Here is a 144,179-nt window from a genome sequence, read left to right on the forward strand (position 1 = left end):
GACATCTACTAGCCTTCGTCCCATTGACTTCATATCACCTACAGATCCATTCATTGTATTTTATGCAGGTGATGATGATGATGATGTGTCACACACATGATCATACACATGCACACAATGATATTGATACACATGCATATGGTGATGATATTGATACATATACACATGATGATGATACATGTGGTATTAATGTGTGAGTTAGATCATGTGGACATGATCTCGGGTGCAAGCATGGAACTAACCACATCGTGGGTGATAATACACATATTAAATCTACCTACCTTCCTAGGAATCATTTGGATGCATTAGATGATCATGAGCATGAGTACATGATTAGTGATATGTCCATTGGTGATACTTCACATGTAGGTTCATGTGATACTTTGAGCATAATGCTTGAGTTTCTTGTGTTAGATGTGTGAGGCTACTCTCCTAGGGTTTTCACGTGTGGAGGCATTCATGATTCATCCACTACTCCTAGTTCTTATAGCTTTCATGGCAGCATTACTGTGGATATAGTTCATGTGTTTGAGTAGTCAGGCATTGCACATGAGGGTGGTAATTACATATTGAGGAGAGGCCCCATAGAAGAGACAAGATTATGCACATGGATCTGATCTTTATTAGATCAGATCCATGGATTTGATCTTTATTAGATCATATGATGTGGATCTTGAGTTTGTATTTGATCTAGGCATCTTCTTTGATCCAATAATGATGGAGGCTGACTTATCATGGGATATGGATCATATAAAGGTACCATTGATAGAGATAGACTATACCTATGAGGATGACCTTGGAGACTTTGAGGATGCCATAATCAGTGACTTGGTTGATGATACTACTTATTTCTTATGTGTGGATACACTGTCAGTATTTAGTGATGATTATGCTAATGATGATCTTGTTGATCATGCTTTTACTCTGGATGATCATACCATGTAGATGATCTTGCACATGAGGATATGTTACATGGTATGGATCATGTTCCTATATATGAGATTGTAGTGGACCATGTCTTCGAGGATTCGAGTTATGCTACATGGGATGATGGCATTGGTTCACATTTGTTCTTGCATGATGTCAACTATGAGTTCTGTTCATTTGGCTCCCATGGCTATCGGCATGATCCTATCTTCTTTGGAGCATTGACATTTGTCTTTGGATGCATTATATGCTACTTGGGATGTACGGTATATGATTAGGGGCATGTCATTCAGATACACATTGTGATTTTTGGCTTACAGGGTGATTTGTTTGTTCCAAGACCATTCCATGAGTTATGGGTTTATTTGGTGGATACATTGTATGTCATATTTGTATTATGGTCGCGACGATGGGAATGAGAGCGTTCTCCTTTGACTTGGGAGCTATTACTTACTTCCACTATTCATGAGGGCCATTACACATTGGTTTCGAGGATCCATGACATATGAGTCATTGCTTTGGAGTTTGCATAGCTTGAATTTCCCTTTGATCCAAGTGGTTGCATGGTTAGCCTCATCTTCGACAGTACACTCTTATCCTTTCCATTTGACCTTGGAGATTGGCTATTCGACATACATATTAATATGGTTTTTGATTGCATACTTCTTGGCCAATTCTATGTCGTCACATATGGCCCATAGATTTAAGTTTCACTTTTGTATAAAGCCTCTTTGGTATATGCTATTTGTGCATGACCACCCTTTGATTTTGAGGACCAAATCATTGTAGGAGGTGATGGTTTGTAATGAAGTGATTTAGGGATACACATGCACATGGAACATGGACCTAGACACAGGAAACTTAGAGATTTTTACACATGTCGACACATGGACCTTGGGACTATAAAAGGCACATGTCTTGTGTGTTTGGCACCTTTTACCTATTTTCCTTTTGGACCCATTACACATATTAGCTTTTTACACAAGCTTTCATGGCTTTCTTCATGAACCTATGACTATTCTAGGCGTTGAACAAACTATGTGGAGTCCCTAGATCCCTCTCTTGCAGTTCTATAGTAGGCTTTAAAAACAAGTGTATTCCAGGTGAACTTTAAAAATTAAGTTTTGTTTTTTCAAAATGCCTATAAGACCATAAGTAGGCAACATTTTTAAAAACTTAATGTCTTGTGCTATGAGTAAGATACTTTTTTGAAACATATGAACTTTTTAGAAAGACTATTAAGGTCACATTGTAAAAAAAACAATTTTCAAAGACCGTCTACATGTCGACCATGAAAAACTAAGTTGTGTACTTTTCTAGTAATAGATATTTTTAGTGTGTGGGCTAGTATGGTGTGTAGCTAGGTGAAATTCCCATGTATGACTAGGAATGGAATAACACCTTGTAGAAAAAAAAGACTAGCTCTAATGTATCCTCTCCCTTCAAATTGTTGTGCAGCTATGCAATAAAGCTTCCATGAAGAAAATTACTTGAGAGAAAAAAAACATGACTTTTTACCTAATAGTCGTCAATGAACATCTCCTTGTGCAGCTAGAGCGAAGATATACCAAAAATGTGATTTACCATCTTTCTAATGGATTAAACGAGTAAACCACACACCAATGTGAAGTATCGTGTAACCAATGATCAACCTCCACTAACCTTCCACCCACTTTTGACTCGCATTGAAATCTTGCTAGCTAGCTACTGTATGGCCACCTTTGCTCAACGCCACCAGCCGAGTGCTTCCTCGATGGCTGCTGTCATACAAAGATCTACATATCAATCTCAACCACCTCATAGGGAAACTTGTCGACCTTTGGGTAAGGTCAACATCGTGATCATAAGAGAAAGGCTTAATGGCCTTGGAATTCACACCTAGACAATGGAGATGCTGCACTTGGTTACATCTCTCCCACTCCCTTACAACCAGCACTCATTTTCTCATTGAAAGTATGTCAACTTAGCTGACTATGGAATGTTCCAACTTCCACATTCTAAAACCTGTACATCCTCCTTGGGAGAAGCATTTCACACTTTGGGCATGAGTTGAAGGGAATCTTTCACACTAACTACCACCCTTTTTTAAAAATGTCGTTTGGCCCATTGATTAATTATTCAACACAAAAGTGCATTGATCGGAAGCATCACGTGGAATGGTTTTCTTCGGAGAGAAAGGAGGCCGATTGCCTGTGCTGCCCATCAGGTTGCAATAGAGACATAGCCTAGGTAAAGGCACATGGTGCACACATCTCACCAACTTACCCCCCTAATGAGTCCCTCCCCTACACATTGGTGACGAGGGAGTGTTAATTACCAAAAACATTAACTGCATCGAGTCTAAATTAGAAGGAACATTACATGATAATGCATGCATCCTTTAGGAAGAAAAGGTAAGCATTTTCGATCAACTTCCATTTCAGGGACTTGGAAATTAGTTGAAGTTGCTCTTCATAATCACAGAGTAATACAAAATTTGACCACCACCGTTGATTTGTTCCAACTCCCCTCTCACCCAATTTGTTTCATTTTTATGTACATGCTAAAGTTCTTGAGGGTTCATACAATACTCGGCTAAATGCAACTAACACCTAGCTCTCAGAACCCCACCCAGTCAACAATAACTGGGAAAATTCTGTATACAAGTTACATGACAGTTTTTTCATCATCCAAATAAGATGACAGTGTCTACTTTCCAGCAACTCTGCACTGGCCTATTGAAGATTAACTTGTTAGAGGTGGCCCCCTGATCCCTACAAAAGTAGCCTGCCAGAAAAGCATATAGATCACAGACGGTACAAAGTAGTAGCATGTTTGGTAATTACCAGCCATGTCGTTTCTGGAGCACTTCCACTTAGTTTTCACATCCTCCAAATAAGTTGACAGTATCTATTTTCCAGCAACTTTGCCATATGAATCCCGAAGAGTGACTGTTCTATTAAAGATTAGCTTTTCAGACGTCGTCTCTTGATCCACACAAAAATAGCCTGCAAGAAAAGCGTACATCAAAGACAGAACGAAGCAGTAGCATGTTTGGTAATACCAGCCACGTTGTTTCTGGAGGGCTTTGCACACTCCTCCAAGGAGCACGACATTATAGAAAACATGAACAATGCAGCACTCACACCATCTCTCCTACACAGGTTAGATGATGTTGATGCCAGCTAAATTTTTGTTGAGCAGCCACATATCTTTATGTTCAATTCTGCTCATTATATTTGAAAATTTACAATTCCACCTCAGCCTCAACCAGTCCAAGATTAGCCTTGAGAAATCCACGGTTCTGTTATTAGAAGATATCAACTTCTAGTGCAGTAATGAGGCAAAAGGTGATACAAATATTATGTCATAAAAGAGTTATGAAAAATTTCAACAATTCACAAGGCCTAGTGATGAAAAAAATTCAACAAAAGACCTGGCACTTGATTCTAATTTGCAAAATAACATTTTTTTGGCCCTCAAAAAGAATGAATTGTTCTCAATAAAGGTTTAAATATAAGGTGGTGCATCCAGCCTAAAAGTAAGAAACAAGACTACTGGAGGAAAGTGTTTTCATATGAGGCTCAAGTTATTCTCGCCAACGCCCAATAAATCAACCTCTACTTATATTGCCTAGGTACTCATGCACAAGTCTTCCAAAGTGTCCTCTAATGAGTACTAGAAAAGAGCAGGAAGTCACCTGTTTAAAGAAGAGCATGTAGATCTGGTGAGAGGTGCATCTATCTCACCAGATTCATCCTTTTCATGTGCACGAAGTGCCTTGCTAGTACTACAGTTCTTTGGGGCATCAATCATGTGGCAGACTTGGATTGTCAGCTGGAAAAGCCTTCAGAATCTGTGGTCAGAATTTACTGAAATCTGATAATGTATGTATTACAGGCACGGTACTTCCATTACTTATAAAATTTGTGGACATGATTATAAACCGTGAGGAGTTTACATAGTAGATGCCATGAGCATATGTTGGGAAAGGCCATGGTTACCATGGCATGGGAAAACAGTCAAGTTATGGCAGCCAGTTTGCAGAAGATGTATCTAGAAAAAAAGAGCAGTAAGGCATGCATAAGAGGGCATACGTGTGACAAGCAGAGATGGGCACTCCTACAACAAAAATTACAAAGAAACACAGATCGAAGCAAGAACAACAGAAACTAGGCAGTGCTGCACGTGGTCAGTCACAAGGTGCACATGGAAGCTAACTGTTACATCCCTAACTAGGTTAGGACTAGTGCTAGTTGGGGTTAGGATAACCGAGGTTAAGGAGATTGTTGAAACATGGCTGAGCAATGGTGGCTTGAAGGTGAAGGCAGCCATGGCTATGGAGTAGACAAAGATAGAGAGAGTGTTTAAAGAGAGAAGACAATGCTAGAGAGATGTGAAGTACACCGATCAATGATGTGACTGTTGATTGATTTCTTCAATGAAGTACATGCACCTTTATAGATCTTACAAAGGTTACCTCAATGACATCACTACCTACATCATAACACACACAAATATCTAGATATTATAACCCCTTTAAGAGATGGTTCACACACAAGTACTACCACACTCATAAGAGAGGGTTAACACACAAGTAAGACCTTGATTCCCAACAAACCCGCCCTCAAGGGATTACCTCATGCTGTGTCAAGGATAAAACTAGACTCATCGTTTCACATGCCAGTTTCTCCTTGTCAAGGATAAATCACACGGCTCTAGTTTCACATGCCAATTATGGGATCCCATGGATAGAGACAACACAAGATCAAGTCACACACTCACAATAGAAAACAACACACAATTGAACAGAAAACAACACATAACTTGGACTTTAAAAGGTCCAATCATTAATGTTCAAGATAGGGATGATACCCTACTTCTAGGGGAATTTCCACCTTACTTGCTACATTTTAACTAAGCTAGTGATGTGCGCAGTGTGAGAGAGACTAACTGGTATGGACAATTACCTGTGTTTGAAGGCCATGTTGATTGGGAAAGTGTCAAAGAAGTTGTTGAGGAATGGATTGAGTATAATCATCAATGGTCAACATCAGAGTATTGAACAGGAATCAAAGTAATTAAGAGTAAATACTTTGATTAGGCACATTTGTAGAGAATGAAGAAAAAAACCCAAATCAATTTTATCGTACCTCTATTATTACTGTTGCTGAAGCTGATATGGAGAGTTGACCTTTGACTTTTTTTTTCCAGGTATCGAGTAGCTGCATCTCTCTCTCTCTCTCTCTCTCTCTCTCTCTCTCTCTCTCTCTCTCTCGTTGATATATAGGAGCAGATGATGAAAGCAATTGCTACTGCTGCTGCTGCTGTGCAGCTCAAAGGCGGGTAGCTGTTGGCGATGCTAATTGAAGAAGTTGGCAAACAAGCAAGCAACACTTGACTACGTGGCTGCAATTCGTGTGGTTACTCAAGGTAGTCTCCTGGTGGGCTACAACAGTAAGGCGGCATCGTGGTGCTTGGTTAAGCAACTACTACAAATCGGAATTGGGCGCTTTGTCGATCGAGTAGCTATCGGGACAAGACACTCACGCATTTCTCAGGCGAGCAACGTTGAGCATAAGCGGGCAGGTGGACGATGTACAGTGTGAAGTCGGGCCATGCGACAGTCAATGCTCTGATACCATGTTGAAACAGGGATGAGCTATGGTGGCTTGAAGGTGAAGGCAAAAATGGCTATGGAGCTAGAGAGAGTGAAGTACATGACTCAATGATGTGACTATTGATTGATTTCTTTGATGAAGTACATGCACCTTTATAGGTTACAAAGGTTGCCTCAGTGATATCACTGCTTGCGTTATAAGTTATAACACACAAATATCTAAATGTGGAGAGATGTGATTGAGCCCGAGGATTTTGGTGCATCATGAAGATGTACTAGGATGTGCGCCACGTTGCCACATGTCTTCACTCTACGGGCATGACATATTAGGAGTTTCAGGATGGTTGGATGATGAATGGTAATGATCTAAGTGTTGATACATATGGCTATGTGGTAGATGTTGATCATTTATGGCTATGTGGTAGATGTTGATCATGATTGTCATTTATGGGAAGCATTTTGCGAGTAATGGCATGACAGGATTGGGTCCTTGGAGGTGTCCGGACGTGTATGATGCGTGCTTACACATATGCCACTATCGCAGTGGTGTTCGCATGGAACTCAAAAGTTTCTATGACTCGGCCACGACATCTACTAGCCTTCGTCCCATTGACTTCATATCACCTACAGATCCATTCATTGTATTTTATGCAGGTGATGATGATGATGATGTGTCACACACATGATCATACACATGCACACAATGATATTGATACACATGCAATGGTGATGATATTGATACATATACACATGATGATGATACATGTGGTATTAATGTGTGAGTTAGATCATGTGGACATGACCTCGGGTGCAAGCATGGAGCTAACCACATCGTGGGTGGTGATAATACACATATTAAATCTACCTACCTTCCTAGGAATCATTTGGATGCATTAGATGATCACGAGCATGAGTACATGATTAGTGATATGTCCATTGGTGATACTTCACATGTAGGTTCATGTGATACTTTGAGCATAATGCTTGAGTTTCTTGTGTTAGATGTGTGAGGCTACTCTCCTAGGGTTTTCACATGTGGAGGCATTCATGATTCATCCACTACTCCTAGTTCTTATAGCTTTCATGGCAGCATTACTGTGGATATAGTTCATGTGTTTGAGTAGTCAGGCATTGCACATGAGGGTAGTAATTACATATTGAGGAGAGGCCCCATAGAAGAGACAAGATTATGCACATGGATCTGATCTTTATTAGATCAGATCCATGGATCTGATCTTTATTAGATCATATGATGTGGATCTTGAGTTTGTATTTGATCTAGGCATCTTCTTTGATCCAATAATGATGGAGGCTGACTTACCATGGGATATGGATCATATAAAGGTACCATTGATAGAGATAGACTATACCTATGAGGATGACCTTGGAGACTTTGAGGATGCCATAATCAGTGACTTGGTTGATGATACTACTTATTTCTTATGTGTGGATACACTGTCAGTATTTAGTGATGATTATGCTAATGATGATCTTGTTGATCATGCTTTTACTCTGGATGATCATACCATGTAGATGATCTTGCACATGAGGATATGTTACATGGTATGGATCATGTTCCTATATATGAGATTGTAGTGGACCATGTCTTGGAGGATTCGAGTTATGCTACATGGGATGATGGCATTGGTTCACATTTGTTCTTGCATGATGTCAACTATGAGTTCTGTTCATTTGGCTCCCATGGCTATCGGCATGATCCTATCTTCTTTGGAGCATTGACATTTGTCTTTGGATGCATTATATGCTACTTGGGATGTACGGTATATGATTAGGGGCATGTCATTCAGATACACATTGTGATTTTTGGCTTACAGGGTGATTTGTTTGTTCCAAGACCATTCCATGAGTTATGGGTTTATTTGGTGGATACATTGTATGTCATATTCGTATTATGGTCGCGACGATGGGAATGAGAGCGTTCTCCTTTGACTTGGGAGCTATTACTTACTTCCACTATTCATGAGGGCCATTACACATTGGTTTCGAGGATCCATGACATATGAGAGTCATTGCTTTGGAGTTTGCATAGCTTGAATTTCCCTTTGATCCAAGTGGTTGCATGGTTAGCCTCATCTTCGACAGTACACTCTTATCCTTTCCATTTGACCTTGGAGATTGGCTATTCGACATACATATTAATATGGTTTTTGATTGCATACTTCTTGGCCAATTCTATGTCGTCACATATGGCCCATAGATTTAAGTTTCACTTTTGTATAAAGCCTATTTGGTATATGCTATTTGTGCATGACCACCCTTTGATTTTGAGGACCAAATCATTGTAGGAGGTGATGGTTTGTAATGAAGTGATTTAAGGATACACATGCACATGGAACATGGACCTAGACACAGGAAACTTAGAGATTTTTACACATGTCGACACATGGACCTTGGGACTATAAAAGGCACATGTCTTGTGTGTTTGGCACCTTTTACCTATTTTCCTTTTGGACCCATTACACATATTAGCTTTTTACACAAGCTTTCATGGCTTTCTTCATGAACCTATGACTATTCTAGGCGTTGAACAAACTATGTGGAGTCCCTAGATCCCTCTCTTGCAGTTCTATAGTAGGCTTTAAAAACGAGTGTATTCCAGGTGAACTTTAAAAATTAAGCTTTGTTTTTTCAAAATGCCTATAAGAGCATAAGTAGGCAACATTTTTAAAAACTTAATGTCTTGTGCTATGAGTAAGATACTTTTTTGAAACATATGAACTTTTTAGAAAGACTATTAAGGTCACATTGTAAAAAAAACAATTTTCAAAGACCGTCTACATGTCGACCATGAAAAACTAAGTTGTGTACTTTTCTAGTAATAGATATTTTTAGTGTGTGGGCTAGTATGGTGTGTAGCTAGGTGAAATTCCCATGTATGACTAGGAATGGAATAACACCTTGTAGAAAAAAAAGACTAGCTCTAATGTATCCTCTCACTTCAAATTGTTGTGCAGCTATGCAATAAAGCTTCTATGAAGAAAATTACTTGAGAGAAAAAAAACATGACTTTTTACCTAATAGTCGTCAATGAACATCTCCTTGTGCAGCTAGAGCGAAGATATACCAAAAATGTGATTTACCATCTTTATAATGGATTAAACGAGTAAACCACACACCAATGAGAAGTATCGTGTAACCAATGATCAACCTCCACTAACCTTTGACTCGCATTGAAATCTTGCTAGCTAGCTACGGTATGGCCACCTTTGCTCAACGCCACCAGCTGAGTGCTTCCTCGATGGCTGCTGTCATACAAAGATCTACATATCAATCTCAACCACCTCATAGGGAAACTTGTCGACCTTTGGGTAAGGTCAACATCGTGATCATAAGAGAAAGGCTTAATGGCATTGGAATTCACACCTAGACAATGGAGATGCTGCACTTGGTTACATCTCTCCCACTCCCTTACAACCAGCACTCATTTTCTCATTGAAAGTATGTCAACTTAGCTGACTATGGAATGTTCCAACTTCCACATTCTAAAACCTGTACATCCTCCTTGGGAGAAGCATTTCACACTTTGGGCATGAGTTGAAGGGAATCTTTCACACTAACTACCACCCTTTTCTTAAAATGTCGTTTGGCCCATTGATTAATTATTCAACACAAAAGTGCATTGATCGAAAGCATCACGTGGAATGGTTTTCTTCGGAGAAAGGAGGCCGATTGCCTGTGCTGCCCATCAGGTTGCAATAGAGACATAGCCTAGGTAAAGGCACATGGTGCACACATCTCACCAACTTACCCCCCTGATGAGTCCCTCCCCTACACATTGGTGAGTGACGAGGGAGTGTTAATTACCAAAAACATTAACTGCATCGAGTCTAAATTAGAAGGAACATTACATGATAATGCATGCATCCTTTAGGAAGAAAAGGTAAGCATTTTCGATCAACTTCCATTTCAGGGACTTGGAAATTAGTTGAAGTTGCTCTTCATAATCACAGAGTAATACAAAATTTGACTACCACCGCTGATTTGTTCCAACTCCCCTCTCACCCAATTTGTTTCATTTTTATGTACATGCTAAAGTTCTTGAGGGTTCATACAATACTCGGCTAAATGCAACTAACACCTAGCTCTCAGAACCCCACCCAGTCAACAATAACTAAGAAAATTTTGTATACAAGTTACATGACTTAGTTTTTTCATCATCCAAATAAGATGACAGTGTCTACTTTCTAGCAACTCTGCACTGGCCTATTGAAGATTAACTTGTCAGAGGTGGCCCCCTGATCCCTACAAAAATAGCCTGCCAGAAAAGCATATAGATCACAGACGGTACAAAGTAGTAGCATGTTTGGTAATTACCAGCCATGTCGTTTCTGGAGCACTTCCACTTAGTTTTTACATCCTCCAAATAAGTTGACAGTATCTATTTTCCAGCAACTTTGCCATATGAATCCCGAAGAGTGACTGTTCTATTAAAGATTAGCTTTTCAGACGTTGTCTCTTGATCCACACAAAAATAGCCTGCAAGAAAAGCGTACATCAAAGACAGAACGAAGCAGTAGCATGTTTGGTAATACCAACCACGTTGTTTCTGGAGGGCTTTGCACACTCCTCCAAGCAGCACGACATTATAGAAAACATGAACAATGCAGCACACACCATCTCTCCTACACAGGTTAGATGATGTTGATGCCAGCTAAATTTTTGTTGAGCAGCCACATATCCTTATGTTCAATTCTGCTCATTATATTTGAAAATTTACAATTCCACCTCAGCCTCAACCAGTCCAAGATTAGCCTTGAGAAATCCACGGTTCTGTTATTAGAAGATATCAACTTCTAGTGCAGTAATGAGGCAAAAGGTGATACAAATATTATGTCATAAAAGAGTTATGAAAAATTTCAACAATTCACAAGGCCTAGTGATGAAAAAAATTCAACAAAAGACCTGGCACTTGATTCTAATTTGCAAAATAACATTTTCTATTTTGTTTATTTTCTTTTTGGCCTTCAAAAAGAATGAATTGTTCTCAATAAAGGTTTAAATATAAGGTGGTGCATCCAGCCTAAAAGTAAGAAACAAGACTACTGGAGGAAAGTGTTTTCATATGAGGCTCAAGTTATTCTCGCCAACGCCCAATAAATCAACCTCTACTTATATTGCTTAGGTACTCATGCACAAGTCTTCCAAAGTGTCCTCTAATGAGTACTAGAAAAGAGCAGGAAGTCACCTGTTTAAAGAAGAGCATGTAGATCTGGTGAGAGGTGCATCTATCTCACCAGATTCATCCTTTTCATGTGCACGAAGTGCCTTGCTAGTACTACAGTTCTTTGGGGCATCAATCATGTGGCAGACTTGGATTGTCAGCTGGAAAAGCCTTCAGAATATGTGGTCAGAAATTCACTTAAATCTGATAATGTATGGATTACAGGCACGGTACTTCCATTACTCATAAAATTTGCGGACATGATTATAAACCGTGCGGAGTTTACATAGTAGATGCCATGAGCATATGTTGGGAAAGGCCATGGTTACCATGGCATGGGAAAACAGTCAAGTTATGGTGGCAGCCAGAGTTTGCAGAAGATGTATCTAGAAAAAAAGAGCAGTAAGGCATGCATAAGAGGGCATATGTGTGACAAGCAGAGATGGGCACTCCTACAACAAAAATTACAAAGAAACACAGATCGAAGCAACAACAACAGAAACTAGGCAGTGCTGCACGTGGTCAGTCTCACAAGGTGCACATGGAAGCTAACTGTTACATCCCTAACTAGGTTAGGACTAGTGCTAGCTGGGGTTAGGATAACCGAGGTTAAGGAGATTGTTGAAACATGGCTGAGCAATGGTGGCTTGAAGGTGAAGGCAGCCATGGCTATGGAGTAGACAAAGATAGAGAGAGTGTTTAAAGAGAGAAGACAATGCTAGAGAGATGTGAAGTACACCGATCAATGATGTGACTGTTGATTGATTTCTTCAATGAAGTACATGCACCTTTATAGATTTTACAAAGGTTACCTCAATGACATCACTACCTACATCATAACACACACAAATATCTAGATATTATAACCCCTTTAAGAGATGGTTCACACACAAGTACTACCACACTCATAAGAGAGGGTTAACACACAAGTAAGACCTTGATTCCCAACAAACCCGCCCTCAAGGGATTACCTCATGCTGTGTCAAGGATAAAACTAGACTCATCGTTTCACATGCCAGTTTCTCCTTGTCAAGGATAAATCACATGGCTCTAGTTTCACATGCCAATTATGGGATCCCATGGATAGAGACAACACAAGATCAAGTCACACACTCACAATAGAAAACAACACACAATTGAACAGAAAACAACACATAACTTGGACTTTAAAAGGTCCAATCATTAATGTTCAAGATAGGGATGATACCCTACTTCTAGGGGAATTTCCACCTTACTTGCTACATTTTAACTAAGCTAGTGATGTGCGCAGTGTGAGAGAGACTAACTGGTATGGACAATTACCTGTGTTTGAAGGCCATGTTGATTGGGAAAGTGTCAAAGAAGTTGTTGAGGAATGGATTGAGTATAATCATCAATGGTCAACATCAGAGTATTGAACAGGAATCAAAGTAATTAAGAGTAAATACTTTGATTAGGCACATTTGTAGAGAATGAAGAAAAAAACCCAAATCAATTTTATTGCACCTCTATTATTACTGTTGCTGAAGCTGATATGGAGAGTTGACCTTTGTCTTTTTTTTTCCAGGTATCGAGTAGCTGCATCTCTCTCTCTCTCTCCCTCTCTCTCTCTCTCTCTCTCTCTCTCTCTCTCTCTATATATATATATATATATATATATATATATATATATAGGAGCAGATGATGAAAGCAATTGCTGCTGCTGTGCAGCTCAAAGGCGGGTAGCTGTTGGCGATGCTAATTGAAGAAGTTGGCAAACAAGCAAGCAACACTTGACTACGTGGCTGCAATTCGTGTGGTTACGCAAGGTAGTCTCCTGGTGGGCTACAACAGTAAGGCGGCATCGTGGTGCTTGGTTAAGCAACTACTACAAATCGGAATTGGGCGCTTTGTCGATCGAGTAGCCATCGGGACAAGACACTCACGCATTTCTCAGGCGAGCAACGTTGAGCATAAGCGGGCAGGTGGACGATGTACAGTGTGAAGTCGGGCCATGCGACAGTCAATGCTCTAATACCATGTTGAAACAGGGATGAGCTATGGTGGCTTGAAGGTGAAGGCAAAAATGGATACGGAGCTAGAGAGAGTGAAGTACATGACTCAATGATGTGACTATTGATTGATTTCTTTGATGAAGTACATGCACCTTTATAGGTTACAAAGGTTGCCTCAGTGACATCACTGCTTGCGTTATAAGTTATAACACACAAATATCTAAATGTGGAGAGATGTGATTGAGCCCGAGGATTTTGGTGCATCATGAAGATGTACTAGGATGTGCGCCACGTTGCCACATGTCTTCACTCTACGGGCATGACATATTAGGAGTTTCAGGATGGTTGGATGATGAATGGTAATGATCTTGGTGTTGATACATATGGCTATGTGGTAGATGTTGATCATGATTGTCATTTATGGGAAGCATTTTGCGAGTAATGGCATGACAGGATTGGGTCCTTGGAGGTGTCCGGACGTGTATGATGCATGCTTACACATATGCCACTATCGCAGTGGTGTTCGCACGGAACTCAAAAGTTTCTATCACTCGGCCACGACATCTACTATCCTTCGTCCCATTGACTTCATATCACCTACAGATCCATTCATTGTATTTTATGCAGGTGATGATGATGATGATGTGTCACACACATGATCATACACATGCACACAATGATATTGATACACATGCATATGGTGATGATATTGATACATATACACATGATGATGATACATGTGGTATTAATGTGTGAGTTAGATCATGTGGACATGATCTCGGGTGCAAGCATGGAACTAACCACATCGTGGGTGATAATACACATATTAAATCTACCTACCTTCCTAGGAATCATTTGGATGCATTAGATGATCATGAGCATGAGTACATGATTAGTGATATGTCCATTGGTGATACTTCACATGTAGGTTCATGTGATACTTTGAGCATAATGCTTGAGTTTCTTGTGTTAGATGTGTGAGGCTACTCTCCTAGGGTTTTCACATGTGGAGGCATTCATGATTCATCCACTACTCCTAGTTCTTATAGCTTTCATGGCAGCATTACTGTGGATATAGTTCATGTGTTTGAGTAGTCAGGCATTGCACATGAGGGTAGTAATTACATATTGAGGAGAGGCCCCATAGAAGAGACAAGATTATGCACATGGATCTGATCTTTATTAGATCAGATCCATGGATCTGATCTTTATTAGATCATATGATGTGGATCTTGAGTTTGTATTTGATCTAGGCATCTTCTTTGATCCAATAATGATGGAGGCTGACTTATCATGGGATATGGATCATATAAAGGTACCATTGATAGAGATAGACTATACCTATGAGGATGACCTTGGAGACTTTGAGGATGCCATAATCAGTGACTTGGTTGATGATACTACTTATTTCTTATGTGTGGATACACTGTCAGTATTTAGTGATGATTATGCTAATGATGATCTTGTTGATCATGCTTTTACTCTGGATGATCATACCATGTAGATGATCTTGCACATGAGGATATGTTACATGGTATGGATCATGTTCCTATATATGAGATTGTAGTGGACCATGTCTTGGAGGATTCGAGTTATGCTACATGGGATGATGGCATTGGTTCACATTTGTTCTTGCATGATGTCAACTATGAGTTCTGTTCATTTGGCTCCCATGGCTATCGGCATGATCCTATCTTCTTTGGAGCATTGACATTTGTCTTTGGATGCATTATATGCTACTTGGGATGTACGGTATATGATTAGGGGCATGTCATTCAGATACACATTGTGATTTTTGGCTTACAGGGTGATTTGTTTGTTCCGAGACCATTCCATGAGTTATGGGTTTATTTGGTGGATACATTGTATGTCATATTCGTATTATGGTCGCGACGATGGGAATGAGAGCGTTCTCCTTTGACTTGGGAGCTATTACTTACTTCCACTATTCATGAGGGCCATTACACATTGGTTTCGAGGATCCATGACATATGAGAGTCATTGCTTTGGAGTTTGCATAGCTTGAATTTCCCTTTGATCCAAGTGGTTGCATGGTTAGCCTCATCTTCGACAGTACACTCTTATCCTTTCCATTTGACCTTGGAGATTGGCTATTCGACACATATTAATATGGTTTTTGATTGCATACTTCTTGGCCAATTCTATGTCGTCACATATGGCCCTTAGATTTAAGTTTCACTTTTGTACAAAGCCTCTTTGGTATATGCTATTTGTGCATGACCACCCTTTGATTTTGAGGACCAAATCATTGTAGGAGGTGATGGTTTGTAATGAAGTGATTTAAGGATACACATGCACATGGAACATGGACCTAGACACAGGAAACTTAGAGATTTTTACACATGTCGACACATGGACCTTGGGACTATAAAAGGCACATGTCTTGTGTGTTTGGCACCTTTTACCTATTTTCCTTTTGGACCCATTACACATATTAGCTTTTTACACAAGCTTTCATGGCTTTCTTCATGAACCTATGACTATTCTAGGCGTTGAACAAACTATGTGGAGTCCCTAGATCCCTCTCTTGCAGTTCTATAGTAGGCTTTAAAAACGAGTGTATTCCAGGTGAACTTTAAAAATTAAGCTTTGTTTTTTCAAAATGCCTATAAGAGCATAAGTAGGCAACATTTTTAAAAACTTAATGTCTTGTGCTATGAGTAAGATACTTTTTTGAAACATATGAACTTTTTAGAAAGACTATTAAGGTCACATTGTAAAAAAAACAATTTTCAAAGACCGTCTACATGTCGACCATGAAAAACTAAGTTGTGTACTTTTCTAGTAATAGATATTTTTAGTTTGTGGGCTAGTATGGTGTGTAGCTAGGTGAAATTCCCATGTATGACTAGGAATGGAATAACACCTTGTAGAAAAAAAAGACTAGCTCTAATGTATCCTCTCCCTTCAAATTGTTGTGCAGCTATGCAATAAAGCTTCTATGAAGAAAATTACTTGAGAGAAAAAAAACATGACTTTTTACCTAATAGTCGTCAATGAACATCTCCTTGTGCAGCTAGAGCGAAGATATACCAAAAATGTGATTTACCATCTTTCTAATGGATTAAACGAGTAAACCACACACCAATGTGAAGTATCGTGTAACCAATGATCAACCTCCACTAACCTTCCACCCACTTTTGACTCGCATTGAAATCTTGCTAGCTAGCTACTGTATGGCCACCTTTGCTCAACGCCACCAGTCGAGTGCTTCCTCGATGGCTGCTGTCATACAAAGATCTACATATCAATCTCAACCACCTCATAGGGAAACTTGTCGACCTTTGGGTAAGGTCAACATCGTGATCATAAGAGAAAGGCTTAATGGCCTTGGAATTCACACCTAGACAATGGAGATGCTGCACTTGGTTACATCTCTCCCACTCCCTTACAACCAGCACTCATTTTCTCATTGAAAGTATGTCAACTTAGCTGACTATGCAAGGTTCCAATTTCCACATTCTAAAACCTGTACATCCTCCTTGGGAGAAGCATTTCACACTTTGGGCATGAGTTGAAGGGAATCTTTCACACTAACTACCACCCTTTTTTTAAAATGTCGTTTGGCCCATTGATTAATTATTCAACACAAAAGTGCATTGATCGGAAGCATCACGTGGAATGGTTTTCTTCGGAGAAAGGAGGACGATTGCCTGTGCTGCCCATCAGGTTGCAATAGAGACATAGCCTAGGTAAAGGCACATGGTGCACACATCTCACCAACTTACCCCCCTAATGAGTCCCTCCCCTACACATTGGTGACGAGGGAGTGTTAATTACCAAAAACATTAACTGCATCGAGTCTAAATTAGAAGGAACATTACATGATAATGCATGCATCCTTTAGGAAGAAAAGGTAAGCATTTTCGATCAACTTCCATTTCAGGGACTTGGAAATTAGTAGAAGTTGCTCTTCATAATCACAGAGTAATACAAAATTTGACCACCACCGCTGATTTGTTCCAACTCCCCTCTCGCCCAATTTGTTTCATTTTTATGTACATGCTAAAGTTCTTGAGGGTTCATACAATACTCAGCTAAATGCAACTAACACCTAGCTCTCAGAACCCCACCCAGTCAACAATAACTGGGAAAATTCTGTATACAAGTTACATGACAGATTTTTCATCATCCAAATAAGATGACAGTGTCTACTTTCCAGCAACTCTGCACTGGCCTATTGAAGATTAACTTGTTAGAGGTGGCCCCCTGATCCCTACAAAAGTAGCCTGCCAGAAAAGCATATAGATCACAGACGGTACAAAGTAGTAGCATGTTTGGTAATTACCAGCCATGTCGTTTCTGGAGCACTTCCACTTAGTTTTTACATCCTCCAAATAAGTTGACAGTATCTATTTTCCAGCAACTTTGCCATATGAATCCCGAAGAGTGACTGTTCTATTAAAGATTAGCTTTTCAGACGTCGTCTCTTGATCCACACAAAAATAGCCTGCAAGAAAAGCGTACATCAAAGACAGAACGAAGCAGTAGCATGTTTGGTAATACCAGCCACGTTGTTTCTGGAGGGCTTTGCACACTCCTCCAAGGAGCACGACATTATAGAAAACATGAACAATGCAGCACTCACACCATCTCTCCTACACAGGTTAGATGATGTTGATGCCAGCTAAATTTTTGTTGAGCAGCCACATATCCTTATGTTCAATTCTGCTCATTATATTTGAAAATTTACAATTCGACCTCAGCCTCAACCAGTCCAAGATTAGCCTTGAGAAATCCACGGTTCTGTTATTAGAAGATATCAACTTCTAGTGCAGTAATGAGGCAAAAGGTGATACAAATATTATGTCATAAAAGAGTTATGAAAAATTTCAACAATTCACAAGGCCTAGTGATGAAAAAAATTCAACAAAAGACCTGGCACATGATTCTAATTTGCAAAATAACATTTTCTATTTTGTTTATTTTCTTTTTGGCCCTCAAAAAGAATGAATTGTTCTCAATAAAGGTTTAAATATAAGGTGGTGCATCCAGCCTAAAAGTAAGAAACAAGACTACTGGAGGAAAGTGTTTTCATATGAGGCTCAAGTTATTCTCGCCAACGCCCAATAAATCAACCTCTACTTATATTGCTTAGGTACTCATGCACAAGTCTTCCAAAGTGTCCTCTAATGAGTACTAGAAAAGAGCAGGAAGTCACCTGTTTAAAGAAGAGCAAGTAGATCTGGTGAGAGGTGCATCTATCTCACCAGATTCATCCTTTTCATGTGCACGAAGTGCCTTGCTAGTACTACAGTTCTTTGGGGCATCAATCATGTGGCAGACTTGGATTGTCAGCTGGAAAAGCCTTCAGAATCTGTGGTCAGAAATTCACTGAAATCTGATAATGTATGGATTACATGCACGGTACTTCCATTACTCATAAAATTTGCGGACATGATTATAAACCGTGAGGAGTTTACATAGTAGATGCCATGAGCATATGTTGGGAAAGGCCATGGTTACCATGGCATGGGAAAACAGTCAAGTTATGGCAGCCAGTTTGCAGAAGATGTATGTAGAAAAAAAGAGCAGTAAGGCATGCATAAGAGGGCATATGTGTGACAAGCAGAGATGGGCACTCCTACAACAAAAATTACAAAGAAACACAGATCGAAGCAACAACAACAGAAACTAGGCAGTGCTGCACGTGGTCAGTCACAAGGTGCACATGGAAGCTAACTGTTACATCCCTAACTAGGTTAGGACTAGTGCTAGCTGGGGTTAGGATAACCGAGGTTAAGGAGATGGCTGAGCAATGGTGGCTTGAAGGTGAAGGCAGCCATGGCTATGGAGTAGACAAAGATAGAGTGTTTAAAGAGAGAAGACAATGCTAGAGAGATGTGAAGTACACCGATCAATGATGTGACTGTTGATTGATTTCTTCAATGAAGTACATGCACCTTTATAGATTTTACAAAGGTTACCTCAATGACATCACTACCTACATCATAACACACACAAATATCTAGATATTATAACCCCTTTAAGAGATGGTTCACACACAAGTACTACCACACTCATAAGAGAGGGTTAACACACAAGTAAGACCTTGATTCCCAACAAACCCGCCCTCAAGGGATTACCTCATGCTGTGTCAAGGATAAAACTAGACTCATCGTTTCACATGCCAGTTTCTCCTTGTCAAGGATAAATCACATGGCTCGAGTTTCACATGCCAATTATGGGATCCCATGGATAGAGACAACACAAGATCAAGTCACACACTCACAATAGAAAACAACACACAATTGAACAGAAAACAACACATAACTTGGACTTTAAAAGGTCCAATCATTAATGTTCAAGATAGGGATGATCCCCTACTTCTAGGGGAATTTCCACCTTACTTGCTACATTTTAACTAAGCTAGTGATGTGCGCAGTGTGAGAGAGACTAACTGGTATGGACAATTACCTGTGTTTGAAGGCCATGTTGATTGGGAAAATGTCAAAGAAGTTGTTGAGGAATGGATTGAGTATAATCATCAATGGTCAACATCAGAATATTGAACAGGAATCAAAGTAATTAAGAGTAAATACTTTGATTAGGCACATTTGTAGAGAATGAAGAAAAAAACCCAAATCAATTTTATTGTACGTCTATTATTACTGTTGCTGAAGCTGATATGGAGAGTTGACCTTTGACTTTTTTTTTCCAGGTATCGAGTAGCTGCATCTCTCTCTCTCTCTCTCTCTCTCTCTATATATATATATATATATATAGGAGCAGATGATGAAAGCAATTGCTGCTGCTGTGCAGCTCAAAGGCGGGTAGCTGTTGGCGATGCTAATTGAAGAAGTTGGCAAACAAGCAAGCAACACTTGACTACGTGGCTGCAATTCGTGTGGTTACGCAAGGTAGTCTCCTGGTGGGCTACAACAGTAAGGCGGCTGAGCATAAGCGGGCAGGTAGACGATGTACAGTGTGAAGTCGGGCCATGCGACAGTCAATGCTCTGATACCATGTTGAAACAGGGATGAGCTATGGTGGCTTGAAGGTGAATGCAAAAATGGCTATGGAGCTAGAGAGAGTGAAGTACATGACTCAATGATGTGACTATTGATTGATTTCTTTGATGAAGTACATGCACCTTTATAGGTTACAAAGGTTGCCTCAGTGACATCATTGCTTGCGTTATAAGTTATAACACACAAATATCTAAATACTATTATAACCCCTCTACAAGGTCGTTCACACACAAATACTATCACATACATAAGAGTGGGTTCACACACAAGACCTTGATTCCCAATAAGAATGTGCTAACCCAAGATTAAGGTAAGGGCTCAGCGAGGCATTAGAGCTGATAAGACCCATCCAAGAGGCTAAGGGTTAGCCAAGCATAAGGACTGATAGGACCCACCCAAGAGGCTAAGGGCTAGCAAGGATGGGATCTCGATTAGCCTTGAGTCAATCTAAAGCTATCTAATAATGACTAAAGCTAATAATACCTCATTCCCCATTCCACCAAACCACCTACCCACGTACAACTATTGTTGGCGTCGAAGTCTCTTACCTCACGAGATCTCTCCACCGTTAGGATCTCTCATAATAATCATAAGTGAGCCAAAGGCACACTTATATAATCACAAGTTACAACAAGGCTATTATTGTAGGATTTTTAGGGTTGTAGTAGCACAGGCTATGGAGGGTCAAAAATGAAACCCATCGCTATGGTGTTGGAGCAAGCACCAGTGATAGAGAGAGAAGAGAGACACAAGCTAGAGAGAGTACAATACACGATAGAATAATAATGATGTGACTTGTATTACATTTTTGATAGCTTTTCCAGTACAAGACCTTTATAGGGCAAGGTTCTCTTCTCCTAACATCACTGCTTATGTCACATCACACATATATCGAGATATCATTTTACCTCTCTAAGAGGTGGTTCACACACACAAACACATAGTGATAAGGCCTCAGGCCTTGCTCCCAACAAACCCCCCTCCAGTGCTCTCTCTCTTGCTATTGCAAGGAGAAATCATGGACTCATATCCCATTTTCTCATGTCTGCAATGGTGCCACTTGGGTATAGAGTAAACCAACTGGAAGAAGACCAACCCCACATTTCACATAGCATACATCATTTGGTGGCCAGAGGTGATTACAAAGAAGACAAAACAAGACATAAACACGAACAAAAACAAACACACAAATATCTTCGACTTTTAAAGCCCACAAATACACACAAATTAAACGCATACATTTGTGCACTATGGCACCACATTTTTCATCATCTCCCTTTGATTCCGACTTGGCCTACTCATTTGGTGCCTCAGAGGTTGAATCATCACATAAAGCTGATTTTTCATCTCTTTTTCTACGGAAAAAATTAGGATTTTCAGAAAATTAGGCTTTCCCAAAAATTAGGGCTTTTGAATCTAATGATATAGGGAGCTGTAGCAACTCTCTATTCCTTGATATATGCCCTCAATTTTGAAAAATGATTGGGGAGTCGGGATTAATGCTTCGATAAAGTGGGATTTTGCACAAAATTAAAAGGCTCTCATGGATGCTTTTCAAAAGGTAGATTCTTGAAAAGCCGCAAATAATTTTGTACCTTGTCGATTTTTGCAGGCATGTATGCTGTAACTGATAGGCCACTGGAGGCAGCTGCTAGTAGCGGAGCGGCACCCTTTGTTGCTCTTTAGAAGCCTTTCAATCAGGCTTTATTAAGCCTTATAATAAGAGCTTTAGTAAGCCTTACTCTAAGACTTTGAGGCTTAAGGACTAATTGAGGCCACACAGCATAAGAGGGTGGCAACAGCCAGAAGGCGAGTATGTCCAGCAGCATAGCATAAAGTTGGGCAGTAGTTGACGGCAGTGAACAGAGCAGCACCTGGGCGTGTTCAGATAGGAGTGCACACCGCTAGCAGCAATGATGCGCATCAGTCGGGCAAAGGCATGTGGGTGACCTGCAGTGGGAATGTCAAGTAGATGGCGAAAATGGCACAAGCGAGTACCTAAATCTCTGATACCGTCTAGGATTTTTAGGGTTGTAGTAGCACATGCTATGGAAGGTCAAAGATGAAACCCATGGCTATGGTGTTGGAGCAGGCACCAGTGATAGAGAGAAAAGAGAGACGCTAGAGAGAGTACAGGACATGACTAGAATAATAATGATGTGACTTGTATTAGATTTTTGATATCTTTTCCATGAAGTACAAAACCTTCATAGGCCAACATTCTCTTGACATCACTGCTTATGTCACATCACACAAATATCTAGATATTATTTTACGCCTCTAAGAGGTGGTTCACACACACAAACACATACACATGGTACACACACAAACACTAGAGATAAGGCCTTGCTCCCAACAATTATTGGCCAACTGCACTTATATTTGTCTCTAAACTAAGGTGACTCTCCAAGGTGTGGTTCCAATCTGCGGTGGACAATAAGATAACTAATCTTTCCAAATGTTGAGCATGGCATTCACCAAAGGTGAGAAATCCTGTGGGCTTTTTGGTCAAGACGATGTATTTTTGTGTTTGCCTCCTTGACGTGTTACTTACTGAGCGGGGACGCTTGCCAGTGAGTCGTGAAGTCTGCTCTGTATTCTGACGAGTTTCGGTGCATGTGAACAGCTGGTAAGTATAATTCACATGTTGTTTTTAATATTTTATTCCTGACCTTTTGTTTTATAAGGTTAAGTGTTCACATTCATTTAAAAGTGGGCACCCCCTTTGGGCACCCACTTAGGGGCCAAGGTGGGGAGCCCCACTTAAGTGAGTGGGGGGGTGGGCATGGTCACCTACCCACACTCCTCACCCACATGCAAGCGTGGATCATCACCCGGCGATCACCTTCTTACGTTGAGAAACCGGCGACCATCTCTCTTGCGCTTGTTTTTCCCAGGCGGCTGGCTACTCTACCAACTGCACACGCTTCAGGCTCCCCACCATCTACTGGCAGCTGCAAGCGCCTGTCTTTCAGCAAGGCTGCCCACCATCCACATGCGGCTGCCCACCATTTACTGACGGCTGCCCATTCAAATCAGCCGGCTCCACCTCCATTTCAAGAACTACTACGCTGCCTTTTCTCAACAGGCGGCTGTGTGCACTTCTACAGCCAGACATCTCCCATCTATACAGGCTGCGCATCATCACCTGTAGGCGATTGTGCACAGCATCACCACCTGCAGGCAGCTGTGCACTACATCTCCAGTAAAACCGGTGGCTGTGCGCTCCATCTCCTGCGAGCTGCTCATCCTTTCCATGCTGCAGCCAGACATCTGCTCCCTTGCTAGCGGGTGCTCCTTCGCTCACAGCAGGCGGCTGTGCTCTTTGTGGTTGTACTTACCCTGGTGGCTACACTAAGTTTATCTACAAGGCGGCTGTGCCATCTCAACAAGGTTGCACATCTTCTCCACTGGCGACTACAAGAGGAATTCACATCTCCTCGGTGGCTACATCTTCTACACAAATACCACGGGTATTGGTTCTCTATCAGCCATCCACAAGTAAGTGAATTTCAGATTTAAGTAAAGTATTTTGTGTTTAAATCTGATAAGGGATTCCCGACTCCCTATATGGCCACACCCGTTCGGTGCCGGGTTGTCCAAGCTCTATTGGAGAACCTCGGTCCAAAGGTGCTGAGATCAGGAGAGCCAAGCGTTAGTACGAGAGCGCCTGTTTGTGCGTGGTCTCGGAACACCAGTGAGGCGCTCTCCGCGGAGTCCAGTGAAAGCACAGGATCGTAGAGACTGGACCACACTAGTGGTCATTCTGCTTCGAGCATCTACATCGAATTTCGACTTCGAGCCTATTTTGTTTGGTACTGTTTTCATATGTACATGGACATCATCTGGTTCTTGGAACCCATGGAGCATTGTATTTGTTAATTACTCCCAGTAAATATATCATATATTGAGGGGGGGGTCGGCCCGTTCCGGCCCCAATGCTGGTGTCCATCTTTCCATTTCATTTCATTTCAATTTCAAGTTGTATTAAGTTGTCCATTTCAAATTTGTGGTTTTAAAGTTGTGCTATTAAGCGTGTGGGTGTCCAACGGAGTCTTCCACTTGACGGGATCGGTTTCAGCAGACCATAGACCGTAACCTTAACACTTAGATTTGATCAAAGAGTTCACTTATGTGCATCAGTTGGGATTTCTAGTTAGCAAGGAGCCAACTTTGGAAGGTAAATCTTTCATTGGCTTCAGCTGTGGGTAGTTCTTCTCTTGATTGTTTGTGGGTAGTTCTTCTCTTGATTGTTTGTACTCTTTTCATATTATTAATATAAATACATCTTCACTAAAAAATTAAAGTTATTGATTGGTGTCTGGAAGTTTCCCATACATAGCAATAATAAGTACCTTGTTATTAATGGAGATTACTTGGTAGCCAATTATTTTGGTCAATCTCTCTAGTGTGGTGAATGATCACATGGTAAACTTGAGGGTGACTCCACAATGTGAAGTATGATCCCTAGATATTGGATAGTAGATGAACTCAATAAGGGGAAATATGCTTTGCATTTGGAGAGCAAGCGCAATCCAAGACTGCTTAGTGTCTTTAGAAGGATTTGTCTGGAAATGCAAAGTCACGCCTTTTAGGCAAGAATTTGAGTGTATTTGGAAGAATGTTCATTCTTTGAGAACAAGTTGCTTCATCTGATAGTACTCTTCTGCGAGCCTAACGCTCGAAGGTGTAAGGAAGAAAATTCGAGATTTACGTTTTGTTCAAGAAGGTTTGTGAAGTTCTTTTCTATTGCAAGCTTTCTTGCCTAAGTTGTGGAACCTCCACTACGACATCCATAGGGAACAGATTCTCTTTGGGGATAGATTCTCGTGGAATAAAGGAGATCCAGACAAGGAGAGAGGGCTCGCAGTTAAGCCTTGGCTAAACCTAAAGCTAGTGGGGAATTTCTCCTAACACGGTCACACATTGATTGCTTCTTCGGTAACTAGGCCAAGTGTTGGTGGAACCGGTTTCTGACCGGAAGTTGGAAAAACCAATAGAATAATCTGTTGGCAAATGAACTCATTAGGAATGAAGTCTTAGTTCAGCCCCTGACTAAGACTGCTCTTAGAGAGGGGATATTGTGATCGGAATTTGTTCTTTTGAGCAATAGTTGCACAGCAAAATATGATTGCTTTTCATAGTTTTGTGTTGTGGTGAGATTTTCTCATGGATAGAAGCATTGTACCACATGGTATAACTAGCATAACTCTGAGAGAGCTATTGGTACGTTATACGATTATTAGTGGATACATTGCAAATGTCTATGCAAGAGGCGACAAAGCTCGTACAACTTATAACGGTATGGAAAAGCGTGTACAACGGACATTTGTAGCTCATGATTGCAAGTGTATGCTCTAAGTACTTTGTAAATGAAATGATGTGCAAAACAGGAGACGCCAATAACCTTGTAGCATAGGTCAACTAGTGATTGGTGTGACAAGCACTCACACACATAGTTTGGTATTAGGGCTCCATTGTGCAGTGAATTGGTGCTAGCGTTAGCCTTGGTGGGACTCATTGCATTTTACTTTTCTATTATATCCAATTCTCACCTTTGAGTCATGATAGGTTTGGATTGGTAAGCAAGTTACCTTATAGGGAATCTATGATTCCAATAGCAGTGATCCACTACACGAGTTCCATTCTAGTTTAGGTTAAGGGCTAGGGAACTTTTGTCGATGCTATGGTGGAATATAAGAATTCGAGGTTAGGCTTACACTTGATTGTCTCCTACTTGAATTCGTGAGAACGTGATTCAACTTTCTAATATAAGCAAGAAGTTTTGTTATATCCCTAACTAAGCTTAGGCCCAATGTTAGCTGAGGATAAGGATAACCAAGGTTAAGGGGGCGTGCCAACTCAATGTTAGGGTTAGAGCTTACTCGGGTATAGGGGGTTATAGGACTTGCCTGCGAGACTAAAGGCTAGCAAGGATGAGATTAGGATTGGCTTCAGTCAATAAAAAGCTTACTAGAGGCTAATAATGGCTAAAAGCTAATAATAAAAGCAGTTGGCCAATAATGGCATTTCAAACTACAAACCCAAGTTATAGGTTACACTTACCTAAACGCTCGAATTGGAATCGGTCTCCAAACTTTGCATGCGTTAGAACTGGCACAGCAAAAGCCTCAGCAACCACAGTCTTAGAATTTGGGTTTAAATCTGCAAGCCAATCGTCCAATTCACCAGGATTCTGCAATAGCCAAAAACTTATTCTTGTTATACAATAGCAATAATTATTAAATAGACCAGTATTATATATCACCACATCAACAGTAAGTTGAGTTCAAGTCATCCACGGCATGTAGGTGACTTGGTAGTTGATTGAACTCTTGTGAACAAAAGGTCTTGAGTTCAATCTCAGCTAGCTGCAGCCCATGGACACCTCACATAACGGTTGTATTCTGCCTATGGGCCAGCATACAACTCTATGCTTCCCCCAGCATTCAAAAATAGGGGTCAAGACCAGGGAGTGGCAGCAGCTTCTCAACTTGGGGAAAAAGAATTAAAATCAAGCTCACCTCCGACAGAAATAGCTTGTCAAACAATCGCACCTCCACCTTCAATGGACTGATCCCACAGGATGGTTCTGCAACCCAATGTATGACTCCCTGCCAAAACGTCCAAATTAGAGGAAGCTTACCAGCATTAGCTTAATTCACATGGCAAAAAGTAATAATAATGTGCATATGATGATGTAGTAGAGCCTGCTCTTACAGTCCCGAAGTGTGAGAGAAACAATAAACAAAAATTCTTTTCTCAACCTTTGGCTTAGTGCTCTTTGCTGGATCATACTGAGCATGAACCTCAACCACAGTAATCTGATCTTCAGCAAATATGACGTCAACACATTTGATTGGAAATGCATACCTGAAAGGGTTCAGATGATCAGCCCAAATTAACCACTATCTAACTGCAGATAGCTAATGATCTCGTATCCTCAAACATAGACTTATACCTCAGCATCACAGTCTTTCCTAGAGCTAGACCATAATAATCTTTGGAGTCATTTCTCCGGAAATCCGACGATTCAATATACACAACTTTGCTGAAAGGGACCTGTTACAAATCTTCAAGTTTTAATATGAAAAATATTTCCATCCCCACGGCAATCACTTAGAGAAACAACAAAACTTTCTTTTCTATGAATAGATCCTTCTGTAGTTGCAATTCTATATATATATATATACCTAGATGAATCCAGGAACATGCCCAAATTCACCTTTCAGGAACATGCATGTTATATACGCATGGTAGTCAACCCACAAGACTATATAACTATCAACTCCATTATGCATAGTATGGACTAGATACTACGACATCCCCGCTAACGTCATCACTGCCCAATAGTGGGTGTAGAACTCTGTATCAAGATATGCTCACACACGCACTCCACACACACACAAATAAGAGCATATATTCACACAAAGTCCTTTGTACTAAGTTCCTGTCAAACCTCCGAAGATGCAAGGTAGACTCGGCCATAATGAAGTCTAGCACTAAGGGAAGTAGCAAATAGAAAGAAATAGTACAGCAAAATAAGTAGTTGATAGGGCAAATGCACCGCTAAAGATAGAAAGAATAAAAACAATATCAACTGGTCGCAACTCGGACGAAAACTTCACAATGTAAAATTTGCATGTCCACTAATATGGCTGAATTATATACCTAGATGAATCTAGGAACATGCCCAAATTCACCTTTTAGGAACGTGCATGTTATATACTCGTGGTAGTCAACCCACAAGACTATATAACTATCAACTCCATTATGCATGGAATGGACTATCAACTCCATTACCCACTCGGCTAGATGGCAGCTAGGCTTCCCACTTAAGGCATTACAAGTTGTGTTGTGGTCACAATACCGACAAGAGCCTGTGGGGATTTGAACTCGGGACCTCCCCTCCCCAAAGTACAAGCCTTTACAGCTGGGCTTCGTGTCAGTCAGTTTGAAAAAAAAATTATCTTTAGAGTAATACAGATAAAATTCAACTCTAGTAATACCTGATAATGTGATTCATCATCTCCATCGTTGGCATCCGGCCAAAATTTGGCCGGTAGATTCATTACAACACTTAATTCTAGATTCGTAATGACTACCTGCAAAACAATGCTAGCTTTAAGAGATTTCAAACAAGACTCATAGTACATACTGCTCATAAATGTAATTCGTCATTCTTGTCAATACGTGCAATGAGATTGAGAAATACTCACCTTCAAAGGCTTTAGGACAACCATTACTCTTTGAGACTTTTTATTCAAATCTTCTCGTACATAGTGCTCAATTTTATCCAGCCTGATCATGCTACCATCACTGTAAACACGACAATCAGTAAATAAGGACAAAGGGAACTAGAATGCACCTTCAGAGAACAAGAGAGAAAAAAGCCACATGGATCACCACCATACTTTTGCAAACCAGTCTACAGACCTAGCAGGCAGAACTGAACCAAAAATAGAGCCCCTCACCACCTCATAAACACACCACAATCCTATGTCTGCAGTTCAAGATACTTATACACAGGTCTTAAGATCCAAATACTCTCCCAAAGAGAAACCTTCCAGTGTTTTTCTCTATCAACCAAAACGACAATACAAGCAAGATTCTTTCACTCATAAGAGACTTGGAGCACGTACATGCCTCTTGTAAACAAAGCGTCGCACGTTGTATACTCTTACAACACTTCCACCCCCTAAGAAACATTAACGTCCTCGGAAACAATATTAGGGAATGTCTTCATTAAATTGCTTTCTTTCTCCCAAGTTGAAATTTCTTCTGGCCTATCCTTCCACTTAACTAAATATAGCAACCAAGAGCCGGGCTGCCATACAGCGTGACTGTTTGACTAGGTCAAATAGCCAAAAGAGTATCTGCATGTACACTCCATTTCTTTCAAGTTCCAAAAAAGAAACAATTAGCTCCAAGGCAAACATTATGTTTCAAACTCACTCCTTACCTGTTTTCACAGACATAGCTGCATTCGGTACTCATCTTTTAACATTGCCAACGATGCGTTTGATGTACTTTAGAAAACAAATGAAAATCAATTTACTAAAGTTTCAAGTTTGACGAATGGTTTCATACATGTCTTTCTAGAAGATTTGCCCAATTGGTTGCCTCCTGGGAAGAAGATCATTACATGGATCTATTGCCTAAGAAGGTATCTCAAGATCGATTTCTGGTCAAATGCCCTAACTCTTCTAGGTATTGTGGTCTATTTACAATGCTTACAAAGGTATATATACCTAGATGAATCCTTGAACCTGCCCAAATTCACCTTATAAGAAAGTGCAATTTATAACCTCATGGTAGTCATCCACAAGAAAATAAACCATCGACTCCATCATGCATAGTATAGACTAGATACTACGACATCCCCACTAATGTCATCAGTGCCCAATAGTGCGTGTAGAACTTGGTATTAATATATGCTCCCACCCACACACCACACTCCATGCACACGCACACACATAAGTGCATACATTTATACAAAGGCCTGTGTACTGAGTTTCTGTCAGAGCTCCACATATACAGGGCAGACTTAACCATAATGAAGCCTAGCACTAAGAATCATAACAAATAGAAAAAATTATTACAACAAAAAGGTAGTTGATAAGGCATATGCACCACTAAAGATAGAAAGAATTAACACAATACCAACTGGCTTAGAAAGGTATGTGAGGTTGCTTGCGGAATTAAATCTACCAAAAGGATGTAGACAACAGTCACAAGAAACGGTCATTTCCTTACTAGAAACCTCGAACGGTGTTGTAAATGACCAAGCCATGGGAAACACCTTAGAAACACGGTGATGTGACAGCCTGCAAGGAAAATGGCTCTCACAAGGAAACAGCCAAGCAACGTTTCTAGTCTGTTTGGACACGGCATTTCTTGTTTGATGACGCATATTTGGAAACAACCATTGTCCAGCCTCATAAGACACCACCCAAAATGTCACCTGATTTGGGTATCCTATTTTTAAATTTTTATTCTGCAGAAAAGAGACTTCTATTAAGTATGAATAGACGATACAAAATCACAGCTAGAAGCCGGAGCAAAGAATACTCATCCCAAAATGTGGCCCAATTTGGGAATCCAATTTAGGACCTACATTGCTGCATTTTCTCCTTTTTAACTTTGCTGCAAATTTTTAATCCTCCACTCTTTATTCTTTATTCTGATTGCAGGTTCCCCCTTTTTAAAGAGTAGTTGTTCGTGTTCCCGCTTGTCATTCAGAGTCTCATGTAAGTAACTTCAGAAGAAAACTTGGCAATGATGAAAATCTGGTAGATGGAGACTTTGTTGAAATCATCAAACTACCTAGTCTTCACATGACCCAGAAAAGATTTTTGAGACGAATCTGACATGCTTATACTTAGAATATATGGTGAACTGGAGGGATAGACCAGACAGAACCTCAACCTGGAAGAAGGCGAGCAAAAGATTCCAAAATTTCGCTTCCAAAGACCTAAATGTTTCTTAGGAGGGAGGAAGTGTTACATGTCTTGTATCGACCCCATTTCCCCAAGGGAAAAAGCATAAAAAGGGAAGTTAAGAGGGCTAAACCGATGATTTGAGTGGCCAATGTGGAGAGAGAAATATGCATAGGTGATAAGCCCTGAGGGAATTAAACATTACAGAAATAATTTGCCTCATGTCAAGAATAGGGCAAGGGGACATTGAGCCCAACATGTGAATATAGCCCCAATTAAGGGAATTCCCTAAGAAACTAGACGTGTCATGTATGAGAAGGGGCTTGGTCGAAGTTGGGAGGTGAAGACAGTGACAACCCCTCTGTGCAACAGGCTGTAAACTATGTTCAATTCAAATGAAGCAATCGAGCAATCATTTGGCTGACATGGGGTTTGGTGCTGCTTACCTTTGAAAATCGGGATGAGACGTCACATGGATTGCATCAGTAAGTCTTGATTTAGTCTAACCCATCAGGTGGACTAGGGACTGCCTAACATGTTGAAAGTTATCGCAGCAAATATGAAGAGCATCTTCTGGCTGTTTGTGGGCAAGGTGCTCTATGGTCTAGACCTACAACTGATCTCATATTCCCATGCTCCAGAGCTGTAAGGCCTACAATCAAATTGGTGAGTTGTTAATTGTTTTTGGAGTCACATCTATGCCTATGCATCTACCTTGGCTTGGTGCCCTGGATCTACAAAGTTGTAACACAAACAGCAGTCTAACCAGCTGACATATTTGCTTTCCAAACAACTAAAGCACTGTTGAACCTAAGCAAGATCCAAAATCCAAAACCATCGAGAATAAGAAGACCAAACAAAGCTGTAACGGTAAAAAGCAAGAACAGAAAAAGTTGGTGTTTAGAAAATACCACATTGGTGCGACCTTGTGCAAGAGTACAATTACCTTCTCGTTATTCCAATATCACGAACAAAAGTGTTGATTGCCTCTGGTGTAAAACCTCTGCGCCTTAAACCTGCCAGGGTCATAAGACGGGGATCATCCCAACCATCAACCCACTTTTCACGGACCAATCTGTTTAGCTGCACATAAACAACACTAGTCAGGTATCACATCAGTCAGCACAAGCAAACAATCTCAAGTAAATTTTAATGTACTATACTAAGCCCAAAATATCAGACTGCAATGTCAAGCTCAAAAACAGAAGCTCCATGATGCAAAAGCATACCTTACGTTTGGAGAGTACAGTATTTGTCACACTTAATCGTGAATATTCCCAAACATAAGGGTGATATAGATCCAAGGCCTCCAGAAGCCAATAATAAGAAGCCCGACGAGACTCAAACTCCAAAGTACACAGCTGTAAACAACAAATTTGAACTTAAATGTGCAGTTCTACAGCTGTACAGGAGAAAATTAAACCAACCGTACCTTTGTCAGCAAGACACACGTTAAGATGAATAGCAAGGAGAACTTCGAGGTTATGATACATTTCTCATGGCGCGAATCTTACTGAATGAGTGATGTTTTCAAGTGAGTCTACAATGCAGTGTGTATAGTCGTAGCTTGGATAGATGCACCACTTGTTGCCCGCATGAGGGTGTGACGTGTACTACAAAAAGAAAGAAAATCAAAAACATTCACGGAAGAAGTACACAGTTTTATTTACTGACAAGCAGCAACCAAAACACGAGAGCAAGAGTACAAGTTATTAGCAAACCTTTATCCGGTATGCAATCAAATCATACATATTGAAATTGTCACTCTTCATATCTTGCTTCATTCGAAGTGTAGCCTTTCCTTCCTCAATCAATCCTCTCCTCATGTCATTGAACAATTTCAAAGACTCTACAATTGGACGATTTCTCCAAGGGCTTTCCATTTTCGTCTCTCTGTAGGCTTTAATCTCCTCTGGTGTCTGCCCACAGGAGCAAGCCTCAGTACATTTACTTTGAACACAAGCAAAAGCAATAAAGAAAACCTTGCTTTTGCAGTCCTGCTGTTTCAAACACTTGAGGGAAACCAAGCAGACACTAAACGAGTTCCATGACATCTTTCTACCACAAACTCAAATGGATGGTAATAACTCTTTTAGGGGGGACCCCAACAGAATTAGGCTTCAAATCCATCAAACGCTAACAGTGTAGTGTAAACACACACACACACACACACACACACACCGACCCGGCGCAAAAAATAAAAAGAAAAGAAAAAAACGAAAAACCTACTTTGTTTGTGACCAGTGCTTGGAACTGTGCATCTTTATTGAATCAGTCATATTGATCGAAGACACAGTAATCAACTTTCAACATACAGAACAAGCATAGGTCACTTTATACTGAACAACTGAGCAGAGCAGAACATTTTGGCTCACCGCAACGTAAGGCCACATGTCACCACTGGCAGAAAGAGGTGCAGATGTAGATCAACTTTCAACATACTCAACAGACAAAGATCAACTTTCCACATACTGAACAACCAAGCAGAACAGAATCTTATGGCTCACCATGACATAAGCCCACAAGACACAGCTGGGCAAAGGAGCATCTCAGACAATAAATGGGCAAAGAAATCACTACAGGTTTCAACAAGAGAAGGGAACGCCACACATGGGTTCTCTGTTATTTGTTCTTTGTGTCAAGGTGGAAAGCAAAATCAATACTTGCTGCACTGTGAGGACAACTCAAAGCACTTGGAAGAGCAAAAATTACGTCATTGGACATAACACGATAGAAAGATCTCTCACCAATTACCATGTTTGGGCAGTCAATCTCGATATAGCCTACAAGACAGAGGTGCCAGCCATTTTTCTGCATGCCAGAAATTATGTTAACTGGCCCAAATGCCAAGTTAGCATTTAAGATTTGTCATGAAATGGCAGCACCAGAAAAAAGGATACACAAGCTCGGTGCAAGTGGTGTGAGTTCTAAATAATCAGACCTCATCAAACACCATGAATACCTTTAATATTCCAGAATCTGGAAACCATACAGGAATAAGGTGAATTACAAACATATTGGATAAGGACACCAAATCCTCCACTGCAAGTATCCACTGACCTCAAGTGGGTAAATAGAGATTCTTGAGTCCAGATGTACCTCAAAACCTCAACAAAGACACAATTGCAAAATATTTGGAAAAAAAACTAAAACAAAACAAAGAAAGCACTATAAAATTTTGTGGAATATGCAAGGGCGTATATAAAAAACCTCTTTAAACTTAATGCTCAATTAATGCCCCCAGTGGTCCCCCCCCCACCCCCCCCCCAAGTCCCCGTTCAAATCCTGGTAGAGAGAGAGGTAAGCCCTCAGGCAGCTGAGCACCAGGGCCCGACCGCGGACGACTATGCTGCCGGAGAGTGGCGGACTGTTGGCCCATACCAGGGCCGTCATCCGACTAATAGAGCTGAGCGCCGCCGCCGCGCGCACCAGGCTGGCAGAGTGCAGGAGGATTCAGTTCTATCAGAGAACCATTTTTGGGCATTTATCGCAGCACCCACCCGTTGGCGAAGGGCCCCCTCCAGTCATGTGAGGGTCCCTCCGGCCCCTTTGGTTTGGCGGCTGCTGCCCTGCCGAGACGACTCCTGTTCTCAATTTCTAGTGAGGCCAGCTAGCCCCCTGAACCCCGGCGAGCTCCTCCGAGCATCATACCTCTCCGATAAATCATTCCCAGTTGCTCCCATCTCCCTCTTCTCCGCCTTTCCCCCCACCCCCCCCCCCGACCTTCTGCTCCCCCATCCACGCCTCCGACTCTGTCCGCAGCAATCCCCTCAGCCCCGCCCTCTTCCTCTAAGCCCACACACCCCCTCCCTCCGCCTCTCCAGAGCGTTCCCGTCGCCATCCAGTGGCACTCGACCCGACACGAGGCAGCCGGCGAGCTCTATCTGCCGTTTGATTCATGGATTCTCCGAGTCGGTATAGATGACCACTGCCGCTTCCCTGGTGAGGGCTCTCCCGCCACGGTCCCAAGGTGGGCCCCATAGGATCTTGGGGCTGCCTGTGGATTACAGTTTCTTCAGATGTCTTCCAACGGAACACACAAATATTTTTGAGGAGACAGTAGGTCCCATTCGGATTTGTGTGGTGTTTCATCACTCCAAACCTTCTACGCCAGAGAGTGGCACGATGATCTTCTCCTTTCCCTTGAGTGCTGCTCCGAAGACAAAGTGGGATTAAGAGTCGGTGGTTGCCACCATCTAAGGGCAAGCTATAGAGCACTCGCACCATCTTCATGATTTACGCATCACAAGCGTGCTCACCCACCTCTGGCCCTTGGCTAGGATGGAGCTTGGAGGTTCAGGCCATAAAGACCTAGACGGGGAGGTGGCCTCCAGCCTGGAGGTGCTGCTCTTGGTGTTCCTTCATATCTCAGTCGTCGCAATACCCCTGCCCCCCTCTTACAAATACCTCCATTGTGATCGATGGAGTTCAGAGTATGCCTACTCTCGCTCTCGAACAGAGTGGCGACACATGGAGGACAGGATCCACTTGGCATGCCTTCGCCCCAGGATTGATTGTGATTGTTCCCCATCTAAACCAATGCCCAAGACTCTTCAAGTGGAGGGCAATTCCGATAGTTCTGCCTCCCACAAAGATTGATATGCGAATAGTCTCATGGAACATTAAGGGTTTAGGGGGACCTCAATGCTTTCAAAGGCGAGGCATCCTCAGAGGAGAGCTTCAAAGAGCTACAGCTGGGGGACCCATCGACATTCTTTTCCTCCAAGAGCAACACCTTTCCAAAGGGCATACCCACAGATGCGAGAAGATTTTACCATGCAAGAGCCACACTTTTTTGTCTCCCTCTTTCGGCCCCTTGGGGACGTTGGGAGAAGTTTGTATTTTTGTCAGCGAGCAACTCTTGCCGGCACTGACAGGCTCAAGTGTCATAGTCTCTGGGCAAGCGCAGTTGGTTACCATTATGATTGGAGAGGACAGCGTGGGCTTCCTCAATGTTTATGCCCCGAACACCACAGCAGGCAGAGCCATCTTCTTGAGCACCGTTCGTCAGGCCCTTCCTCAACAGACTTTTGGTGCATCGGTGGAGACTTTAACATGATTGAGGTAGCAGAGAACAGACATGGAGGAGGCACTACTACAATCTCAAGCGCAAAGTACTTTGCGTGGAGTTGTTCATCCTTGCACTCAAGGGACAGGACCCTTGGCATCTCCTAGAGTTTGGGCGAAGCCTCGGGAGCCTGTGCTTCTCACGGTCTGATATAAGGAGCACCAGCTCCAACCTCTCCCGACTTGACAGGTTTCCTCACTGGTCTTTCTACTAAGAACATCTGCTACTGGGTTATGCTGACCAGGGATGTACTTGATCATTCCTCCAACTTGGTGGAAGACAACTTGGTGGAAGAGTTGACCCTGTCTAGTGTTCTAATCACATCACTAGGCACTTGGCATTGTCGGGAGCCACTTAAGGGCTTGGTTGTCTGTGGTGACTGTAAAAATGCGTTCATAAGGAACATTTTTCAAATGTTTAAGAACTGACCATTGTTCTAGCTTTCCCTTGAAAGTCTTGGAAAGACAAGAGGGAAACTTGCTAGGAGGTTCTGCTAACTGTGGGATACTGACTGGGAGATCATCCTTAAAAATGTCTGAATGAGAAAGGCGATTTGCCAATTGAGGGGCTGAAGATGATGAGACAACGGTTATCGATGAGATAGAAGCCGTTTGAGCATAAATCAATGCTCCTTGTGCTCCCTTGCACATGTGCGCTTGCGGCCGTGGGGGCATGATCAGCATCTCGGCAAGCACCACTTTTTCAGATCACGCTCCAGTTATTCTGTCCTCAAAGAATCCCTGGTGGCAAGACACGCACACAATCACTAGGATTCCGGACAGCCTTATACAAGACCGGAGCATGATAGAGCACATATGGGCGGGATTGGATTTTATTTCAGGCTCTACCGTGTGCACATTGGTTGTGGGGCTAGGTGAGACCAACAGATTTTTGCAGGAGGCAGCACAGAGAAGATTAAAGGGATTTCATGAGTAGAAGAGAAGCCTATGGAAGGGTCTTGCTTCTCTCCAGCGGCTCCAGGATAGTTTCCTCGACAGCCCATGGATTGAGATTCAGCTTGCTGCCACCCGCACAGAGATCAAATCCATCGGGGAGAGGAGGATAGAGTGCAGGCACCATGCCAAAGCTTCCTTTTGGACCCAGGCCGGCAATAGTCACGGGAGACTTCTTTGAGATAGCAGGCCCCCCACAGGCGGAGAGATGGTATTCGCAGGTTGCGTCACCAGGATGGAGCCATTGTTTCTGACCCCCCCCCATGTGAGAGCCATTGCCACTTAACTTTTCCGATCTCTCCTCACAGTGGCCCCATAATCCCCTTAGGTGATGGACGCGCGCGAGAGGGTCTAGCGACACACGAGAGCAGCGGTTCTCCCTGCTCTTCGGTCCTCCACTACAGAAGAGCTGGCGGAGGCATTGATGGCTCTCCCTAGGGGAAAATGCCCGAGGGCCGACAAGCTTCAAGTTTCTTTTTTTTTCGCCACTGGGAGCTCACGGAAGGTAGCCTTCAACGTGATTATGACCACAGGTGCCATGCCAAAGAGGCTTTCAAAGGGTTCGATACACTTGATCCCAAAGGAGGGTGGTGACAGGATGGAGATTCGGGAGGGGAGACCCATCAACCTTCTCGGAACTACCTACTAGATCTTGGCCAAGGCCATCAGTCAGAGACTTCAACCTTTCCTCCCTGACTTCATCCATGACACTCAGATAGGTTTTGTTCAGGATCGGAGCATTTTGGACAACATCTTCACCTTCTAGGAGGCGATAGCTTCAGCCAGCATGCAGCAGCAGGACCTCATAGTGCTACCCCTAGGCTTTGAGAAAGCTTATGACAGGGTTGATTGGACCTTTCTGGAGGGCATGATGCGCCGGATGGGGTTCCCTGTGGAGTGGATCCATGGTGTTTCAAGACTGTACTTAGCCTCTCAAAGTCAGGTTCTCATTCAAGGAGCCCAAGGTAACAGATTCCCCCTTTCCCACTCGGTCCGGCAGGGCTGTCCTCTGGCACCTTATCTTTTCTTATTTGTCACCGAGGCTATGAGCACAACAACATACCTATCATGGGACGTGGGGAATCTCCAAAGATTTGCTAAGGCGATCGAGATATTTGTCGCACACAGGAGCATCGATCAACTGGCACAAGTCACGTTGTTTTTGGGTAGGCTCTGCACCCGCCCCAACCTGGCACCCAGTTGAGGCTTTCCATTGGATCTTGAGGGGCACTCCAGTCTGCTATCTTGGATGCCAAGTGGGCATCGTTATCTCTCCATAGCAGTAGGTCGGCCCTCTTCTTAGCCAATCAAGTGGTGGTGGCGAACTAGGTCTTGCTGGCCACCATGTGGTACATTGCTTCCTGTTGGGCCCTCTCCCGAGCATGCATTGGCTAGGTACAACGGTTGATCGGAACATCTTATGGGTCGACAATGATGAGATGCCTGCCCATGCCAAGGTGGCATGGAGAGTGGTCATTCAACCACGGCGCAAAGGGGGCCTAGGCATTATTGACCCCGCTATCTAGAGTCGCGCCTTACTAGGCAAGCTAATTGTTAGAGGACTCCTTCCCAAGGGTGAGCCTTGGAAGGACTTCCTCTACGCACGGATTTCAGCCCGTACCCCGAGCCTAGGGGGCCCCTGGCTGCAGAGTACTAGATGGATCTTCATAGAGATGTGGGCTCACGGATTTAGCCTAGTTTTTGAGGACACATTTGCAACCACATAGATAGATAGCTCCGATAGCCTCAAAGAAGCGTCTTCGACAACCATTGATTTGGAACCTCCTCGTCCGTTTACCTAGTGGCCATATGTTGGCCCGACCTCATGTATCATGAGGCGCATTCAGCACAGGACCTGCCAAGTCCCTCAGAGATTTGGCTAGCACAGACGCAACTTCCCCCAGAAGTTCAAGAGAGAGGCTTGGCAGGGATCCAAGGTAGAGAGAGACTCAGCCTTGACATCGACTATGCTATTCCTCAGGAGTGGTTGACACCTATCCCAGACCCAATCCCCCCACAATGGCTAGGAGTGTTTACTAGGCATGATATTCTATTGGCAGTCCATGGGGCGGATGAGGGTTGTGGCTTGCTCACTTTTTCTATTGGTCCCCATGGCAGATTAGAGAGATCAAAGCCACCCTTGGAGTATTTCAGTGATTGTACCTTATTTCAGTGATTGTACCTTACAGAGGGTGCAGGTGATTGGATTTCAAGCACACGAGTGGCACATGCCGGCCAAGGTGGCCAAGGAGAGACTCTGGCGGCTATGGATTTGGGAGAGCCAACCTCTCATGTGCCTCCAGTGGAACCTGGTAGAGTGGACTTGGCGTGATCCTCCTGATCAGGAGGAGACTCTAGATGCCCCCTTTCTCGCATACACGGCACAGCTAGGCTGCAAGATTCAGATGCCAGAGATTGATGGCACCCCGATAGCAGCAATACATTGGTAGTAACAGGGCCTCTCCCAGAGTTCTCATGGATTTCTCGAAGAGGCTCTAGGACAGTTTTCGGCCTCAAAAGATCACCCTCTTTCTTTGGCTCATGGCACACAAGAGCTTGGTGGTTGGCACATGGTTGGCCATTGGTGATCGACCAGCTACTTGCCCGAGGTGTGGCCACCCTCACGAGTCTCAGCGCTACTGTATTTGGGATTGCCCGAAGACTCAGCAAGTTTGGCAACGGATTCTCTGCATCTTCACGATGGACAAGACCTCGACCTGCATCATTACATGGGGCACTGTCGCTTGCACCACAAAGGCTATGGTTGTCAAGGCTCATGAGGAGGATGGTGGGGGGCTATCCCTTCAGGTCTCTCACCTCCGCATTTCTACAATACCAGTCACAGCCCCATCCACTGACCACAGGAGACTAGGCTCATGTCAAAGATGGGAGATTTGTAATAGCATTGCAGCCTGGCACATATGGAGAGCTAGACGCAGCAAAGCCATCGAGGATACCCCCACTCCGCATGCAGAGTCCATCAAAAGCATTTGACTCAACATCATCCATACTCTCCACGGTCAGTGGGGGAAGTTGCAGGGTGGTTCTGACCGCATGCGGCAGCGGCGGGAAGCTTCCTTGAGGCTCTAGTGGCCAGGCCCTTTTCTCACTGACGGAAGTACTGATCTCACTTGGCATTATAGACCACCTGTCTGGTTACCCACCCCCCCCCCAAATGACGGAAGTAGTGATCTCACTTGGCATTATAGACCACCTGACCTAGGGGGGGGGTGCAAGATGCTAAAGGAGGAGGAGGAAGAAGACAAAAGAGAAAGGAAGAGGAAGAAAGAAAGTTATATTAACATCCACGAAAAAACCTAAGGGTCTATGAGACCATAGGTAATACTATATACTCAACCATGGAAGAACTGAAAAAGGAAATGAAAAATGGAAAAGCCCAGCCATGGAAGAACTGAAAAGGAAATGAAAAACACCAATATGTGTATACATCTAGATAGCAAATGATCCCTCTTTTAGCCACTACCAATTTCAGGGCAAAAAGAGGGTCAGACTGATGGGAGGAGGAGGAAGAAGACAAAAACAAAGACGAAGAGGAGGAAGAATAGGAGGAGGAGGAGGAAGATGAAGAAGAAGAGAGGAAGAGGAGGAGGAAGAGGAGGAGGAGGAGGAGGAGGAAAAAGAAGAAGAGCAGAAGAAAAGAAGAAGAATAAGAAAAGGAAGAAAGAATAAGAGGAAGAGGAAGAGGAAGAGGAGGAAGAGCAGAAGACAAAGAAGCAGAGAAGCAGAGAAAGAGGAGGAGGAGGAGGAGGATGAAGGCCAAGGCGAAGACGATGACCAAGACGAAGATGTAGACCAAGAAGAGGAAGAGGAAGAGGAAGAGAAGGAGAAGAAGAAGAAGAAGACGAGGATGATGATGATGATGATGATGATGATGATGAGACCACGACAACGAAGAAGAAGAAGGAGAAGGAGAAGGAGAAGGAGAAGGAGAAGATGGAGAAGAATGAGCACAAGGAGGAGGAGGAGGAGGAAAAACAAAAGCCTCTTTATAAGAAAAGAAATACCTGCGTTCTATCAGCATCCAAGCATAAATTGCTCCAAATCTATATTGATTCTGATCGTCCCTGATGAGCAAAATGAGGAGAGCGAGAGGAGAAGAAGAAGAAGGAGGAGGAGGAGGCAGAAGAGAGGAAACCAAAAGCCTCTTAGTAAGAAAACAATACTTGCGTTCAGCATCCAAGCATAAATCGATCCCAACACTACATTGATTCTGATCCTCCTTGATAAGAGACAAAATGAGGAGACCAAGACCCACTTACACAATTGAATGCAAGGAAGGATGCCTGACATTAATTCTCGGTAAATATGATAATGGTTAAGAATAGTTGTTCAACTCATTATTACACTCTGAAGGCTACCTGATGGTCTCTAACATTTACATTCAAAAACAAACATTAAGTAAACAACAATACCTTCACTTCAACTCATTATTACACTCTGAAGGCTACCTAACATTAACATTCAAAAACAAACATTAAGTAAACAACAATACCTTCACAAAGTGTGTATAATCATAGTACCATATTGGAATTGATGAAGAGCAGAGTACAAAACCTGATGGTCGACATATGCATAACCCTTCTTGATCAGCTTGACTGCCAAATCATACAGCTCAAGAAAATAATCACTACTGTATGTGATCTGTAACATAAAGTTTTTCAGGTCAGCTAGGTACATAGCGTATAATCAAATAACACAGAGAAATGATCTCTTAGTGTGTATGCTCATCTTAATTAAGTAAAGAAAATAAATGCTCAGTGGTTAGAGAGCGTTGGAGCTCATTGTGCAACAGCTTGCCCCCCTTCACGTTCTCTGCACTAGCCCCATTCCTTCCCACAAATCCCAGCCCTTTCCTTCTCCTTTAAGCACCCTGGCCTTTGCTTGCACCCCCTCCCCCCCAATTTCAACCCTTCCTTTCTCCTGCTACGCCCGCCCAACTGTCTGATTTATTCCTCTCCCACCCTACACTCACATCTTGCTTCTTGTCTGCTTGTGTGGTCTTCATTCAGCGTTTGTCATGAAGTATGTGGGAACATGTTCCTCATGTTATGGTTTGGATGTCACAAGATGTGGGAGAGATCTTGTTATGTCTTGTGAAGCCAAATCCGGCTAGATCATAGACCACCACATGTGGCTAGGTCAAGAGATGGCATTGAAGATGGTTGTGCATGACTAGATCAAATATTGCCATGATTATGGCTAGTTGTGCAGGAAAACCAAGTCAGCATATGGACTTCACTTTTCAAAAGTGGTAAAAAGCTTAAGAGCACGGGAATAAAAGAAAGTTTTCAAAGGTTTATGTTGTTCTTGCAATTTAAGGTCCCAAGTCATAGACATCTATAATAACACACACATTATTTGATTCTTGCAAGTGGATTTTCAGCAAAAATAATTTTGTGAAATTTGTTTGTTATGGCTAGGAAATGTGCCCATAATGACGAGGTCTCACCCAGTCACACGGATCCTGAAACAAAGCCCAAATGTGGAAGATATGGGCATGGGAAAGTTTGCATGGAAACACCCTAACAGGTGATTCGACGTGCGTGCAGCAACTTCTTTCACACTTCAAGCCTGGGCCCCTTCCTCAGCTGGGGGAACAGCGGCATTATTTGGCACTCCAAGCGCCGAGTGTGGCCTTCCCCCCCTCCCTTCTCCATGTAGCCTCCTACCCAGAAGAGTCGCCACCGAAGCCACTCTGTACATGTGTTGTCAACTCGAGAGCAGAATGTTCTGTTTTCGGCTTAAAAATTTATCTTTTCTTCTTCTTGTTCCTCTTTTTTTTGGGGGGGGGTGGGGGGGTAAAAAGAATGTTGAGATAGTGTGATAGTGTTAAGGTGTGTGGCAGATCATCAAGATTTTTCAAACAAAACAGAATGCTAACTCACCTTATAAGGTCTCCAACCCATCCAGTGAACTATTTCCTGGATGTGTTCAATATACTCTTTCTTTTCCGCTTCAGGGTTTGTATCATCATACCTGCAAATCACCGAAAGGTGGCCAATTAAACAAGTTTTCACAAGTTACAAGTTACAAGTTACAAGTTGCAAGTTTTCTACGGGCTCTGGCGTTCGTTGGTTCAAGTTCAGGTCTAGAGTTTCCCATGTTTCACCCGTCTCATTGCGGTTCCCTGCTCTTGGTTCTAAGTGTAGAGATAGCTAGTGTTAGCGGTGATCATCTTTCACAATAGAAGTGAAAGAGAACCGTATGCTCTGATACCAATGTAACTTGGTAGAACACAATGCTAATCAATATACTTAAATACACCAAGAATTAATGGACAACATGCTCAATACAAGAAGTAATTTGCTGAATTGACAAGAGACGCACAATGAGCCGGGACGGCCAGCCCCTCCCTTAAATAAAGTATATTGACCTTGGGAGAATCAAGTACATAGTGTCCTAGGCATTTCTAACCAGATTTCCATACCAATGCATATGAATATAGTATTGCAAACAATGTGGTTGTCGGCGTAGACTTGCAACTCACACTACCCTCTCAAGTGCCCATGCTCCCTATCATCTGCTCTCTATTGTTCCACTAACACATGGTAGTAACAATCTGCAAAAGAGTACATAGGACAATTGCAAGTAGAGTCGGTGACAATGGAAGTCTTCGCGATGGAAGCATTTGGAACGTTGAAATCTTCATTCTTTTGCAATCCTTCACAACAGAGGACTTTAAGAGGATGAAGGGAACCTTGGGAAAGCGTCCCCTATGGTTCAACTTGAGAAAGGAAGGCTGAAATTAGGGTTTTCAGCAAAAGACCAAAAATTACAGCAATATAAGAGCTGTTTCACTGAATTTCAGTCATTGGGAGAGTGTGGGAGAGTGAACACCACCTGGAAACACTCTTGGAAGCTTGGAAAATACACTAGCAAGCTTGGATATGGAGATGGGAAGGAGAAAGTGCAAAAACACACCTCATGAAGAGGGGCACCTACTTCTAGAGAGAGAGAGGGAAGAGAGATGATGAGATGTCCACCCTAGATGTCAAGTAGAGAGCCTTTTGGTGCAAGCTAGGACAGACACATGGCTGGTTGCTCCCTTTGTAAAATGGGGATAAGGTTTGGGCGGTGTGCATTGGGTTTTGTCCACCTTGGGACATCAGTGAGTGCAAACACAGGGCTAGTCATAATTTATAAGTGTGTTTTGGTCGCCCAAAACTTAATGAAGTGTGTTCAGTGTACACTCACTTACAAATTAATGCTAATTCCTAAGGCTAGGTTTTTGACCGGTACTTACCACCTATCACATGCCACATAACAATATCAATAGACAATTTCACATGTACGGTTCATGGGCAAGTGTTGCCTTACCCGGAACTACACATTAGTCAGGCAAGCATGAAAACAGCATGCAATTTCAATTGCAGACAAGCACATAAAGATGTTATGCAATGCAACATTGGGATGGACAATCCCGGTTCATGAGACAATACCAAAATAGACGTGCTCCAGGCAAGTACACGATGTACCAGATTCAAAGGAACACCAATCGTCTAGGCATTTCCAAGCATGTACTCATAGACACAAGTCCCGAAGGAAAGCCCAGTCCACAACATCACATGAGTGGCATCAATCCTCGGCATCTGCAATTGCCATAGACGCCAGTCCAATGTACATACATAATGAGAAAGCACAGGTGGACCAATTGGGTGGCCAAAAGGTGACAATAACAGTCCTGAAAGCTGAGGCGAGAGGGCCCGGAAGGGCCAGTACCTTTTAAACCTGGCCAAAGGATGCCCCTTCCAATAAGATCGAGTAAAGGATGAGCCAACTCATGTGGTGCACATTAGGGAACAGGAACATGTGGGACAGTTGTCCCATGGGCAAAGAGAAAACGCAGGAAGAAGAGTCCATAGCCTTAAGGGCTAAACTTACTCGTATGCAAGCTCTTCTTTATGCACAACAAGAAGAATTGAAGCTTTACCACCACAAGGATCCATTGGTACATATTCGTTTGAAGGCCAAGAAAGCTGAATCTTATATGGATCATAAAATGGCAATGATTGCTCAAGAGTTGCACATGCAACCGAGAGATGCAGCAGCATGTGCATACTTAGTTCATATGGAGGATGCCTACGCAGGAAAGGCAACCATCCCACGTGTATTGGTATCCCCATAGGTGCTCGAACAAGAACTTATGTCTAAGAGGATAAATCCTCATGCTATTGGAGAGGAACAATCGGCCACTTCACGCCATGCAAGTGTATCTTATGTAGCCCATGAATGCAATGGTCAGAATGTATGTCAAATGCCATTGCTGGCTGAAAATGTGCATGCACATCCCTCACAAGCACACTTGAGAGCATGAGTGGCATGAGAGATAATACCAGCACCAACAGAAAATTATAACCCATGTTGCATGTGTGAAGCTATATTGAGAGACCAATCTTGCCACATGCTTATAGGGCACATGCATCTATATGCCTAATGCATCACCTTTTGTTCCTAAAATGACGCCAGTCATCAGAGGGGCTGTCCCAATGGACAAACATGCAGGAAAACATGTTGAGATGCAGGCTAATGCATCAAAGTCTCATGACTTCAAAGCTGGAGACAAATCTATGAAGTTTGACACATATCATGGGGAATATGATGCATCAAAGGCACTTGCTTTTATTGCCTAGTTTGATATTGCTTTTAGTGATGAGGATTTCACTCAGAAATCCATGATCTGGCATGTAAGCATGTTAATGAAAGGCCCTGCTGTCCATTGGTGGCTCATAGAGAACCTCTCACCGAATCTTGTTAGATCATGAAAAGAGTTCAAGGAGTGGTTCTATGCCCAATTCTTGCCTCCCAATGCATTGAATGAGATAACAATGAAGTGGACTTGGGTGAAGCAAAATGAGGAGAAAACGATGAATGCATATTTGCAAAAGTTTTCGAAAGTGCTTTTGGAGGTGTCTCTATTCATGCATGTCACCGAGGCGAAAAGGAAGAGGAGGTTTCAATCATGATTGCAACCCGACTACAAAGCACGGCTTCAAATGTATTTTGGTCACACCTTACACCAACTAATTGCAGCCACCAATACCACCAAGCAATTGGAACTTGAGTTGAGTCGATCCAATAAGACTAACCCCTCATTTCAAGACAAAGAGAGGACTGCCTAAAACCTGCAAAATAATGGACAACCACCTTTTAAAAAAATCAAAACCAAGATAAAAATAGTCCAAAGGCTGAAAATAAGTCTTTACTTGCGGTAGCACCGAGCATATTGCAAATGCATGCCCAAACAACAAGAAGCATGATAATGCAAATGCATCAAAACCCAACGTGCATATGGTTCCGGATGTGCAGGGCAATACTTCGCATAATAGCAAAGACAGGGTTATATGTAAAGCTTGGGAACAGCTTAAGTATTAGTCCGCTTTGTTCATGTTTGATGATTGTGCAACTGAGAACTTCATGTCTACACAGGTAGCAGCTACTTTGGGTATTGGAGTGGAAGACATGGTCCTTAAATTGAAGTAGAGGTTGTCTTTGTTGGTAGAAAAGTGCACGTTATGCCTGTTATTGGCAAGTTGCGCATACACATTCAAGACTATGTAAATCATGAGGACTTTCTTGTAGCGCCTTTGACTGGCTGTGATGTAGCCTTGGCACACACACATTGATTCGTGCAAGGCTTACAAGACCAACAAGATCACCTTCATGCATAAAGACCGAGAGCATGTGATTGATACCATTCCCCTTGTATCTCATGTACAAATTAAGAAGTAACGAAAAAGAGTGTTTTTGCATATTTGATTTTTATATAGGATCATGTTGAAGAAAATAATGTGCATGTTAACACTCTTAGTAATGATAGGCTGAAATTCTTACAAGAGTACAATGATTGTTTTGCTGAGGAGTTACCAAATGAGTTGCCACCTGTACAACCGGAAGATCATTGCATTGATCTTGAGCCGAGTAACTCACCACCTAATAGCGCCTATCATGTAAGTGCATCCCAAAAAGAGGAGCTGATGAAGCAGTGAGCTTCTTAAGAAGGGCTTGGCTCAGCCAAGCTCTTCCCCATATTGTTCACCCGTCCTCTCGGTTCAAACGAAGGATGGATCTTTTCGTATGTGTGTGAATTATAGAGCTTTGAGCCTAAGAGCTTTGAATAGGCTCACCATCAAGAATCGGTTTTTGATTCCACGCATAGACGACATCCTTGACAAGTTGGATGGATCGGCATGGTTTAGCCGAATTGATCTCAAGAGCAGGTATCATCAAGTGCATGTGATGCCTCAGGATGTACATAAAACTGCTTTTATGACAACATTTAGGCTTTATGAGTATCTTGTTATGCCTTTTGGTCTTACGAATGCCCCGGCTACATTCAATAGAATGAAGGATTGTCTATTCCGTGGGTACAAGAAATTTACAAGTGTCTTCCTAGTCTTCTCGAAGACCGAAGAAGAGCATAGAGCTCATTTGGCTATTGTTTATGATGAACTCCGTAAGCATAAACAATTCATAAATGCAAAGAAGAGTGAGTTCTTTCTTGTCATAGATACAATATCATGGGTATATTGTGTCCAAAGATGGAGTGCAGATGGATCCTGCAAAGATTGATGCAATTCGAAAGAAGCCCGAATTGAGATCGGTGCATGAGATCCATAGTTTTCTTGGATTACACTCTTACTACCGCAAGTTCATTCGGCACTTTGCATGGATTGCCTCTCCTTTGCATGATTTGACAAAGAAGAATGCAATACTCAAATGGACTGATGTAGAGAGGGATGCATTCCACAATTGAAATATGCAACTACTCATGGTCCACAATTGATCATTCCGGATTTCAAAAAGCCATTCAGTGTGGAATGTCATACATCTGGAAATTGCATAAGAGCTGTCCTAAATCGAGACGTGGCTTATGAGAGCTATAGATTGCATGATGCAGAGCTCTCTCTTGGCATCTATGAGAAAGACCTCTTGGTTGTAATTCATGCATTGACTACATGGAAACATTACCTTCTTAGGGCCGATTTCACTGTGAAGACAAATCACCAGAGTTTGAGGTATTTTGTTACCCAAACTAAATTGTCGGAGAAGCATATGAGGATGGCCAATTTCCTCTCTATGTTTCTTTTTTAGATCTTGCACACCCTACAAAAGAAGAATGTAGTGGCAGATGCATTGTCACGAAAGCCGTATGTAGCAGCTATCTCGAATGCCTCTCATGGAGACTTGTCTACCATGCGTGATTTGTATTATACGGATGCTGATTTTGCCACTATTTGGGCTAATTTGATGGCTAGTCATGCACATGCCTCATATGTGATCAAAGAGGGTTATCTCATGAAAGATAATTGCCTATGTGTGGTGTCTGACATGAGGCAAAAGATTTTGGATGAGTGCCATGCTCCTCCATATACTAGTCATAGAGACATAATGCCTACTATGCACATGTGAGCGGTATTTCTTTTGGCCAAGTATACGGAAAGACAGAGAGACACATGTAAGTGCATGTATCACCTCTTAGAAGGTGAAATTTGATAAGCAAAAGGCACCAGCTTTGCTTCAGCCATTGCCTATTCTCACGCAGCCAAGGGAAAGTATTACAATGGGTTTCAATATGGACTTGCCACGGACCCAACAGGTAATGATGCTATTTGGACAATTGTGGACAAGGTTAGCAAGCAAGCAAGCTCACTTCTTGCCGGTCAAAGACCATCAAAGCTAAGCATATGGTTAAAATATATCTTCCACAAGTGTTCAAGCATCATGGAATGCTGAAGTCCATTGTGGGGGATAGAGATCTCACGACTACAAGTCTCTTTTGGTGAGCCTTATTCGATAATATGGGCACCAAATTGGACTTTTCATCAACTTATCACCCTCAAACAGATGGACAAAGTGACACTACAAATTTAGCCGTGTTGGATCTCTTGACAAGTAATGTGGCAGATTAGAAGTCTTCTTGGGAGAAGTACTTATCGCTTGTGGAATTCGCATACAACAACGCGACGCATGCATTTACGAGACAGGACCCGTTTGAGATTGTTTATGGTAAGGTGGTTTTACCACCCATCCTTCGCACAAAGGATGAGATATTTGCAGCTGATAAGTATTTAAGAGACTTGGATATAAAGGAAGGTTTTGAATGCATTGCCACATTTGATTATTGAGATGATGTGTGCCGTTGTGGATGCCCCTTTTTCTATGCAGGAGTTCAGTCATGTTATTCATGGCTTACCTCATGGAAAGCGTCAGGGGAGGATGGTCTTTCCCTATTCTTTTCATTACGAGATTGAGGAAGAGATCACATCGACTCTCCACGAGATTGGGACACACGTTCTATGCCTTCGTCTCTCACTAAGGGGCTTAACTTCCTTATCCCTAAGAGTGGGGATAAGACCTTGATTGGACAATGGAGACCTATCACCTTACCTAGGATTGCATATAAGATTCTTGCTGTAAGGCAATGAGCATTAGATTGCTGCCAATTTTGCAAGATGTCATTCATGAGACTCATAATGGATTCTTGCATCAAAGGAGCATCTTTGATAACATTTTCTCATTTTGGGAGGCCGTGAAATGGACCAAAGCGAGTAATCAGGCTTTAGTCATTTTGCTTCTGGATTTTGAGAAGGCTTATGATAGAGTGGATTGGGACTTTCTTCAGGGTACTCTTAGCCATATGGTTTTCTCTCAGAGATGGATCAAGGGAGTTTCATGCATGCATCGTGATGCCCACAGTAGTGTGCTCGCTTGTGGTGATAGAGGTGAGCAGTTTTAGATCTCTCGCTCAGTACAACAAGGATGCCCTTTAGCCCCATTATTATATATCATAGTCACAAAGACCATGGGCATCTTCCTCTGCTCCACTACTGGTATTTCTGGATTGAGGTTGCCTCTTCCTAGACAAGAGGAGCTGGTTGACTCTAAGTTAGCTGATGACACAGCCACGTTCTTGAAGGCCTCACACATATGTTTATGTTCCTTCCGTGTGGCACTGGAAGAGTTTTGTTTAGCAGCAAGGGCCCTCATTAACTCGCACAAATCTGTTGGTTTTTTGATTAGCAACTTGCCGAGAGTTGTTTGGGGTGCAAAGCTTGGTTTTACTTGGATCAGTACAGGATGCACTGCTAGATATTTGGGATGTGAGGTTAGGTTTGATGTTTCTCCTGCACAGCAGTTTGCCCCGGTGCTTATGAGTATTCGGAAGAAAATTCTTCATTGGATCTCCAAATAGCCTCCATAGCATTGGTGGCTAATCAAGTATTGCTTGACTCAACTTGGTTTATTGCCACTTGTTGGTGCTTCTCTTGTGCGTGCATTGGTCAATTGCGGAGGTTGATCTGCATTATTCTTTGGTCGGGTTTGGATGGCACCACAGACATAAGTGCCAGGGTAGCTTGGCTCAAAGTTATTCAGCCCAGACGAGAGGGGGGGCTAAATAGTACTGATCTGGATGTTCAGTGCAGGGCGTTCCATGCAAATACAAGGTTAGAGGTTTCCTACCATGCATTGAGCCTTGGAAGGATTTTTCTTATCTCCAATTTCCGGATGTACACCCGTGTTGGGAAAGATTGGCTGCCCAGAACACCGTTTTTGTTCATGGAGGCAAATATCAAGCACCATCTTCCCCTCTTATTGTAGCCATTGTCAGAGCATGGAGAAGCATGAGACCATTCTTGCAACAAAGGCTTCCTAAGTCTCTGGATGAGGCTGACTGACAACCTATTATGTGGAACGAGTTCATTAGGCATGAGGCCAGTCGGCCACTTGGTGCATCTCATTACATGCAGTGGTCAGGATGGGAGAGATGTGCATATAAAGTTCTTGCTTGGAAGACCTTTAAGAGTTTTCCAATGGATCGGAGAGCTGCATCCATTCAGCATCTTAGGGGCTCTTGCATATGTATTGATCACATTGATGCAGCTATATCGCATGAGTGGCTATCTGGGACCTTTCATGGAGATTACCATCAGAGATGGCTCGGAGTTTTTTCTAGGAGAATGGAAATCTGCAAGTCATTGCTCTCCCCGGCCAGGAGGCTGCATATTGCATCATCTATTCTATCATGCCTAGATGGAGATTGAGATGTAGCATGGAGGGGATCATCCCAAATACTAGGCTTAGTCCAATGAGGATTGTTGGTCATTCGGGGAAGCACTGATTCATTGATCCTTCTCCTCAGATAGTGACTCACGGCTCTTGGTGTTTGTGGTTGTATGGTGGCAATTCTATTAGATATCTTCAACGGGATCAAGGTGAGTGGGAGTGGATTGGTGCCTCCGATCCATTGAAAAACCTTCCTTTTATCAGTTTCATGGTCCGGAATGCCAAGCTTCTCATCACTCGACAGATGCATAGGATTCCTAGTCTCAAGCCTCTCATCACTCCAGAGATAGAGCGTAGATATTGGCATCTAGAACAGGTGAAAATTAATGTGCTGAAACAGTTTTGCCTTGGAAACTCAAGGACTTGGCTTGCAATCTGCTTGAATCCAAGTTCAATGCATGGTGTTGGCCCAAGTTGGTTATTTTCTTTATCGAAGTTCCTAAACCAACTAATTTATGCAAGTTTGGAATAGGTATAAAATATGAACACTAAGAAGAAAACAAGAATTAACCATAAATTTTCTCCGGCGTGTCCTAACAAGAACGTGGACTGTGTAGTTAACTTAAACCAAACGTTCACACCATAACCGGTGCTACCCTCATGCTCACCGCCACCTCCAATGCAATCGTTTTTCTCGCACAAGACAACAAAGCTAGTGCCCACCTGTACAAGCACTTTCTTTTTATTCTCCTAAATCCAACATTCTCCCTCCTTCCTGAAGCTTGTCAGTGCATTTGTTTTGATATAAACCTACAATCTCATGTGTTCATTATACAACAAACCAAAAGGGAAGAGTGCAGACACAACTAACCTCAAATAGCAATTTCCGCCTCTTTCTCTGGCCAGTCCAAAATTAACAAATAAGGCCTGCAACCATTGGTGAAACCAGCAGCTTGAGTCAGCAAAGCAGAAAGAGTTATTCGTTACTGCATTAATGTTCAACACAGCTTTTTGTAAAACTGGGATTATCATATGGAAATGAAATCCAGTATATCCTCTTTGGTTCTCCAACAGATCCAAAAAAACTCTGAAAATTTTAACGAATAAATGTAGCGAAAGACTGCTATACAACCAAGAGTCAACAAGTATTAACTTGACTAGGAACTTATATACAGACTACAGCAAATGCAGTAATGTCCACTCGTAGTGCTAGAATCAGTGTGTTCACTATTATTCGTAAATAATACAAAACATAATCTGCATCCACTGTCCACATTTCCCTCTCTTCAATCTATTTCTGCACCCACTTCTTCCTATGAAACTGCCTCCCATGCCACCTATTTTTTCTACTCTATCTTCTAGTACTGCCTTTATATCACTTCCTTTTCCAAAGTGCACCTCTCCTTTTCCCTCCTCCATGATGCTCTTCCTCTGATTGCCTTGTTGTGGGCCTGTGGCAAAGGTCCATAACTTCTGTCCACCTCACCAACTGCACCTGTCCAGCGCAACTGCCATGTGGCAGTACTTGAAAAGCCCAATGCTACCCACGATCCATTTGCCGCTTGCCTGCTGCCGCCTGTGTGCTATTGCCCGAGCCGACTCCTATCAGCTATTGCCGGTGGATCTTGACTACCTAATAATGCTGTAGTGTCTAGCTGATAAGCAATTGACAAAATGGCTCCAATGAAACCATATCCTCTAGCAGAACTTCCTGTGGTGAAGACACATCCGTCGGCATGCGCTTGTGTGGTACCAACCTTATTGAAAAAACACCAACTCGCAAAAGAAAACATTTCCAATGAAACGTCCTCGTGTGAAGACATGTCCACTAACATGCCCTCCTGCAGTGCTGTCATGACATCAGCAGCAATCAACAGCTCAGAAGAATCCTAGCCAAGAAACTGAAGCAGCCGCCCCTAAAGACATCAGCAGCAATAAACAACTCAGAAGAGTCCTCCTGCACTAGCCAAGAAACTAGAGTAACCACCCCTATAGCCAAATATCCTCCAACCCCTGCAATCAGCAACCGTGGAGACTCTCCCTAGCTGGAAACTTCAGCCTGTGCCCATGTCGTAATGCAATTCTCCACCCTTGGTGTGCAACTGACCCGACAAACGAAAAGAGCCAAGACACTTACTCATGCAATCCTTCCACGATCATCCTATGGTTCTGAAGAAGCCTCATCGATTCTCCTAAGAAGAAAACATATCCAATCACAAAAATGACATGCCCTCATGCGGTGAAGACATCCACTAACATGCCCTCCTGCAATGCTGCCTTGAGAGGCAAGCCTTAGTAAGTATGCCAAAGTATGTATTAAGTCTATAATAACAAAGTCATCAATCAACAGCTCAGAAGAATCTTCCTTCACTAGCCCAGAAACCGAAGCAACCACCCCGTGCAACCGCAATTGTGAAGACTACCCTCAGAAACCTAGCTGGAAACATCCTCCTGTGCCTATGTCCTAATGCAATTCTGCACGCTTGCTATGCCACTGAGCCGAGAAACGAAAAGAGTTGAGACACTTTGACATGCAATTCCTACACAACTATCCTATGGTTCTGAACACAATCACAAGAAACGTGTCGAGTTTTGAGCTTTTGAGGGTTTTTTTTTAAGGTTCTGTCTATCGTTATAAAAATCACAGGTTTCAAAAAATTACACACACACACATATATATATGTATATGTATTACCTAGATGAATCCACATGCCCAAATTCACCTTTTAGGAAGGTGCATGTTATATACTCATGGTAGTCAACCCACGAGACTATATAACTATCAACTCCATTATGCATAGTATGGACTAGATACTATGACATCCCCACTAACATCATCAATGCCCAATAGTGGGTGTAGAACTCTGTATCAAGATCATAGCAGCCAGGTACGGGACGGGACGTATAATACGGCAAAGTATAATACGTGTATAATACGTCGTTTTTATCAAGCCAAAATAAAAAATGCCATTTTTTTTTATAATAAAAAACGTGTATATATATAGATATATATATATAATGTATGTACATACATACATGTCACACACACACACACACACACACACACACACACACACACATATATATATATATATATATATAATGTATGTACATACATACATGTCACACACACACACACACACACACACACACACACATATATATATATATATATATATACACACACACATACATACATACATATATACATACATATATATGTGCGCGTGTGTGTGTGTACATACATATATGTACACACACACACACATGTATATATACACATGTGCATATACAAATATATGTACATATAGACATAGGTGTTAACATGCATACATACATGAAAAACATCAAAAAAGGTTTATATATATATATATAAATATATATATATATATATATATATATATATATATACACGTGTATATACTCATATATGTACATATACATATAGGTGTTAACATGCATACATACATGAAAAGCATTAAAAAAGGTTTTTATTAATGTATGTATTAGAAAAAAAACATTCAGTAAGTTTTTTATTAATGATAAAAAAACTCGCATTTTTTAAATAAAAAACGTTTTTTACGTTTTTTTTTTTGAAAAAATTTAAAATTTTTTTTCACGTTTTTTATCAATTGGACGTTTTTTATTATAAAAAACGTATAATAAAAAACGTCCCGTCGCGTCTAATATATAAAAAACGCGTTTTATAGTTGCTATGATCAAGATATGCTCTCACACGCACTCCACATACACACACACATAAGAGCATATATTCACACAAAGCCCTTCGTACTGAGTTTCTGTCAAACCTCCGGAGATACAGGGCAGACTCAACCATAATGAAGCCTAGCACTAAGGAAAGTAGCAAATAGAAAGAATTAGTTCAGCAAATAAGTAGTTGATAGGGCACCACTTCAGATAGAAAGAATAAGCAAATATGTATATGTATATGTATATGTATATGTGTATGTGTACGTGTATGTGTATGTGTATGTGTATGTGTATGTGTATGTGTATGTGTATCTATACATATATATACATACTTACATACATACATACACACACACACATATATACACACACATACATACACACACATACATACAAACATATACAAGGGCACTCAAGTTGCTACTACAAAAGGATCTACTCAAGGAAAACAAAAACAAAAACAAAAACACAACAAAAATTTTGAAAAATGAGAAAAAAAAATCACAAAAATTTCGAGACTTCTCTAGCCAAGAGGTTTTGAGGATTTTAAGAAACTTTTCACTTTGAAACTTTTTGAAGATTTTGAATGGACGAAATGCGTTTTTTGCAAATATGGTTCTAAAAGAAGCCTCCTCGAACATGTCCTCAGACAATCCTTCACAATGTGTTTAGTGGAGTCACACTAAAACATTGACCGGTAAGCTCCAAACTCCCCTTGAGAGAGTCATGTCTGTGTCACTACACCATTAGAACTTTGTTATCTTCCAAGGCCGTATCTGTCACATGCACTCTGCACTGTAGTGCATGGTGACAAGATGGCTCATCATCAATACATCATTGTACAATAGGACCCTTTAGGATATGAACTTGTCGTATGTCATGGCCCCATTGTAAGCCCAAGTCTGGGATATATCACGCACGAGCTACATAGGTCATTCCTCAACCTTAAGAGTGTCAGTCAGTCAGTCAAGTCCCTTAACCCACTTGAAGAGAATCATTCATGCATGTAGAAGTAAGTAGAGGCTTTAGGGTTTGCATTAGAATGCATTATGCATTTGCATAGCATTCATCTCATGTGCATGTGAACCCTTGGATAAGCCTTGAATAAGCATTATACCACTTATCCACATTTACCATCCAGTTGCCAACATTTAATGCCAAGTCTGCCACCTTATTTAGCATATTATTCAGCATTTATCAAATACTCTAATCGTGTAGCATTTATTAGCCCAGTCAGCCATATCTGTAACCAGCCGACCAGCTATATTCCCTCATATAAATAGCAAGCATTTCTAATCATTCTTTCATCTCAGCATTCAGCAATTATAGCATTATCAGTTGGAGCATACAAGTATTCAGCCAGCATCATCAGCATAAGAAAGAAGCGCTTCAGTCCAGCGTTTCTCAACCCGACAGCAGATTTCAGCATTCATATCCTTCACTGTTTTCTCCATCCTCCTGGTTGAAGGTAAACGCAGCATATTCAGTCATTCCTCTTGCATATTCACAACCTAGAACATTCCCAATTCAGCCCCTTTCTTAGCCACAGTTTGCAGCCTTCTGACAGGCCCCTCGGAAAAGTGCATTGGCTTTAAGATTGGACATCATTGGTGCTTCTACAGCAGTGTACAGTCTACCCGACTCTTGGTCTTTCGAAAGTCTTGCGTTTGGCTTATCTACACTCCAAAGTCAGTCATTCTCTTCAAAGCAATAAAGCAAATACTCCTAGCAATAAGAGGGGGCCCTTCAGTGGGTAATTTGGGACCCAATAAGATGTACAAATCCCTCTATCTCTCTCTCTCTCTCTCTCTCATTTCTTAGAGTGTGAAGTGATAAACTGAATTGCTAAAGACTCACGGAACTCGGGATACACAAGGCAGTGTGAGACTTTGTGTGACAGGATTCTACATCGACGCATACAGTAGCTACATGTTACATTGGTATCAGATTCAGCTTGTCCACACACACACCGCATCCTACATTGGTATCAGATTCAGCTTGTCCATACACACAGCATCCTAGCATGAGAGCATCCTTGGATGGTCGTACTTTGCTTCGGCACGACCGCCGACTTAAGAAAAATGTCTACAAAGGAGAGTACACATCAGCAGGAAGACGTCTCTCTCAAAGGAGACCATGCTCTTCCACCAGTAGCAAATACCATGGCTCTACTCTCAGCACAAAACCAACTTCTCATGGAGCGTCTCAAACTCTTGGAGGCTACTGCAACAAAACCCACTCCACCAGCTACCGCCGACTTCATATCTCTTTCAAATGGAACAACAAAGCCAAGAAGACGAGGTCAAACGACAGCAACAAAAAGCTGAAGCAGAAGCAAAAAAGTAACAAGAAAAAGAAGACATACGAGACTATGAGGAAGCTCAACGCAGACTTGAAGAAGACCAGCCGCAAAGAGCAGAGCGGTTATTTTCACCATTTCTTACAAGATTTGAGTGTGATTCTTATGATTTGGAGGTTTTACATAATCTTGAATAAGTCTTGATAATCTTTTTAAAATCCTACCCTATTCCATGCCTACTGCAAGCCTCTTCATCAATATGGCTCCATTTGCATTAGCTTTACTTTCTATGGTGAGATTTTAGGGTTTCTTGCTATTTCTTGCAAGCATTTAGTCTTTTCTCTCATAATCTTGCCTTTTTCATGCTTAATTACAAGAAACTTGACCTATTGCATGAATCTTTACATATTGCACAAGCTTGGATTGATTGAAGGGCTTTTCCTTGATCATATGCATAAATCTTCATCAAAATGCATGCTGCCACCAATGCGGTTCAGCTCTTACCTTCTATGCATCCCATGCCATCCGTGGTGTTTGATGCTAAGCAGGAAGGTGAGGTTGTAGCCACACAAAAAAATTTATCCGAGCTTATGGCTCTGCCAAGGACCGCCAGTTTGTAGTCTTATTTGACATAGGTAGTTCTGAGCATAGTTATTACGAGGCGCGCCTCTAACAGTTTGAGGCGTACGAGACGTACGACTGCCTGATCGAGGCGTCCACCCAAAAAAAAAATACTGGTGTGAGTCTTTAGACGAGAGCTTTAAGGGCCCAAGGCAGCCCCTCTCACATACACACTCTCTCCCCCTCATTCTCTCCCTCCCTCCCTTAAGCCTTTCTCAAGACCCAAAGTTCAAAGTTCAAAGTTCAAACACACTAGGATGATGATGTTTTTTATACCCACTTTTGAAGCTCTCTCTATACTCTACCGGTTCATTTCAGTTCATTTCATTTTACTTTGTATCCTTGAATCTTGATGATGTATCCAGATAATGAGGATGGACTATTTTGGTCTCATAGGTCATTTTGGCCTTTTGCAGACGTTTAATACAGCTTTCTTTCTTTCACACACACACTCTCTCCCTCTCTAATACACACCCTCTCTCTCCCTCCCTCAAGGCTCATACATACACACTCTAGTCTCTCTCTCTCTCTCTCTCTCTCTCTCTCTCTCTCTCTCTCATATATAAAACAGACGCCTATACGAGTCTTTCGAGGCGCGTACCATACCTGCCTCATACCAAACGCCTCTAACAACCTTGGTTCTCAGGACGCCATCTCTACCCAGTTGGCTACCAAAATGAGTTGTACATTAGTGGCCTATCATTTGGAGATGGACACGTTTACACCTAGTCTCCGCACCCACATATCTCAAAAGGCACAACACTTTCCTTTTCCGGTTCAAAAGCTTCATTAGTTTTTCTAAGACTAGGCCATTAAGAATTATATGGGTACTACTACCTTTCCATACCATAATGAAAGGTGTGTGAGGCTAGTTGTGTCCTTGTGGGCTATTCAAAAATCCCATAATGTAGAGTGTAGTTTCCTATCCCAATAGTTCCTATTCTCATTCACCGTTTTGATTAGAATTTCTTTTCTAATATGAGTGGTTGTGACTTGGATTGGCCATTTTCATAGGGGGGAATATATGGATTAGAATTCCTCTCGAAATCTTATGGGTCCTGACTAGGCTTAGCCATTTGCCTACGGGACAATATATTGGGGAACTTTTGTGCACGACCATGTGCTGTTCCATCAGTTTCCTGATCACCTCATTTAGGAAGTGGGTGTCATTTTCTCGCCTCTTTTAGGGTGTGAGATGATCTTAGAAATCTAGTGGTTTTGTAAGCCCAGCGGGGCGTCCTGTGACAAATTCAACCATGTGTCCAAGAGATAATGATAGAGAGAGAAGGGAATAGGGATCTTGCATAGTACACCACACTAAGCGGGAAACAGGTCTTGCCTCCTTTCAAGAATTTATTCAAGAACAATTCACGTGCACGTTGGCCATGATCAATACAATCAATGAATACAAAACAAATAGATATGCCGATATAGAATATCCAAGTCAATGTCAATGTTGAGGCACAAGATCTCGGCATTTGCTACAAGAGAGATTCAAGCCTTTTTATACTTGAAGAGGGCTCTGCTTTTTGCCAAAAGCTTAACCAAGCTTGTGCTTTTGCCTTTTTCCCTTTTCTTTCCACTTTATAATAAAATATTACTCACTTTTGTCAAAGTTCTTTAACTTTGCTTTTCTAACTTCAAGGCCTTGCTTTTTGGCCCTAGAGCTGCTTTTTCAAGAAGAGGCCTTTAGCTTTTCGATCAAGCTCAATCTACTCTTGATTGTGGTGCCTCTAGCTCGCAATCAACCCCTTTTTGCTTTCTCTTGCTTTTTGACCAAGACTGATGCTTTTTCTTGAGCAAACCGTACGGTCCCTGTCCCCATGCCTTCTTCCACATTGGTATCAAAGCATCGGTTTCTTTTTGTGTCTAAGAAAAGACAATTTTTGGGCATACAAAAATTTGGCTAAGCATACAAATCACACAGCATGAGCGCTCACACTGAGCCTCTTGAGCAGGAGAGGCACATACAGAAGGATCTGCTGGAACTGCTCATACTCCTCTTGAGTAAGAGAGGGCATATGCAGAAGGGACTATTGGAAGTGATCATACAGAACTCGTTGATGTAAGGTCTAAGTTGGAGGCCCTGAGGCATCAAGTTAGACGCTATCGTGATGAGACAGCAGCATGGGGGTCTTTGAGAAAAGAACCTGATGTACAAAAAGTTTTGAGTACAAAGAGGAAAATTTCACTAGATGATGCAACCTTTGAGGCTATGGCAACAGAGATGGGATATAAAGATGCTCATGACTTGGCTATGTCCTATTTAAAAGCACGAAAGGATGTATCCAAGGACTTCACTGAAAGGAGGGCTTCTCGCTTGGAAGCACATGTAGACTCAGGTGATTCGGAAGAGGCTATATCTCATTCCCATCAGACCGTTTCACGCTGAGAGCGTTCCCATCATGCTGATTCTACTCGATCTACGAGTACCACTCCGGATTGTGGAAAGAGGACTCGAGATGAATCCCCTAACTCTAAAACTGATGTGCGTGGGAGATCTCATTGAAAGAAGACAGCTAAAAAGTTCAAGTCACTGAATAAGAACATTACATTTTAAAATTTCTTTGGAAAGATGAAAATTACCAAAGCTCTTGCTATGATTCAGCAATTTGAAATTGCTTTTTGCAATGAAGACTTCTCGGGGAAGTCTAAACTCAGGATACATCTAAAAGACATAGCTAGTGATTGGTGGATGGCCAAACTTTTGACACTTTCTAATAAAGAGAAGAAAAGAAAGTTTGAGTCCCGTTTGCATCCGATCATTCAAGAGAGTCTTGAGGTGTATCCGAATCAAACTCTTCAACAGTTAACACATTCACCTACTGTAGCTGAAAAAATACACATAAAACAGGACAAATCTAAGCATTTTCAGATTCTTTCAAGGGTAAGAAAAGGTATGGATATGACCAGAAAAAGGGCGGACAGCCCTTAAAAAGTGATCACAAAGATGCCCAGGATGCAAAGGAAGGCTCGTTCAAGAAGCTGGGGGACAAACGTAATGATCATGGGGGCTATCAAAACAACAAAGGATAGATTATGTACGTGATGGAAAATGCTTTGGATGTGGTAGTAAAGATCACATATATCCTAAGTGCCCACGAAACTCAACGAATGCAAGTACTAGTACAAAAAAGCCTCATGTAAATGCTGTGTTGGATGTACAAGGAAACACAAGACACACTTCTACTGAGAGACTCATAAGTAAAGCATGGGGACAATTGAAAGATCAATCTCCATTATTTCTCTTTGATGATGCATCCACGCACAGTTACATTTCTGTGCAGAAGGTCGTTGCCATAGGGCTGGATGTATCAAATTAAGGCACTCAAATGGATGCAAATGCAGCTTTTGAGGGAAAAAGAGTTAATGTAACGCCAATTATTGGCAAGCTCCGCATTTCACAAACAAGGCTATCTTGATCATGAGAGTTCTATGGTTCCTCCTATCACAAGCTGTGATGCTTTGTTGGGAATGCCTTGGCATGCTCGGATGGAGCCAAAGAAAACATACAAAGCCAAGAAGATCAGTTTTATACATAGCAGTAGAGAGATTGTTATAGATGTTGGTACTCCAGGAAGTACCATACCCATTGTCAGTCATGTACAGGTCAATAAAGTAATAAAGAAATCAGCTTGTTCTTACTTGGTTTTTATAAGAGAGTGTTGAGCATGAAAGAGTGAACGTTGATCAACTAACTCGAGAGTGTGTAGACTTCTTAACATCACTATAGTGATTGGTTTCGAGATGCATTTCCTGGTGAGTTACCACCTACGTGTCTCGAAGATAACCGTATTAATGAGATACTAGAAAGCACACCACCCAATCAGCCTCCATACAGGGTAAGTGCTAGTCAAAAAGAAGAGATTATGGCACAAGTAAACGACTTGCTTAAGAAAGGATTGATACAACCCAACTCTTCTCCTTATTGTTCACCTGTCCTATTGGTGCAAAAGAAAGATGGTAGTACATACCAAATGTGCATGGATAATCGTGTTCTTAACAAGGTGACAATAAACAACAGGTTTCCCATTCCACGTATTGACGACATTTTGGACAAGCTGAAAGGTACAGCTTGCTTGTTGCAGCCAAATTGATCTCAAGAGCAGGTACCATCAAATACGTGTGGCACCAAAAGATGTACATAAAACTGCCTTTCATACGCAGGTTGGACTTTATGAGTTTATGCTAGTACCATTTGGACTTACCAACGCACTCGCCACATTTAATCGTATGATGGACAGGATTTTCAAAAAACACCCACAATTTATAGGTACTTTCTTTTATGATATCATTGTGTTTTCCAAAGATGAGGAACAACACCAAGAACCCTTGGCTATTGTATTTGAAAAGCTTCATAGTCATCACAAGCTCTACATTAACGATAAAAGAGTGAATTCTTTTGACAAGAAATCCACTATCTTGGTCACATTGTATCCAAGGAAGGGGTACGCATGGATCCAGCCAAATTGCAAGCAATTAAGGATTGGCCAGAGTTGTGAACCGTACATGAAGTTTCAAGTTTTATGGGGCTGTGCTCATATTACCGTCATTTTATTAAGCACTTTGCTGAAATTGCTTCATCATTGCATCATTTGACTAAGAAAAAGATTATATTTCAGTTGGGAAATGTACGTATCATCATTTGGTCCATCTCCATTTTTGGAGCCACTTCTATGGGACTGTCACTCCATAAAGCGGCCAGATTTGTACCATGTTCACATGTGGCCAGGCTAGTGTCCCATGTGAAAGGGTCAATCATTTGGTGTCACATGGACGGGAACCAGTTGTGTATCATCCTTGTGTGACCAGTTTTGTGCCATATGAACGAAAGCAGCTTGCTACAACCCGTGTATGAACAGGATTACGTCTTATCCATGAGACTGTCACTCCATGGTAGGACTGAAATTTGTGCCGACCTTGTCTATGGGATTGTCACTCCATAGAAAGGCCCGTGCTAGGATTTGTGTTTTGCCTATGGGATTGTCACTCCATAGGAAAACCAAGACTTCACATTTTTGTCGGGTCAATTTTGTGCCCGACAAGAAATCTTTGTACAAGTTTCATGAAAGGGAGATTTCATCCATTACATGTGTACATGCATTTATGTTTGCATGCATAAACTTGTTTTCCCATGACGTGTTCTCATGTATTTACCTGCTATGACGTGTCAGTACACTGGACGGGGACACCCCCAGTGTACCATGGATGTGCTGTCTGCTGACGAGTTGTTGTGACGTGTGACCAAGTGGTATGTATTGACCTTTTTGGCCTTTCAAATGTAAAATCCTTTAAGTATTGTCAACCTTAATAATTATAAGGTTGTGTGTTCACACACATTTTAATATTGGCTGGACATTTGCTCTCATGTGGATGCCCAACATTATTAATAACATTATAGTTATTATTGCATGAGGTAATTCTTTTCCCCCACACGTGGAGGGTTAATGGGAGTGTAATTGAAGCAAAGTACCCAACTTGTTATTCTCAACTGTACTCATCTGCATGTATACTGTTTGTATCCGCCAGTTTGTACCGGTCTAAACTCGTACCAACTCCACCCGCCTATTTGTACCCGCCTACGAGTACTGTACTTGCTGCAGAAATTGTACCTGCCTACTATCCTTGAACCCGGCTGCTGTTGTACTGTACCTACTGCAGAAGTGTACCCGCCTACTGTTTGTAATGTACCAACATTGTACCCACTTGTAGTACCTGATGTACTTACTATGCCTTCTATACCTACATCTGTACCAACAGTACCTATTGTACTTACTATACGTGCATCTGTACCAGCAATACTTGCTGTACTTACTGTACCAACATCTGTACCAGCATCTGTACCAACAATACTTGATATACTTGTTGTACCTACTATACCTGCAATACCAGCTGTACTTGTTTGTACCAGCTGCTTGCACCAATTAGGAGTACGTTAAAAGGGCATCATGATCTTCTCTCCTGAGATCTGAATTGAAATCTTTGCCAGGTACTTGCTTCTATATTCTTTTCAAATTCAGATAAAATTAAAGTTAAATGTTGTTTTTACAAGTTGTGTGTAGACAAACATCACTCCCAGTTGCCTTCACCATGGAAGGCCACCGTGATAGTGACTTTTTCCCATGATTACCTTGACCGCGCCCTCTCGTTTAGAGGAGCCAGTGAAGGTCAAGTGGGTATGAGTGTGTAGGCCTCCCGTAGGGAGTGATTACATTGGTATCAAAGCCCGGTCGTCTCTCTTTCTCAAGAGGAGACACGGTGTTTTGAGATCGGAAGCAAACGCAGACACTTGCCTCAATTGACAGCCAAGGCAACCCTTTAGTAGTGCCAAATTCAAGAGGCCAGTCCAGTGCTTCTCGTGATTCTGATGCATTGCTTGGAAGGCACAAGCCTCTTGAGAGAGATTATGACAATGAATTGATGGGACAGCCATCCCATGGAAAAGAGCCTCTACATGAGGATGAGCCAAATGCATTGAGGGTTGAATTGAAGCACATGAAGAAGCTTTTGCAGGCAGAGGAACAAGAGTTGAAATTTTTGAATGAAGATCTCCATGTACAAAATGTCATTGAAGCAAGGAAAGCTGATCCTATGGTGATATAACCTTTGAGTCCATGGCTCGTGCAGTGGACAAGAAGCCAAGGGAGTTAGCACTCTCCTATCGCATCCATTAAGGGTAGATCTTAAAGAAGGAGAGGATGCGGAGTTAGTATTCAAAAATCCGCCTGGTTTGAAGCAAGGAGACCCAGTATCTCAACGGTTGAGGTCTTTTATACACAAGGAAGAGATATCAGTCACTTCTCGCCATGCATCTACTCCTCATGGGACACGAGGTAGCAAGTATGTGCATGTTGGAGCTAGTGGGCGACATGTTGATTTTGATGTATTTGAATATGTATGTCTTGAAAGATTATGGACTAGAGATAGTGTAAGATGATAAGCATGACTTGTGATTGCTTTGTTTTGAAATGAATGATTGATATGCATGTGTATGAAAGATTGATATGCATGTGTATGATGAGACTCAACATAAGATTTTGAGATTCGGACCGACTGTCCTTAGACAAGGAACGCCGAACAGAGAACGAGATTTATGCCCTCTGGGAGCCATACGGTAGAACCCAGAGAGGACGAGATTCAAAAAGAGGAATACTCAGGAGAATAGCCGCGATGTCCAGTGTGGAGGTTAGGTGAACGGACATCGGAGAAAGCCCTAGATTGGCTGGATTTTAATCATTATGACTAACTATGTTATCGAGCATGGTGATGATGAGATAGAATCTTTGAGATAGACACATACATAGTGATTGATTGAGATGATATGTTTTAATATTATGTGAAGGTTTGTTTGAGATTCTACTATTCTTTGCTTATGTGATAAGAGTCGTAGATATAGCATGCATGCTTATTTTGCTATCTTAGATGATTGATTTGATTGTATTGCTATGTAGAAATAGCAAGATTAAGTGAGTTTAATGTTTTCTTAGATTAAGTTGTTCGATTAAGATATGACTAGATTCGAGATCGTCTCACTTACCAAGAAAGATGCAAAGTATGAATGGAATCCGGAGGGTGAAAAAGCATTCCAATGGCTAAAGAGAATGTTCTCAACTGCACCATTGGTAACCACCCCATACTAGAATGAAATATTCCATGTATATGTAGATTCTTCAGATAAAGAAGTGGGCAGTGCACTGATTCAGGAGAAGAAAATGAGGTATATGGAACCCATTCATTATGCTAGAAAAGCCCTCACAAGGGCGGAGAGGAACTATAGCACATTTGAGCGGCAAGCTCTCTCAATGATTTGTGCTGTGAACAAGTTCCAAAACTACCTCTTGGGAAACAAATTTTCCACGTGGACCATCAAGCCCTCATTTATCTGGTCAACAAAGCTTTTCTCGTGGGAAAATTCACCATCCAGCACATGCCCGGGAAAGATAATGCGGTGGAGACAAAGTTGGACCGTCAAGTTCACGAATTGCTGAAATTTGGTTTCATACATTGGGGTCTCCCATATTCTGTGATGGGATCTGTGAAGCCTTCCCATGCTAACACTTTTGTACATGCTACGATCATGCTTGGTATATCGAAGAGGGTAATTGGAGATTCTTTGGTTCTTTCTCCGCCACAGTCTCATCATAAATTGGATGGCATCATCCAATGTCTTGCTTCGATTATTCATGATCTGGAGCTCATATCCATCACCCAATCAATTCACAAAGAATCCAAGAATGATAACAGGATCCATGTGGGTTGCTTGAGCCTGCAACTCTCTAAATTTCTAAAATTTATGCAAATAGGTGTCAAAGGCATATTCTTCATTTCCAAGCTTTTAAACTTCGGTACTATATCGTACTCGTCCTTGGGTACTAGATTGTACTCGTCCTTGGGCTTCACCCGTAACTCTATCCTTTAGATAGGGGCTTTTGCTCTCGGGAACCCTATACCAACTGTATCTTTTTCTCCTCAAGGAAAGAATGGAACTCGAAATGTGTACCACCACCTCTAGAGCCAGGAGTCAATTGACTCCTAAGTCCCTTGCTTTTTCTCCCTCGTGTAGAGCCCTATGTAGGGCTCTGGAGTAAAAGATGATACTAATGCTGTCCCATCTCCCCCTATAGCCACCAAGCTCGGCAATGTTGCTTGCAAAATAACAATGGTGTTACTAAGGTTCAAGATCTGCTCTACTCACACAAGGCCATGCTTGCATCAAAGTCCACTTTAGTGACTAAGTCATTGACAATCACATCATGATCGTAATGGTCATCCCCAATCTTGCCCATCCCACAATCGGTATGTGCTTCATTAGCCATGATAAATCCCAAGCTTACCTGCTACTACTACCCAAGAGAAATCTGACGTGCAGTGTAAATCCAAAAATCTCTATAGAGATGAAGTGTTGCTAAATCCCGTTCTCCCACACTTAAGAACAAATCCCGCTCTTGAAGCTCGCTGGGTTTTTTCAGCCCTCTTTATGTAACTCCAAGCAGATCAGCAAGGATTTCACAAAACACTTGACCATTAATGCGATTAAACACTTACATGGGCCGCATCATTAAACATTTGCCAAAGGATGTCCATATAAAAACCAATTAAGAAGACGATTGCCCAATGGCTGAAAACCATAATGCAATGATTAAATACCCTTGTCTTCAAAATTTCTTCGCGATGGGAACCTTCAAAACAGTTCCCCACATCCAGTATACGTCATGGGCAGCCTGTGAGAGAGAGAGAGAGAGAGAGAGAGAGAGAGAGAGAGAGAGAGTGAGTAGCCAGCATTAGGACAGCCAATAGCGGTAGAGAGCAATAACCTTGGAGTAGAGAACCACCAAGAATAGAGAAGAGTTGCCAACATGGTAGAGACTAGTTTGCAGCAATAGAGCCTGCTCGAATGAAGAGAGAGGGCTCCAATTTATAGATTTGGGACTTCATGAGCTAGAATGACAAGTAAAAGCTATAATGAGCTGAGATGACAAGTGCTTCGTTCGGCAAGTCTCCCCATTTGCTGATCTTGCAGACGCAATGACGCGAACGAAATTTCCATTGGGGGTTGTCCAAAATTAATAACGCTCCTAGATTTTAGGAGTGTGATCCTTTGTATTCCACCTTATTAGAAATGTATGTGAGCACCATGCAGAACCATGTTTCAATACTAGATCTCTCCCAAATCCCCTCGAGAGCTCGCCATACATGCTTTCCACTTAACATTGAGCTCCAAAGCCAATTTGGGTGTCCAAGAAACCATCTCCAGCACCTAGAACAAGCTTCACGCGCTAGATCTTTTATATTGGATAACCCTGTGAGGGCAAAAGGACGAAAGGACCAGATGAACAAGAGATCAGAGCAAAACAACGCAGCATGGAATAGGTGAGTGAGTCTATATATAATGGTGAGTGAACATATGTACAAGAGCCCTCTAATGTGAGGTGACTCTAAGTAATAGACCAGTGCAAAAGCAAAGAGGGTGTTGAAGCTGAAGCACATTCGGTAACGAAGGCTCGCGTTAATGTGAGGCAAAGGCACTCTGTGAGGTGGTCGGTGTCGAAGGCTCGCATCGGTGGATAAAGAGGCACTCCCAGGTGGTAGTGAGCAACAGAAGGGATGCAGAATCTGGTGACAAGGGTGCTGCGGTACCTAAGTGGTGATGAAGAGCAAAGGGCGCTGCCGTCCCGAAAGGTGCAAGCTCTGGTGACAAGGGTGCTACAATACCTGAGGGGTGGTGAGGAGCAGAGAAGGCTGCCATCCCATGAATTGATAGGAAACGTTGATGTGCTGCACGTAGCAGAGAGTGGGCTGCTGTCCCAAGGTGTGGCTTGATGTAAAACGCGGATGTGCTGACCTAGAGAGCCGATGATGATGCTGCAGATGATGTGCAGTCCCCAGCAGTAGCAACAACAGCAGAAGTGGTACCGCATACGTCTATGATGTGGTACAAGTGGTGAAGTGATGAGGCAAGGCTATATATAGTGTGTGGGGCTGCTGGTCGACCAGGCTAAAGGCTGTCACCCAGCAGCAAAGACACAAAAAGAGAGGGAAAATCTAATAAATCCAGAAAAGTCCACATAAAATCCCCTTCTTAGGGCTGGACAAAATGCCATTTTCAGACAAATCCCCCATTCCCAAAGCTTGTACTTTCCAAATGTTTAGACATCCTCGACTCCACCAAACCCCTTTCATACTAAGAAATGTCCAAGCTGGTAACACTTTACCAAGGAGATCTTGTACTTCTTGTGTGGAGAACCCATGAGTAGAGGCCCACTTTTTATACTTAAAATTGAGGCCCTCATGCTTTTGTTTTTTTAACTTTGTGTTTTTTTTATTTGCTTGTGGCTTTCCCTGTTTTTAGCCTTTCTAAAACTAAACCATCGAATATGTTTATTGGAAAAAAATCTCTCTTTCAAAAAACATTTGAAGCTTTCCTTAAAAGCAGCCTGTTTTCCTGCACACAAGCGATTTCATGTGGTGGTGGCTGCACAACGGCTGCCCTCCATCAAAGGCTGCCCAACTATAGTGACCCGACAGGACCAGCCAGGTCTATGACAGACTACACCCACATGTGATCCTCTAGCCCCACATACATGGGATGTCACTAGTAAGCATGGGAGATCCCTTCTGAGAGCCAGACGCACCAGATCTCAGTGACCTCATCCCTCCACCCTGCAGCCATAATTCCAGGATATCCTTTCAACGGTATGGTCACAGAGAGAAGATGCTGTGGCTGCTTTGCGTTTTATTCTGGAGGAGGATGGTTCACTGTATGACCACACATAGTCATCATGTAGCATCCCATGGATACTTTAGCATATGTAGCTGATTTCGTGCAGTTTTCTTCTTTTCCATGGTTCAGATTCATCGTGGATGGTATCACTGTATGACCGCACATTGTCATCATGTGGCATCACATGGATGCTTTAGCTTCTGTAGCTAATTTCATACAGTTTTTTCGTTTCTTTTCCCTGGTTCCGATTCATCATGGATACATTGTACTACCTTTTTGGTTTCATAGACTCTCTCTCTCTCTCTCTCTCTCTCTCTCTCTCTGGCCCAGCTTTTACTACATTGGATGCCATGTTGCAACGTCCTATGCGGGATATTTTAGGGTGATATGAAAGCTGGACACTTTTTGTTTTGGGATCAGACCTGACATTTCAGCTCTTATTACTTTCTTTGATTTTTATTTTTAGTACCCATGATGATGTATTTCATGGACATGATGTAACCTTAGGGTCTCATATGTCAGTATGGCCTTTTGTAGACGTTAATACAACTTTCTTTTTTTCTTTCTTTATCTCTCTCTCTCTCACACACACACACAGGTCTTCTGTAAGAACTTAATAGATATTTCTTTCTTGTCCACCTACAAACCTTAGCATGTCCAATGTGAAGATATCCATTCGGTTCAGGCGGAAACCGTGTGTAAACATTTCCACCAGTAAACTGCAAGTGCTTTGCCAGTTTTTCTTTAGTATTAAGAGGCCTCCAGATGGTGCCATCACTGAAGAATATCTCGGTGTGCACCTATGAAAACAAGTAAGGTCTGGCTATAATACTAAAGACACCAAAATGAACTTAAATGAAAAGCTTTTCTAAGAAAGTGGAGAAGGCTTTGATATATGAACTACTGAAAGAACTGGACCTGGATATTTTCACGAGGGTCAGGAAATATCAAGAACGGGTTGACCTCTTCATGATTTATACCACCTGAGGGTGATTCTGAGGTCACAACTGCTTGTTCCTGCAAACGAATGTGATGTCAACCTTCAAGAGATGCCTAATGGCCAAAACAAGGGATGAATAAACAACCAATAAACCAAAAGTTGTGAATCGTAAACACAACATAACCTAGTACAGCTTTTTAAAGACCAGCATGTGTATTGTCTGTAAGTAAGACAGGCCAAAAAAAGCCACTCATCCATGAAGGGGAACATCATCAAATGTGACAAGCTCACTGACACTTCAGAATAATTAGACAAAGTAAGACCAAACACAATGCTCAAATCTGCAACTTCAGAATAATTAGACAAAGTAAGCCTACATATGCAACTTCCTCAAGCTTAGGTCAACAACGGTGCTGACAAGAATACACTAGAGTTAATACACATGCATACCCCAATCTTAGGAGCCTTCTCCTTTTTCTTTTTGATAGGTTTTTCGTCATCCTCTGCTGTCTTGTCTCCAAGTAGCTCTCTCATTTGAATGTCCATTTCTTCCTGATGGTAAAGCAAAAACAGCAGTAATATTCAAAACAAAATCTTGTCTAAAAAAGAGTATTAGCTCCACAGTACATGGACTGATAATTCTTCAGAAGTCCCTACCTTTACAGCCTTTCCATCTGCCCACGGTAATTCTTTCCTCACCTTGCCAAGTAGCAACCCAACTAAAAAAGTCCCATCACAACAAGAAAAACCCAATGGATGCAGTCAAGTGCATAACACATCAGCATTCCGAATTATCCTTAAACAAAGCTGTGAGTATTTCAATACATAAGGAATATGTTCAAGGAAAAAGAAAGCCACACCATTGATTCTATAACGTTCAGCAAGAATTAAGCTTTTGTTCTCCTCAACAACAGCCTCAACAGTTTTCTTGACCTCTTCTGCAGTAACCTCAACACCTGCAGAAGGTCCAACAACTAAATGTCATAAAAGAAAAAGACAGATTGTATGGATGGTCATAAGAATTCAGCAAGCTACCGCTACACTTAAGTAAGACCTGACATTTCTGAAACATGACTTGTTTACTGGAAAACGGCAATGAGATTTCCAGCTTTAACTGAAACATAGATATACACATTTACAAGAAAGGGTTTTGCACATATGCACACTGCCTAAAAGATGGCCAAGAATGGCTCTTCATCCAGACAATTACAACAAACGCAGGGCCCTTTTCCACCCCTAGGCTTTCAGAGGCATCTATGACTTCATACAAACCTGCTTAAGTAGTTCGGGCCGAATTTTCTTTCGAATAGCACCCAGAGGGGTGAACTGTTGTTACCTTCCTTGGATTCTTCACTGGATACTCAACTTTCCCCCAGAATTTCTTTTAAGAAGCACTTACAAATGCAGACAGTTCTTGAGTCTTCATGGTTCAATGGCAAAAAAAAAAGATTTCAAAACAATTGGTCAGGGGTATATATTCCAACTGTCTTATAATAGCAGGTCTTACACTTTCGAAATTGTATTTGATCGGGGTATCATTGCCCACTCGGTATTCCTGCTTGACTTGGTTGTTCCCAGCATTTCAACACAGAAGAACAAGCATTGTTCCAAAGGTAAATCTGGCCAAGACTAGGAAATCCCGGTCGGCAAGCATAGGCATGCCCGTCAATTGAAGGAGGATTGTTCAATAAACCAATCAAGCAAGAGAAAAAAATTGCATGGCAAAACAACATCGATGACCTCATCTACATCAGCTCCTAACGCTCTCCAATTTAGCTTTCCATTAGATCAAGACAAATCTAAACAACATTGGGCTTGCATGATACAGTTCTGAGAAGCAGTACGTCTGTTGGTTGCATAATATCCACCGCCCACTTTCTTTGATAGTGTCATTAGTAGGGACCGCTACAGGACATGGCCTCTCCTCTCAATGCCATCAAACAGTGATTTCTCATTTACATCATAAATGGGACAAGTCCAAATAGAGATCTTATTTGAAGCATGAGTGCTGCAAGTCCAAATTGAGACGCCTGTGAAAGGGCCACTGAAATGCTTGAAAATGAGCGACTAAAATGCCTCTGAATGGGAATGATATTCCGCTTTATTAGGAATGGCTTGATCAAGATGACACGAAAAGTGTCCAAGAATATTCTGACAAACTTGGTGCTGGCTGCAGTTGATGCAGTCCACCTGTGAGCCTGGACACTTGCTAACATCAAGACCCTAGTACATATCCCTGCCTGCCAAATCTAGGAACTTTCTTTTACATGATAATTTATTGCTGGATCCCCGTCCATAGTATGTATCCCTGACTGCCAAATCTACGTACTTTCTAATGCATGATAATTTGCTAGAGCCTAGTCCAAGCTGAGTATGTCTATATATATACCGTCATAAGGCCAGATGAATCTGAACTAACGAATAATTTTAAAAGAAAGAAGAGAATCGCCAAAAACAAACAAAATTTTAAAAAAATCTTTTTAAAAAAAGCTTAATAGAGACACCCAAGAAAATTATAATAATAATAGTAATAATAACTTGCAAAAATAGACAAATACATAACTAAATCACACACCCACATACATACAAACAAATTCTTTATTGAACCACAACAAAAGAATTTCTAACAAACAAGCTAAATAAATTTTTAATAACTAATTAGTAAACACAAGCTTTAAATGACTAATTCACTAAAACAAAACAAGTAAAGACACGAATACAAAAAGTGCGAACTTTACCCCAAAGATTGTCCAATCATGAAGTATAAGATCATCAACTACATCATGCATAGCATGGACTAGGTGCTACGACATCCCTACTCGCGTCATCAGTGCCCAAGAGTAGGTGCAGGTTTACATACAAAAAATTTTGTCCCAACCAAGAGGACACAATTTTTATATAGAGACCAATGAGCTGAGTTTCTATCACTTCTCCAGAGGTGAAGGGCAGCCTCAGCCATGATGAAGGCTAGCACTTACAATTAGACTAGCAAAAACAAATCACTTCCCTATTAAGCAATGATTAAGCAAGACTAGAAGCAATGATAAATAACAACTAAGAGCTAAAATGATCTAAAAAGAAAATGGGCTTTTTTTAAGCTCCCCATTTTTGTGAAACTTATTACTTATAATCTTAAACATTCCAAAACAGAAATCTCAAAGATATATCTACTTCGATTCAAAAAGCAACGAACTTTGCTTAAAACCTTTTTAAAGCAATAATCCTTTTGCACAAGCAAATTGATGAGTTGGCAAACTTGAGCAATAAAAGCAAACTTGTTTGAACAAATACGAGAGAATCTCAATAACCGAGAAGAGACAACACCATATTTAGTTATTTTAGAAATGGTAGAAGTGAAGTGAGGCATTGTTATGATATTTAAGTTGGAATACTCGGGTTTGCAAAACTTCAATGGTCGGTGCCATATACTTCCGAGGTGCAAACCTAGAAATTCACTCCATTGATTGGCCATCTTTCTAGCTTTTCACAACTCACATTAGGGCCTTTTAATCTCTACCTAGTATAGCCTAGCTTAGTACAGTCCACATGCATCATTTTTCCATAAAACGAAAAAAAATGTCATATTGTTTTGAACAGACTGAGATATATTTAATATGCAAGAAGTTCCAAATAAATGAAAGAAGCAAATGTGATACCTTTCAAGGCATTTCATATCATGCATGTATGGATCTACACATCAAGGATTACACACTTCAAAAGATAGCTTCCATCATAGACAAATGTGTATTACTTACCAACACCACAATGCTTCTCAAACTCTTGTTTATCAAAACTGTCAGGGCCAATACCCGAAAAGAAGGAAAAAGCTGCCTCTATTTGGGGAGTATTCTTCACCTGCAAATGAACAGACTTCATACCTTCACTAGATGATACTAGGAACAACAGAGCTAGACTCAAGACAAAAAGCCTCAATGGCTTAATATCAAGTACATTTTTCATTGGTAAAAGTCTCACTTCACATAGTTTAAAACTTTGTGCTCTGTTATAAAAGCAATGGGCAGGGGATGGAGAAAAACTCTATAAGCTTTAAAAATTCTTGACTTATAAAGAGCATACCTGGCCATCTGTGATATACTTTAAGAACCCGGGGCGGTGCTTCAATGCATTTGTTGGATACTTCGTAGCTACCTGTGTCCACATGCTCAACTTCATTGAAAGTGTTCTTTCGAAAAGATTTGTAAGACATGCAGTCCCATGTAAGAAAGATCCTTAATGGCTTCGTAACTAGTTAGACTCAGTACCGTGTACAAAAGATTCCCAATGGCTTTGTCACACCCTCCTTGCACTCCTGCCTGTTACATATACGTGAAATTGTGATTATAATCCCACTTTTATGTGATAATTTTGCTTTGATTCCATGCAGCAATGATGAAGCACACCATAATGGCTCCTTTTCCTAAACAAAATCATAGCTCTAGCAAAACATATCCAAATCACACAAAACAAATTACAGAAAATCCAAGGAAAATTCCTATGAAGCTGAATTTGGTATTGTTTATTGAAGGAAGAAGGGACAGCATGGGTGAGAAAGAAAGAAAGAAAGATATATTAAGGATCTGCTAAAGACCCAATGGATCTATGACACCAAAGTGATACAATAATGTCCATGGCATATAGCATCATGGAACATAAAATAAAATAGAACAAATCAGAACCATCTCTCTGGACAGATACAAAACTATCCATGGAAATCTCATCATGGAATACAAGGAACATGAAACATGAGAGGAGCATCAGCCCCCAATAGATGGTATACCACTCTTATGGACTTCATTATGGGGGTTCCAACGACTAAACATGGATGGGAATCAAATGTTTGTGGTGGTTGATAGGCTTATCAAATTAGCCCACTTTATTGCTTCTAAAGTCACATATGGAGAATCTCAAATTACCAAACAATTTATAGAGCATGTATTCAAGATGCATGGCTTGCCACACTTAACATAATGTGTGATAGAGACACTAAATTCATGGAGAATTTTTGGAGATCTTTGTATGAGAACATGGACACACAAGTTACTCCATCTATAGCCTATCATCATTAAATAGATAGTTAAATGGAGTGTACCAACAAGAGGCTTGAGGTGTATTTGAGGAATTGTTGTCATGATATATAATCTTCATGGGATGAATGGCTACGTCTTTTTGATTTTTTTCATAATTCTAGCAACAAGGATTTGAGCATTGGGATATCTCCCTTTGAGGCTCTTTGAAAGAAAGTAGCTAGCCTCATTAACCTAGATTAGCTTTAAAACATGGATTAACAATGATTGAGAAGGATTAGCAAAAGATTAACAAAGGTTTAGAGAAAGAAAGAGTGATTTCACATTGTCAAATGATTATCAAAAGTTAACTCCCAATTATGGCCTACGTTGGGATATATACATGACCACCCTTTTCACACTATGATTAATAATGTCCATGGGCATGGTCAATTGGCCTTGGACCCATTATTACATATATGAGACCACACCACTTTGTTACAAACCCTCATATCAAGCATGGGGCTAATGAGTATGGCCGAGAGGTCTCCCTCAGCTACATCACATGGAAAGGTAGCTCAATGGCAGTGGAGCATGTCCTAGATCAGGAGCTGATGAGGGGATCGTGGCCGACGTCTGGGGGGCAGGGGGTGTCCGGCACGTTGGAATACCGAGGCCTAGTCCAAGGTAACTCCTCTCCAACGAGGGGTCCGCAACAGCCCAAGGTGGGTCCACGAGATCCACTCTATGGGTGTCGTCCTTCTCCTGGTGGGTCCAAAAGAAGTTGGTGATGGTTCATTGGCGACGGAGGGGTTGGGGTGGTTGTTGGGGCCAAAGCTCTCTGAAACAAAGCAACATCCTAGTGAAACCGATCCCGTCAAGTGGGAATAGACTCCGTTGGACACCCACACGCGTAATAGCACAACTTAAATATCACAATTTGAATGGACAACTTAATAACACCTGAAAATGAAATGAAATGAAATGAAATGAAATGTTGATAGATGGACACCAGCACTGGGGCCGGAACGGGCCGAACCCCCCCCCCCCCTCAATATATGATATATTATTGGGAGTATTTAACAAATACAATGCTCCATGGGTTAAATGAACCAAATGATGTCCATGTACAACTGAGATGAATACAGTACCGAACAGGAGATTCGAAGTAGACGTTCGAAGGAGTGCGACCCACTTGAGTGGTCAAGTCTCTACGGTCCTGTGCCTTCACTGGTATCCGCCGAGAGCGCCCCACTGGTGTTCCAGGACAACGCACAAACAGGCGCTCCCGTACTAACGCCTGGCTCTCCCGATCTCGGCACCCATGGACCATGGTTCTCCAACAGCTTGGACTACCCGGCACCGAACGGGTGTTAGCGGTAGAGAGAATCCTTTATCAGATTTACAACAAAATCCTTTACTTAAATCTGAATCCACTTACTTGTAGCTTGCTAATGGAAGACATATACCCGAGGCGTCTGTGTGTAGCTACTTGAGAGGGACACCAGGACACAGCAGCCTGTCGAGGAGGATGAGGAGCTGCCTGTGTAGAGGTGTAGCCACTTGAAGAGTGGCGAGGAAACCTGGCTGCAGCCGCCTGTGGGGTGGTGCAGCCGCCTGCAAGGTAGAGGGAGTAGCCCACCAGCATGTAGTCACTTGAGGAAGGTGAAGAGATGCAATCGCCTGCAAAGTGGAGCGCGGCCTGCTGGCAGAACACAGCCGCCTGAGGATGCAGAAGCCGCCTGGCTGCAGTGGAGAAGGAGCATCCGTCTGCAAGGGAGGAGCTGCCTGTGGAGAAGGCGTAGCCGCCAACTGAAGAGGAGCCGCCTGGCTACAGAGCACAGCCGCCTGTAAAGGAGGTATAGTCGCCTATATGGGAGGAGCAGCAGCCGCTATGGAGAGGAGACAACCGCCTGGCTGCAGAGCACAGCCGCCTGTAAAGGAGGTACAGTCGCCTGTATGGGAGGAGCAGCAACCGTCTGCTTGAGAACATGCGCAGCCGTCTGCTTGTGGAGGTGGAGGTAGCACAGCCTGAAGAGGAGGAGGCGCACAATCGTCTCAGGGTGAGCAGAAGGGTGGTCGCCTCTTTGTAGGTGTTGGAGGGGAAGTATACGACCACAGCTGGCCGGCTCCCCAAGCTTCCATGGGGGCGGCCAGTTTCAAGGTGTGGTGTGGGTAGGTGGCCATGCACCCACCCCCACACACTTAAGGGGTTAAGTGTGGGGTTTCCCTCCCCACCTTGGCCCACACGTGGGTGCCCACTTTTAAATGAATGTGAACTTACGACCTTATAAAATTAAGGGTTAGAAAGGAAAGCTATTAAACCAACAAGTGCAATACACTTACCACCTGTTCACACGCAACAAAACTCGTCAGAAGACAGAGCAAACTTCACGACTCACTGGCAGTCTGGCAGGCGTCCCCGCTCAGTAAGTGGCACATCAAACAGGCAAACACAAGAATATAAATCATGCGAAAACAGTTCCAAACATGCAAAACATGAATGCATGGGCAAATAGTAAAATGGACATATCTCCCGTTCATGGAACAAGTACAAAACATCTGTCGGGCACAAAAATGGCACGAGAGAAAACATAAATCCCGGTCTTCCTATGGAGTGACAGTCCCATAGATAAGACACAGAACCAGGCACAAGCCTCCCTATGGAGTGACAGTCCCATAGGCAAGACACGGCACAAATACTGGCTCTTCCATGGCGTGACAATCCCATGGATAGAACACAGTCCAGGTCATACACGGGTGGCACCAGTCTCGCTCCCGTCCATACGACACCATCCTGCTAACACACGGGTGGCACCAGTCTGGCTCCCGTCCATGTTATGCAAAAATACTAGCCCTTTCACATAAGACACCGGCCTGGCCTCAAGTGAACGAGACACAAATCTGGAGATGGACCAAATGGTTGGCCAATTGGTGACATCCCCCCGGGCTTCTAAAGAGTTGTCCTCGACTGAAAAGCCTCAAGATATGCCTGCAACAACTGTGGGTAGTCAACAAAATAATCCTCATTTACCCACTTTGCATCAATGGGCAAATAATTTTTAAACTTCACAAGGTATCTCCTGGAAAGCTTTCCTGCAGGTAGCTTTCCCTCCTTGTGAAAGACAATCTGTTCTGGCTAGAGGATCTCCTCAAGCTCATCAATCTCTAGGCTAAGCTAGAATTAGCCTAGCTTAGCCTTGGATTAACGGTTTAACCTTGGATTAGCCTAGCTTAGAGAGATTAGCCCAGGTTTAGAGAAAGGAAAGAGTAATTTCTCATTATCAAGTGATTAATTAGCCCCAATTATGGCTTATTTTGGTATATATATATGACCACCCTTTTCACACTATGATTAATATAGTCCATGGGCATGGTCTATTGGCCTTGGGCCCATTATTACATATGAGACCACACTTCGTTACAATCTCTGAGGTGCCCACATAAGATGTGTTGAAAACAATAACCTTGGTTTTGCCCAAATTGACCGAAAGGTCTCTTCCCTACAAAATCTGTCCAATGCATCCAAGTGTTTCTGAAAACCCTCTGTTGAATCTGAGATTAAGACAGTGTCGTCAACATATAGCAATATGGGCACTACTGTCTGCCCCATTGAAGACTACCTCCAAAACTGTCCACAAATACTGCAATCCAATCAACGTATAGACGGAAGAGTGCAAGTAAGAGCAATCAGCCCTCCATTACTCCAATAGTGCTACATATGTCTACTAAGAGTCCACCGGGTGCATGTACTCAGCGAAGTACTACCACATATATTGCCATCATATCATGTGAACTAGAGCTCCTGCAGGCGTCCTAGGGAAGTCTCCTCTATTTTATCAATGTAAGATTCCACTACTTTTAACCATGGTCCTGATGATTTTTAAGAGTTTACCTTAGTCTCCACCAAGAATAATCTCTCATATTTGCAGATTAACTATCAAATTCATCGTACCACCCCTAATATATATTGAGCTAACATACAAAACAAGAGTTACCTAACATGTTAGGGGGGAGTCTTTATACATTTGGTTAACCTATTCCTAAGTGGAAACTCAATGACAGAACTAGCCATCCAAGAGCTCTTGACACGCAGTTACGGAAAGCCCAGTACATCATGAACACAAACTTAAAATCTGACTCTTTATTTAGTTCATGACTTCATAAGACAACTTGTTTACAAAGCAGCAAAATCAATTATCCATATCTTTTTAAGGTAAAAGAAAAAAAAAGTCCCCCCTCTCTCCCCCAAAAAAAAGACTCACCCACACTTACAAATGCTTGATAGCAATTTGTATAAATCGCAAGACTTACAAGACATAACTAGAAGAATAGTTCTTATGACAACCCAGTACGCATGAAGCATCAAAATTACATAACAAATAAGGATTTTCAAAAGTCTAGCTCAAATTGTTGATGGAAACTAGACCATAAAGAAGGAATCTATGCCTTAATTATTAATAAGGATATCTTAAATCCTACATCATAATTCACCTTCTTTTGCTAAGCAAAATGCTGATGCAATCCAATGACTAAACATGAGAGCCCAAACCCTTTTCCTATGTTGAATGCACAAGGAATCTTGCAGCAGATCCTCATCCCGCACCTCTTAACCTCCTTTTGAAAACTTAATCACATAACTTTGGCTATTGCTAATAAACATACAGTTTAGTTTCTACATCATTGTCACATGCATCAATCCTCCAATGCATGTGCCAAGACATTATGAGGACATATGCAGGTAGAAAAGGTGTGAGTCCTAATAAAGGGAACAAGGTCCAATGAGTGACTAGTGTGTCGAGAGAGATGTATGTGCATGGCAATGAGGGGTTACAACCGCTACCCAAAGAATGATCGAGCTGGTAACCGAATGCAGCAAAGATGAGTGTTAAGACATTGTTGGCCACTATTGGAAATGCAAAACACTTGCATAAGGATAAATCAGTAGCAAATCAGCATGGATCTGGAACACACAGGTTTGGAGCTGTATTACACCAGTTTGGGGCAGCTTTAGCATGTGAAGACGAGCCTGGCCAAGGGGCCTAGGGCTGGGTACCTTTTAGTGAACTATAAACATGCTAAGTAACTCTCTTTTTTTCCAAGGAAAGATCCTTCCATTAATTACAAAAAATACAGCCAAAACAGCTAAGTACATGACCCAGTCTCAATCATGGGAGACGAAAAAATGAAAGGGCTCGCCGGCTGCTCTCAGAGGAGGACTATCTCATTCGATGGGGGGGAGGGGGGAATAGCCATATAGGTGGCCTTAACCTCACTATCTCTAACCCTAAGGAAAGGATCGCTGCTCCAAATCCGCAGACAAGCCTCTCGGCGCTTTTGCTTACACTCAAAGTCGCCTTGAAGCTTCTTCCACTTGCCACAAAGAGTGTGCATAATGTCCCTCCATATGCTCCTAATGGACTCAGCAAATAGCGTGGTAGTGCCCTCTATGGCCTTGCTGCAACTAGCACACCAAATATACCATGCTACCATTCTGTTGATGATCTCCCACCTCTTACAAGGGCCTGTGGGCCTCCTCCCACTTGGGGCTTCAGATAACGGGTGAAACCGGCCTTCAGAAATCTGACGGGCGATGAAACAAACACTCGCACACAAAACACTTCATCACCCATGGGAACTGGGAAAAGGGAAACAAACAGGGGGAGCTAGAGTGCTCCTGCAAAATAGTACAAGGACACCGATTGGCCCCAAAACGCAGTGGTGCCCCTTGCGGTATTTCTTTACTTGAACAAAATTTGAGTACACAGTACAACTCATAGAATCCTCTACCAATAGGATCCCTCCAAGCTTTCACCCAGGACTTACAAATAAGAACTCTCGCTATTACAGCAAAGCATTCCATAGAGAAGGCATCAGCAGTTGTAACCCGCGACGGATGCCCGGGGGACTAGGGCCTTTGACACACTTGTTGATACCATCAATGCATATTAAACATTTAAACATGGCCACAACCTTAACACATGTCCATCATCACTTTGCATAAAACATAAAGCTGGACAAAACATCCACAAATGCTGAAAAGTGAGCTTGCACGTATGACACTGCATAAAGGCCGGAATGGGCCGACCCCCCACCTTGGAGAATTTTATTACCTAAGGAGAATAATATCATGTACAAGCTTTGAGGACCTTACTCTCCCCACGGGAGATGCCGGATTATCCATATACAAATGCCATAACACAACCCAACACGAGGCAACCAAGCCGGAACATAGGCTGTAGAAATGTCGAGCCAACAACATAATCCATATACCTCCGTGTGGGTACTGATTCTCACCCAAAAACCACGGGTCTTCATGCAATAGAGCTGGTACAACAAGTACAACTCTCCATTCAGCCGGTATGGCACGTACAATGGCTGGTACAACCGGTACAATGGTTGGTACAACAGGTACAGTGACTGGTACTGTCGGTACAATGGGTGGTACAGCAAGTACAAGTACAAGGACTAGTACAGCCAATACAATGGCTGATACAATAGGTACAAAGGCTGGTACAACGAGTACAATGGCTAGAAATCATAATAAATGATTAAATACCCTTGCTTTCAGTATTTCTTCGCGATGGAAGCCTCCAAAACAGTCCCCAACAGCCAGTATTCTTCATGGGCAGCCTTCAAGAGAGAGAAAGAGAGTAGCCATCATTAGGGCAACCTGTAACGGTGGTAGAGGCTAGTGTGCAGCAAGAGAGCCTCTATTAATGAAGAGAGAGGGCTCCAATTTATAGATTTGGGCCTCCCATGAGCTAAAATGGCAAGAGAAGGCTACAATGACAAGTGGAGAGCTACACAATAGCTGAAGTGACAAGTGTGAGGCCACTTGTTTCACTTTGATCCACTTTCTAACAAGTGTCAGGCCACTTGTCTCACTTTGGTCCACTTTCTTGCCACATGTCCCAATCTAAGAGATGGGTCCTGCCATAAACTTTATCTCTAAAAATATCCCAACTGGTAGACATTCTGTCATAGGCACTTTGCCAACTTTTGGTATCTGCTCAATTCCAGATGTAATGACGTGAACAGAATTTCCATCGGAGTCGGGCCAAAAATAGCAACTCTCCTAAATTTTAGGAGTGTGGTCCTTTGTATTCTAGGATAATCTCCCATTCCCAAAGCTTATACTTTCCAAATATTTAGACATCCTGGAGTCCACCAGACTCCTTTCATACTGGGAAATGTCTAGGCTAGTGACATCCTCCCCAACTTCTTAAAAGTTGTCTGCAACTTTAAGCTTCAAGCCATATATTCAAGATATAATCATGTCCCAAGTAAATGGGTGAGACAAAATAAGTCTCCTGCCAACAAGACATCGGTCCACATGACCCTTGGCATAGACATAAGTCCCGTGCCAACCAGGCGTCATGTCCACTTTACCACTTGCACTCCGTGTTGGTACTCTGACCACACACCTTGGATGAGAGGTGGGCTCAAGTAACAAGATAAAACAATCACTCACAGGCATAGATAACCTAGTGTTTCATAAGCATTTCTGCTACACATAGTTTATAGACATTTCGGCCACCAACTCACACTACTCTCTCAAGTGGCCACGTTCTCTTCCGTCTGCTCTCTATTGTTCCACCCATATATGGTAGCAAAGATTCTTCTCTATAAACTCGGACAGATTCGTCCATAGAAATTGCTTGTGAAGCCCAATATCTATATAAATCTCGTCCAAGAAAGAAATCTCCATAGATATAATCCATCCCAATAAAGGGAGCCATAAACAATGTTTCCCTGAAACCATCTCAAGGCAAACAATAACACCTTTCTCCTTGCATGGCTATACAAGGATTAGTGAACATCAAAAACACTTCATAGTAAATAGCCAAAGCATCAACTGGTGTAGTTAACCTCCTCCCACCATGTCCATCCCGTTGTCCTTCTACGAGAAGCCCCGGCACGTGAAAAGGATGCCATGGTTGAAGATGGCTTGACTCTTGAGCCTTGAGGAATGAGAGAGAGAGAGAGAGAGCCTTGAGGAATGAGAGAGAGAGAGAGAGAGAGAGAGAGCCTAGAGGCTTGGAAGTTGGAAGAGTCAAGACTCAAGAGGCTTGAGGGAGAGGTGAGCGAGAGAGAGAGAGTCTAGATTCTAGAATGTAGATAGTAGGGTGGCGGCCCGCGGGCCTTGTGTGAGAGCCTAGAGGCTTGGAAGTTGGAAGAGAGAAGAAGCTTGAGCCTTGAGAGTTGTGAACTTGTGTGTGCTTGTAGCCTTGTAGAGGCTTGTTCTTATATAGATAGGCGAGAGAGAGAGAGAGAGGAAAGCCTCAAGGGCAAGAGAGAGAGAGAGAGGGCCAAGCCTCAAAGAGCCAACAGCCATAAACGGCTAGAAACGAGAAGCGCAACAGCCAAAAACGGCAGGCGCAACGGCCAAAAACGGCAAGCAATGGCTCTCTGCCGTCCCCGACCGGCGTCCCCGTCCCTGCACCGTCCCCGTCGCCGTCCCCGTGAGAAACGTGCCGTGGGAGACGTCCGTCCGTCCCCGTCCTTGGTCTGTCCCGAATCGCCGTCCCCGCGTTCCAAGCTGCCGTCCCCTCCGTCCCCTGTGACTATGACCCACAATTATCTCTCACCAGGCTAGTACCAGATCCAAAATCCAAATCCAATGGATCTCGAGTCCAATGAATCCAAATCCAAGTCCAAATCCAACTCCAACTCCAAGTCCAAGTCCAAATCCCAGTCCAAAATCCAAGCTCCATGTCTAAGCTCTGTGTTCCATGTTCATGTCCAAGCTTCATCCCCAAGCTCTATTTCACATAACGAAATCCATGCCCGGACACCAGACGATGGAAGAAGACATAGGGACAAGGTCCATCAGGATTGATTAAGAAAAGGCACCATCTTGGTCAAAAAGCAAGAAAAAGCAAAAAGTCAAACAGGGTTGACCACGGGCTAAGGACACCGTTGGAAAGAGGAGACTAAGCCAGACCAAAAAGCTAAAAGCCGCTTTCTCAAAAAGCAAATCTAGGGCCAAAAGGCAAGGCCCTGAAGTTGTAAAAGCACAAATCAAGAACTTTGGCTATTATTAATAATATTTAATAAAAAAGCAAAAGCAAAGCAAAAGCATCACTTTTTGGCAAAAAGCAAGGCTTCCCCAAGTATAAAAGAAGCATGAGCCTCTCTTGAGCGTCAAGTTAAAGAAGAATCTCTTCATCGCATTGCCATCTTTGTTCAAGGATTATCTTCTTCATCATCATCTATGAACCAAATCATTGAGTTTTGCATCGCTACCCCCGTTGATTTCAGAGCGCCTCCAACTGCAGTGCCACGTCACCATCTTTCCATGCGATTGTACAGATCCATACAACTGTACGGACATTAAATTCCAAAAACTCTAAAAATTGCTTTTTGGAGGTTTTTATCGCCCAAAAACCATTAAACTAGATTTTATATCAATTTTCTTGCCAGTAAGAGCTTCTCTAGGGTTTTCATCATCGACAAGGCTATAGGAAACACCGGTGGCAAAGGCGGCTCTGGGCGGTGACGATGCCGCGTAGAGAGCCAACTCCGCCAGCTTTGCCGCCTCCACCACCCGCCGCCAGCTTCGCCGCCGCCCAAGGCCACCTCAACCGGCGTCGCCACCACCCCAGAGCCACTTTTTCACCGCCTGCCACCGGCGTCTCCGCCGCTCCAGAGCGGAGGTTTTTGCCTCCTGTTTGCTGGATTTTCTGTCACCTCTTGGTTGCCCATTTACTCCTCTACCACCAACTATTGGCTGTTATCTAGCTCTTCCATCAGCACCTCCTTTCAGCCGCCTTCTTTGGGAGGGGGGTTGCTTCCGTTTGAAGAACCGCCACCTCCTCCTTTATAAGTGAAAAGATTGGATTGGGTGGTCCTGGCTTGGAAAAGCCCGTGGATTGTTCTTGAAATAAATTCTTGAATAGGACTCTACTCCAATTATAATTTGGCAAAATAATTGAGAATTTTAGGTGGTTTCGGGATGTCAAGTTGACCACACGACGCCAAGATGCACACCCTGTTTAAAATGCATTCTCTCTGTTGTTGTCTATAGAGACAATTTGCTGAAAACAGGAATTGCAATGAATAAACACTACTCTCGATATGGCCCTCCAATGGGGAAGAGCACATATTTCTTTGACTTAATACTCAAGCAAACAGTACACAGGGCATGAATGAGGGTGATGAACTCTCATATGTCTATTTAAAGACACTTAGCCCTCAGATTTTCTCAAGGTCTTCTAGGCCTAACAAATGTGCAGCCGGATTGTCTATCCCACGCGTAGGTGCCTATGCGGGACTCGCCTTCATTAACAAAATGAGAAAAGCGCCCCCCCCCCGTCCCCCTCTTCTCGATCTTTTGCTGTTTTCTGGACATAAATCCACAAAAACCTCAATTTGTCTCTTTCTCTGATTACACTATGTGTAAAGGCAAACTACTGAAGTTTCTCGCATATAATGTAAGTCGATTGACAGGCTCAGTTTAGGTTCGCGCATGAAAAGTTAGTTGACAATCTAACCTCATGGATCACATCGTACAAGTTGGATGTCACTTTCGCGTTGGCCAGTGCATTGTTTGCCGTACGCTGGTCCAAGCCAATCTTCACGAACAGCTCTGCGCCCGCCTTCTCCTTCAGCTCTCTGGCTGCGGCCCCCGGCATCTCTCTCTGTGTGTGTGGAGGTCTTCTCTCAAACGAATTTTGCTAAAGTCTAGACCTAAGCCACGAGCGGAGATATTCTTAGATGCGCGTACTCTCCACGAAATTTATGTTTTCATAATTTTTCATTACCTCATGTTGAGGTAATGAAAAATTATGAAAACATAAATTTCGTGGAGAGTACGCGCATAGACTTTAGCAAGAGGTAATGAAAAATTATGAAAACATAAATTTCGTGGAGAGTCTCATGTCAAACGCATAGACTTCAGCAAGAGGAAGTCTATGCGTTTGACATGAGACTCTCCACGAAATTTACTTCATTTCGTGGAGAGTCTCATGTCAAACGCATAGACTTCAGCAAGAGGAAGTCTATGCGTTTGACATGAGACTCTCCACGAAATTTATGTTTTCATAATTTTTCATTACCTCTTGCTAAAGTCTATGCGCGTACTCTCCACGAAATTTATGTTTTCATAATTTTTCATTACCTCAACATGAGGTAATTAAAAATTTCTAGAAGAGGCAGCCAGATAAAGAATATGAACCAGACGTTAGGAGCATTAGGCCAGGAAGGGCTATCGGCGGCTGCTTATAGAAGGTGGGCAGCTGGACCAAAACGAGAGGCGGCTAGACCACAAACCAGAGGGCGGTGCTGGATATTATGGATATAAGGCCAAGACTGCTGGCCGACTCAGTCGGCCAGTTCTCCAAGGAAATAAAGGAGCCATAAATAGGCAAGGTAGCTCATAGTTGGACTCATTCAATCCTTTAGGGATTGGGTCCCTAGGGTCCTATAGTAGGACCAAATTTTGGGTGTTTACCACCTTTTATGAAGACAGCCTAGGGCTGTAGCAAAGTACCCTTTTTGTACCATATCAATATACTGAATTTTCCAGCACATCTCTCTCTCTCTCTACTCTCTCTCCATATCTGCGTTTTGCATGAGCATGTTTCTAGGAGCTCTTCTATGAATTTTTCATTACCTCATGTTGAGGTAATGAAAAATTATGAAAACATAAATTTCGTGGAGAGTACGCGCATCTAAGAATATCTCCGCTCGTGGCTTAGGTCTAGACTTTAGCAAAATTCGTTTGAGAGAAGACCTCAAAATTTATGTCAATACCAATGAGCGCTAGTTTAACTGTTAGAGTGTTGGACTCTAATCCCCAAGGTCGTGGGTTCGAATCTTGTGGGGGCCTCATGTGGTATCATCTCCCTTGGGAGATTTATAAGTCCAATGTTGATATGTGGGCGGCCTCGGCCCCGGCTTGTGCCAGACCCGAGGGGGGTGCCTTCCACCATACGGGGGTTGGGGGTGTGTGTGAGTATTTCTACAAAAAATTTCCTGTACCTGCTAATTAAAAAAAAATTATGTCAATCGTAACTCTAGATTTAACCTAAAGATCTTACACAAGAAACTAATCTATAATTAAAAAAAAGGGCCTTCTATAAGCAAGCACTTAAATTAATTAACAGTAAATAATAAACTCAACAACATTGTTAACCACTCTATTTTGGTACATGGTTTCGATCACCCAACCTAGTGTGAAAACTAATCGTACCCATGCGAACAGGTACTTACCATTTTTAAGTTTAACCAACCTAGTGTGAAAACTAATCACTTGTATATAAGTTATTTTTTATAATAAGCAATGGACAATCATTCTCTTGCAATAGTTTACTTCTCAACTCTCATCTTTCTCTTCTTACTTCCTTGTATGCCATTAAATCTTGCTTGCTTGATAGGTTTGATTGTAGGTTTTCTTCTTGCACTAGCTTCTTCATCTTCCCTCGTCTTTTGTGAGAGAGAACCACCATGAAGACGGATCTCTATCAACGCATAAAGAGCTCTCCCTTCACCCATTGGCAAAGGAGCATTCTGGTGTGTAACAACGAAGTGAGGAAGCAATGGAGGAGCTAGCGCACCCACATAGGGAAGTTACAGTTTGCAGCCCAACGACACATGCTTCAACAAGGCTAAGGTAAGCTCTTGACTTGAACATATTTGGCACCGCTATCGGGGGACTAGCTTGCAATCCTACAGAGGTTAGCATAGGAAGTGCCATTGGAAATCGTGCGACCCAACTGCATAGGGTAAGAGATCTCGTATCCTAAAATCAAGGGTTTATGCTCCACTTGCACATGAATACATGATAGAAAACATAATAAGGATGGTGTTTGAAATGGGAAAGGAAGTTGCGACAAACATAGCACCTAGAGGCTTAGAGTTAGGCAAAACCAAGTCAGTCCACATCTCAAGGATGATAAACCAAATTTGATAAAACTGGAGATCCCATTTAGTAATTAGAAAAGTTCAATCAAATTTGTGGAGCCATGGGACAGATCGATGATCCCACCAAGATTTACTCTTTTGGATAGTAAGCCACTAGTTTAGATCACTAAACCCACTTTGAAAAGGCTAGCTACAAGGTCTTGAGACACACTTTTACTGTGGGATTCTCACTCAGTAGAGCAAGATGGAGCCCCATTGCATAGATATATAACCTGGAGGGAGAAACAATAAAGAATGCCATTCTCAATATTTATCATCCTTGAGAATGGGATCTCTAGTCCACATCTCACGGATGATAAACCAAATTTGTTAAAACTGGAGATCCCATTCTATAACTAGAAAGGTTCGATCAAACTGGTGGAGCCATGGGACAAACTAAAGATCTGCTCTTTTAGACAACAAACCAGTGGTTTAAATGACTAAACCCGCTTTGAAAAGGCTAGCTACAAGGTCTTAAGATACACTTTTACTGTGGGATTCTCACCCAATGGAGCAAGATGGAGGCCCATTGCATAAATATATAACCTAAAGCAAGAGGAGGGAGAAACAATAAGGGATGTATTGCTAGAACCAACACCCTTGAATGTCAAATCCAAATGGAGACCCAATGCCATGCCTTCGACACCAACTCCAAAGCCTAAGCAGGAATAGAGAGCAATGGCTTCCACATCGACTCATGTGCCGACACCACCTTCAGCAAAGTTAGAAGAGCCCGTGCACAATAAGCCTGAACCCTAAGCCCATGTGTACATATGTAACATAGCCCCCTCTGCCCCCCAGGCTACTACCTTAACCAAGAATGATAAGCAACACAAAAAACCCCAAAAACATATCGAGTATGTGCATCTATATTTATACCACCTATATGCATGCACCCACATTTACTCTTGCACATGCACCCAACTTTGTATACACTGCATTTCTTTTGCACATCATGCACACACGTTTTGTGCACACATTCGCACCTCCATTGGCACATGCACATTCACTTGCACTCGCACATACACACCAACTTTGTGCCCATGCACGCCCACATATTTACACAATCTCACCCATGCATGAACCACACATGTACACGCATATACACATGCACCATGTATGTGGAGATTCATTTGCATGTACACACACCTTTGCACTTCGTGCAAACACCTCTGCTTACATGTGTACATACATTCCACCTCCTTGCATTGCTCGTACATGCACATGCACTGCACACCCACATTTGTGCATACATATACACGCACCCCACACATGCACGTGTATAATATCCCAATATGCACCACTGCGCACGTGCACCCCATATGCACCACTCATGCGCACACCTCCATGCACGTGCACACACACATTCACACCTTCGTACACTGCTCGTTCATGCACAAGCAAGTGCATCACACACCCAAATTTGTGTATACATGTGCACTCATCCCACATACACACACGTGCATCACATACCCATGCATACACATGCACGTGTATCATACCCCTATATATACTACTCGTTGTTGCCAAGCTTTTGTTGCCAATCAGAAAGGCAAAGGTAAAGCTTCTTCACATGGTGGCTATAAGCCAAAATCAAAATCCTCAGGTAAGGATGCATAGAAAGAAGGTGATAAGCCTAAAAAGAAGGGCAAGCGTCACAATTGCAGGAAACCAAGGCACTATATACATGAGTGTAATAAAAGGCTAGAGAAGGAGAAAAAGAAAGAATCGGGCAGCATGGCTGCGGCGGCTGATGCATCTACACCAAGTGCATAGAAGAAGAAATCTGCAAGTTTTGCTCAAGATGATTGGGCATGGACTGTACATTGCAATTATGACCCTTTTGTTCATGATGTATGCATGTTAAAGCAAAAGTCAGAGGTTTTTATGTGCTTTAGGCACTTCGTATCAATGGCTGAAAATGCATGTGAATGTAAAGTTGGCACCCTTCATTCAGATCGAGGGGGGGAGTATATGTCCAAGGAATTTCATGCATATATGGCAAAAAAAAGGCATAAGACATCAATGTACAGTGCCATACGCACCTCAGTAAAATGGTGTGGTTGAGAGGAAGAATAGGTCTCTCATGGAGATGGCACGATGTATGGTGAAAGCCCAATATTTATCTTATGATTTTTGGTTAGAGAGGCAACTATGTGCGCAAACTATGTGTTGAACAAATGCCCTACCAAGGCCTTGCAATCTAAAACTCCTTATAAAGCTTGGCATGGCAGGAAGCCTTCTGTGGCTCATTTGCGTGTTTTTGGTTGTCTTGCTTATGCTCTTGTACCTGAGCAACAATGCAGTAAGCTCGATGATAAGGTAGTTAAATGCATATTTGTGGGATACAGTTCAGAAAAGCAAGGGATATAGACTCTACAATCTAGCCTCAAAGCGGATTTTGGTAAGTACAGATGTTGTTTTCATCGAAAACTCATTTCAGTCCATGCTTTCATGTAAAAAACAGCAGAATATATGCTCACAAGACATGTTTGATTTGCTCCTACATTTGTTTAATGGAGAGCAGCCATATGTAGAGCAATTGAATACTCAACTAAGTGCTGAAATTCAACCTTTGCAGGTGTAAAATCGGCCTACAAATCAGCCTTTTGATGAGGCAATTATTGAGGATGTAGTAGATGAGGAGAGAGAAGCCATAGAAGAATCTAGGCGTATGCCAAAATGGCTTGTGCAATATTGAGGGATAGCAAGTTGGCAGCTCCTTTACCTAGCAGAACTCGTGCAGGTTCTCATCATGCACGTTATTCTCATGTGGATCATGTTCTCATTTTTACTTTATGTAATGAGGAGGAACCTATTTCCTTTGAGGAAGCACAGGATTATTATCATTGGATGCATGCTATGCAGGATGCGTATAACTCTATACTCAAGAATGACACCTAATATTTGATAGATTTACCTCATGGCAAGAAGGCCATCGGTAAGTGGGTTTACAAGTTAAAACGCAAAGCAGATGATAGCATTGATCGTTACAAGGCCAGACTTGTTGCAAAGGGGTATGCCGAGCAAAAGGGCATTGATTATGATGAGACCTTTGCACCCACATCTCATATGACTACCATTAGGTATCTCATTACTCTGGCAGCACATCATGGGTAGAATGTACACCAATTGGACATTAAGACTGCATTCTTGAATGGTGATTTACATGAGGAGGTGTATGTATCGCAACCTCTTGGTTTTGATGTGAAAAGAGAAGAGTCTTTAGTATGCAGGTTGAAAAAGGCTCTTTATGGCCTTAAGCAGGCTCCTAGAGCATGGTATAAGAAGATTCAAGCATACTTGGTTGCAAATGATTTTCGCAACAGTCCACTAGTGGGTTTTGCTTTTGTCTTGGTGATTCATGTATATCATGGCTCAGCAAGAAGCAAACTATCGTGGCAACTTCCAGCTATTTGAAGCTGAGTATAGGGCAACTTTTACGACTACAGTTGAGTGTGTGTGACACAGACGTCTTATGGCTAATTTAGGTGTTGGACAGTCATCTAGCACTATGATTTTCACTGACAGCCAGAGCGCATTAGTAGTTGTTAGGAACCCAGTGTTTTATGCTTGCACTAAGCACATTGAGGTGCATTACGACTTTGTTAGGGAAAGACTCTGCAGAGCAGAGATCAGCTTGGTCTATGTGCTTACACATGATAACATGGTAGATTTATTCATGAAGGCTCTTCCTCGTGAAAAGTTTGAAGCTTTTTGTAAAGCTCTAGGCTTACTGCCTTTTCAGGATTGATCGGCCATGTCCTATACATGTTCAAATTATCACTCCAGGGGGGGATTTGTAGCATTATATGGTAGTGATGTGTGTGAACACACTTAGGACCATCGGGCCACTTTTTTCCTCACTAGGAGATTTTTTCCCCCGCGCGTATGTACACTCTCTTATCTACTCATTTTGGGGTGTGTACTTATCTTTTGTATCTGGCACAAATTTGTTCATTCTAATCTAGTAAGTTTATGTGCTCTCAAGCTTCTCTATCTTGTGTGTGTGCATTGTTGCAACCCTAACCCTAATTCCAACAAGAGAGTACATCAAGAAGTTTATGAAGCTTTCAATGTTTGTGGAAGGATTGAATGAGGACATGAAGATGAAACAGTTTGTGCATGGTTTGGATCTCAACATCAAGGCGGATGTTTCAACTCAAAGATAAAGCACTATCAAAGAGGCCATGAGATTGGTGGAGCTTTATGAACCCAGATATAGGAGATCCCAAGCTATGAGTACCATAAAGAACTCTTCTAAGCCAACTATCACTCCTTCTCCTAGTTTGACAAAATATCCCTTCCTTCAACCTAATCATCCATTCCAAGATTACCTACAATTTATGGGGGTGGATAGCCCAAGAGCGGAGCCTATTATGATGCAAAGAAAGGGGATAACATTAACAAGAAGCCTACCTAAACCTTCAATAAAACTCAAAGAGTAGATGATCCTAAGATTGAAGAGTTGAGGAGAAAGGGTCTATGTTTCAAATGTATAGAAATGTGGTCACCTGGGCACAAATGCAAATCAAAGAAGGTTGTGGCAACTATGATCCTCATGGATGAGGAGAAAGATGAAGGACTCTCATGATGTGGAAGAATTTGAGAATTGCAATGAAGAAACACATGAGTAACTGGAGGAGGATCGCTCCTTCAAAAAAGAAGGTGGGGAATTTCCTTTTGATCCCAGTGGAGGAGAAAAAGGGAAATGTTGGAGGAAGTTGCATCCACAAATGCAAAAATTTTGGCAAGTATATGCTCTATTTCTCAAGAGCTAATGGCGGGTTGTTGCAAGAGCACAAACACCCTAAGTTTGGTTGGATCCATCAATGGAAGAGTTTTGCATATATTAGTGGATTCCGAAAGTACCCATAGCTTCATCAATTCCAATGGAGAAAATAAGAAGACTAGTTTGGCATGTCCTTCTATTGAGATGGTTTTATCTCCATCGGTAGTGTTGGAGATGGGTCTTATTGATGTGATTTTGGGTGTGATTGGTTATGATCACTTGGGGGATTTCCACATGAACCTTCAACAAGGGATTATGAGTTTCATGCATTATGGACAACAAGTGTTATTAGCTAGAAATCGTTCAAAGAAGCTCAAAGCAACTTAAGAGGGAACTCAAGACTATTAGCACTATTTATGTGTTGCATTAGCTAGAAATCGTTCAAAGAAGCTCAAAGCAACTTAAGAGGGAACTCAAGACTATTAGCACTATTTATGTGTTGCATCTTGCTCAAGAAGGGATAGAAAGCAGTGGACAGCATGTGGACAAAGATATGGCAGCCCTTCTTAAGGAGTTTGAGGATATCTTTCAAATGCCAAAGAGTTTGCCTCCTAAGAGAGAGATTGATCATGCCATTGTTCTTGAATTGAATGCAAAGGCCGTCAACAAGCCTCCCTATCAGTTGTCCAAGGTGGAAAGAGAGGAAGCAGCAAAGCAAGATTTGCTTTCTATGGGACTTATTCAACCCTCACAATCTCCATTTGCTTCTCTTGCTCTATTGTGGGGTGAAGAAGAAGGATGGGTCCTTTCGCATATGCATTGATTATCGTGACTTAAACAAAGCAACCATCAAGAATAGGTACCCCATTCCATGCATTGATGATCTATTGGATGAGCTTAAGGGAGCAAGATTTTTTACCAAGATTGATCTAAGAACGTGATACCATCAAATAAGGATGAAGGAAGGTGATGAAGAGAAGACCGCATTTAGGACTAAAAGAGGGTTATTTCACTTTATGGTCATGCCCTTTGGTCTTACAAATGCACCGGCCACTTTCCAAGCATTAATGATTGAATAGGGTACTATCTCCTTTCTTATTCAAGTTTATACTAGTGTTCTTTGATGATATATTGACATATAGTAAGAGCAAAGAAGAGCAGCTATCTCATGTGAAGCAAGTGTTTGAAGTGACGATGGAGCACAAGCTTGCAAAAAAGAGAGAAAATTCTCATTCATGGTCAATGAAGTGAAATAACTTAGGCATTTGGTGGGAGAGAATGGCATGAGAGCTAATCTAAAGTAGGTGGCATGTATCAAAGATTGGCCAACACCAAGTAATTTAACTCAATTAAGAGGATTATCTTCTTTCTATATAAGATTCATGGAGCATTATGCATCTATAGAGTGGCAGATCTCAAGAAGAGGGAAGCTTTCTTTTGTGATTTTATTGCCACGACAAAAGCTTCAATGAGCTCAAAGCCTTGCTTACTTTGGCCCCCATCTTTGTTTGTCTCGAAAGCAGACGCAAGTGAAAGAGGAATTGGGGCTATTTTGTATCAAGAGTATGGAGTCATTGTTTTCGAGAGTAGAAAGCTTATCGAAAAGGAGATGGCATTGCATGTTTATGAGTAAAAGATGCTTTCTATCCTTCATGCTATCAAGAGGTGGCATTATTACTTATATGGTTTCACATAGAGTCATCATTGATGGAGATAGACCATGTTTATATGAGGATGACCTTCTTAGAGGCCTTGGGGATGCCATAGGTGATAATAGCTCATGGGGACTTTTGGGAGATTTTTATATGAGAACATGGGCACACAAATCACTCCATCTACAGCCTATCATCCTCAAACGGATGGGCAAATGAGTGTACTAACAAGTGGCTTGAGGTGTACTTGAGGCACTATTGTCATGATATATATGCTTCATAGGATGAATGGTTGCATCTTGCTGAATTTTGTCAGAATTCAAGCAAGCATTTGAGCATTGGGATGTCTCCTTTTGAGGCTCTTTATGGGATTAAGTGCATATGCCATCCATAGATTTTCAAGAGGACAAAGTTGTTAATCTTTTAGCCAAAGATGAATTTGGAAAGGATGAGACAACTTCTTCAACTTTGCAACAAGGAAAACATGAAGAAGGCTCAAGATGTCATGAAGGCTAATGCGGATGAGCATAGATGCAATGGGAAGTTTCAAGAGGGTGACTATGTGTTATTAAAGCTTCTAAAGAGCCATCATAATATTCTCAAAGGCTCCACCAACCCAAAGTTTTGTCATAGATATTATGGGCCATATTTGGTGCTCAAGAAGGTTGGTGACTTGGCCTACAAGTTGGATTTGCCCACTTCTACAAGAATCCACATGTATCCAATCTTAAGAAATTTATGAGGCCTATATCTCAAGGGAAGGAGGAGCTTTCACCCATGGATGAAGGGGAGATCATATATAAGCCGGAGAGGATTGTTGGGAGGAGTACAAGAGAATTGAAGAATTCTTCATCAAATGGAAGCATTTTTGAAAAGGTGGTGGGGGAATCTCCTCATCGATGAAGATGTTATATTGAAGGAGGTCGAGCTAGAGGGTTTGGTGCTATAGATTGAGGAGGCGAGAGGGTCGTAAGGGAGGGATGGCAAGGTTGGGTAGGTCAAGCTGTCCACCTCTCATCGGTTGCACATGTGACCTACTCTTGTTGGGGCCTAGCCTTTAGCTTTGTAATGTGCTATTCAAGTTGAGTAATGGTCAGGTCCTTTACATTAATAGCTCTCTAAAAATCCTTGCCGTGCTTGGATATCTAGTTGTGAACCTTGTCCATAAGCTGTTATTATCGATTTTGTGCCATGGTCTCATCTCTTAAAGTGTTGCGCGACAGTGCTAGGTTAAGTTCCCCCCTACGTTTACACTTTGGCTACTCTGGCCCCCTTGACCTTAGTGTGTATCACCTCCTAGAGGGCTTACACTTGTAGCCTATCATTAAGGGCGATGGCAATGTGTGGCGCCAGGAGAAGTGCTTGCTAGGCCACATCCGCCTACTCCTTTTGTCACACCATGGAATCTAGCAAGATTGTGGATCATAAAAGAGAAGGAAATATGAAAATTTTGAAGGCGTCCCTAAGAGTTTAGGATGGTTTGGGAGAAGCTTTTAGTAGAGGCCAGATTTTCTTCCTAGATCCACCTATGGGTGTTAGTAATATTTTAGGCTTCCTTGTGTACTAGAGAATCTGCTACCCTCAAAGCGAACAATATGCCTAGCACTTCCTAATATTACCTAAGCAATGGAGACAAATCTATGGGGGGGACACTGAACTGCACTGGCTCTTCTTAGTCCTGGCTAGCACTTGTGCTTATTGTTGTTGTTGGCTGTGTGGGAGTATCCATAAGGTTTATTTCTAAAAAGTTGGCTAGTGAGAAGGCCTACTTGGGGTGGCGGCATTATGGTATTTTAGTGGCATTGACCAGAGCCTTGATGAGGAGCTTGGCATTCCGTCTGTGGTTACTCTTGGTATAAGGAGAACCAAGGCTATTTTGAGGACACATGGCAGTCATCCAGGTGTACGCATGTCTACGAGGGTTAGGTATTCTGTTTTGATAGGTTGAGATATAATGGATATAAAGCCCATCATTTTGCTTACATAGTTAAAGCAATACAGGAGTTAGAGCTCACTTTATTTGATTAGGCACTAAGAAATAAAAAATAGAAAGATGCCATGAATGAGGAGATGGCAGCATTGGATGCAAATGTAACATGGGAGTTAGTGCCTTTGCCTAAGGAAAAGAAGGCATGTAAGTGGGTGTATAAAGTCAAGCATAACGCAAATGTTTTAGTGAGCAGGTATAAGGTGAGATTGGTTGCCAAGCAAGGGCTATGCGCACAACTATGACAATGACTATGAGGAGACATTTAGCCCAATTGCAAGAGCTATCATTGCTATGGCTACAGTAAATGGTTAGTCTTTACATCTTAGATTTGCAAGAAAAAGTATACATGATGCAGTTACTAGGTTATGAGAGTGATGCACACCTAGATTTTGTGTCCAGGTTACGCAAAGCCCTGTATGGCTTGAAGCAGGCAACCAAAGCATAGTCAAACAAGATCGGGGAGTATCTTGTTACCATTGGATTTCAAATATCCAATGCAGATTTTTCACTTTATGTGAAAAAGACAGAGGATTTTGGATTATGGTCCAATTAAGGTTCCTATGGACCAATAAGATTAATCCAAATGTAGGGAGGAGATAAATTAAAGAATAAAAGAACCCCCCCCCCCCCCCAAAATGAGTAAATGCTCACATAAGATGAAGAGTGGACTAAGGACCAAAGAAAAGATAAAAAAAACTGCATTTTGACACCTCAGTGTGGGGATCTCCCCTCATGAAGAAGGCACCTTTTTCTCATCATTACTCCCAATTTTTATTCAATAAAATGAGATATTTCATCTCTCCTCTCTCCTTTTTCAAAACTAGATCCAAAAAGTAAGCTGAACTGACCCAAAAATGGTCAAAAATTGACCAAACTGATTTGGAAAATTCTAGAATCAGTTTGCTTGGTTAGAGGCTCACCTTTTCCTATAAATAGAAGCTTCCTCCTTTGTAAAGGCTTAATGGTGGTTATGCACTGTTACTGAATTTTTTAATAATTCAATTGTTTTTAGCCTAATCCTCTCCAAAGTGAATTGGTGGCCACTATTGCTTCAAACAATAGTAAAACCCTCAATCCCTCAATCCCTCAAGCCAAAGGAGAGCTTACAAGCTCCATGTAAGCTAATTTTCTTACTTTGTTTAATGAAAAATCTATGGTTTTCTTGTTTTTTTTATGTTTTGCAAATGTTTGAATTAAATTCAAATGTTATGCCTTTGATAAAAAGGCCACCCCTTCTCTTCTTTACATTCCAACCTTTCTCAATCCTAGAAAGATTAACTAAGTGATTAATTAAACTCTTCTTATTGTTTACTCTCTTGAATTTAAAAAATTATGTAGATTAGAGTTCTGTAATTCTAATTTGGGTTAATTAAGTTAAATAAAGAAAGATAAAAATGAGAAATGGTCAGCCATACAAAAGAGGTTATGGTAAAATTTTCCAGAATTTTGTGAAAAAGAAAGTTTGTTTTTGTGTTATTCCAAAAGAGTAATTCCCACCATTTTTACAGCTAAAAGAAATATTCTGATTACTCCATGTACATATTCATCTATGAATATGCATGGATATCACTGATATTAACTATTAAATTTAATTTCTATGCATAGAAATATGCATAATGGAATTTTTTTTAACAAAAGTGTTATTCTTATTAAATTTGATTTTTATGCATACAAAGATGCATAAAGGAATTTTTTTATTACAAAAGTGATATTCTTATTAAATTTGATTTTTATGCATAGAAAGATGCATAAAGAATTTTTTTTTAATTACAAAAGTGATATTCTTATTAAATTTGATTTTTATGCATAGAAAGATGCATAAAGGAATTTTTTATTACAAAAGTGTTATTCTTATTAAATTTGATTTTTATGCATAGAAAGATGCATAAAGGAATTATTTTTAATAAAAGTGTTATTCTTATTACATTTGATTTTTATGCATAGAAAGATGCATAAAGGATTTTTTTATCAAAATTAGAATTCTCTTAAATTTCATGTTTAAATTCTATGAGTATTTGATAAATGAATAATTAAATATTCTAAGAGAGAAATTTTTATCGTTTTATATTCACACGGATTGTAAAAAGAAAATTCAAGAAATCTATCGAGATCAAAATATTCAGATAAATGATTAATTTATTCCTCATTGGAATTTGTAACTATTTTAGAAATCAGTTAAGTGAATATTCAAAGAAAGAAATTTAGTAAAATAGTACCTGAATTACCAAACCTTTTCGAGAAAGATAGTTCAGGAAAAATCTCATCAGACTCGAACCTTAAATCAGACTATGACCAAGAACAAACTCTTTCGTCAGTTTCAAGGAAAGAAGGTGTGACCAGTTTAGAAAAATACACTCAAAACTCCTGCCAAATATGAAACTAAGTTGAGACCCTTCGAATTGATATGTGGATCATGGTTATAGAATTCGAGGAATTTTGGTATGAAATTCAGAATTCCGATCAAGAAGTTTTGGGATACTGATTCAAGAAATACTCCTTGTATTCAAAAGAAAATCAAGCTAAAAACTTGCATAGAAATGAGATGTGATGTGAATAAATGTGATGAGATGCAATGTGAATCAGATAGATGTGAATGAATGGATGGATGGGATGTGATGTGAATAGATGTGATAAAAATGGATGTGAATGTGTATGTGCAAATGGATGTGGATGTGTATGTGAAGAATGGATGTGGATGTGTATGTGAAGAATGGATGTGGATGAGTATGTAAAAGAATGGATGTGAATGTATGTGAAAGAATGGATGTGGATGTGTATGTGAAAGAATGTGATGTAATGTTAAGAGATGTGATGTGACATGAATATATGTGGATGTGAAGTGATAGATATGAATGTATGGATAGATGTGGGTAGTCGTACATGTGAACGATTGGATGGATGTTGATGAATGAGATGAGATGTGTATGAATGAGATATGATGTGGATAGAAGTGATGTGATATAATGTGGATAGAATGTATGTGATGGGATGGTGATGAGAACGAATGTGATGGATATGAATGAATGAATGAATGTGATGGATATGAATGAATGTGATGTGATGGATGTAAATGGATGTGATGTAAATGATAAATTCTGTTATGGTACGATAGATGAAGTAAATCCTGGATAAAAATTGTTTTATGGAAAAGAATCAATGGCTGTGCCTCTCAATGAGGAAAAAAGCGTTGGTCTCTATGATCCAAGTGCAAGTCTTTTTCCTTGATCTGACTATGGGACTTACCGGTTCGGTCAGATAAGTTCTGTTAGGTAAGGCTCTTGACTACGTTAGAGTAAAAATATCCTGGAGGAATCGCCCGTGCTTTCCGAGCGAGGGAAGTTTTTTTCGGGTTTGGTTTTGGAAGAACTGAGGGATTAGTCTCTTGTCCGGATATACGTGGGCGAGGCTCTGAGTGAAGGACCCTGCCCCGCGCAAGAAGTGTTACTCTCCCGCTGCACCCCATAATTCGTTTCGCGGTGGGGACATGGATCTTTCATTAGTCATTTATGTGGATGACTTGATTATCGCTGGTGATAGTGATGTTGAGAGATACATGATGCCAGGATGCTTTTGAAGCAAAAATTTGAGATGAAGGATTTGGGTGAGCTACGGTATTTCTTGGGCATAGAGGTGGTGGGTCATTTCATGGCATTTTGTTATTACAAAGGCATTATAACTTGAACATGTTGACCAAGTATGGTATGACAAGCTGTAAATCTATTTCAATACCATCATTAGAGCATAACACAAAGCTTTATTTCTTGGGCATAGAGGTGGTGGGTCATTTCATGGCATTTTGTTATTACAAAGGCATTATAACTTGAACATGTTGACCAAGTATGGTATGACAAGCTGTAAATCTATTTCAATACCATCATTAGAGCATAACACAAAGCTTTCCACAGATACAAGTGAGCTTTTGGAGGACCCCACTACTACGTAGTACATGCGCATAGTGGGTAGCTTCATCTACATGACCATTACTAGGCAAGACTTGAGCTATGGTGTTAGACTTGTGAGTCAATTTATCCAGGCCCCTAGGAAGCCACACTTGGATGTGCTTAGATGGATTCTCAGGTACATAAAGTCCACATTTGATTATGGACTTTTCTATGAGACTGGTATAGAGATATAGCTACATGGGTACATAGATGCTAATTGGGCTAGTAGGTGTCGCAGAAGACAGGAGGTCTACAAGTGGCTATATGTTTTCATTTGGGAGTGCTATTGTGAGTTGGAGTAGTAATAAGAAACAGCTACTTGGTACTATGGGTGTGAGCCCATGGATATGGTAGTTGTCATTTATTGCGACAACATGAGTAGCATACACTTGGCCAGTAACCCAATATACCATACTAGAACGAAGCACATCGAGATGTAATATCACTTTGTGAAGGAGAAGGTTCTAGTAGGTGATGTAGATCTAGTATATATTAGCACCGAGGATTAGATGGTTGACATCTTCATGAAGGCATTGGACATAGAGAAACTCTACAGGTTTAGGCACTTACTTGGAGTACAGTGTGTGGAGTTGAGCTTGAGGGAGAGTGTAGAGATATTGAGCTTGTGCTGTGGACATTGATGATCCGCCTGGGTGATAGCTTCTACACTTATGCCACTGGCATGGTTGCTGAGATTATGGATGATACTTGATGATGACGAGTTATGTGAGGGCCACTTTGGAGTACTAGAGTTGTGGCATAGTTATAGCACCAACTCATATAGTCAAGTTCACACTATGGAGTGAGCATTATATGTTATTATTAGAGAGTACTTTTCCTTATAATATGTACTTTTATCTTTTTAGTTATATGGTTGTAGAGAAGAGAAGAAGATAGAAGAAGATTTAGACATCCATCTCTCTCTTGTGTAATGCTCTCTCTTTTATGTGTGTGTGTGTGTGTGTGTTTGCTTGCAAGGAACTCAAGCTCTCTCTCTCTCTCTTTGTTATGGCTCACCCTAACCCCTTTGAAACACATCCAATAAGAGATTACTTGGTGAACCGCAACTGTCGTGAGAGGATCTTTCCAATGGCCGAGCTCGTAACCCTTGAGATCTCTAATCTCTACAACTCCTTGAGAAGCAATTCCACCGCACCTCCCATGAGCGTTGTCACACCACCGTGTTGCACTACATGTGTACTCGTCCCTTCTCTCACCTCAAGCACATTCAAGGATACCGTGGACAATTGCCCGTTTTGTATACTTAAGATGTTTAGAGTTGTATTCTATGAGACAAGTTGCAGTGAAGCAACTTGCCTTGGGCAATCTTGAAACATGTAATCAATGCCACATCGTTCACACATGGATTGCAAGGTGTCAATGATTATGGGTATGGAAGTATTCCAAATTGTGTAGTCATCCACATTGTGAGGTCCACGACAATAGAAACACTGAAGTGTTCAATTAACTGCCTCTTGAGCGGTTTCTACCCTTAGGATTGTTTCTGTTTGGTGCACGGGAGATGAAAGTTGTGAGTCAATTGTTGATGAATTGGGACACTTTGTAGTATCATGACCAAAGGACTTACAATGTATGCAATACAAAAAAACATGTGCCTTGTATGCACAATGGGGATTGGGATGGTCATAGTGATTGCATTGAACACAAGGCATTTCGCTCCTCACTTGTAGAGGCATTATGGATGTTTGGCTTTGAAGCATTTCATCCTCTCTTAGAGATGTCAATTGAAAGCTTTTAAGCAAGGCTGCATAGAATTCGGGGAATGTCAATTCTGAAATCGATCGTTCTTTAGCCATTGCATTACTTGGTTTATATAAGGATCTATACAGCCGTGTTTTTGTATGAGTTACTGAGGCTGTATGTGAGTGCTGATGTGGGTAGGGACTCAGTCTTTGAGCAACCCCCTTTTCTAGACTAGTCAATATGTTTAACATGTGGGCATCCAAGGGTTGGAAAGGGTTGGTACCTATAGGATTTGTGAAAATGTTAGGTAAAGAATCAAAGCCTGGTGGATTAAAGTGACAGGGGATGCAAAACCCAATGACCCTCTTGTTGTTGGCATAGAGAATGGGATTGGGAGGTGCATTTGCGATATGGATCTCAATGGCTCGAAGCTGTCAGCCATTGGGTTCAGTGAGAGTGTTGGCCCACGTAGTCCCTCTATCATTGCCATGTCTGACGCTATCAATTGCTCTTTAATGAGCAAGCACACTTGTTTTTTTTTGCTTTTTTAGAATTTATCACAACCTGTTAATAGCCTCAAGAAGCCTGGCGTACTCTTCGTTGGGTCAACCGTTTGTCTTAATTAGCTTAGGTGTTACACGCGCATGAACGACCTTTTTTTCGGGATATTTTTCTGAAAAAAGTGCATGCTAGTAACTTCCTAGATGGAAGAGGAGGTCCTAAAACCAATTTTCCATCAGTCTCAAGATGAAAAAAAAACATGAATTTTTTCCATGTTTCGCAGCACAAGGTGTTCCAAAAAAAAATTTGGAAAAACTATGTATGAGAGAGTTGTAGTATTTTTGGAGTACTACAACTTTGTCTCTTTGAGTCATTCGTGATTTTGTCATTTAGACGCTTAAAAAGTAGCCCGACTATGGTTAGCAGTGGTTTTTGCGTTGTTTTGGGGGAAAAGTAGCCCGAATATGATTAGAAGTTTGTGCTGTTTTGGGCGATTTTTAGTGCTTTAAGGATCGTTTTTTACCTCGATTTCGGGTCGAATAATGAGATTACTCGTCGAAGGCCAAAATGATCAATTTTGACTTTGGAGGTTCAAGACCAAATTTGAAGAGCTAGATGTTGGCTTTTCGATGAGCACTAGAGTGCCTTCATCGGCGGATTCACAGTTTAGGAGATACGAGCCTCCAACTTTATCTTTTGAGCTTTACACCTTACCTTTTTGACTAGCATTCTATGAATAGTATGCATCTTGGCTTCTTCCAAGTGTTCAAGTTCAAATAGTCAATCAGTCTCAGTATGTTTCTTGTCAACCTTTCCTTGATGGTAATTCTTAAGCTTTGGTACTAAGAATTCCATGGGCATAATGGTGTTTGTTCTATATGTCAAGTTAAAAGGTGTCATGTGGATGACTACCTTGTAGGTCGTTCTATAGGCCTAAAAAAGAGTAGCTGGTACCTTTTGGTCCCAGTCATTTGCTGCATGAGGCTTCCATGTCTTGGTCATGATAGCACGGATAATCTTATTGGTGCTCTCAATCTGGCCATTGGCTTGGGGTTAGTAGGGTGAGGATTTGCGATGCACTACCATGAATTCACTTAGTAAAAATTTGATTACATCATTGATGAAGTGAGTCCCTCTATCACTAGTTTGAGGAGCGGACACCCAAATCTAGTAATTATATTTTCATAAATGAATTTGGTTATTGCTTTAGTATCAGTCTTTGTGGTAGCATGGGCTTCAACCCATTTAGTACAGTATTCAGTGGTAGTGATAATAAATTACGCTTGAGTCCCTCAAGCTGCTAGACTAATCGGGCTAACAAAGTCAATGCCCCATTTCTCAAATGGTTAGACACTACATGGTGCAAGAGGCATTTTGTCTCACGATTGTGAACCCGAACAAATCAATGACATTGCCTTTCACAAATTCAGTTGCATGTCCAAACTAACTTTTTTTATGATAGTGTCTTGTCGAGAAATGTCCTCTAGCTACACGGGAGTGGGCTTGCTCAAGGATATCAATGTATTCAACTTCCTAATAACAGCACCTGATAATCTCATCTTGGTCTAACTTATACCATTTCTCAGCAACAATCAATTGATAAGGGGCTACTTTTTTTTATAAGGTGTCGTGCTCTATCTCTATTAAGGGGTCTCTCTAGGGGAAAACCATTAGCCAAATAATGGGGAATCTCTTTGATCTATTTTGAAAACGATGCAAATAGCGGGGCATCATGTAGTTTGTCCTTCACTCTGATTGGCAACATCATGCAATGACATGTGATCGGCATGCACATGCTGTGAGACTTTATGCACAGTCCCATTGTGAAATCAAACTCTAGTAGGATCAAGAGCCATTACTGGTGCATGGTTTATTAGACTAAGTAGAGAAGCACCTAATGGTCTACGAGAAATACAAATTTGTTTGCTAATAGATAATGGTGTTACTTCTTTACACAATATAGACCATTGAGAGTCTTTCCCTTTCTATGGTGGTGTAGTTTTATTCGATATCAATCTTTAATTGGTGAAGGCTGGCAAAGCTAACGGAGAAATCCATGTTATGCTCACGTCCTTGTGCTAAAACACAGCCAATTACAAAAGCCGAGGAATCTATGTATACATGGAAAATAATATCCCAATTGGGAGACCTTACTAGGATTGGTGCACCTGCTAAGGCTTTCTTAAGAGTGTCATAGGCTTTTAAACACTCATCCATCCATGCAAAGATGACAAGTAGCCTATACAAGGGTATTATTATGTCGGTGTATAGGATTATGAATCTTTATAGTATCCAATGTGTCCATGAAGCATTCGACACCCTTGAAGTTAAGGGGGGTGGTGGTGGAAGCTCAAGAATTAGCTTCGCCTTGCTGTCACTAGAGGTGCCATGTTCCAAAATAATGTGGCCTAGTATAACTTTATGCCTCACCCAAAATTGGCATTTGAGTGGGTTAAGGGATATTTTGTATAATCTGCATCTTCTAGTATCTTTATAAGGCACCAAAGATATGCTTTCTATTTGGAGTTGATAATGCAAAGGTCATCCACGAAAACCTCAAGGAACTCCCTAAGGTATTCCTTATATGTTGTTACACATAGGCCTTTGAAAAGTGCCTATGACATTGGATAGGACAAATGGCATAACTTTGTATGCATAAGTGCCCCATCCTATGGCAAATACAATCTTATATTGATTATTTAGGTCTATTTCCACTTGGTTATAGCCCGAGAACTTATCAAGGAAGTGGTAGGTCTCCTTACCTGCTATTCATTTTAGCACAAACTCAGTGAATGGTAATGGGTAATGATCATCGTCGTTTGTATTGACCTTTTTGAGATTAACATAGACCCGATTAGGCACTATGACTATTGGGCATAGCCATTCTATGTGCTCTCTCTCGTAAATGAATGCAGCTTGAGTTTGACAAATTTATCCTTGACCATTCTAGAGTATTTTGGATTCATTTGATAGGACTTATGCCTTGATGGTGCCATGCTCCTTCCAAAATGGGAATAGCATGTTTGACTACCTGTAGGGGTATGCCCTTTATGTCAATATATTTCCAAGAAAAGCAATCTTGGAATTTTGTGAGTAGGTCAATAAGGTCTTTTTCTTCTTCTAGAGAGAGGTCCTTTCCATGTAAACAGGTTTTGGAACCTCGTCTCAGGACCTACTATGTTCACCTCCTTAACTTCAGTCAGTCCATCATAAGATGTTCTAGGCTTCCCATTAGGGGTTCTTTTTTCCTTCTCAAAGAGCACTTCTTGGTAATGATGATGACTTCAGCCACTCCATCTAGGATGATGGTGACATGGCTGTCCTTGTATTTTACACAAAGATGAAGGAATTCATGTCCTTGTATTTTACAAAGAGGACATCGTACATGTCAACAATTTCAAAGCAGTGGCCCAACTTATTCACTGGTACCTTTAGAGAGGCTTGGTGACCTGTCTCTTCCTTAGTGGGTTCATCATTATCTAACTCATTTGAGGAGTCTTGAATCGGTTATTCTTCCATTCTCACTTTTAACTTTCCGTCCATCCAATCCTTTAAGTCCTTCCATAGGCTTGGGATTCCTTGGAGTAAGGAGCCAACAAAAATATACACTTGGGAGGAAATAAAGGCAAAGAGTCTAACTATGTCTTTAGGTGTTTAACCATTATCACTTACATAGCTCTTAGGGCTAGTAATGGTGTATGGAATGTGTATAGGTCCCTTTGAGTGTGGTACTCTTCAATCATCACCCAAGAGTTTGGAGGCCATGGCCTCAAAGCTTTTGTCCCATCCCCTATCCCTGTTCTAAGTTTTCTTGGGTTGTGGAACGGATTGGTTCCTTGCCCAATCTTCTCTTGAGCAAGGTGAAACCGGTTTCTACATTGGCGTCCTCTCCAGTCATGGGGACTATAAGGTTTAGCATCCATTTATGCTTGGCATGCCCTCACCATAGTTCTTGGGCTACTTCTAGCCTACTTTTTTCCTCAATGGGATTGGGATTTTTTGCCAGCTTCTTAAGCAGGTTGCTAGGGTCTATGACTAGTTCTTTCGGTTATCTGGCGGGTTGGGGATTCAATTCTTCCTCTGAAGAGGCCAAAGAGATGTTGGAAACTACATCCTCACCTGATCCCTCTTGAATTGTCACTCGGTCTTCCCCTTGTTCTACCCTCTTAAAACTTCATTTTCTGATCTTAGGGGTACCTCTAGCGTGTTACGAAACTTTGCTGGGTTGGTATGACTTAGGCCAGCTTTCATGCTCTTTGAGTACGGGAATCTGATGCCTATTCGGCTTTATGAGCAATATCTTCATTCTAGTCATCACAACATTGAGAGGAACCATTTGTAACAGCCCATCCCTGACACTTCACACATTAAGGCCCGTACTTGGTTTGTGTTCTTGGACTAGACCTATAGAGTGGTACTAGCAGCTGGCTATGGGCTAAGTCAATGCAGCTATGCCATGGCCTTCTTGATGAGACACCCTACCACCCAATGAGGTCCCTTACATGATAGCACTATAGTGGTATACGAGAACCGAAGGCAGTAATGTCCCTCTCCCTATTTGATTGCATTGTGGCTATATATATAGGGTAGACACTATCACCATCTTGAACGTAGTGACTGAGCATTTGACCCAAGGGACTGTGGGCCTCTAGTGGTTAGTGTCCCCCTATCCCTTCTTCCTCCCCCTCAAGTATTTTTGTTAGGGTCAATTGGTTGATGGGGTCACTCTAAGAATGGGAAATAATTCTAGGTGTTGGGCGAGGAGAGTTGGTGCAACTAATGGTGATTGTGCTACTGCCTATGTTGACTTTTATAGCAATGGGTGGTATCATGGTTTCCCATCCTCATGCAATATGCACACCATATTTCTCCTTGTCTCTGCCTCAAGTGGGGCCATTATGTGCTTGCGTGGTTGGCATGAAATATTGAACACTAGACCAACTCACATTTGGGGTACATATGTGATTGACCTATGTTATCTTTTCTTACCCAACCTTCCACTGTTTAGTCATTTGCTGCATGATCGTAGCCCACTATGGTTGGTGCGGCCTATGGCTCTTTCCCTTTGTCACCAACCTTTGAAGATTGCCAAAGGATGCTTTGGATGGCATGCTAAGTAAGCACATCATCAGGCGCATCAGAGTCTCCGTAAGCAAGCTAGCATACCTCCGCAGGTTGGCTAGTATAGAGCACAAAACTTGTAAAAAGAAAAACGGTGCTGCTACACACGCCAAGCGTAGGGCATTTCATGCAAGAAGCTGTTAAAAAAATTTAAAATAAAAGAGAAAGAGAGAGACAGTTTCATTGAGCGCTTAGCTCTCAATAGGGCCAGGGTCACCAAGCCTCCCATCTGAAGGGGTTCACATGGAGCTGTCATGGAGGGTCCAGCTCTTAGCATGAGGAGAAGGGAGGAAAAAAAAAGATGTTTCCATCAAAGTGGACAGATTTGGGTTCACACACATTTTCTTTGAGATGTTCATAGATTGTGTGAGATTTTGGTGCATTGTGGACACTTTTGGGTATTTTTGGGAGTTTTTACATGCGCCTTGTTGTGTGAGGATCTACACATTTGGTGTTTGTGAAACTTGACCCATGATCATGGATTTTGATGCATCATGGAGATGTTTCAGATTATGGGCAAGATTGTCTTATGAGTTCATCAAAGGCATGAATTATGATGAGTTTTGCCATGGATGGACGATGTATAAACATGTTGATGATGTACATATTGATATGGATGGCTACATGGCAACTGATGATCGTGAGATTGTTATTCATTGGTTGGTGGGAGCATCCTATGAGTCATGGTGTGACAGGATGGAGTTCTTCCAGGACATGTGTAAGTGCATGTTTACACATATATCACCATCACAGTGGTGTTTGCATGGGCTTCGATAGTTTCTATGACTCATCCACAATATCTACTGGCCATCATCATATTAATTTCCACTCACATAGACCGGTCCATTCATTCTATGCGGATGATGATGATAATGATGACCTCATACACATACCCATGATGTTGTATTGTACACACACACATGATGATATTGATGTATTCCATACACATGCACATGATCATAGTGATATACCTGCACATGATGCCAGTGACACATATGCACATGATGATGATGTATGTGATAGTAGTGATAGTGATGTGTGTGAGTCGGATCATGTGGGCATGATCTCTAGGGTTGAGATGGTAGCGAGCATACCAAGCATCGACAATTCTATGCCTATCATCTTTCTTTACGGATCATGTGGACACTCTATTTGATCGTGGTGACATTCTAGAGGATAGTGTGTATTTGCTTAGTGATGTATCCATTAGCACACTTGAGGTTCGTGATACTCCGCATATGGGTGACAGAGACACCTATGAGCATAGACTTTAGATGCATCAAGCTATTCTTCTAGGATTTCCATTTGTGGAGATATCGCTGATACAACCACTAATCCTAGTATTCATAGCATTCATGGTAGTATTCATGTGGATAGAGTTCTTGTATTTAAGGAGTCAGGGATAGTGCATGAAAGAAGTGATGATTTTTCTGATGTTAGAATTCGTAGGAGACGTAGGATTGTGCATATGGATCTAGAGAGCTTTTTATTTGATTTCAACATTTTCTTAGATCCAGTGTTGATGGAGATATACCTATGAGGATGACCTTAGTGATCTTGGAGATTTTGGGGATAGTGATTTTATGGAGGATACTACTTATCTTTCATGTGTAGATTTTGGGGATAGTGATTTTATGGAGAATACTACTTATCTTTCAGTATTCAGTGATGATGATGCTTTTAGTGATCCTATTGATCATGTATTTACTTTGGGGGACCACACATATGCACAGAGTTTCACACATGAGGGCATGTTACATATTTTGGATCGTGCATATACATATGTTGATGTAGTGGATCATGCCTTAGATGATTTGAGCTGTGCTTAGTGGATGACGGCATTGATTCACATGAGTTGCATGATGCCGACTTTGAGATGTGTTTCTTTGGTATCCATTATTGTCCACACAACCATAGTTTCTTTGGAGCCGGGACATTCATCTTCGGGTGCATGATATGTCACTTGGGATGTATGGTAATTGATTACATGGCATACCATTCTAATGCACTTGTGGCATCTCTTGGTTTTGATCTACATGAGCCATTTGACATTCCAGTTAGGAGTTTTGCTTCCATTTGGCAGATACCCTGGATGTCAGTTCCATGTTTTAGTCACACAAGGATGGGCTTATGAGCTATCCCTTGGACTTGAGCTGTTCTTTTGACCTAGGAGCTATTGCACATTGGATTTGAGGATTCGTGACGTATACTTCATTTATCCATTTGACCTAGGATGAATCATCCCTAGCCTCGTCACCGACATTGGCCTCTTGCACTATACTTTTGACCTTGGGGGATATTCAACTACTTTCATTGATAGTGGTCTCTCACACTTTACCTTTGTTCGAGTGGGAGATTGTTAACTTCATCATCGACGGGAGGCCCTCATCCTTTCCATTCGACCCTGGGGATCATACTCTTCGTGTTACGGTAATCATTTTTGGATTGCTGTTAATCTTTCTTTATCATGATTAGTGTTAATCTTTCTTTATCATGATTAGTGTTAAATCTTTTTTGAAATTGATTAGTGTTAATCATTTTTGAAATTAATTTTTTTACACAGTTTTGAGACTTGCTAATTTCTCGATTTTATAAGATTAGCAATAAAATTTATATTGATTATTTTTAATTTATATTAATCACTATTTTTTAGAACACTTATCCACTTTACTGCTTCACATAATATGTATGTAAACTCTAAATCCTTTTTTATCTGTTCATGCATGTTTAGAGAAGAAAGCGATCTAAATAAAGCAAACAAGATTCCAATATTGGAAACCCTAGCATGGGATCAATGTTATATTCCTCCCCTCTTAGATACACCATTAATTGGAGCACCCACCTATGAACATGGTTGTCCCCACACCCCATCTTTGCCCAAATCATTTGTATCCTTGTGTATACACACCAGGATGCCCTTCTCGACTTTGCTTGACCATGGAGCTTGCTTCAAACTAGCTACCACACCTAGTGCTTGCAAGCAATGGTGTATATCTCATGGCAAGACTTGTGTTGCTTTCCTTTGGACTGCTTTCATCCTCAAGTACATCTCTTGGCCTTGATCCATTGATTTTTTAAGGACTTTGATATACTCCTTTTAAGGCGAGTCTTTATCCTCGATGACAAACTCCAACAATCCAACACATCCACCAGCAACAAAACTGGTCCTTATTTTTTTTCCATATAGAGTTAAATTTTCGTTTTGGTCCCATACTGATGGTGGGCGGCAAGGCGTGTCAGAAAAAAGGGAGGGAACTCGGCGATTTTGAGAGGCGCCGTTATGTCTAACGACGGATATGACGGCTTTTCCTCAGACCAAGTTATAGGTCGGTGTGGGTGCACTTTTTTACTTCTTACTGCGCGGAGAGGTTGAGACACACACACACACACACACAGAGAGAGAGAGAGAGAGAGAGAGAGAGAGAGAGAGAGAGATGGACTTTGGCATGAACCAGAACACCCCCTCCTCTCAGCAGCAGGGCGACGACGAGAAGAAGCCCCTCGATCAGCACCTCAGCCTCAAAGTCAAAGGCCAGGTACCTCTCTCTCTCTCTCTCTCTCTCTCTCTCTCACACACACACACACACACACACACACACACACACACAGTTCTCTGGGGTCTTTTTCTCTCTGTTGGTGACGTGTGCCTCGGAGATTGCTTTTGAGGCTCTTTGGTGAATATCACGGTGCTACAATTTAAGTCTTATGATCACCTTTCCCTGTCGATTTTTGCCGCGGTTGCTCTCCCCACGACCACTACTACGTTGTGTGCAAGAGCAGGGTCTTACTCTCATGATGATTTGACTTAGAATCGGTGGTAGTTTAGGGCTAATATGGGCTAGATGTTGATTTCTTCAAACTCGCTTTTTATGTTTTTATGTTTTTGGGGTTTTTTTGGGGGAGTGTGTGTGTGTGTGTGTGTGTTTGTCGGTGAGCATCATTTCTTTGTAGATGGTTTTCTTATTTTTGTGCATGTTTTTCGAGACAGTTGCAAACCCTTATTTGTAATTTGGTTGAATTCTTTGGGATTGCTGGTTTGTTGTAATTCAAGCTGGGCAAGTATTCTGGCAGTGACTGCTTAGATTGCTGATTTCAAACTACAACTCACCAAGGCAAAGCAGGTGCAAAACTATGCATGCATGCAAGTCAAGTGTTTTTGCTAACAGTGGTTGGAATTCCACCTAAATTTCTAGCAGCCACTGTGCATGATCTGTTATTGAGCTTTTGCAAGACAAAGTTGTATAGCAGGGTGAAAGACCTTAAGATACTAGAATAATTACTGTGTACTTGTGAAATTGACCTTTAGTTCCCTAATGGTAATTGAGAGAATTGATCAACATGACAGCAGGCATCCTTTTGCTCCATAAAGCCTTTTGTGCCCTATGTTTTTCTATGGCAGTTGATATCTGCGTTTTGTTTTTCTAACAGGATGGTAATGAGGTGTTCTTTAGGATTAAGCGATCCACACAGCTGAAAAAGCTAATGAATGCATACTGTGAAAGGCAGTCTGTTGACATCAACTCAATAGCTTTTCTTTTCGATGGTCGCCGCTTGAGGGCTGAGCAGACACCTGCAGAGGTACGTGAATTACTGCAGCTTTGCTGCTTTACTGCTAAAGTCTTTTTTTGTTGAAATAGCCCTCAGTTGCTCTCTCTTCCCCATCTTTCAAGCAGCTGGACATGGAAGAAGGAGATGAAATAGATGCCATGCTTCATCAGACTGGTGGTTTTCCTTGTTCCAGTACTGCATACTTGTGTCCTGACCAGTGTTAAGATGGAATAAATTTTTAAGCAGCTATTTGTGGAAGTGTGATACCATAGCATGGTAGTGCAATGAATTTATTTTCCAAGTTAATTTACTTGTTTTGCTTTCAACTTGCGCTAAGTGTTTTACCCTGGCAAGGGTGTAACTATCTTGTGTACAGCTGCTTGATGTTTTGTGTCCAAGTGATTTTAGACCTTGAAATCTTAAGTAGTTGATTGCAAAGGCGCCGCTGGTTTGTCTTTGAGCCCAAGGTCTTGTCTAGATTCTGGTTTTGTCCTTGTATCTTTTGACCTTAGGTATGTTCTCTTTAGCCGTTGAAGTACACCATCTACCACCATCGTTCTTTCATCTGTATCAAAGTTCTGGAGACTGCTTTCTCATGTATGAATGATAGCTTGTGAACTTTTTCCATGGCTTTCCAATCTGTTGTCACTGTTCATTCTTTGAGTATGGCACTTTCTTTTAAGACTACTTTTTGGTTTACTTAATCTGAAAGCATACATAGATAGAGCCATCTTCAGAATATTTTAACGAAAAGAAATTCATTCTGCAATTATCAGCCACATAAAGAATAGCTTTTTTTAGCTGGTTATTTCAGACCCTTTCAAGGAGTGCGGCAGCCTGAGAGGGCAGGTAAATCATTTGTAGCCACTGCTTTTTCAAACATGAAACCTAGATCTGAAGGTTTGGCCACATGCTTAGTTTGGAGGTACTCACTCAAAGAATGATGAGGGTTGAAGCTGCTGTACTGTGTGATACATTTTTTTAGTAGAACAGCTTTTCTGTTGGGTAAAATAGTGTTTTCTCAACTATTTTATGGAAAACGCTTGTTTCTAGCTTTTGGGAGAGGTAGCAAATTTCTTTGCCCCACTTGTCATGATGGGACTCTGTCATAAAAAGAGAGGCATGTATGCTGTTCTTCTTCCTCCTCTCACTATGGGAGAAAGAAAGCGAGCTCTTATTTTATAGCTTGAACTCTTAAGATGGTTGACATGCCATCGATGCAAAAAGAGCTAACTGGTCCTGAGAGAGGACGATGTGGCGGGGGTGTGGCGGGGGGTATGTCAGTTTTGCCGTGAGCTGAGTTCCTTTTAAAAAGGCCATTCAGGCCAGGCCTGCTGCTGCTGCTGCTGCTAGCACTTCGTCTTGCCACCTAAGCACGAAACTCCTTGGCGAAACAACCGTCCAATTAGCGAATAGCACGGTCGTCCCTCCTCATGACAGCCTAGCGAAGGGGCAAGAAGAGAGTGCACCCAGAAATCTATCTATTAATCATGGGAAACCAAGGGATAAGGAGAGGAGAGAAAGGAAATCCTAGATTTTTAAAAAATAAGAGAAAAAAATCCCTTCATTGACTCATTGAGTCTTTGTATTCCGATTGATCTTTTGTATTTGATTGACCCTTTGTATTTCGATTGACTCTTTGTATTTGAAAAAGTCTTCTTTTTATTCGTTGTACATTAGTTGTATGATTCCCCACCACTAGCATTAAGAACATTCCCCTTCTCGTAGAGAAGGTTTCTTCTTCTTTTTATTTTTATTTATTTGACTTTCAAATAGGGGGTTGCTTGTCTAAAGGTGTCATCAATAACTTTTCAAGGGCCTAGCTAAGCTCCCTATCTCACTTCAAGATTGGGTTGGTTTGATTGGTTGTGCAAAAGAAAAAAACTCACTTGCGAGGCTACTTAGGCACAGCAATCTTGAAGTTGTGTATTGTTAACCCATTTTTGGGATTAACAATGCACACTATGTTCTACACCAAAGAGAAGAGACTGACTCATCCAAAAGATGATGTATAATTAAGCTCTTAAACAATGGTGTCTATATCTATAACTTAGATAGGTGTTCATGATGGTACGATGGAATACTTTGGCTATTCTCACTCCAAGAGTGGGTGGTAGCAAATTAGTATGAACTTTTTAATATACTTTATGGACATATTATAAGATTAGGCTACTTATGAGTCGCGAGCGTGCTCGATTTATACACTTAAAGTTTGTGAGTACACATGGCCTTTTATGTAAGTCAGCTTTTCTCATAATGTAAAGATACTTTGTGCAATTGAGTCTTGCTCTTACTAAATCTTTTTTTTGATCATCTTTCTAATTGTATGTGAGTGAGCTTGTGTGAGGGAGTGTTTTGAGGTGAGAGGAGGGATAAGGACTCAGACACTTGGTGGTGTGATAATACTTGCAAGAGAAGCAGTACAAAACTAGCTTTCGAATTAGTGGTGGAGTCCTTGTGGCGTGGCTTAAGGTTTGTCAACGATGAAGTATCCACAATGGTATTTGGAGTAGAGGGGTCGATTTTTTGGTGGTGTTGTCAGGGGAACAATTCCTTGGTTTCTTTAATCGTTTTTCTCTAAAGCTACGTCTATCCATTGGGGACATGATTTTTTTGGAAAGCAATCCTTAATTACTCAAAAATAAGCACAGATTGTGATATGTTAAAATCCTTTGGTTGTAGAATAATTGATTCACATTGTGAGAATCTCTTGATTTTGAATATTTGAGACAGAGATTTATTTCAAACTTGAAAATCATTTGGGGTTGATAATTGAGATAAACGTGAGGATTTCTTATTCTCACTCCGTGAAAATCATGGCATTGAGAATCCACATCTTTTGAAAATTTTTATTTCTTTCAAAACGAAATAATCTTATCTTTGAAAATCAATTTTAAAAGCCTAAACATTTGAAAAGCCTAAATAAATTAGAGGCACATTCAAGACAATTGAACCAAAAAATTGGTTAATGGTTATACATCTAGTAATTGGATTCAACCATGTCCATGCTTTAACTGCAAATTCTAGTTTACTATGCATTAGACCAACTACGTACCTTTGATTGTGCCACCAAGTTTCACACCCTTGATGACTCCGATTCCTCTAGTGATTAGTTCTTTGCCTAACACAATGAGTTTCAATCTTTGTGCAAATGTTGGGACACCCAACAATCCTTGTAGCGCCTAGATAACCAAACCTTAGTAATATTGAACATTCTAAGAGGACAAGTTGCACAAAATTGACAAACGGTGCTCTAAACCTAGAGGGAGTTGTACAAAGTTCAAGGAAGCCACCCATAGACATGGCTATAGAGATCTCCAAGCTTATGGACAAATATGATGAAACAAATGATGATGTTCACTTTGTGCAAGTGTTTGAGCAAAGGTGATGAAGGCTTTAGAAATTCACATTATTTCACCTAAGTACATGCATCAAACCTATGATTAGTGGGCACATCCAACATGTGGTCCAGAACTTTGAGGCTTGAGATTAAGGTGAACTTTAGAACCTTGAAGGTAGCCTTTATTTGGGGATTCTCAAGGCAAGGTCCTAGGTGGATCATAGAGTGAACTCCACACAATAAAGAGGAAACTTGATGAAATTGTAAGGGATTGCATCTTTGTGCATGGAAACCTTGAACTCACATGTGAAGACCACGACAAACTCAATGATTCATAAATGAAGGGATGTTATTGAGGAAAAAAACTTTGCCCAATTTGATCATACTCTAAAGAAGCAATTTGTTTAGATAACATGTGAAATAGGGTCTTTCTCATCTAAATTGATAAAAGCAAGGAGTAATGTTAAACACAAATTTTATATTGTGATTATTGCTTTGGGTCAATGTCTTCATTCATGTACACTATAAGCACGATAGTCACCCTAACCCCTGATGAGAGGTGCATAACATTTTTCAATGTCTTCATTCATAACACTACAAGTGCAATAGTCACCCCAAATTGTGGTTGCATCCTAACCCTTGGTGATAGGCGCATCACTCCTTGCACCATCGATGATTGGCATCCACATGACCCAATCAATGGGCTAAATCTCTCAAATGGCTCAAACAGAATGGGCCACGTTGGCAAATCAACTTCCGTAGACTAAAAAAAAGAGACAAACCGAAGGGAACTTGTTAAGGAAGCAATTGGATAAACATTGGAGTAGTGCTTCTCTATTATCGCTCGTAATTGAGTCAAGCTCCCTGACCCAAATGGGTTTGTCTCTTTTTGAGTCAAGCTCCCTTGACTAAAAAAAAGAGACAAACCCAAGGGGTAGAAAGTGCTGAGGAAAAAGCAGTTCGGTAAACATTGCAGTGCTTTTACTATTGTGGAGGACCACACAAAGTAGTAGATATATCTCAACATCTGGAGATATTGATACCTTACAATTGATCATTGCCTAATAAGACCTGCCTTGAGTCTCACTCAAGCTATTTTGATGTACTCAACTCTCAACATTTTAAGTGTGGGTGGTTATCCACAATACCTTTGAGTGTGCTCACACATGCTTGCAAGACAAGGTAACAAAAAAGTCAAAAAAGCTACACAGGAGCTCTGTGTGTGTGTGTGTGTGTGTGTGTGTCTTTCTTGCACAGGTGTGTGCATGCATGCTATCACCAAAAGGGTTGGCATCGAAAGCCACTACTACCATTATTCTTCATTGTCTGGAGGAAGACATGTCCCACCAACTCTTGCTCCATCTCTTTGGGAGTCAATGCCTCGGTGTTTTACCTTGACTAGTAGCACCACCCTTTTGATTTGCTAGCCAACCTCGCCACCTTGAACCTAACCATTGGTGGCACCTAGCTCAATCACCCATGGTGATCATCTCTACTCTGCCTATCCTATCATGGTGTCTACTAATGGTGATGCAACTTAGGCTCACCTTCACCAATTGACAATACTGTCACCCATCAAGAAGAGGTTATACTAACAAAAATGGAAGAAAGTGAGTACCTTGGGCATTTTGGGTGTGTGATCTTTATAATTGATCTTAGAGAGAGAGAGAGAGAGAGAGAGAGAGAGAGAGAGAGAGAGAGAGAATCTCCCACGTCCAACAAATCACTTTCAGTGGATTGTTTTCTTCCTGTTTGAATTTTTTGATTTACTTCAAAAATATTTGGTACTAAGGTACCCACATAACTTTGTAAATATTTTTTCGTGATAAAACTACTACAAAGTAATGGGGTTAGGGGGGTGCATCTTCAACCTCGAGTGCAGTGTCTTGTAGTGGTGTATCTTCAACCTCTAGTGTGGTATCTTGCACACATACACCACACTAGAGGGGGGAGGGGGTGCATCTTCAACCTCTAGTGTGGTGTCTTGTATACACGCACCACACATAGAGGGGGGGAGGGGGTGCATCTTCAACCTCTAGTGTGATGTCTTGTAGTGGTGCATCTTCAACCTTTAGTGTCGTGCCTTGCACACATACACCACACATACATGTGACAATTTGTACATTCATTCTATCTTGCATTGTATAGTAGAAATAGTTGTAAGGTCATGCTCCCATCAGAGTAAGAGATCTCATGAATAGGATTAGTATAAAATAAATATAGGCATTTTTAAGGGAAAAAAGGAGAGGTTAAAACATAGTAAAGAATATATATACATGAACATAGCAAAATGGAAACTAGCACAAAAATGTCATAACTTTGTATTAATATTCTAAATAAAAATTTAATCCATAAAAATACCAATAATTCAAGTCTCATCTCTCATCTTTCATTTGGATAAGACTTTGCAAAGAAGTGTACAATAATATTTTACAAGTGAATGGTATACACATACATATAATAATATGATGTTGGATATCAAGAATTTTAAAAAAATTCATAGCTCCCCTAATTATAAAGAAATGATCCCCAAATTTGTTGAAATTTTTGTACCTTCGCTAATTATAAAGAAACATTGCTATGATGCATCAAAAAATAAAATAAAATCATACCTTCCATAATTACAAAGGAACATTTCTTGATGCGTCAAAAAAATGCAATGGTATAAAACATCAAAGTGGTGCCCAACTTTTATAATCATCTATTGAGCATTTATGGCTTCAATTAAAGGATTATATATTTTACAACATGTTTGGAAACAAAAGCACATTACTAAGAGTAATTAATTCAAAAACGATCCATCAACATGTGCATGATATTACAATCATAAGCTCACAAATCTCTTCAACTTAGTAATGAAAGACCCCACAATTTTACGTGCACGCACACGTACATGCATATGCACATGCACATGTACACGTACACACACACGCACATGCACATGCACATGCACACGCACACGCACACGCACGCACATGCACATGCACATGCACGCGCACGCGTGCACACACACACACACACACACACTTTTTTAGTGAAACCACTTCTACATTGATAAAGTAATGTACATTCATAGCTGTCCTAGAGTGGGACATCTATGACATAAAAAATAGTGGGTAAACACATCGAGCTGTGGAAGAAAGAGCTCTCCACAGTCAAAAGAATCTTTGAGAAACTGGTATGAAGTGATATTTGAAAGAAGGAAAAAGGGTCGACATGAACAACATAAAAAATCAACTGATTCTGGACATGGTAGATAGTCTAGAGTGCCCAGTATCTTGTCCAACCTAGAAAGATCACATAAGCTGGCAATGGTGGTGGAGAGAGTTGACCAAAAAGCCAAAATTGCCTTTGGTTGGAAACCATGCATGTAGGCCCTAACAATCTGCCCAGGAGGGCTTGAGAGTGGGAGTAGTACCATAAAAGATGGGCACTATCTCACATGGATGAGAGCATTGCCTACATGAGGCTAAAGCAATTTGACTATGCGCCAAAAGAATTTGCATAAAAAATTACCCATAATACATCTCCATAGAAACAGTCATTGCTTCAAGGGCAATTTGCTATTTCGTATCCATCCTAATGCTACATTCACCAAGGCAAGGATTTAAACATCCTCCATAGATGATTTACATGCTCATGAATTTTAGGCGTCACTTGCACACACGCATGCTCACGTACGTGCGCACATGCACGTGCGCACGTGTGCACTCACACACAATTGTATACACACGTATCGACACACCGATATTTAAATCATGTTATTTTAGGTACCCAAAACCACCACTACATTTGATTATGTTCTTAAAGCTATTGCTTAATGAAGGCCATAAAGACACACAAATTAATACAAAATTGTATAAGCAAAATAGACAAAAACAAACAATAATTGTTTCAAGAATGGCGAGAAAGCATCAACATGAGTGAGAAAGGAAACATTATTACTATCAATGGGAAAACCATTTTCTAAAGCAACATCTTAAGTTTATTGATATATTATTTTAATCATAAAATATTATACACATGGTAGTCTACCATGGAATACCAATACATATGAGATCCATATGTACTAATTTTGTACATGGCATCATTCATAACTAAATTTAATACTGCAATGAGACAACACACTTTAAACAATGATTAAGGAATGTACCCAAAACATAACCATGGTAGATAGACTAAGAGCCTTGATAATTACCCATCAATAAGCACTCAATAATTACCCATCAATGAGCACTCAATTAGCATCTTTATAAGAAATTTGAAACAGTGAGCACTCAATTAACATCTTTCATAAGAATTTTGAATTCATAAACGGTGGTACAACAAGAAGGAATTGAGCATGCATTACATCAAAACAATTTGATTCCATGACTTTAGCAACTACCCTTAAGGTTTTAGTTTCATGTTGTGCACAACTAAACAAGAACAAATCACCCTTATCTACTTAAATACATCATCATTAAATCATAATTTGCACTTAAGAAAACACTAAAGAACATCACATTCTTCTTTACAAAAGTTTCATAAATTTTCAGAACCAAACATACCACACTATCATCACATATGATGATGCTTATGGTGATCCTACTGATCATGCTTTTACTTTAGAGGAACACACATATGTGGAGGGTTTTACATATGAGGGCATGTTGCATATTTTGGATGTGATGATGCTTATGGTGATCCTACTGATCATGCTTTTACTTTAGAGGAACACACATATGTGGAGGGTTTTACATATGAGGGCATGTTGCATATTTTGGATCATGTATTGATTGATGCAGTGGGTGATGCCTCATATGATTTGACCTATGCTATAGTGGGTGACAGCATTGATTCACATGCGTTCCTACACGATACTGACTTCGAGACGTGTTTCTTCGATTTCCATGATTGTCTACATGACCCTATTTTCTTTGGAGTTGGGATATTCATCTTTGGGGGCATCATATGCCACTTTTGGGATGTATGGTAGTTGATTACATGGCATACCATTTAGATGCACTTATGACATCTCTTGGTCTTGATCTAATGTACCATTTGACATTCCAACTAGGACTTTTGCTTCCCTTTGGCGGATACCCTAGATGCCAGTTCCATGTTTTACTCTCGCGAAGGATGGGCTTATGAGCTATCCCTCGGACTTGAGCTTTCCTTTTGACTTGGGAGCTATTGTTACATTGGATTTGAGGGTTCGTGATACATATTACATTTATCCATTTGACCTAGGAGGATACATACCTAGCCTCATCATCGATATTGGCTTCTTGCAGCTTCCTTCTGACCATGGGAGATATTCAACACTTTCATCATCAACAATGGTCTCTTACACTTTCCTTTTGATCTAGGTGGGAGATTTCTTAGCTTTATCATCGACAGGAGGCCTTCATCCTTTCCATTTGACTCTGGGGGTCATACTGCTCATGTTATGGTATTTGGGTCTTCCATGACAGTGACTTATGTCATGATTTTTGGCTTTCATATATAGCATTTTGTATATGTTTGATTTTTATATAACCACCCTTTGATTTTGAGGATGAAATCATTATAGGAGGGGATGAAGCAATAACTTTAGATTAGGTGTAGGACCATGATCATGGGCTCAAGTATAAAAGGGGGCTCATGGGCCACTATTGTATTTTTTTGGACATATTATGATATTTGTTGGTCATCTTGACTCTTGGAGACTCTTGGCTTTCATATCTTGGCTTATGGAAGGCTATTTCTATCCTCTCGTGAGAGGTTAACTCACTTAGGCATCGTGGTTCTTGTATGAGATTATCTCCTTAATCTTATATTAATCCATGGTGATTATCCGATATCTCAGCTTTATGATCACTCCATTTCATTGGCTCACTCCGTTTTTCCCTTCTCCCTCCTCCTACAATGTCATCTCCCGTGTCTTTCCGTCTCACATAGAAGAACAAAATTTCTCCTCTGGATTTCCCACACGATAGATACGCAAGAGGGGGAAGAGAGAGAGAGAGAGAGAGAGAGAGAGAGAGAGAGAGAGAGAGAGAGAGAGAGAGAGAGAGAGAGAGAGAGAGAGAGAGAGAGAGAGGCCTACTCAAAGGAGCCATGCGAGAGAGAAAGCGGCTTGGTCAAAGGAGCCATACGAGAGAGAAACCACAACTGTCAAAAACTCATTTGAGAATTTAGATCATCATCAGCATGCAAATCATGTTCTTCAAGGTAAAAAAAGGCTTAGGTCCAACATGCTAAGGTTTAAACATGCTACATGCTAAGGTTCCAACATGCTTGCATTAATTAATTAATGTAAAAAAATATTTAGGACCCATATTTATACATGGGTAAAATAACTCATAGTAACCATAGTATAGGGGGATCAACAATTGATGTAGTTAAGCATTTTAAGATTAACAGTTACTTGATTAAACTAAAGTTAGCATTTTAAGATTAACAGTTTTTGAACTAAAGTTAGCATTGTAAAATACATATTATGCTAATTATATTTAAAAAGCCACGTGTCAAGTCAACTTGTATGAGCTACCAGCTATTAGGTCCCTATTATATCTTCCATTTTCCAATTACCTCCTATTAGCAATACAACTCTACCACTAGCCCATAAAACCAATTGCTTTCTTTTGCACTAAAAACATATACTATGTCTTTTAATAACACATATCTTATTTATTATTTTTCATAGCCTTATAATACCAAAAAAACTACCATTACTAAGGTGTTTTCTATTACTTACTCCTCTAATTTAGCAAATAATCCATTGATATTTTCAAGCACATGTGATGGTTTTGCTCTATATTCTCATGTTAAATAGTAGTGTGAGGTAATTTATCACTAAGAGCACAATCATCAAGTTTTCTTTCTTAAAATAGCAAGGAGTCCCTTCTTACAAAAGTAAGTTTTAAAGTTGAGATGCATAAACTTTACCGCGTAACTTGTTTTACATATCACAAAAATGGATGCAAACTATATTAGTAAGTAGCTTTACATATTAATAGTGTATCGACTTTCATACCTTTTTAAAACTAAACCTTAAAGTGTTAAAATTAAAGCTTGCATACCTACATAAGCTAGGATTGTAAGTTCTTTCTTTTTCTAACAAAAGAAGAAGAAAAAGGATCTTTAATACTAGTTTTATAATCAAGCCATAAAAGTGGATTTACCTAGAAAAATGACTTAAGGTTTATTTACAAATTTTGGAGAAATAAAATGAAAATTAATCCAAAACTACATAAAAATACTAAGTGTGTGGTTAACATGCATCCTTTGAATCAAAAAATTGAACCTAGCATAAATTATTAAATAAGTGTGTTAAAGTACTTTAACATGTTAGACTTGCAAGAGAAGTATCTAAAATGGTGTGTCTTCAATTGATGCAAGGTACATGCAAATGGCTTGAGTACATCTAGAAGATTTTTGTATAATATTTTTGTAATAAAGTAATTTTAGGATGCACATGCACATGGCGCATGGGCCTCCACATATAGGACTTAGAAATATTTACACGTGGGCACATGGGCCTTGGGACTATAAAAGGCATATGGGACTCAGGAATATTTACACGGGGCACACGGGCCTTAGGACTATAAAAGGCACATGTCTTGTGTATTTGGCGCCTTTTACCTAATACCTTTTAGACACATTATACACTTTATCTTTCTTGGAGCTATTAGCTTCTTGCACAAGCTTTCTTCATGAACCTATGGCTACTTTAGCATTGAAGAGAAACTTGTGTGGACTACAACCACATTGAGTCTAGTTGTGAGGACTCTATAACCAATGAGTTCTATTAACTTTTTCGATCTCTCTATTGCATTAGTCTTTGCTTAGATCCTTGCTTAGGGAGTGATTAATGCTTAATCACTTTTGGGTTAGGATTTTACAAATTTATAGCAACATTATTCATGCAATTTCTTGCTTCAATTCCTTAGTTTAGTGCTTGCTTAGCTTAATCCATGATCAAACCTTGATTTTATCACTTTATAATTCCTAATTTTTGCGCAATATTATAGTAAACCCTAGAACCAACATTTTGGAGGGATTTCTTGTTTAAGTGAGAGGGATTTGTCAAAGACCTTTGGTGTTGTGCAAATCTTAATAGAGATATCAAGAAAATTGGTTATTGTGCAAGTCTTTGAAGATATTAAAGTGCTGATTGCAAATCTTGATCAAGAAAGTGTGCACAGTTGAAGTTCTTGTGCTGCAAAATTAGATTTCAGCAAAGATCTAGAGCGCAATACATTAAGTGCTCAATCTTTCAATCCTTTTTCAAATCTTGGTTCATTTTCTTGCAAAGAATCATTGCTATGCAAAGATGGACAACAAGTAATTATTTTGGTTTATGTAGAGATTAAGTAAGTTTGAGGTCTAATTAAGGTGATTAGTGATAAATAAGGCATAAGATTAGTTTGGATAATTTCTTGTTTGAGGCTTAATTAAGTAAGTTTGAGACTTAATTAAGGTGATTAAGTAATTTTGAGGCTTAATGAAGGTGATTAGTGAGAAATAAGGCATCATTTAATGATTAAGAATAATTTGGATAATTTCTCGATTAAGAAAGGAGATTAATAGCTTGAAATTAGTTCTAATCTTATCTTACTCTAATTATCATTGAACAAGGTGCAACAAGCTGATATTAGTAGATTACTACATTAAAAGTACCTTAATAATGCTTAATAATAATTAACATAGGCTTAATGGTAGATTAAGGCAAGGATAGCTTGGTTAATGACGTTAAACTATCATTTTTCCACTATAACAGGATTGAAATTGAAAAGCCTCTGCTCTGGCACTTATGATGCTAGATAATGAGCTAGATAAGCTTGAAGCTTGGTTATATATGTTGCTTGATTGCAAACAAGAGAGGCATCTGACTTTGGTTACATGTAAAAGAAAGCATAGATTAGAGAAGCTTTGGTTTTTTTTTTCAATCCTTCACAAAGCATTGGATTAACAGAACTGAGCTCAAAAGTTGCAATAATGTCTCAACCTTAGAATATACAATGAGACCTACGCCTACTACCAACTGCTACACGAAGAGTCTATAGTAGCTAGGACCGGACCGATTGGGGTCTTTATCACACTGAATGTGATGTTGATAACATCCTTGAGACCATTAATATCTAGAGATGTGTATATATGTACATACATATGTATATATATGTATGTACGTATGCATGTATATGTATGTATATATGTACATACATATACCTTGCACTTGGAAGTGATTGTTACGGGATCCATCAATGAACTTGTGTCCTTGCTTTTGAATAGTTTTTAACGATTGCATGATTGTGGTATCCATCAATGATATTGTGACATTCTTTCTTGAATAGTGAAGCATAGAAAACCTATACATCCTTGTTGCTTGAATAGTTTCTAGTGATACATGTAGAATCTATACATCCTTGCTTGAATAGTTTCTCGAAACACATATGTATATATTTAGACTATAGCATAACAATGCCATCATTGCACTGCATAAACTGAATCCCCAAATAGTAATGCAAGGGTCCCAAATTTGATATCTCAAACAATGACTGCAAATCAGCCTTAATGGCTGAAATCTAATCTATATCGGGTCCCATAAGCAGCATACCATCAATGTTAGATCACCGTAGTACTACGAGCGCTACCACAAGAGGGGACGGCCTCATGCTCACCACAAGAGGGGACGGCCTCTGGCTCACCACAGAGGAAGAATGAGGATTGCCCCTCATCCCCTAGGCTATATAGTGTGTGGCCTGCCATCCACACTAGCCTGGCTGCCCATGACTCCGCATGGGCGTCCTCTCCCACTGAACCCCGGATGCCCACGTCCTCGGTGCTCCGACCGAGACGTTGACGCTAAAGTCCCGTCTGGCCATCCGGTCTGCCGTCGGTCACAGACGTTACAGCCTACGTGACAATCAACGTATAGAACGATGACCAAAAATGTGTCCTTACTCCTCTTCACATAGAGGGTACTCTCTATTGGACTGTTGCAAAAATCATTTACAACCAAGTATGCATGAATCTTCTCATACCATGCTCTAGGAGCCTGCTTAAGGCCATAAAGAGCCTTTTTCAACCTGCATACTTTAGACTTTTCTCCTTTCACAACAAAGCTAGGAGGCTGCGATACATACACCTCCTCATGTAAATCACCATTCAAGAATGTAGTCTTAATTTCTAACTGATGTACATTCCACCCATGGTGTGCTGCCAAAGAAATGAGACACCTAATGGGTGCAAAGGTCTCATCATAAAATCAATGTCCTTTTTGTTGGGCATACCTCTTTGAAACAAGTCTGGCCTTGTAGCAATCAACGCTACCATCTGCTTTGCGTTTTAACTTGTAAACCCACTTAGTACCAATGGCCTTGACATGAGGTAGAGTTGTCAAATACTAGGTGTCATTCTTGAGTATAGAGTTATACTCATCCTGCATAGCATGCATCCAATGATGATCATCCCGTGCTTCCTCAAAGGAAACAGGTTCCTCCTTATTACATAAAGTAGAAATGAAAACATGATCCACATGAGAATAATCTGCATGATGAGAACCTGCACGAGTTCTGCTAGAGGTAAAGGAGCTACCAACTTACTACCCCCCTCAATGTCTGCACAAGCCATTTTGGCATACGTCTAGATTCTTATATGGCTTCTCTCTCCTCATCCACTACATCCTCAATAATTGCCTCATCAAAAGGCTGATTTGCAGGTTGATTTTACACCTGAAAAGGCTAAATTTTAGCACTTGCTTGAGTATTCAATTACTCTACATATGGATGCCCTCCATTAAACAAAGGTAGGAGCGAATTAAACATGTCCTGTGAGCATACATTCTACTATTTTTTGCATGAAAGCATGGGTTGAACTTACCAAAATCCGCTTTGAGGCCAGATGGTAGAGTTTATATCCCTTGCTTTTTGAAATGTATCCCACAAATATGTATTTAACTTCCTTATGCATTGTTGCTTAGGCACAAGAGCATAAGCAAGACAACCAAAAACATGCAAATGAGCCATAGTAGGCTTCCTGCCATGCCAAGCTCTATAAGAAGTTTTAGACTGCAAGGCCTTGGTAGGGCATTTGTTCAACACATAGTTTGCGCACATAGTTGCCTTTAACCAAAAACCAATGATGAGGTAAATCTTGGGCTTTCACTATACATCTTGCTATCTCCATGAAAGACCTGATCTTCCTCTCAGCCACACCATTTTGTTGAGGTGTGTATGTCATTGTACATTGATGCCTTATGCCTTTTTCAGCCATATATGCATGAAATTCCTTGGACATATACTCCCCCCTTGGATCTGAACGAAGGCTGCCAACTTTACATTCACATGCATTTTCAGCCATGGATACAAAGTGCCTAAAGCACATAAAAACCTCTGACTTCTACTTTAATGGATACACCCAGCTATATCTGGAGTAACCATCAATAAACTGACGAAGTAGAGATATCCCCCAATATATGGTGTCCTCATAGGACCACATACATCACTATGTATAAGCTGTATTTTCTTAATAGCTCTCACAGATCTATCCTTTGGAAATGATGCCCGATGCATTTTACCAAGAATACACCCCTCACATACGTGTCTAGCAGGGGTCTCAAGAGTTGGCAACTCAGACACCATATCATGTCTTTGAAGGCATAACAAACTGCCATAATTCAGATGGCCAAATCCTTCATGCCATAATTCTACATCACGCATAGCACGAGTCGAGAGACTGAGCAAGCATTATTGCTGCAACTTCTCAAATACATCCATGCCATAATTCTACATCACGCATAGCACGAGTCGAGAGACTAAGCAAGCATTATTGTTGCAACTTCTCAAATACATCCATCTTGTATATAGGCCATGAAACAAGGTACCTGAGGTAATGATAGAATAACCATCATTTCTATCTTTTGAACTGTACATCTGTCATCCATAAATTTCACCGTCAAGCCTGGACAAGGCTAAGGCTAACATTGACAACAAGTTCTTCTTAATGCCTGGCATATATAAAACTTTGGAAAGAGTAAATGTGCCCCCATTTGTAGTAGTGAGCACAATTTTACCAATTCCTTTGACAAGATATGAGGAACCATTTGCACATGTGACGGTTCCTGTACTTGGGACATATTCCAGAGATGAGAACAATTTTTTTTATGAAGTAATGTGCTTACTAGCACCACTGTCAAAGTACCAAGCATCGGATTCTACCACTGACATGCATACAACAGAAGAGTCATGACTACTATGTACAGTCCATGTCCAATCATCTTGAGCAAAACTTATAGATTCATTCTTCTCTGCACTTGGTGCAGATCCATTAGCCCACAGCAATGCCCGATTCTTTTTTTTTCTCCTTCTCTAGCCTTTTCTTGCACTCATGTATGTAGTGCCATGGTCTCCTGCAATTGTGACACTTGCCCTTATTTTTAGGCATATCACCTTCTTTCTCTGCGTCCTTACGTGAGGATTATGATTTTGGCTTATAGCCACCATACGAAGAAGTTTTACCTTTGCCTTTGTGGTGGCTGGCACCAAAAGCTTGGTCACTAACTCGCATATTAGATCTGTTTTGCCTCGACTGCTCTTCTTGCAAGACTACTCAAACTAGCTCATTAAATGTAAGGGCATTTGGATTTCCTTTCATCATGAGTCTAAGGTAGACGTAAAACTGATAAGAATCGGGCAATGCATTGAGAACTGTGGGCACCAATGTACTATCAGGATATATCTCATCCACACTAGAGCGAGCTGCTTCTTAAAATCTTTGATCTTGGTCAAGAAGCTGTCCATTGAGTCTCCCTCATTCATGTGCTCAGACTCCAACTGTTTACGCGCAGATATGCAACAACACGTGCTTCGTTGCGCACCCGCTATAATGCAACAAGTGCATCCCATGACTGTTTTGAAGTCTTACATGACTGAATATGAGGAATAATGCTTCGCTTCACAGAAAGTGCAAGCAATGTATGTGTCTGTGCATCTCTTTCATCCCATCTCGTTTGAGCAGTAGTGGGAGGTACGGGTGGTGCATGTGGAGGAGCCACATCTGTATCAGATTCTACTTCAGATGTACCTGCAGCACCTCGTTGCACTAGTAGTTGTGAAATAGGACGAGTTTCACTACCACTGACCACATTCCAAAGGCCTTTAACAACCAGTACATGCCTCATCATATAGGACCACAATGGGTAGTTAATCCCATCAAGTTTGTCCTCTCAGGAGACAACATCAGGAGACAACATGTTGAATACATCACTACTGCCAGCCATGACTGCCAACCAAATGCAAATCTTTCAACACACTGCAAGTACTGATTCACTGAATGTAACCCCAGATGGCTCCCAACTGACTGAATCACCCGCAAAGGTTTATGAAAAATAACACAGAGTAGAGAAGAGAGTGTTACTGGTGAAAGTATGATGGTCAATGTTGTTGAAGACACTGTAGATGCTGCTGCACACCAAACCTTTACGCTGCACATCCCAAACACCCAAAATCGAGCAGAACCAATCCAAAATGACACCTCGCTAGAATGTTTGTAGAAAACTTGCGGTGCCCAAAACGCACCTTGAAAATTTTGTATACTTCATATACAACACACTACACTACATATCTTCTTCTCCTAAGAGGGTATCTCAATTGGAGACAGAAAAACAGGGTCGTGAGTGAGGAGGGAGGGAGACTACTAGATCAAGGGTCAAGGAAGCTAGCTCTGATATCAATTATTGGAATTAGGGTTAGGGTTGCAACAATGCACACACACAAGATAAAGAAGCTTGAGAGTAAACAAACTGACTAGATTAGAATGAACAAATGTGTGCCAGATACAAAAGATAAGTACACACCCCAAAATGAGTAAATAAGAGAGTGTAAATACGCATGGGAAAAAAAACCTCCTAGTGAGGGAAAAAGTGCACCAGCGGTCCTAAGTGTGTTCACAAACACCACATATAATGCTACATATGATACATCAACATCATCATATGTGTGTGTGCGCGTATAATACATCATCATGTGTATGAGTGTACAATACACATGAACCAAAGTAGTGTGCGTGAATCAAAGCTAACAATGCACAAAGCGCACATTGTGTGTTTGAACAAGCCCAAATAATGCATCAACATGTGTGGCACACCTCGCACATGTGAAAAAAATGACCAAGGAAGCTCAAAGCGCGTGAATAAACCCAAATACACTGTGGTGTCTTTGCAAGGGTAAGTCACTATATAATTGAGAGAGAGCAATGAAGCTTGACCAGTGATTTGTTAAGTGTTGTCTCTTTGTAGCTATGGCGGTTGTTTGCAGAGAAGCTTGCGCTGCACAATAAATCAAGAGAAAAAAATGAGAGTAGAGCGCTGATGATAATGAAGCCTTCCTCAAGATGATAATGAAGCCTTGAACAACTTCGTTGAATGCTGAGCTTGCCTCCATGTTTGCTAAGACGAAGGTGAGGATTGTTGTGAACTTGGCATGAAGGTTGTGAAGGCCACTCTATTTCCCCACACAACACAATGAAGAAGTACCACGATCGCGTATTTTCTTGATGAAAAATGTACTAAAATATTATAATCCACAATGTGTGCTTGCAAACAGTGTTTTCTCAACACTTTTCTTGTCGTCTTTACTTGCCGTACATCAAGATTACATGAATCTATGTAGATTTGTACTAATCCAATAGATTTTAATATTTGTCTAGACTCTTTGCAAGAAAGTGACAAGATTAGTAAGATTTTGATAAAGAATCACTTTACTATAGTTGTTCTAGATCAAGATTTGATTTTAGCACAATAAACTTTGCATAATTTGTAAACTTCTCTATGTAGATTTTCAAAAGCATAGTACTCTGCACTGTAATCTTCAATTCTGCATTGATCTTGAAATAGATCTTCACTTTCCTTTAACTCTGCACTTGAATCTTTAACTCTACACTTGAATCTTTAACTCTGCACTTGAAACTGTACATCAAACTGTATTCTGCACACTTTCTTGAAATTGCTACACCAAGATTTTATAATATTTGCAATTGGTCTCCAATATCTTTGATAATTAGTACCTTTCACCAAAATTGCACAGCAACAAGGAATCTCCCCAAGAATGCAAGAAACTCAAAGGAGTTTGTAAATAATAGCAGGAAACTAGGTTTTGTGTGAAGACTTGATGAAAATAGACTCTAATTCATGCAAAATTTATACAAAATTCAAGAAAATCAAGAAGATTTTCAAGAACATCAAGAAATGCATGAAAATCGAGAAAATGCATTTTGAAACTGCAAAAATTCCTAATCTAAGAATGATTAATACCAATCATGATCAAGAAAATGCATTCTAAAAAACTAGATTAATAGTAATTCGAAAGTGATTATCACTAGTCATGATTTTTTTAAAAATGAATTCTGAAAATTGAATTAAGAATAAGCTAAAAATGATTAATCTTCTAATCACTCCCTAAACAAGGATCTAATCTAAGAGCTCTAATACCAATTGAAATGGAGTAATCTAAAGCTGAGATATGGGATAATCGCTATGGATTAATACAAGATTAAGGAGATAATCTCATACAAGAACTATGATGTGTAAGTGAGTTAACCTTCCACCAAGATGATGGAAATACCCTTCCACAAGCCAAGGTATGAAAGCCAAGAGGCTCCAAGTTGAGATGACCAAATATCATAATATGTCCCAAAAATACAATAGTGGCCCATGAGCCCCCTTTTATACTTGAGCCCATGACCATGGTCCTAGACCTAATCTTAAGTTGTCGCTTCATCATAGCTAAGGTTTAAACCTTAGTCTAGCGAAGGTTTTTTAATTATTTAACCATGGTTAAATAATTAATGGGCGTGTCATGAATAGCAGTGAAAGATACTTAACGGTGATTCTTAGCTCTTCCTCATGGGGGTAGGGGCATAGATGTATACATGTTTTTTCACAATGCTCTTGATCTTGCCGTGACATTAGTTGATTTTGATCACAATTGTTGTGTGCTTTGTATAGTTTAACAAATAGTTGATTCAAGTATTACACTATAAACATATGTTTTTCTCAATTATAAACATTGTGCAAGATCATTGGGACCGTAAGCGGGTCTAAAACTTGGTGGTCAAGCAACTTAAGACTGTTAGCATGGACAATTTAAAGAGCTAAACTATGAAACATTAATTACATATAAACAATTAAGAAGGCTGGGATTTAGCTAAATTATAAAGCCTCGGTTTTTTTAAAAAAAGACCTAGGAGGAATGGTACATAGTCCCTTAGCAGAGAATCATAGAGAATGTAACACGTCAGGGAATGATTCGCACAAATTAGGGCACCAATTATATACAGGAAAGCACAAGGACATATAGTGAATTTTTTTTGATATAAGGTGCTGCAGATATTGGTCACAAGTGCTACTTGTACATGTTACTCTTGTCTTGATGTTTGCACATCCTTGAAAGAGGGATGAAGTAGGAGGTGCTGATGAAAGAGTTATTCTCTTGTGACAGAGTGCATCCCCCTTGTTTGTTGGTCAAAACAATGTACCACTTTGTTGCAAATCTTACGTCTTTTCTACTCATCCACTACAACATTCTCCTCTTGCATAAGTGATTCCCTAATCCTTACTTTTTGATGTTGCTCGCTTTTCCATGAAGCCTCGTAATAAGGAGGTGAAAAAGTACTACATAGCATATTCACTAGATAAATGTTAGAAAGCATTTTCACTAGATAAAAGCATTAGATAACGTTAGAAAGTGATACATAGCATTTTCACTAGATAAAAGCATTAGATAACATTAGAAAGCATTAGATAATGCTCGAAGGCTTTGAAACAATGCTACAAAGCACTCTAGCAGTTTGGCATAATGCTAGCTTGAGCTCTGCCAAATGCTAGAAAGCACCTTGGAGGGTATACATAGGTGTGGTAGAAATCCCTGAAATAGTATAACACATAAAAGAACAATAGATCTACATGTATAGATGGAATGTTGAGAATAAGTTGAATAACAACTTGCGGTTCATCAAGAAGATGAATCGAATGCTGCACAAAGATACTTCTCCTAATCCTTTGATTACATACATCTTTCTTGTTGGGAGATGCATGTCTCGATAGTCCAAAATTCAAACACAAGGTCCTTCACCTCTTGTGTAAGGGTGTAGTGATGTCATCGGCATGTTGGCAATGGCAACAATCCATCCTTATCAAGTGAGAGGCAAGATTTAACTGACAGGAAATTACTCATGTGGTTACCTAACACCTTTGAGGCCTTTACAATACTCACATCCTCATAATCAAATGTTCTACTTGAGTTCATCAACATCATGATAGGAGATCTTTTCAAGAAGAGCTCATTTGAAGATCTTGATTGCTTAACTCGTGTTAAGGTGTTGTAGATATTGGTCACAAGTGCTACTTTTACATGTTACTCTTGTCTTGATGTTTGCACATCCTTGAAAGAGGGATGAAGTAGGAGCTGCTGAAAGAGTTATTCTCTTGTGACAGAGTGCATTCCCCTTGTTTGTTGGTCAAAACAGTGTACCACTTTGTTGCAAATCTTACGTCTTTTCTACTCATCCACTACAACATTCTCCTCTTGCATAAGTGATTCCCTAATCCTTGCTTTTTGATGTTGCTCGCTTTTCCACCATGAAGCCTCGTATTGCTTGATGAGGACCTTTGAATGACTTGTACATGAGATGTATTGCGTAGCTTTCTCTACAGGAGTGAATGCATTCTTGGTCCAATTGCATTGCCATCACTTCAAATGAGTTGTCACATGCAAGGATCATCTATGTGCCCACCATAGATCCACCTCTATAAAAAGGGTGGAAGTTAGTTGAAGGGCAATGAGAAATTTTGAGAATATGCATTTTGCAGCTACTATTTGTCAAGAATGCATTCTAGTCATTGAAATGGAAATGAGAAATTCCTCAGGCTTGTAACAAACTAAATGTATGTGCACCTTCTTGTTCACACTACACGAGAAATTGAATTGTTATTTTTAAATTGATACACCAAATCCATCACACAAGAAGCCAGACCACATCAAGCTATCTAACACAGTGCCCCCCGGCCGACCCCCACATACACACCACCGGGGAAGGGCACGGCTCCGGCCTTTTCTCCTCTCCGTGCAGCGGACATGAGTGGCGTTCAAGAGTTTGCACGCGCAACTTTATCTACTAACTGAAACGCTCAATTACGCGCGCGCGTGCAGGTTTACAACAAGCTAATTTTTCAACTCACAAAGCTATCCTCTTCAAATCTACAACCAAATACCTCATCCTCACCGCTTTATTGTACGAGATCTTCCAGATTAATCTTTGCGGAAGCGTGAGAAGAAGCAAAACAGACTTCAAACAGCAGCTGGCAGAAATGGTGCGTTTATTTTTGAATCTGTCATCTTTTGAGCGTTTACAACAAAAAAATTGGTGCACAAATCTTATTGAGATAAGTGATGATGAACACAGGAAAAAATCGAGAGCTTGTCAATAGACAACTTGAAGATGGAGAAAGATGCCGCTGTTAGAGCGAAGGTAAACTGCCTTTTTGTATACATCCGGTTTAATGCTCATAAAAGCCATGTTTGAAATATAGATAGGCCATTGTGGACTCCGGAAACAGCTTCGATGTCTCTTGAAATTATGATATTGTACGTTTGTGAAGTTGCGTGCAAGTGTGATAAACTCGACAGTAGTTAAATCTGTTTGTGAAGTTGTGAAGTGTGATAAACTCTACAGTAGTTAAATCTGTTTACTACTCCCCATAAAGGAGAACGCTATTCTTTCTTGTTATTTTCACGGGGAAGAGAGGGGTGGGGGGGAAGTCTCCTGCATGGATGGCTGCTTTGGGAGGGGGACTTTACATTAGGGGACGGGATATGTAAGGGGAGCCTATTTCTTGGAGACCTGAGAGACAAAGAATCCCCTCTGGGTCTGCGAGATCTCCAATCCCAAGAAAAAGTGGAGTAAGCCTAAATCGGTCATCTCAAACTCCTTTGACAAGGTAGCCTTCGTCACTGCAATGTGCTCCACATGACCGCCGGTGAGAATGAGGTCATCCGCATAAAGGATGATCAATGTGACCATGCCACGTTCCCGAAAGAGAGTTAGGATCTGCAACTGATCTGTGAAATCCAGTCCGAAGAAAGAAGGAATCAATCTTTTGATTCCAAGCCTTGGGAGCCTGTTTAAGACCATACAAGGCCTTCTGCAGCCTATAAACCATCCCTTTTGATCTTGGAACCTCAAAGCCTGGAGGCTGCTCAACATACACCTCCTCCTACAGGTCACCATTAAGGAACAGAGATTTCACATCCATTTGAAATACAGGCCACTGCTGAGAAGAAGCAAGGGCAAGAATTGTCCGAATCGTGGTCATCCTCGTTGTTGGTGCAAAGGTATCCTCATAGTTGATGCCTGGCCGTTGAGCATAACCCGTAGCCACAAGTTTGGCTTTGTGTTTGTCACCGACCCATCTGACATATACTTGGTCTTAAAGACCCACTTGATACTAATGACAGACCGTTTCGACGGCCTTGGAACCAACTTCCAAGTTTTATTCTTCTCTATGGCATCCAGTTCCACCTGCATGGCTTTCCTCCAAGTATCCTGTGCAAGGGCTTCCTCGACAGAAGTGGTCTCTTTGTCCCGCAAGATACGAGACATCAAAGCATAGTTTACATGTAAGAGCTCTGCTAAATGAGATCCATTCTCTGTGGTCCATTCGGAGGGAAGCTCTGTAACATCTGACTCCGGTACTTGAACAGAACGCGAAGCCTCTTGCTGCGGCGGGGGCTCATCTCTAGCCGCGGGCTCAACCTCCTCAACTGACTGAGGCTGTCCAGCTGGAACAATTGATTGGGAATCATCATCAGAATCATCCGGGTCTCCAAGAAGTGGTGGCTGGAAACTGGAACATGCTCATCAAAAATCACATCTCTGCTGACGACGACCTCGTTCCTCTCTGAATCATACAACTTGTATCCCTTAGAAAGAGAATTATATCCCACAAAAATAAGCTTTTGGGACTTTGAATCAAGCCTCCCCCCTTTGCTTCTTTGGAATGTGAACATATGTATCACTCCCAAACACACGGAAATGGGAGACATCTGGTTTCCTGCCAAAATACGCCCCAAACGGGGTTATGTTCGGTACTGAAGTTGTCGAAGAACGGTTGAGGATATGGACAGCCATAGCCACAGCCTCTCCCCAAAGTGGATGAGGAAGATCATGATGCTCGAGCATCGTTCTCGCCATCTCCACCAGAGTACTGTTCTTACACTCAACTACATTCTTTGAAGGCGAACCTGTATTGGCCAACTCTCGCTTGATGCCATGTTCCGCACAAAACCGCACAAATGCATTGGAAGAAAACTCTCCTCCTTTGTCAGCCCGAAGACTCTTTATTTGCAAGCTGGACTCTCTCCACCATCACATGCCACTCCTTAAACCGAGAAAAAGCTTGGTGGTTAAAGTGGAGTTGGAAAAGATGGCATCTGCCAAAATAATCTCTCCAGTGGAACACTCAAGTGGCTCTTCCCAATGGTCACCACGCCCAAAAAGAAAACAAATAAAATTCGGATATGTGTTGATTTCAGTTCTCTCAATAAAGCCACAAGATGGGTTTCCTCTTCCTTTCATGGACCGGGTTCTGGAGGATGTGGCTGGTTACAACCTCTACAACTTTATGGATGGGTTTAGTGATTACAACCAAGTGGTAATCCACCTTGATCACCAGGCCAAAACAACCTTTGCAACACAATGGGGCACATACTTCTATAATAAGATGCCCTTTGTCTTGTGCAACGCGCTAGCCACATTTCAACGCTACTTTCCTACATGCTTTCATTGATGATTTTTCCAATTTCACCGGTACTCACTTATCCACTTGTATAGAAGCCTTAGTTGAACACCTATCTCAATTATCATTAATATTTGCCAAATATAGGTCCTCCAAGCTGCGCCTTAACCCTTTTAAGTGTCATTTTCTAGCAGTGCAAGGTACCTTACTTGGTCATATAATCTCTGCACAAGGCCTTGCACCTCACCCCGACAAAATTGTAGCCATCCTCAGGTTGCCCCCTCCCATCAGTCCCAAAAGTACTCAAGTATTTGTTGGCCCACATTGGTTATCACAGAAGATTCATAAGAATGTATGCTGACATAGCCCTACCATTAACCCTTCTAGTCAGTACCACAGAATCCAATGCTTTGCTTATCTCAAAAACCGGCTAACTGAGGCTCGCATTCTCATTCCACCTAATTGGTCCATCATCTTCCGTGTTCATACAGATGCCAGCCAAACTGGTGTTGGTGCAGTATTGGCCCAACCAAGCCAGGAACATCAAGTGGACAAGCTAATCTACTATGTCAGCCGCTTACTCAACCAGGTAGAAAGGAATTATAGCACCACTGAGCGGGAAGGTCTGGCAATTGTCTACGCATGTCAAAAATTTCGGCACTATCTTTTGGGTGTTCATTTCATTGTCATCACTGACCATCATGCATTGAAATACCTTCTCAACAAACCGCAAGTGGTTGGGAGGGTGTGGTGGTGGCTCGTCCTTTTTTAGGAATTTGACTTCGAAATTCTTCTTCGCTTGGGCAAACATCATGCATGGCAGATCATCTTTCTAGAATTGACACCGGAGAACTAGCCACACCCAAGGTATTGATGATGACCTACCTGATAATGTCCTTTTCAAAGTTAATGTTGCCCCAGGCTGGTACGGGGATGTGCTCTTGCTTTTGTCTACATGCTCCTATTCAGATTCCAATCGGCCTCTCCCCCAAAGACAAGCTGCGTTTGCTGGTCAACAGCAGGCCCTTCCAGCTTGTGGCCAGTCAACTGTACAAAGCAGGACATGACGGGATTCTCTGCCAATGTGTCAGTCCTCATGAGGTGCCACATTTGGTGGAAGATGCTCATGCTGGTCTAGTAGGTGGACACTACATAGGTGTAACCACAACCATCCATCTTTTTCAATTAGGATTGCCCGAGCGAATGGACAAGCCGAGAGCACCAACAAAAAGTTGTGCCAGCTTTTAAAAAAGATGTGTTCCCAGCACCCAAACAAATGGCCGGAACCTCTCCTTGGCACCCTTTGGGCATACCGCACCGTTTATAAGGCCACAACTCAACACAGCCCTTTTCAATTAACTTTTGGCTTGGAGGCGTTCTCTCCTTTTGAATTCAATAGTGGATCACCCAGGGTAGGATCAGTGGCCACCCTGGCTGCCCACTCGTTGCCACCTTGGTCCTTCACTTTTGGACCGGACAAAAGTGCCAGCTACTGGATCGGTCCAGCGCATTGCATTGACCCTTGGGCCAGGCGCACCACTTGCACCACTTGCACTGACACTACAACGATGCACCACTTGTTTCTTGTGCTAGCTTAATGAACACCACGCTCCTTGGCAGTGACGACAGGGCCACTTGATGGTCACCCTTGGACCCAAAGGCCAAGCGGTATTGTACAAAGGGATATGGGATTGTGTGATGGGGATCATTCTGGCAATACTAGTCTCATCTATTTCGTGTTCTCATGTTCTTGCCATTCTTACTGTTCTTGCTCATCTGTGTGCTCTTGCTCATTTGTGTTCTTGCTCAATTGTGTGTGTTCTGTGTGCTAGTGAGCTATGCGTGCGCCCCATAGCTCTCGTTCCTCCTAGCTTGTGACAACACTTGAGGGCATATTGCCCTAGAGGGGACCCTGTGTTCGCTGTGGTGTACACTATGAGGGCAAAAGGAAGAAAGGACAAAATGTATGAGAGATCACAGCAAATCAACACAGCATGAAATGAGTGAGTGTATGTATATATTTTGAAATCTAGTACAAGAGCTCAGTGTGAGGCTCTGAAGGAGCAGAGAGGGCTGCTGTCACGTGATAATGCAGAGGGTGGAGAAGGCCACAATCCAAGGCAGATGGTAGGCTGCTGTCCTGAAGAAAAATTTGGCCCATTTTTTAATTATTTTAGTTTTCAGTGGTCATTGCTCAGTATGGATGTTAGATGTTTCTTATTTCATATGCGCACACACACTTTTTTTTAAAAGTGGAATCATAATTATATTAGATTTACAAGATGACTATCCAAAGTAGATAGTCCCAAAGTACATCAACTGAAGATGTCAATATAAGACATATATACATCATGATCTATTTGGTCAACCTGCATGCAATCGAAGAAAGATTGATGCAGGGAGTACCGAAAAAAGAAAAAGCAGAAAAAACCGCATCACCGAAAACTGCATGGTTGCGAACTTTCCATAGTGTCCATAAAGCCCAGTAGCGCACCCATGAGAAGAAAAGAGACAACTATGGTGTGGGCAAATGAAGACCAAATAGCCAGAAAAACTTTCCAAATATCATATTTGGAAATCTAGCCCGCAGAAGCTGGATGAGAGGAAGAAAAAACTGACGAGAAGAAGGACAGCTCCAAAAAATATGAATGACTGTCTCCCTGGAAGCAGAGCATCTATGGCAAGTGGATGAGGATATGTGTCTGCGTGCCAGAAACTGTCCTGAGGGAATAACAGCCAAAAGAACGCGCCATAAAAAGAGCTGTTGTCGAAGAGGAAGCTTCGACTGCCAAAGAGATCGCAATCGTCTTTTCCACCACCAAGATGACCGATGCATATGCCAGAAGAGGTTTGCCCGTTCAGAAACCGAAGGCAATGGCAACAAATGTTTATACAGACCAGCAACTGTAATATCAGATAGCCTCAAAGGATGGCATGAAGAATCAAAAGAGGAGATAGTCCAATCCTGCAGCAGGCGATCTCGAATTTCCAACAGTGGAATCGGCAAAAAAGGCTGAAGCATCTGAATTATATCACGCCAAAGACGTCGATAATGAGGTCCCAAGCCATAATGTGCAACAGCCTGTGGAAAAGAAAGAGAGGAGCCATTAGGATGGATGACATCTCCCACAGAGGTAACACCCTTTGAGTGGAGAAAATATGAACGCTGGGGTTCTTGCACCGCCAGGGGAACTGAAAATGCTTTGGACCAGTGGATGCTCTCAGCGCGGAGAGAGTTGCCTTGTAAGGAGCCACGACCATTCCATTTTAAATTTGAAAGGACAAGCTTCCAATCAGCAAGTAAGCCAGAAATGAGAGGACAACCCTTAATTTTGCCAGTAATGTAACCAAGAATAAAATCCCAATGAGTAGGTTGCCAATGGCCAAAAGCGGAAGTCGTCAGATGAAGTAACAAATGACGGATCATCGCTGTCCAAGGCTGAGTGCCTTCCAGAAATTGAAGCATCAGTTTACCTCTGTGGGCAAGAATATGCACCTGTAAATTAAGGATATTTAAGCCTCCATGCATTTTAGGGGTGCACAAACGATTTGCCGAAAGCAAACGTACACTCTTTTTCCCCTGCTTCGATCTCCAGAATATCTCAAAGATGATGAACATAAATAATTTCAGCTCCCCCTTAGAAAACTTGATGAGAGGAAGGTAGAACTGAATATAAGCAACCAAGATGGATTGAAGAATCCGTAAACGAACATGCAATGGCCATGTTGCAAGTTTCAAGTATTCCAACTTTTTCTTGAGCTTTGCCAAGACCCAATCTGTTTGTTGACGGCGAGTGACTGACCATCCCAAAGGATATCCCAAATGCCGATTCAAATGAGTGGAGTGAACTATTTCTCCTGGCCATAGCAAATTATGCCACTGTTTTGAATGCAGAGGCAATAATTTAGATTTCTGAAAATTGATTTCTAGGCCAGCTGCAAGGGCAAACAAAGAAAGAGCCTGCATCAATGTAGAGAGATCCTGATGTGTGTTGCGAGGAAGAAAAAAAGAATCATCAGCATATGCCTGAGCAACCAACTGACGTCTATTCTGAATGTCCAATCCATGAAGATTGCCAGTATCAACCAAATGATCTATATAAAGAAGCATGGGATGCGTCGCTATAGCATACAAAAGAGTACTTAAAGGGCATCTCTGCCTAACTGAACGATGCAAAGTCCATAATTCTGAGAGATCTCCTGACAATATACAAGCCGCCTGGCTATCAGCAGAAAGCCAGTAAATGATATTCTGCATTTTTTCTCCAAATCCCAGAGCACGCATGGTTTCTTGAATGAACCTCCATTTAATAGTATCAAAAGCCTTATCAATATCCACTTGCAATAATAAGACATCCTGCTACGTGTATTTGGCATATTCAATGCCAATATAAGCATTCGCAATGTTATCTGTAATGTGCCTGCGAGGAATAAATCCATACTGTGCAGAATGGAGTCCATCATTCAAGCAACCCTTAATGCGATTAACAACCATTTTACTGATAATCTTGTATATCACCGGCATAAGGGTAATTGGTCTCCAATCTACCAAAGACTGACATAAGTGTTTTTTAGGCAACAGCTTCTCTAATCCTTTTTTCGAGGAAGCTGGCATTTGCCTTGTCTCCCAGGCAATGTTTACCATATGCAGCAAAGGTATTTTGAGGGTGTCCCAATATGCAAGAAAAAATTCAACTGTAAGGCCATCCCATCCTGGAGCTTTCCATCGGCCACAAGACCTGATTGCATCAGACAGTTCTTGTTCAGAGAATTTTGTTTCTAGTTGTTGCGCCTGAGTAGCAGAAAGGATGGGGGATACATGCTGTAATAACCGATGACGTGCATCACACACTTCCATGGCGTGAGAATCGTCCTCACCAAATTGAGAGGAGAAATGGGTAACACAAGTCGCAGCCAATTGTGCTCGGGTGGAGGTCCACGTGTCATCTGAAATTAAAGTGCGACATATAGATGCAGCTTGTTTTCTGGAATGTAAACTCTTGAAATTTTTTTTGGAAGAGCAGCCTTTGTCCAAAAGCGCCTGTTGTCGTGCCCATATCTCCCATTTGACAAGCTTTCGGTGATCATTTACCTGAATACAGTGACGAGCTTGACATAAAGAAGTGGCTTCAGCCAAAGTTAGGGAGCGAAAATGACTAGCTCGATTAACGATTGGCATGTTTGCTTAGCATAAGCAACAGTCTGTCTCCATCCTTCCAGATACTGTTTACCATAATCACAGATGACTGATTGCATGCGAGCAATAAAAGCTGTCCATGCATAATCCAAATCAATGAGAAAGGCTATGTGGAAACAGGAGATGATACTCAGCATGCCATTACACATGTTGGTAGTGTACCATTGGTTATGCATAATGGTCAAACAAAATCTATGTCAGATGTATTGTATGTGCCTTCTATCACAAAAAGCTTGGCCTCAGTTGGTCAAATGGTGGAACAGGGATTACAGGTTCGTTTCAAAGAGCATGGTTGCTTCGTTGAGGATTTCAAACATGGATGTAGAGTCATTGCTAAAGGCAAGAAAGAAGGCAGGTTGTTGAAGCTGGATACTGGGATTCCTGAGCTAAAATCAGCCATGTTCTCTAAAAGCAGAAATGTGGTACAGGACATTGATATGTGGAATAAGAGGATTGGACATGTCAATATAGAAAGATTGAAGAACATGAAGGCAAGAGGCATTGTTAGTGGGCTGCCAAGATTCAAGTATGATGGGAATATGCATGTTTGTGAAGCCTGTCAGTTTGGAAAGCAGGCAAGGTTGCGGTTTCCTAGAGAAGGAAACATGAGTAGCAGGCGGTTATAGGCCAGACATTGGACACCTCAAAGTTTTTGGATGCATAGCTTATGTACATGTGCCTGATGAAAGAAGAAGGAAGTTGGATCCTAAGGCAGAAAAATGTGTATTTGTTGGATATGCACAGGATCGTAAGGCATACAAATGTTATAATCCACAAATTAGACAAGTGGTCATCTCACGAGATGTGGTGTTTGATGAGCTTGCATGTTGGTACAAAGCAAAGGATGAGGGTGTCATTGAGTCACTTGAAGCTGATGTGCATGTGAACTTGCCACAAGCAAGTTCTAGTTCTACTTCTATGTCTGGGCCAGCAGCAGAAGCTAAGAGTAGTACTGTACGTCCATGGTCATGACGTTTGAGACATGAGAGTGTGAGCACTGGGAGTAGTGCTGTGGATAAAGGAAAGAAGAAGGTTGAAGGAATTGGAATCACAGGTTATGAGTCATCTAGTTCAGAGAGTTTGGATGAGGAGCTTGGCATACCTGTTTTACGCACACCTGGTGCAAGGCAGGATAGATATGTGCCACCACATGCTAGAGTGGCAGGTGTTCAGAGTGACCCGCATGCATTGCGGAGATCCCAAAGAGTCAGATATCCAGTTGACAGGGTGACATATTGAGATTTTGCTATGTATTGTGCATATATGACATCTGAATGGAGAGAATTAGGGTTTCATGTGGGAGACACATACACAGAGAAGAAGAGAGAGAGAGAGAGAGAGTTGTGGGGATAAGTCAACTCAAGAGTATGAGTGTGTGACTCCCCTATCACACATGTATACTTGCACTAGTACACATAGTGCACTTAGTACATTAAAAGTACTAAGTGTACTATGTACTATAACTTATGGGCTTGTACACACTTTAAGGGTGGGCATAATGCCTTTACCCCAACAACCTCCCACTTAAAGGCAAAGTGCCCTTAAATGAAGGAAAACCAAAGTCAGCATGTACACAATAATATACAAGGCCATGTTGAATGGAGAGAATTAGGGTTTCATGTGGGAGACACATATACAAAGAAGAAGGGAGAGAGAGAGAGAGAGAGTTGTGGGGATAAATCAACTCAAGAGTATGAGTGTGTGACTCCCCTATCACACATGTATATTTGCACTAGTACACATAGTGCACTTAGTACATTAAAAGTACTAAGTGTACTATGTACTATAACTTATGGGCTTGTACACACTATAAGGGTGGGCATAATACCTTTACCCCAACAACCTCCCACTTAAAGGCAAAGTGCCCTTAAATGAAGGAAAAGAAAAATCAGCATGTACATGATAATATACAAGGCCATATCAAGGGTGAAACTGGCCTCATCCAATGCCCATCAAGTGTCTGCAATGAGCAAACCCCTCTGGAGGCAAACTCTTTGTCAACAGATCAGCCGGGTTGTCATCCGTATGAATCTTAACAAGCTGAATTTGCTTGTTCTCTATCACCTCTCTGATGAAGTGATACTTCACATCCACATGCTTCGTCTTTGCATGAAAGACAGGGTTCTTTGCCAACTGGATGGCACTCTGACTGTCACAATGCAACGATGGAATATCCCCTGTATAACCCAAATCAACCACTAACCGAGATAGCCATAATGCCTCCTTGCAAGCCTCTGTGGCTGCAATATACTCGGCCTCTGTAGTAGATAAGGTAGTGCACTTCTGCATCCTGGATATCCATGACACAGCACCTCCTGTGAATGTAAACACATAACCGGTAGTAGACTTCCGGTTATCTAGATGACCGGCATAATCCGAATCCGTGTAACCATGCACTAATGCATCCTGTTTGCCAAAGCAAATGCACATATCCTGTGTGCCCTTCAAGTATCTCATGACACCCTTCACTGCTTCCCAATGCTTCTTGCCAGGGTTGGCCATGTATCTAGAAACCACTCCCACTGCAAATGCAATGTCCGGCCTGGTAGCAACCATGGCATACATGAGACTGCCACAAGCTGAAGCATACGGAATCTTGGCCATATCAGTCCTGTCACTATCTGACTGTGGGCTGTCCATAGCACTGAGTTTCACATATGGAGGCAAAGGAGTACTAGTCTTCTTCCCCCCATCCATATTGAACCTCTGCAAAACTTTGCCAATGTATTCCTTCTGAGACAAATACAACACATGCTGATTTCTGTCCTGAAGTATCCGCATACCCAAAATGTGATTTGCATCACCTAAATCCTTCATATCAAAGGTTTGATGCAGC

General features: G+C 41.4%; 3 protein-coding genes across 8 annotated transcripts in view; 2 read left to right on the top strand and 1 right to left on the bottom strand.

Moving 5' to 3' along the window:
• Nucleotides 1-10,434: 10,434 nt before the first annotated feature.
• OVA9 (glutamine-tRNA ligase, putative / glutaminyl-tRNA synthetase, putative / GlnRS) lies at nucleotides 10,435-85,727 on the bottom strand. Of its 2 annotated transcripts, none has more exons than XM_086810642.1 (23): nucleotides 85,450-85,727; nucleotides 74,213-74,263; nucleotides 74,028-74,099; nucleotides 73,706-73,805; nucleotides 70,811-70,906; nucleotides 70,608-70,669; nucleotides 70,401-70,502; nucleotides 69,929-70,027; nucleotides 69,658-69,810; nucleotides 52,030-52,085; nucleotides 43,040-43,130; nucleotides 41,709-41,795; nucleotides 32,834-33,031; nucleotides 32,627-32,725; nucleotides 32,342-32,473; nucleotides 32,059-32,195; nucleotides 28,893-28,992; nucleotides 28,683-28,778; nucleotides 27,635-27,735; nucleotides 27,441-27,546; nucleotides 27,198-27,287; nucleotides 26,740-26,869; nucleotides 10,435-11,023 (listed from the first exon to the last, which is right to left on the bottom strand). In XM_086810642.1, exons 1-23 carry the CDS (start codon nucleotides 85,588-85,590, stop codon nucleotides 10,926-10,928), a joined length of 2,397 nt encoding a protein of 798 aa, XP_086666768.1. In that variant the 5' UTR covers nucleotides 85,591-85,727; the 3' UTR covers nucleotides 10,435-10,925. The 2 variants fall into 2 exon arrangements, with proteins under 2 accessions (XP_086666768.1, XP_086666767.1); XM_086810641.1 differs by lacking the exon at nucleotides 10,435-11,023 and adding an exon at nucleotides 17,600-18,152.
• A 25,209-nt stretch (nucleotides 85,728-110,936) lies between these two features.
• Nucleotides 110,937-112,376, top strand: LOC147630689 (small ubiquitin-related modifier 1-like). The gene is made up of 3 exons (XM_086810643.1): nucleotides 110,937-111,036; nucleotides 111,929-112,078; nucleotides 112,174-112,376. Exons 1-3 carry the CDS (start codon nucleotides 110,947-110,949, stop codon nucleotides 112,270-112,272), a joined length of 339 nt encoding a protein of 112 aa, XP_086666769.1. The 5' UTR covers nucleotides 110,937-110,946; the 3' UTR covers nucleotides 112,273-112,376.
• A 20,999-nt stretch (nucleotides 112,377-133,375) lies between these two features.
• Nucleotides 133,376-144,179, top strand: part of LOC147630690 (myosin heavy chain-like protein) — a 97,512-nt gene continuing 86,708 nt past the window's right edge. For 2 of the 5 annotated variants that reach the window (XM_086810645.1, XM_086810648.1), the window contains exons 1-3: nucleotides 133,424-133,561; nucleotides 133,660-133,722; nucleotides 133,815-133,880. In XM_086810645.1, coding sequence (XP_086666771.1) covers nucleotides 133,720-133,722; nucleotides 133,815-133,880 — 69 coding nt within the window. In that variant the 5' untranslated portion in view covers nucleotides 133,424-133,561; nucleotides 133,660-133,719. Of the gene's footprint in view, nucleotides 133,723-133,814; nucleotides 133,881-144,179 lie in introns of all 5 variants that reach the window. The other 3 variants (XM_086810644.1, XM_086810646.1, XM_086810647.1) reach the window with 2 other exon arrangements.

The sequence above is a fragment of the Cibotium barometz genome, chromosome 16, assembly GCF_041138505.1.
Source record: "Cibotium barometz isolate CiBa-2024 chromosome 16, ASM4113850v1, whole genome shotgun sequence".
NCBI classification, from domain to species: domain Eukaryota; kingdom Viridiplantae; phylum Streptophyta; class Polypodiopsida; order Cyatheales; family Cibotiaceae; genus Cibotium; species Cibotium barometz.

Bases quoted from the DNA above. Each gene is read 5' to 3' on its own strand.
- OVA9 (XM_086810642.1), bottom strand. From the start codon at position 85,590: ATGCCGGGGGCCGCAGCCAGAGAGCTGAAGGAGAAGGCGGGCGCAGAG. The intron at 27,736-28,682 runs GTATTACTAGAG...GATTTGTAACAG, and splicing joins ATGATGAATCACATTATCAG to GTCCCTTTCAGCAAAGTTGT. The intron at 27,288-27,440 runs GTTGAGAAAAGA...ACGTTTTGGCAG, and splicing joins CAAAGAGCACTAAGCCAAAG to GGAGTCATACATTGGGTTGC.
- LOC147630689 (XM_086810643.1), top strand. From the start codon at position 110,947: ATGAACCAGAACACCCCCTCCTCTCAGCAGCAGGGCGACGACGAGAAG. The intron at 111,037-111,928 runs GTACCTCTCTCT...TTTTTCTAACAG, and splicing joins GCCTCAAAGTCAAAGGCCAG to GATGGTAATGAGGTGTTCTT. The intron at 112,079-112,173 runs GTACGTGAATTA...TCTTTCAAGCAG, and splicing joins CTGAGCAGACACCTGCAGAG to CTGGACATGGAAGAAGGAGA.